The 144,179-nt window shown below is 42.1% G+C and overlaps 6 protein-coding genes, 1 long non-coding RNA gene and 1 other non-coding gene across 15 annotated transcripts in view; 3 read left to right on the top strand and 5 right to left on the bottom strand.

The window, feature by feature from the left end:
• Positions 1–19,332, top strand: part of samd11 (sterile alpha motif domain containing 11) — a 46,135-nt gene extending 26,803 nt beyond the window's left edge. The window contains exons 6-13 of one of the 2 annotated variants that reach the window (XM_049755624.2): positions 2,643–2,807; positions 6,334–6,487; positions 11,763–11,878; positions 13,204–13,282; positions 13,432–14,186; positions 14,973–15,106; positions 17,052–17,162; positions 17,372–19,332. In XM_049755624.2, coding sequence (XP_049611581.1) covers positions 2,643–2,807; positions 6,334–6,487; positions 11,763–11,878; positions 13,204–13,282; positions 13,432–14,186; positions 14,973–15,106; positions 17,052–17,162; positions 17,372–17,632 — 1,775 coding nt within the window. In that variant the 3' untranslated portion in view covers positions 17,633–19,332. The remainder of the gene's footprint in view (positions 1–2,642; positions 2,808–6,333; positions 6,488–11,762; positions 11,879–13,203; positions 13,283–13,431; positions 14,187–14,972; positions 15,107–17,051; positions 17,163–17,371) is intronic. The other variant, XM_049755625.2, reaches the window with a different exon arrangement.
• A 1,398-nt stretch (positions 19,333–20,730) lies between these two features.
• Positions 20,731–34,709, bottom strand: noc2l (NOC2-like nucleolar associated transcriptional repressor). Its single transcript, XM_049755626.1, has 18 exons — positions 34,349–34,709; positions 33,949–34,080; positions 33,684–33,873; positions 33,373–33,604; positions 32,177–32,267; positions 31,994–32,072; positions 31,754–31,864; positions 31,493–31,606; positions 31,220–31,408; positions 30,492–30,631; positions 30,256–30,367; positions 27,884–27,997; positions 27,120–27,221; positions 26,401–26,544; positions 24,889–25,002; positions 24,576–24,714; positions 22,444–22,542; positions 20,731–21,002 (listed from the first exon to the last, which is right to left on the bottom strand). The coding sequence occupies exons 1-18, from the start codon at positions 34,360–34,362 to the stop codon at positions 20,866–20,868; spliced, it is 2,253 nt and encodes a 750-aa protein (XP_049611583.1). The 5' UTR covers positions 34,363–34,709; the 3' UTR covers positions 20,731–20,865.
• A 94-nt stretch (positions 34,710–34,803) lies between these two features.
• klhl17 (kelch-like family member 17) lies at positions 34,804–45,199 on the top strand. The gene is made up of 12 exons (XM_049755629.1): positions 34,804–35,277; positions 36,229–36,493; positions 37,803–37,924; positions 38,004–38,225; positions 40,172–40,288; positions 40,364–40,577; positions 40,672–40,816; positions 41,229–41,396; positions 41,467–41,555; positions 41,655–41,728; positions 41,828–42,009; positions 43,162–45,199. The coding sequence occupies exons 2-12, from the start codon at positions 36,280–36,282 to the stop codon at positions 43,388–43,390; spliced, it is 1,776 nt and encodes a 591-aa protein (XP_049611586.1). The 5' UTR covers positions 34,804–35,277; positions 36,229–36,279; the 3' UTR covers positions 43,391–45,199.
• Positions 45,200–51,343: 6,144 nt separating this feature from the next.
• On the top strand, positions 51,344–79,259 carry plekhn1 (pleckstrin homology domain containing, family N member 1). Of its 2 annotated transcripts, none has more exons than XM_049755628.2 (16): positions 51,344–51,534; positions 53,465–53,555; positions 53,627–53,788; positions 54,818–54,898; positions 55,379–55,469; positions 56,933–57,066; positions 57,430–57,582; positions 58,559–58,639; positions 58,740–58,815; positions 59,428–59,573; positions 60,498–60,644; positions 76,622–76,828; positions 77,138–77,293; positions 77,557–77,808; positions 78,017–78,074; positions 78,916–79,259. In XM_049755628.2, the coding sequence occupies exons 1-16, from the start codon at positions 51,461–51,463 to the stop codon at positions 79,098–79,100; spliced, it is 2,094 nt and encodes a 697-aa protein (XP_049611585.1). In that variant the 5' UTR covers positions 51,344–51,460; the 3' UTR covers positions 79,101–79,259. The 2 variants fall into 2 exon arrangements, with proteins under 2 accessions (XP_049611585.1, XP_049611584.1); XM_049755627.2 differs by having other exon boundaries at positions 77,533–77,808.
• LOC125989365 (protein starmaker-like) lies at positions 61,666–76,557 on the bottom strand. 5 transcript variants are annotated; one of them, XM_049755659.2, is made up of 17 exons: positions 75,638–76,556; positions 74,666–74,782; positions 74,286–74,442; positions 73,806–73,995; positions 73,572–73,676; positions 72,761–72,865; positions 71,952–72,056; positions 71,141–71,245; positions 70,332–70,436; positions 69,335–69,439; positions 68,533–68,637; positions 67,720–67,824; positions 66,818–66,922; positions 64,171–64,298; positions 63,432–63,581; positions 63,273–63,359; positions 61,666–62,197 (listed from the first exon to the last, which is right to left on the bottom strand). In XM_049755659.2, exons 4-16 carry the CDS (start codon positions 73,920–73,922, stop codon positions 63,296–63,298), a joined length of 1,404 nt encoding a protein of 467 aa, XP_049611616.1. In that variant the 5' UTR covers positions 73,923–73,995; positions 74,286–74,442; positions 74,666–74,782; positions 75,638–76,556; the 3' UTR covers positions 61,666–62,197; positions 63,273–63,295. The 5 variants fall into 5 exon arrangements, with proteins under 5 accessions (XP_049611616.1, XP_049611640.1, XP_068506106.1 ...); XM_049755683.2 differs by having other exon boundaries at positions 64,194–64,298; XM_068650005.1 differs by lacking the exon at positions 74,286–74,442 and having other exon boundaries at positions 75,638–76,557.
• Positions 79,260–80,090: 831 nt separating the features above from the next.
• On the bottom strand, positions 80,091–86,378 carry perm1a (PPARGC1 and ESRR induced regulator, muscle 1a). Its single transcript, XR_011086550.1, has 4 exons — positions 86,231–86,378; positions 83,017–85,823; positions 81,705–81,821; positions 80,091–81,478 (listed from the first exon to the last, which is right to left on the bottom strand). It is a non-coding gene; the product is annotated as a PPARGC1 and ESRR induced regulator, muscle 1a (transcript).
• Positions 86,379–89,429: 3,051 nt separating this feature from the next.
• On the bottom strand, positions 89,430–115,983 carry LOC125989368 (uncharacterized). 2 transcript variants are annotated; one of them, XR_007488666.2, is made up of 3 exons: positions 115,809–115,983; positions 92,709–92,917; positions 89,430–90,145 (listed from the first exon to the last, which is right to left on the bottom strand). It is a non-coding gene; the product is annotated as an uncharacterized lncRNA (long non-coding RNA). The 2 variants fall into 2 exon arrangements; XR_007488665.2 differs by having other exon boundaries at positions 92,749–92,917; positions 115,809–115,973.
• A 12,989-nt stretch (positions 115,984–128,972) lies between these two features.
• On the bottom strand, positions 128,973–131,395 carry her9 (hairy-related 9). The gene is made up of 4 exons (XM_049754481.2): positions 131,057–131,395; positions 130,854–130,949; positions 130,666–130,753; positions 128,973–129,963 (listed from the first exon to the last, which is right to left on the bottom strand). The coding sequence occupies exons 1-4, from the start codon at positions 131,162–131,164 to the stop codon at positions 129,389–129,391; spliced, it is 867 nt and encodes a 288-aa protein (XP_049610438.1). The 5' UTR covers positions 131,165–131,395; the 3' UTR covers positions 128,973–129,388.
• Between the last annotated feature and the right edge of the window lie 12,784 nt (positions 131,396–144,179).

The raw sequence follows: 144,179 nt of genomic DNA, 5'->3' as shown, positions 1-144,179 counted from the left end.
AGGCTTTTCCCTCTAGGCTCCTCAAGAAGACTTCCTGACTGATGCATTATAGAACAGGCAAAACCAAGGGCGCCTTACCGTACATCCAAGCCCATCCCTGGAAATACTGTACATCAGCAACATGCGTACAGTACGTACTGTACATACACGCACGCACACTGTTTTTTAGATAAACTTTTGATTAGTTGACACATAAATAACACGATGATAAACTATAGGAACAAATGACCTTAAACTCGTTCAGTATCATTCATTTTCAGACCCTTTTCTAATACCCTGTCTGGTATTGAATGTGTGGAGTCGGAAAATACATATAAATATGTCTTTGGGAGTGAATGCGTTTTAACAGGAGCTTTGTTTGATGACCCGACCCTTTTTTTTTTTGTCTTTTTGACTGATCTGTACTACTACCTAGCACTTACAATCTCACTCTTAGGGTCCATCTCAGCCTCTCAAAGATGCATGAATTTATTTAGTGTGTGTGCGTGTGTGTGTTTGTGTTTGTGTCTTTGTGTGTGTCTTCGTGTGTGTGTGTGTGTGTGTGTGTGTGTGTGTGTGTGTGTGTATTTGTGTGTGAGAGAGAGAGAGAGAGAGAGAGAGAGAGAGAGAGAGAGAGAGAGAGAGAGATAGGAGAGAGAAACGTAGACAGAAAGAGAGAGTGGCCTAGAAAAGAGTGTTCACTCCCACAACATTGCAAACGCCCCTTCCAACTGCGCCTGTCTAGAAAAATATCAAGATAAAGAAAACACCCATGCACACAGACTTCACTTTGCGCTGCTCACAAAAATAGGACCAGAGGTGTGGAAACATTTGTAGTATTGCCCCATAAAATCAAAGTGACTGTCATAGGCATTTAGAGTCAAGAATCCAACACACAGGCCTAGAGGAGGTTAAAACACAGTTAACAAACGAGGTACACAGATGGCTAACCGGGGCTAATACACTGCTAGTAGATGCTAACATGTGGCAAATGTAGCCATAAGTGAGCACAACACCATCAACAAGACCAACGGAGGGTGTCATTCATGCCATAATAGTAGTGATTAGGTTTTCTTGCTAACTCTGAACACAAGTTATCACTTTCTAAATGGTTCGCAACCATTGTCCATAGGAAACATTGTGTTACTGTTACTGTTCAAAATATGTAATACTGTTACAGCGTGTCTGAACATTTGTGTTCAGTTAACTAACAAAATGTCCTTTAAGTGTTCAGTATTCTTGCTGTAGTTCCTCTGTGCGTAAGCAAATCTGTAATGAGTTTTGATCCATCCATGTGGCGAACCCCTGAGTTGCGTCCACACCCAAAGCCCGACATTACGTACACCTGCGTGTGTGTGTGTCTGTGTGTGTGGCGGCGACGGAGAATAACCATTAATGAGTAATGAATGTGGAGAAATGGACTGAGAGGAGAGCAGATGGAGGTAGTCGGTGAGATTGGATGCCGCTGTGTAAATGATGTCTGTTGTTCTTTCTGTAGCAAAGTCGTCACCCCCTGCTGTTTACAGGGTAGGAAAACTTTTGACAAGCACAGACTAGTTGCATGCACATACATTAGAGCCTTGAGTACCTTGGGTGGATTAGCGGACGCTTGGCGGTGGAGACAGAGATGCTCTCATGCTCGCTCCAGCCGCTATGGCTGCTCCTTAGCGCCACCCCTGCTCGCCTGCTCAGGGCCAGGCTCAGGTTTCACTAGCAAGGAGGAAGGTAAAAATAGCCCCTTTTTCATCCTGTGTCTCCCCAACCACCTCCACATAGCCCTTCGTCTTACCTTAGATCATGTTACTATCGACACAAAGAGGGAGGAGGGAGGTCAAATGGAGCAATGAAATGCAGAATCTGGCAGCCAGATAGATGTTAGGCTCCATCTTCACCATAAACGCGGTACATGCACATCCTCAGTTTTGCTTTGTTTTCAATCCTTTATCTTAACAAAAGCTTTTGGACATTTCTATAATCCATCATGGAGAGATCAATGTGTGAAGGTCCTTTTCTGTCTAATGTAGATGCCTTGTTGGATGAGTTTGATGTGGAAGAACTTGAACTTAACGTCATCAGTCCTCTTTGGAACAAACAATGAACGTGTGGCAACCAGACCAAATCTCAGACTTACTTACAAATACTCTTGAATGGAGTCAAGTGGACACTCTAATAAATGTCCTACCCATTTTGTGTCCCTTTGCTGTTACCACGTTTTCTGGCAGAGCTTGTACAAGTGTCACTCAGGCAAGTGCCCATTAGCTGTGAAACTCTAATTAAAACAAGAAACAAAAAATAGACACAAATTATCCATGAATTGAAAGGAACAGCTTAATCTAACATGACCTCCAGTCAAGCAGCACTGGCATATTCATGAATAAACTAAAACAAACAAAAACTTTCCACATACTTAACTTGAAGATGCTTACATTTTCTGTTAAGGTGTAAAATTTACAAATTTCCTAGGTGAGGTGGTTTATGTGTCAATCTTTGGCATTTAGCTCTGTAGTGGATGTGAATGTTGAAGGCAATTGACTGTAGAGAAGAATGCAAGTAAAGGACGTTACTTATGAAAATACAAATTCATTCTTTCTTATTGGCTTGCAATAAGGGCAGTTCAATGATGGTCCTCATCGATCACAATGTTGGTCTGCTTCCGTCCCCAGAGAGCGCACAGAGCCCGGAGGGGGAGGCAGGTGGCAGCCACAGCCACATGAGCCCCGAAGAGCACTACAGGCGCATGATGTCAGCGCTCAGCGAGCATGGATCCTACGAGGAGCAGCAGCAACGCCTCTACCAGCTGGCCAGCAGCATGGGACTGCCCGGACATGGTCAGTCTGCTGTCTTTCTAACTTGATTGCATTTTTAAACCAAATTGCACAAACCAAAATATCCATCACAGATATGTATGTGGCGATTTGCTATAATCCCTGCTACCATTGAGAAGTCCAACTGACATTTCTAATTGTGGCATTGCCCACTCTGTCTCAAGGTGGGATTCTCATTGATTTCTGATCACCCCGGCACTTTGTCATTAACAACACCCGCAAGTGGTATCCATCAACGGCGCTATTGATTCAGTACCTCAAGCCCCTAAATCTCTCAATACCCAGTAAACCTCCAGTTTGACCCAATTTTTTTTTCTGGAGGGATAACATCTACTGAGTTAAGCTTAATTGAAGTGCAATTGGAAGGGGAAAAAAAGCCAAGTTGCTGTTCAACTAAACAGGCATCCATTTTTGTAAACCACTTACCATGAAGTCCTTCCTGTTCCTTACAAACTTATGTGTAGTGGCATAAATCCATCCAATGCCCAGCTCCAATTGAAGTTTTAAGCTAATTTTATTTTTATTTGATTAGCAATGATGTTATAAAGGTTTATTGACCTCCTTTATGGTGTGTTAATGGAGGCAGTGTGATCACTGTCATACTTGTCCAGCAATGTTGCCGAAATGAGGCAGATGACAGCGCATTCTTGTTGTTAACTTTGACATTTTGTCTTTTCATTTCCATTCCATTCTTACATGAGGTGTTGCACAGAAGTGATTCTGGTCACAAAACTTGTATCCACTGCAAGACTTCTTTCTTTACCGAGAACATATTCAGTCAAACTACCTATCTGGCCTTTCAGTTCTCCAATTGGAAGTCAGAGCTGCTCTCAAAATTGAGACAGAGCCGTCACTGTTTTGTGTCATAAAAGGCAAGCGTAAATCTGGGCCCCTTGACACTGACCTGGGGCCCCAAGTGAAGCGCCTAACCTACCAGCCGTCGTCTCTTGTACACAAGCCACTCAAATCCTGCAACCCCCTTTTCTCCTCTCCGCCTCGCTCCCCACAGAGCATCCTTTTATGTGTTTGAAGTGTCGGCCGGAGAAAATGAAAGTGTGTGAAACGGGGGGGGAGGCTAGTTGAGATGGAGGTCTGTTCATGTGTGGATTTGTAGGTGCAAGGTGTTGTGAGATGCACGTTCTCTCTGGGCAGTTTTGGGGGAGGATGGGGGCGGGGGTTCTGCTTGCTGAAATAGCCAGCAGGACTTTCTTTCGTGCCGTCAAATGATAAAAGAGGCTTGTGAGGAGAGAAAAGAAAAAAAGAAAAACTGTGTTGGAGATCCAGTTGAAAGTGAAGGGACGGATGCATGAGTCAGTGTTGTGTCTGAGTTGACTGATATTTGAAACAATATGCTTCATGTTTTTATCATCACGCCAGACAAATTGACTACTCCAGCTTGTGATTGCTCCAAGTACAATCAGTCAAAATTATGAAGCGTGACAAACTGCATATTTACTTCTGCCTAAGCTTGCCGCATTGTGGAGGGATTCACGATTTGCTGCCGTATTCTGTGCTGAGCGGATTGGATGTGGGCTTTTCAGTACCTGCCAGTCCACCAAACTCATCACAAGGCCGGCCAAGCTGCATCGGCGCGCCACTCCTCTGCGTTCTCACGGGCTGAACTGAAAGGATTCTGGATCAACTCCAGGAATAATGCCGAGGAGAAAAATAGGAATACACAAAAGAAGGATAAGCGATATGGACCCAGTCTGGCGAAATGGGACCTCCCAAAATAACTCATGCAGAGGAAGAAATGTTTGTGATTTCTAGTGTGTGTTGTTTGCTTTTTTAGTGGACGGAAAATTGTTGCTACGTGCAATGCTACATAGAAGTTTGAGTACTATCTATATGGTGGCACTGGTCGATTTGGTCAACCATCAAAACAAAATTTCCCAATTTAAGAATTTGTTCCAGTCCTAACTGCAACCATGAAAAAAACCCTGGGAATACTTTATCATCAATAATTGTACAAGTAGTACTATAAAGTAGTTAATTAGTCGGAAACATTCTTTGAAAAAAAATTGTAATGCATTTGTTTGTGTTTGATTTTTGGTTTGTTATTTTTAAAACTTTTTTTAGGGTCCCAACCGCCACATCCCAGCTCCAAGCTCACCACTGATGCAATACTAAATCACAATAATATCCTTTTAGCTGAGGCAATTGTCTAAAATAGCCAGTGTGTTGAGCAGCGCTACCACAGAAAACTCTCGAGGTCAACGCTTCCAACGTGTCACCCCTGCATCGTATGTGCATGCGTTCTGGGGCTCCAGTTCCCTCTGATCCCTCTCTTATCTCCACCCCACCACCTCCACACACACACACACACACACACACACACACACACACGCACACACACACACACACACACATACACACACAACCTTGTCTGCCGCCAGCCGAGTCCCTTGTGGCCTGGCGCAGCAAACAGATCGATACACCGGAGCTAGGCCGCATTAATATCTGTCGCTTCACCCCCATCCCGCCCCCGAGCACGGCGCCCGTTCAGCACGGACGCGCACATACACGCGCGCACAAACACACACACACACAGGCGGCACTTAAATCACCCGATACACACAAACACACATAACACCCATACAGGCGGCGGAAATGGCCCGCTGGCACCTGAGGGATCTGTCTAATTAAAAATGGGAGGGGGCAGATAGATTGAGGAGCAGAGAGAGAGAGAGGGAGCGAGCGAGAGAGAGAGAGGACAGCTTTTTCTCTCATTAGACGCCTTGTCTCGTGGTGTGGCCTGGCCCAACCAATAATGATGAGGTCTCGTCTGGGAGAGAAGCAAGGAAGCTGGGGCACAAAAGGCGAGGTAGGAGATGGAACAAAGTGAGCACCAGAGGTCAAGGTTTGGTGAGAAACGTGAGGCAGGAAGTGCCTAGAAAGGACCATTGTGGTTGTTGGGGTGAGATGGAGAACCACACAAGCGACCATTCATCTCTGCTGTACAGGATACATCCATGCATGCATCCATGCATGCATCCATCCATGCATCCATGCATGCATCCATGCATCCATGCATGCATCCATGCATCCATCCATCCATCCATCCATCCATCCATCCATCCATCCATCCATCCATCCATCCATCCATCCATCCATCCATCCATCCATCCATCCATCCATCCATCCATCCATCCATCCATCCATCCATCCATCCATCCATCCATCCATCCATCATCTAAACAAATGATACTTTAATTCTAATATATATGCACAAATATGTTTTCAAGTTGACAAATTCAAATATGGGGCCCTTCAATGTGTGTCTTCACATACCTGTTTCCTCCCGTGTCACAAACATGAGAGTAATGCACATCCCACTCAACATGAGTGTTAAATAGAAGTTTACAGGGATTTTTTGCTTGTCTACATGGAAATTAGCCACTGGATGCTATATTTACATCTTTCTCTTTCTTTTCCTCATTTCTCCTCTTTGCTTCAACTATCAATCTTCCATCATCCTTCTTTTTCCCTGTTCCACTTCTCATGTTTTCTATCTTTGTTCTTTACTCAGACGTGCTGCGCGCACAGCAGGAAGCATTGGCTGCGGCGGTGAGGAATCCAGCGGCCTTAGAAGCTCACCTGCCCACGGGAGGCAGCTCCTCGTCATCCAGCCAGAGACGCAAGCAGGGCCTACCGCAGCACCGAGATGCACATTACACAGACAGGTGAGGAAACTCCCTTAAACACTTGCCGGCCCGAGTTAGTTTCCATCGCGAGTGTGATTCATTAATAAACCCTGTCACCAACATCCTCCACACAAGTGGCCATTACAGTTGATGTGAGGGAACAGCAGGAACAAAATAGAAAAAGCATCTAAGTGGGAAAAGCATCTAAGTGGGTCAGTTACCATCTTCTTGAGAAAGATTTGAGCAAATGTGTGAGAGAGAGAGAGAGAGAGAGAGAGAGAGAGAGAGAGAGAGAGAGAGAGAGAGAGAGAGAGAGAGAGAGAGAGAGAGAGAGAGAGAGAGAGAGAGCATGTCCAAATAACCTCTTGCCTCTACCACTGTGGAGAAGCACGGCTGCGTACCGGCTCATCCCCCCCTCCCTCTCTACCCCCAGCGCTGGCCCCCGTGCCTCCCAAACAAAGCCGGGGGCAGCGGGAGTGGGCGGATAATTGCTTGTCGATTATTTATGTGGCGCGGGGAGAGGCGGGGGATCGATAATGGGTCGGCGGTGCGGCAGCGGGGAGCGAGGGAGGGAGGGAGGATGAGAAGGGGGGATGTTTGTGCGAGAGGGGGGTAGTGAGGGGAAGGGGGTGGGGATAAGCAGGAAGCGGAGCGGCCTCCTGGTGCGCTATTGGGGGGGGGATGCATCCGTGTGTGTGCGTGCATGTGTGTCTGCGCATGCTACTTATTCAAACGTTATGTACGCCGCATATGCGGATTGAATTTGGCTTTGTTTGTGTGAATACGATTTGTGTGTGTGTTTTTGGCACATGGTGCAGTGCAAATGTGGTCAGCAAGCTGCGGCTATGCGCCGCTAGTGTATACAGAGCAATGTAATTAGCCACACAGTACCAGGAAGTCTCGGATAGGCCTCACCCCACAACCAAAAGCCTCCCGCCTGTCTCCTCTTTAACCTCTTCACGAAGTACACACTTTTCAGAGGGATTATAATGGAGGACAAAATGGGCTCAAGGGCACATGGCATTAATTGTACCTTTGTCCAAATGAGAGAATGAAAGAAGCAAGGAGAAAATAAAGTGTCTCGGTAAGTGTACAATGCAAGGCCTTTATTTACTTAGGAGCAGAATTCCACCTGTGCTCCAATACTGTTAGCCACTTTTCAAAATGACAGCTATGATCATCCAATAATTAAACAAAAGATTGAAAAAAGATGTAATTGGGAATCTTAAATTTGCTGGACATGGAGTGAAGTGGCCAAAAGCGACGGAGCATCCATCGCACATGTACGTACTGATGTGTTACAACTGAAAAACTGCCACCCTGTTTTGGGTTTTGGGATTTTACATTCAGTTTACTGGCCTGCTTTTTAATGAATCACAAAATGGTGGTGTGATAGTCATGGAAGAAGTACATTGCCACAACACAAGAAACAAAGGAGAGAGAGAGAGTGCAAGGCTTTTTTTGAAAGGCTTTTGGCAATGATCGATTTCCCCAGTTAACTCAATTTTATTTACTTCCTGTGGCAGTTGACCTCTGCTCACTTTTCAGCCAAACTTAGAGGAGAACCACTAAGTGCTGAGACAGACAAAGTCGGACTTTTGGGTCCTTTACTACAAACTAGTTGCCGATGGTCAGATTACTACAAACTTCGCACGCTGCTTGGCAGTTCAGTCCCTTTTGGCAGTCTATCGTGCGCGGTCTTGCATCCATGCAGCAAGTACAACCCTTCTCACATCTTAAGCAACGAGATGCTTAAAACTCAAGTATGAGTATTAGCAGTTGTCCAAATCAAATGTATTCTTCAGATGAAGGCTTGGTTTTGTCTGCAGTTAAGTCAGCTTCCATACATATGTACATCTTACAATTATTAGGATGAGGCAAACCTACTCTTAGCAATGTTAAATACAAGCCGAGTGGTAGATGGGTGTGAACATTCCCATCATCCTTTTCTCTGAGTACACCTGAGTACTCTTGCACCGTACGGTGTTAAACCAGGACAAAGAAAGAACAGGAACCAAATTCTAGAGCAGCCCAAAGTGGAATAAGAGCAAAGTGAAGAGAGAATTCAAATAGAGATAATTGGTGGAATGAAAAGCCGTGGCTAAGGAAGCGAGTCGAGGCGGCAAACTCCCTCCCTAACTCTTTCTATGGCTCACCTTTCCTTCGACCCCTCATCATTGATTATCTTGGGCCCATTAGGGCCCATTGTTAAAAACAAATCATTAGGGCCGCTCAATGGGCTTAGAGCCTGGCGCTCCATTTGTCTGGCCTTAAATGGCGCTAAGCTCGCCGAGCATCTGCCAGGCAAATAGGGAGGGATGGAGAAAAATAAAGAGAGGAAGGAAGTCGAAAACATGGGGGCTTAAAATGGGGATGAAGAGAAGGAAGCCAGAGCAAAAAAGCGAAAAAGCGGAGAAGGCGAGAGGACGATGTGACGGAGAGAGAGAGATGAAGCAAGATAGGGAGTGAGGCGATGGAGAGAATGTGAGATAAGGGAAGGGAGGGAAGGAGGGAGGGAGGGCAGGCGGGCGGCGAGCGAGGAGGGAGCCTCATCCATTTTAATGAGCTTCCTGTGTAAATGTGTTCCTGCGGAGAAGGAGCCGAAGGCGGCCGCGCGGCGCTCCTAATCCCCCCACGCTCCCGTCATTAAGGGCAGTCCTGTCACACACACACACGCACACACGCACGCACACACACACACACGCGCACACACACACACACTCACACAATCTCACAAAACACACGTACGCACACACCTCGCCTGGGCTGCTTCAGGACAAGAACGCTGTCGCCACTCTGACAGGTCGTCACACACGAGTGAATTTCCCAGAAGCCCTTGGCCTCACTGGCGGCACAGCGAGACCCACACACACACGCACACACGCACACGCATACACACACACAAACACACACATGCACGCGCACACACAGGCTAACCATGGAGCTTTGCGTTCTTATGAGTCCACCTTGCATTTGTACAATAGGAATGTATGGAAAGGGCAAAAAGAAAACATACCAAGGCACGCCACTTGTCTGTCCAAATTGTGCTCTAAAGAGGGAACGAATGAACGAGAGATGGAGGAAGGGAGTGTCAGGCGCGCTGCTTTCCCGCCTTCCATCCCTCGCCCTCCGTGATTAGGCCTAATTATGGTGGCGCAGACGCCTGGCAGCCCCAGTCATGCAGCTTTAATTGACCGTTATTCATCTGTGGCCCAACGCTAGGCAACGGTGGGCGGCGCAAAGAGACGGAAGAAAGAAAAGGGAACATCTGAGAGGCGGCAGTTGAGGCAGTTTGGCGTGCGGGGGAGCTGACCGCGGGTGGGGGTTGATGGCGGTTTTTGCGTGAGCCGCGGCGTGGCCTCGTGGAGCTGCGCGTCGCGAGGCTAATTGCTTGCCCTGAGGGATTAAACCAGGTGATTACACACTGGGTGGTGTAATTACATAAGAAGCGGCTAGTGGGGCCCCCAGCCCGCGGCCCTGGGGTCACGCGCCACAGCCCTCACCCAAGATTAATTGGAGCTGCCACAGGAGTGCAAGGCGCCGCCGGAGAGAGCGGTTATACGATTAGCATTAACATTTCAGCGGCACAGGCGATCGATGAATGCTTTTCACCCCCTCCCCTACACACACACACACACGCACGCACGCACGCACGCACGCACGCACGCACACTCAGACCAATAGCTCACAACCATCACAGACCCTCGTCCCTGCATGCGAGTGTTCCATCCAAGCTGTTCCGCTCTCTCGCCACTAAGCCAAGCAAGAGACAAGCAGGCGCTAGCTAATTTGAACATGGTTACAAAACAATATTTGCGGTTGCACGCGTCCCGTCATTGGTTCCCACTTTGTTTTCCTCTGTTCCATTCCCATATGTGTCTGTGTGTGGCGACGGGCTCACACACAGCTGAGTGGCGCGAGGACAGAAAGGCAGCGGAGACCAATGTTACTATATCGAGAGAGTTTGAAAGTAGCACTTCCCAAATTAGTTGACCAGACCTGGCTATGGTTAATTTAATAGTCGACATCGTCATTATTATTTTTACTATTTTGTTTTTCCTGACGAACATTGCACAGAAGTGGTAATCTAGGTCATCCAAACAGAAGCACTATGGCTAAACAGTGTCATGGCGTTTGCAACAGAGTCCAAGAGTTAGGGTGGAGTCCACCCATAATACTGGTTGAAGCATGGTTCTGAGTCTTATCTTTAATTTGCAAATACCTAAAATCACTCAGGTAATGATGTCATATAAGAGCAGCTGTTGCAATATGCTGCCATAGGCATTTGTTCAGATTAGTCGACTTGTGCTATCGGGTACTAGTCGACTAGCAAAATAGTCGGTCATGGTAGTCCCAGTTGAAAGCCCCCAATGGAAAAAGGCATATCCTTTGCCACCTTGCAGGCTGCGAGTGATCTTCTCCACCTTGTCTTCCTCAAGTTAAATACACATTTTGACATTTTCAAGAGGTCAAGGTGCAGAAGCCTCATTATTCTTTCAGCTTTTTAAAAAAAAAAATCTAACTGTTAGATGTACAAATAACTGGGAAAACGAATGCAGGAGAGCATAACTTGACGAAATGGGCGGTGATGAAGAGGGGAGGGAAGAGCAGGCGAAAAGAAGGGCACAAACAACACCCATTTTTCAGAGGACAGAGAACAAAAAGAGATGGTTTGGTTAAAAAAAAAAAAAAGAGAGAGACACTGAGTGGGAGAAAGGTGAGAGGCGCCTTCCCCCCCTTGACGAGGACAAAGGACGAGGGGGATAATGGAGAGGCCTTTTCAAAAGTTGAGGTTGCGGGACGCGCCATCTTTTTAGCAGCATCAATGCTCGCCTGGAAAGCGGGAGGGAGTGAATGGGGGCATCAAAAGGGGAGGGGAAGGGGGGGTGACGGGACGAATAGAGGCGGGATGAGTGTTAATTAGAAGGTCCTTCAGCCCGTGGCCCCGGTCAAGATGCAGGGGCCGCCCCAGCTGTCAGAGCATGACACACTGGCATTGTGCATTCAGCTCTCATTATGTGTGCGCATTTGTGTGTGTGCGTGTGTGTGTTTGTGTGAGCGGGCAATGGAGGGTACAGCAATGGCCAGCGGTGCTTGCTGCAGCCTGACAAGACTGATGAGGCACTTGGGCGACGTCGGGGCCTCTGGAACACGGCTGATAAAAATACACCGTACACATCGATGTGGCAGAACGCACACGCACGAGAAGGGTTGAGGCGCACGACGAAGCGAGAAAAACAATAACATGGTTGTTGGAATGAACGCAGGGCCCTTTAAATTTAAACAAATTTTCTTTTCTTATTTGCCTCCACAGGGAACTGTCCCAACCTCCACCCCTCCTATCACCTGCGACAGCCCCTCACATCGCGTTAGGACCTCACTTGCGGGCTCCTTTCCTTGGCTTGCCCTCAGCTCTCTGCCAGGCCCCCGGTGAGTCCTCATTTGACAGTTTAACACCTTTTTTGCTAATGCGTGCATTTGTTTCCAATGTGTGGTTGTTAATACACAGAGTTGTCTCGAATGTCACACACAACAACCTCTGTGTATTTCAATTTCAAAGTCAGTTTGCTCAAACTTGAACTCTCGCTATTAGAAAATATACCTTTAAGTTGTTAGTTATTTCCACGGAGAGTCACTTCCACGATTTATCAGCACAGTTTTTACACCAGATAACCATCCTCATGCACTCGCACATAATTTTCATCTGGTTTAGAACCGGCAGTGGCTGCGTACACTGCAGACACAAACCCATGCTGTTTATTGCCACACTACCTGAGCTAAAGTCAACATTTAAGTAATAATTTAAGATTCTTACCAATCATACATGTTTATCAATTATGAAAATATTTGTATTCATCAGTAACTCTGATGAAATGGCAGGTCTGTTGAGTTAGACGAAGAAAGTCAAGCAAGCTACTTTGTATACATTGCATTTCTTCTTCTTGTCAGCCATAATGGAGGGATCAGCCCGAACAAAAGCAAGTATTGCTTTTCTCCATCACAATGAGCTGAATTTCCTTACATTTTTAACGCTTTGCCATTGCTAATACACTCTATGAATGAATAAAAATCAAAACATTTGTTAATCCGAGACACTTACAAAGGTGAAGTCTTATATAAAATTGCTGGTGTCGGGTTGAATCCTCATTTCTGTCATAAAGTGATTGAGGCTGGGCAACCAAATGCAGCTTGGACCAGGGTTTATTGGAGACTCAAAAGACAGACTATAAGAAGCTCGACTAAGGATGAGAATAACTGAACAAAAAGACAAGATAAAGACAAGACCAACGACAACAACAGACGAGACGAGAACAACCCGACAGGGGTGTGACACGCAGACAGGACTTATATACGCGACAGGTAACGAGAGGCAGGTGACTGTGATTAGTACATAGATTGAGAGTAGACACAGGAAGGGAGGGGCGAGCACACAGACACTGACAGAACTAATGACAACCTACACACAATGGACTGACCAGGGGGGAGTTGTGATAATTTCACGTTTGTTCATTCATAATATTGCATTGTGAAAGAGAGCAAGCCATCTTCAACATCACCTTTGATTGGTCAATAATTTGTAAAAATAAAAAATAAATGAATAAATAAATGAATGAATGAATAAATTAAAAAATTACAAATAAATAAATAAATAAATAAATAAATAAACACCAACAGTAAAAAATAACAGATTTGAGAAACAATCTGAAGTGTACATAATTAATTGTATTTTCATGGTTTATTTTCCTCTACATCAGGTTACAGTTTCCTGCAACCGGCTCAAGCTGAAATTTTTGTGCGGCAGCAGGAGATACTGAGGAAGCAGAATCTAGCCAGGTGTGTGGATGTTTGTCAATGTCATAGCTAAAAGTTGTTTGTGGATTTGAGAGTCTTGATTTTTTTACGGATAAGTCATTCCTACGGAAAGTGCATTGTAAAATGTTGACATCTGACTTGATGAGACTCTGTGTGTTTGTCTGCGTCAGACTTGAGATGTCAGCCGAGTTACTGAGACAGAAGGAGTTGGAGAGTCTTCACCAGCGACAGCAACTGCTGAGCTCCGACCCGCTTGCCGTTCTCCCCGCCGGCCTGCCCTCGGACCACCCGGCCCTGCGGAGCCTTCAAGACATCCCAGAGGGTCATCCGCTCCGAGAGGAACTGGCCCGCAGCTCCAATGCCATGCTGTTGCTTCGACACGGGGCGACGGCGCCCCTGCTAAGCGCCAACCAGCAGGAGCAGCCCAAGATGTCGTCCACCCACAAAGACGCCCAAGCGCAGAGCTCCACCACTGGTTCGGACGCTGATAATTCCAGGAAGGCCCTCCGCCGGGGCCCTCAGACTGAGCTCCGCGTTGGCCATCGTAAAAGAAGAAGAGAGGACAAAGGAAGCGAGGGAGACGAGGACATGAAGGACTCGGACAGCGAAACAGAAACGTGTGACGAGAGGCGGGGAGGCGACAGTGTTAAGTCGAGGAGTAAACACAAGGACAGAGGGAGTAGAGAAAGAGACGGCAAGGGGGCGCGTGACGGCACCAAGGACAGCCATGAAAGCTCAGGCCGGCTCAACGCACCTTGTAGTTCAGCTGGCAGCGACTCGCCCAGTCACCACCTGTTCACCTCAGCGCTGGGAAAGTCGGATGTCAAGCTCCAGCTTCCGCCTGGATTTGTGCCACCTCTGCCTACTCTTCAAGGACAGTCATTGCCCTTCGGATTCCCCTACATCAACCCTTACTTTCACATGGGTGAGCTGTTCGCACACACATACACGCTCACACGCACAGACACACAAGACTAAAAGGCAGCATGTGAAACCCATTAGCGTCACTTTGTGTGCGTATCTGGCTACCCAATTGAGGGCCTGCCTTTGACCCTGACACAGCATGCCGACAGCACAGCCACGTGGGAATTTGCTTTTTTTTTTTTTTGTTTCAGAGCAAAATATTCAATGAGACCGTTTAGATAGTGGCTGCAGACTTCCAAAATATAGGCCAAAGGTTTGCAGTATACTGTCACTCCCATTTGAAGTTTTTTGTCAAACTGAACATCAACTAGAAAATAACTTGTCCCCTTAACAAAAAATATTTCAATTCCAGTCTGAAAGTTTGACTGCTTTATACCTTGTCCTTTAGTATTTGTTTAATTGTGTAACAAATAACAAAATCAGCTAAATTTTGAGGATTAAAAAGCATTTGTTTATCTTGTGTCATGTTGTAATCTGTTTGTTTTCCTTTGTATTTAATTATTTTAATGTATCCTAAAATGCTGTTGAGCTCATTTGAAAAGGGCACCTTGCAAAAATACTGTTGGTATTAAATGCTGGGCTGGAATGATCTAATGGCAGTTCTAGTCATTTCACTGAGGTCAAATCATTTGTGATAAGAGCGCCACAGAAAGAAATAGGTCAAGGCAACGCTGAACATGTTATTTCCAAGAATATCTTGTATGAGTCTGTACCAATTGTGAAGAAAAAGAACAGTCCTCAGTCTCTCGTGTTTTAATTGATTCCCCCTAATGACTGCTGCCCTCAGGCTCTGTGGGAGGTCTTTTCATGGATGGGGAGGACTCGCTTCCAGCCAACCCCATGGAGGACTTAAGCAAGTGGAGTGTGGAGGACGTATGTGGCTTCATAAGCAGTCTGGCCGGATGTGCTGAATACGCTCAGGTGAGACCGGTCGGACAACAAGATAAGAGGAGAGAGAGAAAAAGGAGGACAAATGGAGGCCAGGGGCAGGCTGACCAATAACCACAGAAGTGTGCAGTCATCACCATAGCGTCGCCTTATGGGCCTTATGCCCAATGAGTCAGATTTATTGAGAAGTGTGCGCATGTGTATGTGTGTGTACATACTGTATGTGTGCACATTTTTGTGTATGTATGTGTTCACTTGTGGAAGTGTGGACCTCTTATTTATGTTTTGTTCCTCGGTTCATGGCTGCTGAAAATAACCCCATTACAATTTTAACAAACAAATGAAATTGTTTATGTTTATCGCCTACTGCCCGATGACTGCTGACTTAGGCTCTAGCACGCCCGCGACCCCCGTGGGGACAAACGGTATAGAAAATGGATGGATGGATGATGGATGGAAATAAAGACTTGATTTATATAACATTACCGTATTTTCCGGACTATAAGTCGCTCCGGAGTATAAGTCGCACCAGCCATAAAATGCCCCAAAAAGTGAAAAAAACATATATAAGTCGCTCCGGAGTATAAGTCGCATTTTGGGGGGCAATTTATTCGACAAAATCCCACACCAAAAACAGTCATGAATGAGCAACAACAGGCTAAACAATAGCAACAACAGGCTAAACGATAGGTATGCTAACGTGACAAATACGAACAAAGAGTTGAGAACGGGCCTGACGTAACATATAGAGTGATTAAGGACAACTATTACATGAATAACATGTTTATAAAACCATCGGTATCACTCCAATTCATTAAATAGCAACAACAGGCTAAACGATAGGTATGCTAACGTGACAAACACAAACAAAGAGCTGAGAACGGGCCAAATAATAATAAATAATAATAATAAATTTAAGAGGAGCAAAAATAGAGCAAGTGTACATACAGCAGACAGTGGACTTGGATATGGTGCTTTAAAGTGTTAATTGCTTTATTTGATGTTTTCTCCATTTTTTATGTTTTGAATATGTTCAAGATAAAGATATAAAAGCATGTGAAGTGATCAACTATACTAAAAATAACATGGGAAGTGGTCAACTATACTTGTAAGTAAGTGATGTCTTAATGCTCAAGTAAAAATTTGTGAAATAAAACATATATAAGTCGCTCCTGAGTATAAGTCGCCCCCCCACCCAAACTATGAAAAAAAGCGCGACTTATAGTCCGGAAATTACGGTAATTGTAACTTTTGAAATCTGTACCCAGGTGCATTTGGACATGCAGACCTATACCTTGGCAAACGGTCAATATGTATATTACTTCAACATTTGTTCTTGACACCACTTATTGTAATACTTTCCTATTCAAATGTGACTTTGGCAGCATCTTAGGGCAGATGCTAAGTGGTAGCAGCAAACTCAACGCAAACCGTGCAACGACACATGTAGACAGACAATGTAAAAATACTTAGAGATATTTTTTAATCTTTGCGTAAAAAAAAATAATAATAATGTTACTGCAGCTTACTGAGTCACATTTTATAGGACTTAAAATAGTTTTTTGTTGAATTGGCAGCATTATGAGGTTTTACATCAGAAGGTGTCCAGGGGCTGGAACAGATTAATGTATTTCCATTCATTTCAATGGGGAAAGATAATTTGACATACATTTAAATGAAGGAACATTTCCAAATTGTATTTCTTAATTTCGTAAATAGTTAAACAGTCATCAGATAGCAACATGAAATAGTAATACCACATGAAGACTTTGCTATTGAGATAAAATAGCCACACGGGTCTTCAAGAGCGACGGTGATAAAAATAAATAAATAAATAAATAAATAAAAAATAAATACAAATAAAAAATAAATAAAATTCGGAATGAACCTGTGGTGTTAGTCGTATGTCGAGCTCGTGTGTGGATGCGTTGTGTGGATGCGTGAGTGTTTGCGGCTGAAGTGGCTGTGTCTCCGCCAGGTTTTCCGGGAGCAGGTCATTGATGGGGAGACATTAGCTCTGCTCACTGAGGAGCATCTGCTTGGCATCATGGCACTAAAGTTGGGCCCTGCCCTCAGGATTCGCTCGCAGGTACACAGACTGCAGCCGTGCGTGTGTTTGTGTGCGCCAGGTAGTAGATCCGAGAAAGTCAGCGTAGTGTAGACTCCCGACCAGTAGCCTGCCCCAAAAAACAAGCCTTCTCTCTCACTCTCTCTTTGTCTCTCTCTCTGTTGGAATCAAAGTGTATGCAGCATGTAGCTGCCATCCAGTCTTTGCTGAGTCTTGTTTCCTCCTCTCAGGTGGCACGGCGCATCGGCAGACTTTTCTACATGACCGGATTCCCTCTGGCGTTCCCCTTTCCGCCCTCAGCCAGCTTGCGCCCCTCGGAGCGGGATGGGGAGCCCCCGGGTGTACCCGCCGACACTCTCTCCTTGCCCCTTACCCTGCTTCAGAGACCCGCCTCCACGAGTGAAAGCTCTTCTCCTTACCGCGGGCCCACGCCGGGCTGCTCTTCACCCAAGCAGGAGAAGGCCAACGGCTCTACAGCGGTGGGAAGATAAGGGCTCTCTCATCACAGGGTTCGCTTGAACTTCCGGGCCTTAAAACAGAAATGGAAGGGACAGGAATAAAGAAGGCGACGTGAAGGACAATGTGGACTGGATCCTGGCCAGTGGCTGAGTCTGAGCGGAATCCAAAGAAAGTGGCTCGGGAGACGCACGAGGCGCAAAAAAGAGACAGCTGGTCACAGACAGCATGCCAAAAAAGAGGCCACAAACGCCACATTCTTGCAAGTCAGACAAGCCAACGGCAGCGGAAAGCCGTCCGTCCTTCTTTCTTTCCTTCCTTCCTTCCTTCCTTTCCGTGCTGGCTTTTTTTGTCCACCTTCTTTTCTGTACTTGTTCACTGCAAGCCCTGCACAATCCAGGAATAAGACTCATATCCTTCCTTCTCGTCCTTGTCCGGCCTTGGGGAAGCTGTCGTCGTGGTCTCTGAGGCTGGAGCGGCGCCACGCTAAAACAAGCTCCGTCTTATCACAGCAACTATGCATTCCACTGTCCCGATACCAAAGATGACCGGATGAGTGGAATTGAAACCATGTTTCTGCTTTTGTTTGCATGAAGGCTGACGGACAGAGAGAAAGCGAGAGTGGGGAATAAATAATGCTAGTGCCTCAACATGAAGCACTCCATGGTATTGAGAAGTATTTGGACCACACTGACAAGAAAAACTAACTACAAAAAACACATCTTAGTTTTGCAAGAACTAGCTCTGAATTTTACAGAAGTAACCTTTTTATATTGAGAGAAAAAACAACATGATGAGAATAATAGTATATTTTGAGAATAGTGTACATCTTTTTTTTTATAACAGAATAAGTCAACCGTTACAAGAGTAATAAAAAAAAAAAACATTGAATATTAAGAAAGAATAAAGTCAAACACTACATGACTGAATAGTTGAGTGAAAGAAAGTCTGACAATTACAAGAAAAAAAAATGCCAATAAGGGAAATACAGATAAATAGTTGAATGCGCCGGCATTTCAACAAATATAAAACATTTCCTTCTGCAAAATATATGGCCAATCAGTGTGTCTTCAATTGATTGATTGATTTTTCCCTCAGTGTGGTCCTAATAGTCTTGCTAGTAAAAGACGTGTGTTGCTGGAAACAATAGCTCACGTCTTTGGACACTTGTGTTGACTACTGTGGGAGGGTTTGAAATAATAATAATGAGAATAATAATAAGAATGATGAATCGTGCAAAAATGTACAGTCATGCTTGAGATGAAAATATCCCGACGGTTGCATATGTGGTACTTTCAATTTTTTGCTAAATGTAGATGCACGAGAAAAAAAAAGTTTTCTTTACTAAAGTAATAATAATATTAATGTGACTCGCTGGACTTTTGTGGTACTTTTGTTCATATATTTTTCTCTCCCTTTTTTTGGACATTTTTTAAACTAATGTTAAAAGGCGCTCCAATCTTGAATGCTACTTCAGCATATAAACGAGGACAAAGTATTTATAGGACTTAGTAAATGAAGCAAATTATATGTATTATAATTAACCCCTGAGACGGATTCCAAAGATACTTTTATTTTTATTTTGGTTGCAGGGAAAAGAAAGGCACAGAGCTCTTATTGCATTTTTTTTTTTTTAATCTACGCAAGCAATTGATTCAAGTGGTCCCTTTAAAGGTTTTTTCTTCATCCTATTTTTCTATTCACCGCACGGGTGAAATAAATAATACAGAAATGACGCCTTTTGTCTCTTGTGGTGATTGCCTTGTTCACTGTGGATGTGTTTTGGTTTTCGGATGCTTCAACATTGAGTCTCAAGGCAGATGGGTTCAAATGGGTTTAAAGCCTGAATTTAGATTTCAACAAGGGTTGGGGTTACACCAGAGCAGTACAGCATTTAGATTAGATTTGCGTGGGATTGATTCCCACTCAGTGTGCATTGTTTGCTTGTCTCTATATGTGCCCAGCAGCTGGCTGGCGACCAATTCAAGTTCTACAATAGTCTGCTTTTCGCCCGATGTCAACTGAGAGAGGCCCCAGCGCCCTCAGCAACCCTGACCAGGATAAGTGATGTTGACAATGGATGGATGGATACTAGCACTGGGTTAGGGTGTCAACATGAAAGTTTTAAGATGAGGTCAGGCTTTCAAATCAGGTTTATAGAGACAAGTTAGGGTTTCAAGTCCGGGTTTGGGTTTCAAAATTGGGCTTCAAGTCACGATAGGTTTTAAAACATAGGTTGGGATTTCAGGTTAAGGGTGCAAACTGGATTAAAGTCTGTATCATGTTTTCAAACTAAGTCGTGGATTTCAATCAAATCCTGCACCTCAACTGCGAAGCAGACATGCTCAACAGTGCATCACAGTGCCCGCCCAGCAGAAGCATTAGGAGGGGAAAAATAGGAGCAATTTGAAATAGGTTGTACTCTAGAAGAAAATGTTCAGGTTTTCATATAATTTAATCAGTCAGAATTCTTTAGTTGTATTTAGAGGGGTAAAAAAATCTTTAACAAAATGTAATGTTAAAAGAAAAAACATTATTTTATTTATAAAAAAAAAAAAGGTGATTTTTTTTCTCAGAGCTTCAAAGGTGTTTGCAAATGAAGACAAACTCTTCCCAGCATTACTTATTTCATAATCACAACAGCTAAGCATGACATGTTTATGTTCATATAACACTGAGGACAAACCTTTTTTCCAGGCTTGGTGTTTGGACGAGGAAAGCCATGCGGTGAGCAGACAGGCAGGAAGACAGCGGTCCCAGCAAGAACTTGGCACAGAAACACAGCAGCCTGTGTTGCCGCTCTCCCACCTGGGCCCGGCTTCTTGGCACGGCATCAGACGTCACCCCGCCAGGCCGGCACGCCTCCGCTGCCTCGGGCCTCGACGCCTGCCTCCTGCCCAGCATGACCCCCCCTCTTTCTCCCTCCCTACGCGCTGGCCTGAGGGAGGTGTGCAACACGGACATGCAAGCGTACTACCACTGCAGATTTGCATACTTAAAAAAGGCAAGTGGACCATCAAATGTTTGGGTTCCAAGACCAAGTCTGGATCTCAGCTAAAGGTTTGAAGTTAGGCAAGGTTGGGGTTTCAAAAACGGGTTACACTTCTAAAAAAAGGCAAACGTGGACACATAGGATTGTTTATGCATGTTTATATGCTCTTTAAAAAGACATTGCAATGTTTGTACTCTACAGAGGAGTCAATCCAACTTCCAAAAGCAAAAGACATCTATTGCATGTTAAAACGTAACGGTTTCCGGAATGAGACACTCAGTCATCGTCATCAGACAGCGTCAGGTCCTCCACCAAATCCTCATCTCCTTCGGCCAGCTTGATGAGAGCAGAGGTCGACAGCGGTTGAGCGGCCTTTGACACCTCCTCATCTCCTTCATCCTCCTCTTCGTCATCTAGAATATAGTACAGAAAGAAATTGGACTTTAACGTTTAGATATGACAACACAAAAATAGTTTGACAGCCTAGTTTTGTCTTGCTGTACTATTGACTGGATTGAGGGTTCATTTATAAATCTGTGGGGAAAATACAATGATTTTTTACAAGGAAAGAAATAATAGTTCATACAATAATCCCTAGCTATATTGCAGTTCGTTTATCGCGGCTTTTTTCCACCCCAAAAACAAATCAAAAATTTTAAATAAAAGTTCTAAATTGAGGAATTATGGCACGAAAGTTGCCCGAACGTCAGCAGGGAATGCCCACAGAATTGCACACTTGTATCTTGTTATAAAAAAAGTTCCAAAAACATATTTACAGTATTGTACCTTGTTATACAAAAAATGTTATAATAATAAAAGAGTTCATGAGTATGTACACTTAGACCTTGTTATAAAAAGTTAATAAAAGAGTTCTAAAAACATATTTAGTCACTTAAACAAAACTTGAAACGAACTGTAGGTATGGCGAACTGTTGCACCCTTAGAATGACTCATACAGCATATTATTGCATGTATTGACACAGAGGAATTTTGAACGGCAACACTCATGCCTCAATATGTGTGATGTATGATTGCGGGGTGCGCACGTGTCAGATGTGGCTCACACAATGTCTGTCCGACTTTCATGGATCAATACTCAAAAATTAAAAAGACGCTCAAGCTTTGGGATTGCTTTAAACTAGAAAAGGACCATTACTGCAAAGCTAACAGAGCTTGGAGACGGCAACACGGGAACAGACGGCCGACACCTACTCTCTGAGGCAATAATCATTGCGTTTTGGTGCTTTTTAATGGGGAAGTCCAGAATTGCTCACCATAAGACTTATACAACCGTGTTGGTCTAAACATGGTATGTTAATATCGCATTTGTGGAATATGAACTAAGCAGAAAAGTACATTTTGCCAAGGCTGAAGATGACAGCCAGTGTTCAGGTAAGGACCATCACGGCTCACCTGCTTACTGGGTTTAATCATGTGACGCTCGTGTATTGTGCTATTGTCTGTTTCCGTCTTGCTCTTTCGTTGTGCTCAAATATAGTTGCATAAAGGAGCATAGCAACATGAAATTCAAAGCTCAGCGTGAGCCCATCAATGGGGTTTTCCATTGTGTGTCAGCACTAAGCTAGCGGGAGCATTCTAAGGCAATTCTCCTCATTTTATGTCTAATTTGACAGTAAACTTCAACTGGGAGCGGCGGTACATAGCTTGAAGCCTCTTCTTGAAAGAAATAAGAACTATTTACCAAACTGCTGTTTGTTGTGAAGTGAGTTGAGTACATTTCCACCACACAATGCTCAAGCTTACACTTGCATTATGTAAAATTTTAAAGAATAGGGTAAAAGCATCCGAATAAATCAATACATATGTAAACTGTGCACATCATTTTACACCCACCCGAGTCTCCATCGCTCTTATCAGACTGTCCTTTAAGATCTTCGTCGTCATCATCATCATCATCATCATCATCATCTGACCCATGGCTGCCCTTTTTATCTAGACAAAAAAGAGAAAGACAGAGAACATTACAAGCAGATAAAACCACATTTTCCCTTCTCTGTAGACTTTCTCCAAGTTTGCGTTGCTACATGGCTGACGTTCTTTGGAGACACCTCAATGTGGGCCAAGCATCAGAGGCAGCTGCAAAGCGTGCATGCATGCTGTGTGTGTGTGTGTGTGTGTGTGTGTGTGTGTGCGTGCGTGCGTGCTTCCCCCTCCTCCGACAGATGGAACCCAAAGTCGATTACCGCCGTCGCCTGCCGCCGCCTGCACCGCACAAACACCCGTGACAGTTTACTACTGGCAATTTCAGACGTCTTCGGCTCACGGCCTAAATATAGCAAATGGAGATTGCAGGCAGGTTTCATAGCAACACTTATGATGGAGGTTCTGTGTGTGTGCGTGCGGAATAGCCAAAGGGACAACGGGGTTTTCACAGGCTTTGAAGTTGAGGTGTGATGAGAGGCTGAGGGAGTAGACGCACGCACACACTACAGAGCGGTTTCCTCCTGTCTGCTACACGCACACACACACGTATGCACACCTTAAATGCAGGCACAAACATAGATAAAAAAACAAACAAACCATCAGGCACTTCTCTCATCGTCTAAGTTCAATGGCTTAGTCCTACTCACTCTGATTTCCTCACATTTCTACTGTTACTACTTTTAAGGTTTGCCCGAAATGACCTGGTGGACATCTGCCCCACATTCTACACACATTATCAGCCACTCCTGCAAGTTCCAAGGCTGCGCGCCTCAACAAAGAGGCTTCTGAAGACTCAAGACTGGACAACGAAGTTTGTATTCGTGTGCCGTCATCTATGCGTGTGCGCGCCAATGAAAGCAAGAGAGGAAGCCGCCACCTCTGGCTGTTCCACTGGTCTGGTTCGAATTAGGAACTCCCGCAGGGAGCCGAGCCCGTACTTCCTGTCGACGGAGGTCAGTTTGTGTTTGTACTGGGCGGAGGAAAGAGCAACCAAAAGGAGGGTGGGAGGTACGGAGGGGGACGTCTGCACGTGCGTTTGCGGGGACTCTCCCAACAATCAAGTCCAGATGCATTAAAGGGAAAAAAAATCCCTGCTGCCTACTCCTCTTTTCCTCTGTGACCCCAGAGAAGAACAACACCCCCCTTCGCATTTTGGGGTTGTGTTCTGATGTATGGTCTGTGGACAACCACACCAAAAGGACAAGGTACAAATGAACAAAGGGAGCTAATGAAACAAAAACAAGTTTTTCAGCCCTACTCTAATCTAAGTGAACATTTACAGTTGATTAATTTGCATAACACTGAAGTAAAACAAAGGATCATAACAAAAAAGGACTCCACGGCAAAAACTCGACTTCAGCCGGCATCGTCTTTTCAAACTTCTTGCTTTTTCTCTACGAATCAAAATGTAGCAAAACACCGTCCTCCAGAGGCCAACATGGGTAATACATCTCTTAGTGCCTCACCATACTGTAGAACCTCCAAGGTTGAACACAATCTGTTCTGGGACAATGACCGACCCATTGATTTATAAGTTTATCGTTATTTAGCATTGTCAATAGCAAATATTTTTAGAATGCTCAATTTTATAGATTATTGCATTGATTGGCTAAATTGTTATATTGCATTTAAATGTATTATAAAAATAACATTTTTTTCATCTGTTTATGGATAAAAAATGACAATTCAGCAATATCACACAAAAGGGAATGATTTACTCGATAAGCTTTTTGAAATTGATTTTGTTCCTGGTTCGCTTTTTATTTTCCTAAATCAAAGCAAATGTCTTATTTTGATTAAGCACAAAAGATAATCAGTCTGCTTTCACAAAGGACTACAGACCTCAGAGAAGATTTAGTGTTGCGAGGCTGAAATCAGATGCTTTGGAAATTTTTAAGTTAAACAATGGCTTTAAATAATTATTCAATTCTTAAAATAGTTTATTTTGATAATCAATTAAAGCTCAGCGCATGTGGGCTCAGGCGTGAAACTGACATCTTAATTTTCAAGATGTCGCTGTATTTGTAAATGTAGCCCCTTACCTTTGATTTTGAGCCCTGTGTCGTCATCATCCTCATCCTCAGAGTCGCTTTCAAACAAACCCTTAAACTCCTTCCTGTCCTCTGCTTTCCTCTCTTGAATCTTCTTACGCTTAATCTCCGGCAAATTCAAATCTTCCATCTTCACATAATGAAAAACAGTGTTAGTCTTTATTGATTTACATTTTACTATATGAATAAAAAATTTGTTTCCTTCTTTGTATGATCAACACTGGGCAATGCTACCAGTCAAAGTAAAAGCTTTGATAGATTTATGAGAAAGTTGAAGAAAAAATGTACTATGATGGATAGTCACCCTTTCTTTGCCTGAGATCTCCAAGAGAATTTCCTTTTCTCTTAACTTCTTCCAGTGGATGTAGTATTTGCTTAGAGGAGTTCCCTCTTTCTTAATCTCATTCTCCCATGCCACCTAAGGAGAGAAAGGATCAAAAGAGATGCTCTACATTAACTACACAAACAAACAAACATACAAACAGCACCCCTGCTTAATCACCCAGATGGCTGCTGGTGATCATCTCCAACTATCGCTTATGTCAGACAAAAGTACATGGACACCACTGAAGTCCATTCTGCTAAGAAATTGAGTCTGCTTATTCACTCTGACTCCAAACTTCTCTTGTTTCGACTGTACTTTCATGAAAAACAAAAAGAAAGGCAACTCAAACACGCAGATCCTTTGCGTTTGATCGATGATAAGAAGTAATGCAATGAACATTAGTAATCCTGTAGGAGTATTACAGTAGTTAAGTATTTTAAACTAAATTAATGGTGTTTTTAGTGTCTGTCTACAAAACAAGTTGTGTATTTAGCCTTGTTGGTAACAAATAAAAAAAAAAAACGGAGTGGAGACATCAGCCTTAAATTCTTAATTGTGTTGGCTCTGAGCCTTGCAAAAGGGGCATGGTAGCAGAGGGAACTGCTGGCCAGAAGGGGGCCGTGGCCTTTTGCGCAGCAGCAGCAGGGTGACGTCCCCTTTCCTCTGCCTGCAGGGACACCTCCACTGCTGCTCTTCTGCCAGGAAGAGGCCACCATGGTGACAGCATCCACTGAGACAGCAGTGGCGGCGGCGGCGTTGAAACCGCTGCAGGAGCCAAGCTGTCTACTCATTTAGCACACTGAAGTGTTTGCACATCTTATTGCCTCGCCTACGAGCTTTTCATGACCACTTAGGGCCCGCTGATGATTTGTGACATGCAAAAATACTGTTATACGAGTGGAATTTGAGATACATAGTGTGCTACAAACCTGGCATGCGATTGCTGTTTAACTGAGCGATGATAAAGGAATAATGTGACCCTTAATCCCATTATGTATCATACATCAGATAGATATCATCCAAAACTAGTAGGCTCATTTCGCTCACACAGATTGCATAAACTTGTATCCTTGAGAGCAGAGGTCTCCAACCACTGGGTCGCGAAGCGGTACCGGTCAGTGGGTCATTTGGTACCGGGTCCCACAGAAAAAATATATAAATAAATGCAGCATCTACAAAAAAAAACCTAATAAAAATCTATGGCAGTCCGCAAGGGACAAAGAGCTGAAATCCCTACATGACACTTAATTAATGTGGTTTATATTTGTTTTTATGCCAGTCGTATCATTTTATTTCGTCATATTTACCCCCCGGACTTTAAGGTCCGTGAAAATATGTCTGACACGTAACCGGTTCGTGTCTCAAAAAAGGTTGGGGACTGCTGCTTGAGAGGACTGACGAGAAGCATCTGCACGCTGAGGCCAAATCGAGTGAGACAAGAGTTACTTCAAATAACAAGAACCCAGCAGCCCTATGGTTTTCTCAACTCACCACAGCGCTCGCATCGGCCACTCCGAAGTTGGCGTTTTGTCGTTTAGCTGTGATGTAGTTGCTGTTCTCTTGCACCTTCTCAAGCAGCTGGCGCACCGACTTGCAGTAATTGGCCACTTTGCATTCTTTCAGGAACGCTTTCAGCTGGAAGAGGAAGCAGGTTAGTGTTGAGCGGTGATGAGAAAAACAGCACTTGGACACAGTTTGGAGGATCAATTTGGGAACATTTTAAATTATAGGCATTACCAGAGCATGTTTATTAGTTCACATTAAAAAAAAATGTGTGTCCACTATCAATGGAAATACTATCAAGGTGTATCCATTAAGACTGATCTTTTTTTTTCATGAATCCCATTCCCCACAGACGAGCGGGTTAACACACAATTAGTGTAGTTACTTTCTGAACAGTTTCTGCGTGTGCGTGTTAAACTTAACACCCGCCTCCCACCGTGTGAAATACCCTGACACACAGGAGGTGAAAAGTGCCTGCCCATTTTGTTAGTGTGGTCAACACAAAACAGCGGCACAGAAAAAGCTAAGTCAACAATCAAAGACATCCTACTGAAGTGAACAAATTAGTAACCATTGATTGGAATTGATTGGAAAGAAAAAATATACATTTCTGAACATGTTTGTCAACATATTTACTTGAAGAGAGTGTAACGTCACTGAAGAGGACATGGACACTTGGTGATGATAGGAACAATTAGTTATGTTACCTGAAGGACAGTGGGCAGAGTTAGCTCTGGGAAGCCTATGGAACTGGCCTGACTGTGGAAATATTCCAGCATCAGATCATAAAGCTGGTCGATCAGTCCGTCCTACAACAGGATAAAAAATTAAATAAAAATACACATACAGAATCAAGCTTGACATCATGACAAGCTAAATATATATATTTTTTTAAACAATCCAATTTACAAAAAATGCAATCTACATTTGTAAACGACAATAGTCTTTGTGTGCCAGGTGACAGCCGGGTGTGAAAAAGGGCCATTACAAGCCGTGCGGGAATAATCCCAGAGGACCGTGCTGCAATCCTCTTGGCCACAACATTGAGCGTGGTGACTTAGGGACAGTTTTAGAGGTCTGGAAGGGTTTAAGTGCTCAATCCCCTTATGTGCGCAAGCACACACGCACTTGCCACATAGTTTCAGATGTGTGACATGAAAACAATATTAGCCAAGGCCTGAATCACTCATCAGCTCAGCTGTTCTTCCTCAGTGCAACAAAGATCAGATGCACAGGTCCAACTGTGGTCATCTTTCAATTTACACCAATGTGACAATCTATCTTATACTGTACAGTGAATATGTGCTTATTGTATTTGAAATCCATCAGTTACACTATTTTTTTTTTTTTTTTATAAGACAAGTAAATCAGAATTTTTTTTAAAAATCTTTTTACAATATGTTCTATGCAACCAACTAGCTTAAATACGATACGCTGTTATTGCATGTGACCTTCAAGGACACTTTGATACCTTGTATGCTTTTTCCATCAGGTTGACTTTGTTAAGCTTAAGGATGACTGCAAAGTTGATGGGCTTCTTACTCATCCGTGCTGGTTTCTTGTTGAATTGCACTTGCTGAAAGATCTGTGAAGGAAAGCATTAACATGAATTGTGAACCAGCAGCATCGATGCCATTGTGCGCAAGAATGCCACTGTGGCATTTCAGATCTCTACCAATTTATTAAACTCTTCAAATGCTACTACGTTAAAAAGTAGACCAAATGTGACTAGTTGCCTTCTCATTTCCAGAAACAAAACTAAGACAAGAAAAATAGCTAGTTCTAGCCTCATCTTCCTGTGTTGTTTGTTCTGTTCTTTGCACTGTGTCATAGAGCGGACATCTGTAAAAGTTTACTGCAGGGAATACCACTGTTTCCAAATTTGAAATACTGCACTGTACAATTCCACTGATTTTAAAATACTCTGCAAAACTAAAAGTGGTAGACTCGCGTTATAATTAAGACGATAAACTTTTATGATTATAAAAATAAGGTAATTATTTTTAACAGATTAAAATTGTATCATACAAAAAAGAAACCGCTTTAACAACAGAAGAGATGTCATATTTTGAGCACAAACTTTGAATTTTGTATCAGGTTGGACTTTAGTATGATCCTAAATTTAATTCCCCTTCGATTTATTAAAATGAGGCAGTATAGTGTAGTTACCAGAACGTCGCAATTCTGATGTACAGGATGCAAATCTGGGCGCCGACTTTCCTATGTGGACTTTACGTAATTTTTGTGCACGTACAAGAGCTCCCCCCACATATAAAAAAAAAAAAAAAAAAAACATCCATCTTGGGTTACCTGAAGACAAAATTGTCCTTTAGTGCGAATGTAAGTGTGATTTGTCTCTATGCGTTCTACGATTGACTGGCGATCGGACCAGGCCAGGGTGTACCCAGCCAGAAGCCAACTGGGATAACTTTCAGCACACCCGCGATCCTAACGAGGGTAAGTGGTATGGAATAAAGTTAATAAACAAATAGTAGACCATGAAATAGTCATTCGTTGTAATGTGTTAACGACCGGCAATATAAAACATAGTGAAGTGCAGCCTAACATTCAGTTTGTCACTTTATGCAACGGTTATCCGGCACATTTCTTAGGATGTGAAAGAACATTCCAGGCAGCGTGTTGACTATTCGTCCACATGCTTTAGCTTTTGGCTCATGGCGCACAAGTGAAAATCTGCTGTGTACGTGTTTGAAGCTATTTCTGACGCCCGCTTATCATTGTGTGGTTCTCTGCGCCTGTGTGGTCGTTAATGCGCTCAGTATGTGCGAAGCAGAGCGGCGTCGCTGGCCGCTGCTGTCTCTATAAACAGAGGATGTGGTGGCGGTCTGACGAGGGAACCAGGGGGAAGTGGGACAGCATGGACCAACCCTGATGCAGGCACGCACGTGCAGACACACACAGGCCAGCACGCACACACTGGTAATGCGAAAGCCCCAACTTGTACACCCCCCTGTGGAGAAGCAAGAATGCACAGACACAGCAGAGATGGATGTGGGTGTGTGGGTGTGGGAGGGGGGCTTATGCCACTGTTGTGCTAATTAAATCAGTAGCAGTACACTTTAGTTTACCTTTAACAAGAGAAACAGCAGAGGGAAAAAAAAGTGCATCACAAATGGTTTTAATGTTGGGGATGGAGGTGGGTGAATTAGTTAAATGGGGCATGGCCTGTGCATGAAAGATGAGGGGGGGAGTAGGGCATAGGCAGACAGGATGTGGTCTGCACAGCATGTTCAGACCAGAGTGTGAACTACAACCATGACTTTATCGCTTCTGTCAAACTGCTACAAAGCCAAAGCATAAAACCACACAAAGACCACTCCTATAGGGGGAAGCTAGTCGTTGCTGGGAGCCCAAAAAATCCTTCCTTCTCTCAAACAAGGCACAGGCCCTGTGACGACGTTGTCAGTTGGTGACGTTCTATTTGTAAGGCAACAAAGCTTAAGCAAACACACTCCTCTTAAGGATGGAAACTTTACATACAGTCAACAAAACATTCTGGCAAATCAACCTTGACATTGTCTCAATTTACAATAACGACATGTGACTCAAAAAGTGTGTGCATGTGTGTGTGTGTTGGTGAACACCTGCGAAGCATTGGAGGGCGTTTTAGTGCAGACCAGTTTTGTACAAAACACTAAAATTCGCCTTACTCTTGTATACATTTATCTGCGACAGTCAAAAATATGACATACTTGGACCTTATTTTGAGGTGTCAAAAAGAATACTTAAATACAATACACTATAAAATATTGTGCAGGCAACTTTGGCCACACACACGTTTGAAGGAGACAAATGAGGCACGACAGTAGAAAGGAGTCTCACCTCAAGGAGGAAAGGGAGAACCGGAACAAATGTATTGGTGCTGCTTGATAGCAGCGTGAGGGCTCGGCAACAATGCATCCTCAGAGGATAATATCTTGATGTGGGCACCAACCTGTTGACGGGACGCGACACAGTGATCAATGTTGCCACCTGCTGTTGGTAAAACTTACAGCAGGGCAAAAAAATCCAATGGGGAACATTGGATGAAATAAGTGCGATAAACTAAAGGCACTTACTTGATGGTACCAGTGATGACTTGGCAAAGTGGATAGATGAGAGGTTGGAGGACATCACTGGGGTGCAGGGTGCCGAGGACACGACACCACAGGTAGAGACAGTGGATGTACTGCCAGTTGTAGACTGACTGGTAGATTTCCTAAGGAACACAGACTTTCAGAGGACTCATCTCTTGACGGTACCACTTGGGAGTTGATGCCATGCCACTATTGTAAGGAGCATCTTTTAAACATGCATCAAAAAGTGAGAATCACACAATGAGGAGGTTCCACAGACTTAAATCGAAGGACCTACGGAATTGTTATAACTCTTTGATGGTAGCATATGGTGTGGACCACAAATGATAAAAAGTTAAATATTTAAACGCGTTTATTTATATACACACATACCACATAATCACTCAAACACAATCCACTTTAACATTGAATGAGTCTTTAATTTCAAATCAAAACTTCAGATTAATTATCCTTAATCAAATATTTTCTCTAAATTATATTTTTTTGTGGTTACAGAAGGGTTGAATTGCCATTGGTAAAAACATTTAGCACAACCCAACCAAGAGCAGGAAAATGATCTAATGTTTTGATGGAGCCAATGTGACCTCAGAGTGGCCTAAAACAAAAGGTACTGCTTAACTAGGAACCCCTTTCTTTTTCTGAAAACATTTCAAATATTCCTTTGGTCTGGTAGGATACTTTCCCATGACCCCTTTCACATGATCACCAACCTTTTTCTTCACGGTCATGGCATTCCTAAGGTGAATGGCGAGTTGTCGGATGTAGATAAAGGCATGCTGGTAAGTTGCCTGCGTGTCCAGGGCGTACATCTCTGTTAGCGTGCGTTGCATAAAGTTGATCATGGGCAGCACATTGGGAGATGTGAATTTGCAGTTTTGCACATATGAAATGTACATTTGCTGGGGAGAGACAAAGTTACATACATTTTTTTAAGAAGAATCCTTGTTGAAATAATGACTCATCATATCTGTTTTGTTACTCACCTTCAGAATGGGGATAAGATAAGGTTCTTGCTTGTGTCTGCAAATTTTGTTGAGGGTCAAAAAGGCAAGGACCCGACTTGTCTCCTCTCCGGTGCTCCATTGCTTTATCAATTGCTGAATACGACAGATGTGACACGAATGAACAAAAACATTGCAATTATGACATTACAACGACGAGGCAATGATGGTGGTGGTGACACATTGTTCATTTCCTTATGGAAATTAACAAACTATGTGACTTCCATCTCGCATCGAACCTACCTTAACCAGATACCGACATTGTTTGGAAAGACAAAGAAAATAAGGTACGAGTTGATTGATGTGTCGCAGGACAGCGTTGGTGACTGTGGCCTCAGTTAGACAGGATAACAACTGTGGAAGGAGAGCATCAATGAAAACAACACGCAAGTGCTTTAGTAAAGTTAGAAACTTTTGAATAAATGCCACAAAAGAAGTTGATTCTCTGCGAACAACATGACACAATAATGGCGGCAAACAAACCTGAATGACGCCGTTGAGATACATCTTGATGTCTAATTGATTCTTCTGCCATTTTCTACTAGTTTGTGGCAGCACCAGCCTAATAACAAAAGCAACAGAAGTGAAAGTCAAGGATTTATTTCTATTGACACTTATGTACACAGACACTGGTAGGATTTGACTGATATGAGACGTCTGGCATACTGTTTTGTGTCTGTATCAGCCTTTAAGTTAAGCATCTGCTGAAAGGCGCCATGAATGTCTCGGATGCAGAAGAGGACCAGCGAGTTAAACACTGCAGAGAGAGATGGGGAATTTGTTGTTGTTACTGTTACACCAATAAAAGCATATCAAAGGCAGTGAACGGATGCTAACAGTGAACTCCCACAAATAGACTGTTCAGCATTCACAAACTCACATATTCAGGTTTTTTTTTTTTTTTTTTGGGGGGGGGGACGGGGGGGGGGACGTTTTCTGATTGTACTATTATTTTATATATAAAGTGGTTTGTTACAGCTACAGGTGTTGTGAAATGGGCTATATACGTATATTTCATTAGGATAATGGTTAGTTTTATTTCCAATAGTAAAGTTAAACTTTGGCGCCATCTGGTGGAACATTGTAGTTGGGGTTGGATTCATATTTCTTTCCCATTGGTTTGAGCTGTCCTCTTTTGTTGGCAGCACCACATTCACCGTTAAAAGCGAAGCTGTGAATTATTTTGTCCCCAAATTGTAGAATTTGACAGGGCATTCGACTCGTTGGGAACAGACAACAAATGCATGGACAGACACTCAAAGCAACATTAGCTCCTGGCTCGTTGGCAATTAAATTAAAATATTTGCTTGACAGTAACAGTGAAAATGTTTTTTCAATATTAACAATGGATGACGTCAAAGCACAGGGCAAGAATATGGCATGCAATGTAAAAGCTGACACAGAAACTGCATACATGTACATACATGTATTCAGTGCGTTTATATGAACACATAACCCAGGCATTATTTTTGTGTTCAACAGTGTTTCACAATATTAATGTGTGCTCATGTTAATAAGTTTTTATGTTTAAAATGTTATTTTCTTATAAAGTAGATCCTAATATTTTGAACAAGTTATTTTGACAGTTTGAATTTTGCAGTTTCTGATGTTTATATTTTTGGGGAGGTCCTGGTTCGGTACCAGAAATGAGGTACTTTATGCAGTATAGTATGGTATGGTGCTCAAATTTTGGTACTGTGACTACCATGTCTTGCGTAATCTGCCTAAGAATACTTTCATTGAGAATCATTTTCCATGAAGTTAGAGGGGATACAAATCACAAGATAGATTATTTCTAGAAACTAGAATTAGAGTGTTAATAATATTACATGAGAAAGAGCAGAAAGATTCAGTGATCTTACCTGAACTGTCATCCACCGTGTATTTGCACTGAATAGTTCCTTCACCCTTAGTCGTAGCAACAGCAGCCTTGAAGGCTTGGGTGATCGTTCTGATGAGGCGAGGGGTAGGTTCCTTTTTTACAGAAGCTTTCCATTCCCGGATCATTTTTTCAGTTACTTTAATGGTTTTGTCTGTCTTCTTGGATTTATTAGAACCTTGCTGAGCCTCTTGCGCCTCCTCATCACTGGCCTCCTATATGTTAAGGATGATTTAGTTGTTGGAGAATAGTTTACAAATAAATGTGTAATATAAATAATGATGTTGGTCCCACCTCCAGCGTGGATGGCAATCTGTGGTACTGGTCCTCATCCTTGTCCTCATCCTCTGAGCTATCAGTGTCATCAAAATTGAGGAGGGTTTTGTCATTTTCCTGTAGAAACTGGTAAAACTCTGGATCTTTATTTTTTAATCTGGACAGCTGTTCCTTGTGTTGAGACGCTTTACCCTGCTTCACTTCACCCCTAAAGACGAAAATACGCATTGTTAAACTTGAAGATTTGAATTTGGGTATTTTAAACAACAAACATGATAATTACTTATTGTTATCTTTCTTTTTGTCCTCTATCTTCTGTCCATTTTGTTTGGGGGTTTCATCTTCAGTCTCCTCTTCATCATCTGAATCCAAGCCCGTCCGCAAGAACTCATCCAAAGTGAGGTCCTCTAGTTTTCTACGACAAATAAAAACAGTTTCAAGTATCGACATCGAAAAGAAACGATTTCAGCAAATTTCATATGCAGTGCAGGTAGCATGCCATACGGTTTGTTGTTAGCACTCAAGCTAGCACATTACAGACCACCTCGCACACCAATCATCTTAAACAAATTCATTTTCGCTGTCCAACATTACCAAACCATAAAATCAGGTGGTATTGTGATCGAGCGAAGAGTGTCAAAGATATATAAGACAAACTAAAAAAAATATGAAAGAGAACACACCGTTTCTCTGCCATGCTGGATTCAACATGTGACGCCAAAGCTCGATTACCCACAATGCTCCGGGTGGTGTTGGTTTTGTGTTCCACGAACAACCGCGGATGCTGGCTCAATGAATTTTGTTTATCTTATCAAATGTGCATGTCATTACCGCAAATATATGAAGTAACTGCACGTATTAGTCGTGGAATATGTCCATTTAAAAATATATATCATTCGGCGAGCACGACAACCTAAACATCTCTCGAATTGTGTTGTGACGCTGCATTCGAGCTTTAAATTTAATTCACGAGACATGTATCGGAGCGGTTGTATTCCTTGTTTACAAGTAATTCCTCATACAATGTACAATGTCTATATTTTGATTAATGTCATCTCAACAAAATTGGGACTTGACCATCCAATCACGACACTTCAAATGAGCCCCGCGTATCGCGCAAGCGCAGTCGTATCATTTTAATTTACTTCCGGACTCAGAGTCAGAGGCGGACTTCTTAAGGTCGTATGTACCTATTGCTTCTATTCAGGCCTTGGAAATCAAGTTTAACATACACCGTGGATTGCTTGACTACATATGTATTTGATGCAAAAATATCTTATGTTGGCCGTAATATTATTCAAATCTTCCACGCAAATTTTAGTACGCCTCCGTGAGCCGTATTCACGCGAAACGGGAACTGTCTCTGTTCTACCTTAACAGTCCCGTGTCAGCGTCCATACATTTTTGTGTGTGCATGCACTGACGTCAGTCGTATACAAGACACAAACCTGCCTTTTTTTCCCTTAAATGTGTCATATGCTTGAGACGAATATGGACAAATAGCTTCGCTGGAGCCGATTTCCAAACCATCTTGACTGCGACAGCTGCAGGCACATCTTACATCAATTCGGGAGAGACACGAATTGCAAATATAACCGCAACAAAGCTACCGGTAAAGAGAATATTATTATCTCTGTTGCTGCATGTGTTCTCTATGGATAATAAGGGATCAGGTTGTAAAAATTGTACATTTATAGAATTATAGATGTGTTGTAGCACAGCAGCATTGTCAGCTTTAGGGCAGGCTCTCGGAGCAAAGCTGACAGCTTTGCGGATGTCAGCTAAAGCTTCGGAGACAAACTAAATAAGAATAAATAAACGAGATTGTGCCCATCAGTAGAGCGTGATTAGTGTGTGATGCGCGGCGTTATCACGCATATGAAATTTAACAAGGTGAACCCTTAAACGCCAGACAACTGTGGTATGATAGCACACAGTGTCATATTTGGGGGAAAACAGAAGAAACCAAATCTACTTTTTACACAAGAATTATATGCGCTCTGGACTTTGAACACAAACACATTGGAGGGTTCGAAATATTAGAAGCTGCCTCAATATGATGCGCATGTTGCCATCAACCACAATAATAATCAAGATAATCATAATAATGGTGAATCTGATTGTGTCAATCAAATTATTCATTTTGCAAAGAGATCATAGCTTTCCAGATGTACCGAATGATGCGTGGTGTTAGTTTAATTATCTCAAGTTGTTAGTTAATTCATGTGTGTTCTCTTGTCAAGTTATAAGTGAAGTAATCATGTACATACTGTATACTGCATTATAGACTTAAGATTTTGTTGCTTTGGGTTTTAATCAGTGTTGACGCCAAGTGCCCAGCCAGCCTGCAATAAATAATCCAGTTTCTTGGATCTCTGTTGTGCTGACAGGCGTCCTGTCGTAGCTGTCACCATGAGAAATAGAGCAGTAACAAAAAGAGGGGTGATTGCTCTGGACACCTGTCATAACACCTGCCGATGAACTAAGTTCTTTCAGGCGCAAGACTGATGACAAATAATATTTTATACTGTAGTTTTATAGGTAATGACAATCAATCTTTCAGTTGCCCAGAGTGCGGCACAGGCACGAGCCGGCGACCACCACACCCGGCACCATGATGGAAGGAGGCATGCAGCTGCTGAACCGCGATGGCCACAGCATCTCGCACAACTCCAAGCGCCATTACCACGACTCCTTCGTGTCGATGAACAGGATGCGTCAGCGTGGGCTGCTGTGTGATATAGTGCTCCACGTCTCCAACAAAGAGATCAAGGCGCACAAAGTTGTGCTGGCGTCTTGCAGCCCTTACTTCCACGCCATGTTTACCAGTAAGTTCAGCACAGCGCACGTCATCTCCCAAAAGCAGCCTACGCCGATTTTTCTTTGTCCTTTCAATCCCCTTTAGGCCATTGTAACAGACTTTTCAGTGTGCCTCGGGATATTTTAAGATCTGGAGTTTAATGTCAAAAACAACATGAGTGTACTGCACCTTGTGCTTTTCCAGCATCATTGTTTCCCTGCCTCTTCCTGTCTGGGGCACAGGTGGTCAGTGTCTCTGTGTGTCTCACATTTCCTCTCCATGCCAGACCATTGTGCTTGTAAACCACCTCCAGACTTCCAGCCACCAAGCTAATGAGCCCATTTTTTTTAGTCTATTTAGCTTTTTTTCTTATTATGCTAGTGCAGCTGTTGTTTGAAACGTTTGGATGGCAGCCAGGATTATCGTAGTTATGGATTTTTTGTCATTTTGATTGTTTTGACTTTTGTTCATTTATTGACTTCATTTATTTTTTATGTGTGTGGTTCTTTGTTTTTATTATTTTTCAATTGTATGAACATTCTTTGTTTTAGTTTGTTTTATTAGTATTTTTATGTTGTAGTGTTAGTTTTAGTTTTTTATATAATGAAGTCCAATATCAATCAGGTGCAAAATAGCAATTTAAAAATAAACTACAATTCCTAAACTGTTCAATACAGTATTTTGGTAACAAATGCTTTTAAAATGAGCCTCAAAAGCTGCACGAATGATGCTACGCCAGGGGTAGCGTGGGCTGTAACCCCGTCGGCGTAACTCCAGCGAAGCCCCTCCAACATTTTTTTTTTGGTATTTCAAAATATATTCATTTGTTATAAATAATTTGTTTCAGCCCCCCAATTCATTAGCCCTTGAAGATAAAACAAAAAATCCTGGAGCTGTCCCTGCCCATAATGGTAAAAAAAAAAAACCAAAAATGATAACAAATACTTTTTGATTAAATTACTAATTTGAAAGAGTGGTCCTCAAATGAGCTGAGCACCTCCAAATTGACCCAAGTCACCTTTTTCAGTCATCCTACTATTCTGAATTAGTCCCCCGCCTCTACATGTGTGTGAGTTGTTTGTGTGGTGAAATGCGTCTCATGAAAAAATATACAACAGTGATAACAAACTTTTCTCATTGGGTTAGAATTGTTGTAGTATATTTCACAGTATTCTAAAGATTGCTACAAATGAGCTTCACAACACACACTTACAGTACTATCATCTAAGCCTCACCATCCCAAGACAGCTGGCTCCAGCTTTCCTGTGACCTAACCAGAATAAATGGTATCGAAAATGGATGGTTGTTAACTACTCATATTGTGTACTCTTATGTAGATGAGATGTCAGAGAGCCGCCAGACCCATGTGACGCTACATGACATCGATTCCCAGGCATTGGAGCAGCTCATTCAGTACACCTACACAGCCGAGATCGTGGTCGGGGAGGGTAACGTTCAGGTAAGCTACAGATTAGATCATCCATCCTCCCTCTGCATTAAATGTAACCGGGGTACTTCCACCCGCAATACTTTCCTAGACATTGCTTCCGGCAGCTAGCCTGCTGCAACTCAATGGGGTGCGAGACGCCTGCTGCAAGTTCCTCCTCAGCCAGCTGGACCCCTCCAACTGTCTGGGTATCCGAGGCTTTGCTGACACGCACTCCTGCAGCGACCTTCTCAAGTCAGCGCACAAGTACGTCCTGCAGCACTTTGTGGAGGTGTCCAAGACAGAGGAGTTCATGCTGCTGCCGTTGAAACAGGTGTGTGCGGGTGCAGTAACGCATCCAAATGAGCATTGGCTGTCATCTATCAGCTCAGTTCATCTATCACAGTCCCTATTAGTTTTATACTCCCGCCGAGCTGCCGTAGACTATTTTATCTGGCACGTCAAGTCAGCCGAGCTATTGCTTAATCAGCCACTGCTCTCTGCAGGATGGTTTCCAGCTTTTAAAGTTCCAGTCTTAATTTCCTGTTTAGCCGACAGAATGATTGGATTGCTAAGGCATCAATGTTTCAGTATGAGAACCCTTTAATGTCGCCTTAATTTATACATGAAAAATGCAAAGAATAGATTTTTGCTGTTCCCATTTCTAAAATACTCTCACCAATTGGACAGTATCAACTACAGTGTGGTGGTCACTTAAGCCTTCTATTAAGTTCACCTCACTAACTATGCATTTTCTCCCAGTGGGTCAACAAAGAAAGCTAATAACAATGACATTAGTCATACAGAAATGTAATGACAGATATTATACTGGCATCTTCTTCCTATAAATACTATAAATAGTTTGGTAATTAGCTGAGTTTACATTTTTTTGGGTGTATTCTAAAGATTTTGAAGGTTTTAATAATGTCATGTCCATCTGAAATGGAGGTCCCACTGTCAATATCAGGCACACAAAAGGGAAAAAGCGACTGTTCCGATAGAATGTAAAGCCAAAGGTGTGATTTTATGTAACTTTTTTTTTGTAACTGGATTTCTCTGTAAGAAGTGACAATTTCTCTCAGTCCAGCCCCCATGACATTTAAAGAGCAGTGGAAGTGTCACTCAAGTTCATGAAAATTATTGAGTTTAAACTGCAGCATGGTGGATTAAGAATAGATATGTGTTCTCTTCTTTATCCATTCTGTGTGTTTATCACAAATGGCAGCAACTCGAGATGGATGTATGGGATCTGTAGAGCGTCGCTTGGGGTGACCAGATTTTCTCATTATACCGTTTCTTTCACAAAATACAAATGTTAAATATAAGCCTTTTTTTTCCTATAAAACATAAGATTGATCCCAAAATTGAAAATATTTAAAAATGTAGTAGTTTTTCCAAACACACATAACTGCCATTCATCAGAATTAAGATCCCATGGTGTAGCCAGTACACTTAGCTTGTGGGTGCGATGCTTGATTCTAATTTTATCAGGGTTTGCCGCGATGTTAAAGAGGATGCATAGCAATAGAAGAATGGCATTGGGTGGTCTTTTTGCAGTATAAAAAAAAGTGACCTTGAAGTTGTTTCTGTGGAACCGCTGACACACTGTAGCAACCACTGTATGACTCATGAAACCAGCGAGGATAAAATGTATTATTGTAAAATATCCCATTAAGTTTGCCTTCCTCCAGGCCCGGCTAATACAGTGAATAGGTGTTCGCTGTAGGCTGCTGCCCTCATCCGAGCAGACAGCAGCTGTCCGCTCTGGGCCGGCCCAACAAACCCACTCAGCCTCATCTCATTGTGGGAACAGTGCCAGCCAGCCACTCAGACTGCAGCACTCTGTGTACCGCAGATGTGCCTTGGATTTTAGTATGGCCTAGCAAGCCTTAGAATTAATATGCAAGTGAACACTATATGTTATATTCTCGGTGCCAGGATTGATATTGTGGCATTTATGTATGTTGAGCAGCGAAAGGCATCATTGGGATGAAGCTAGAAAACAAAGCTAGCAGGAGAGCAGACAGGAAGGGTTTATTGTCACCCAAAATATATGTTTTAGCTCATTCTGCAGAAGAGCAGGACATAGACTAAAGAGGACCATATATACAGTATACTGCATATAGTTACTGTAGTTAATTAAAAAAAAAAAACAGGAAATTTTTTTACCTTTAATATTGTGGAAATAACAATCACACTACAATATATGTCTGGGATAAGTTGAGTTATAAAGCTATGTTTGATCTCATGTTTCATTTGCATTTGGCACTGTCCTCGCAGGTTCTGGATCTGATTTCCAGTGACAACCTGAACGTACCATCTGAAGAGGAAGTGTATCGGGCTGTGCTGAGCTGGGTGAAACATGACATAGATGGGCGCCGGCCACATGTTCCATGGGTAGGCCTCATTTTGTCTCAACCGAGATGATTGACGACGACACTCTTAAAACTCAACTCCTCCAAACAATGTCAGTTGATGAAGTGCGTGCGGCTGCCACTGCTGAGGCGAGACTTCCTGATGAGCAATGTGGACACGGAGCTACTGGTGCGCCACCACTCTGAGTGCAAGGATCTGCTGATCGAAGCGCTCAAGTATCACCTGATGCCCGAGCAGAGAGGCGTCCTCAGCAACAGCAGGACGCGACCTCGCCGCTGCGAGGGCGCCAGTCCCGTGCTCTTTGCTGTTGGTCAGTGACAAACTGGGGACAGTTAAGTGAATTTAAAATGGCCAAAATGGTCCAGTTTGAATGTTGTGGGTATGTGTGTGCGCTAATTTCCCAGGTGGAGGCAGCCTATTCGCCATTCACGGAGACTGCGAAGCATACGATACCAGGACAGACCGCTGGCACATGGTGGCGTCCATGTCCACTCGGCGGGCCCGGGTGGGCGTCGCAGCTATTGGGAACAGACTGTATGCTGTTGGCGGGTCAGTGACGACAATAATCTTTGCTGGTGCCATTCCTCTTATCACTCAAACGTCCATTCATCAACTGACTTTGGGTGAGAGTTGTGGTAGCAGGGCACATAAAGACAATCAGTAATTTACTTTGGCATTCATATCAATGGATCATTTAGTTTAATAGGCTCCTGCCACCCATAAATCCTGAAAAATAAGTAAATATGTAAGTAAGATGGACATTTTCTAAAATAACTGCAATATACACAAAAACAATTTATACTGTAATTGCATGATGGGGTGGGTGGTATGAGTTTGTTGAATACTAAATTCAAGGTGAAGAATGCCAAAGTGGCCCCTGCATCTTTTGATTATAAAGGTTTGGAAACCCTTGCGCTACAATACGAAAAGGGACTCGTGTCTACTTGCTCATGTCATTCAGGTATGATGGGACCTCGGACCTGGCAACTGTGGAATCATATGACCCCATCAGTAACTCCTGGCAACCTGAGGTTTCCATGGGAACGCGACGGAGCTGTTTAGGTGTGGCCGTCTTGCACGGACTGTTGTATGCGGCTGGGGGTTATGATGGAGCTTCCTGTCTCAACAGGTATGCACAGTGGTACAGAGCATTTGTTTTTGAGATATGGTATTCATTAGTGTCTTTGCTTTTTTTACAGTGCAGAGCGTTTTGACCCTTTGACCAGCACATGGACCTCAATTGCTGCAATGAGCACACGCAGGCGATATGTTCGAGTCGCAACACTAGGTAGCAACTCGTGTTTCTGAGAATGACCTCAAGATGGGTTGCTGCTCAAAATGCTTAAGTCTGTGTTTTGATTGTTTTTCCCTTTGTTTCCCCCTCCAGATGGAAATTTATATGCTGTGGGTGGTTACGACAGTTCCTCACATCTTGCAACAGTAGAGAAGTACGATCCCCAGGTACATATGATGCTTTTTGCCATGACCACGGTAAAGCGTTGCTTTATGAGATGAATATTTAGTAATTGTCGTTTCTTAATTGTTGGATTGGATGAAAAGAGCAACACGTGGACACCCATTGCCAATATGCTGAGTCGACGCAGCAGCGCCGGCGTGGCCGTCCTGGACGGCATGTTGTATGTAGCAGGAGGCAATGACGGAACCAGCTGTCTCAACTCCGTGGAAAGGTTCAACCCCAAGACCAACACGTGGGAGGGAGTGTCTGCCATGAACATCCGCAGGTTTGTATGTTTTACTACATAGTCAACTATTTTTCCTCATAATATTAGGTGTGGCGAGTTTAGGAAGAATTGTAAAATTACCTCTTTTCTTCCTAAATTATAACTTTACTTTCACATTTTACAGCAATAATGATAGTTTTATGTAACTATTCAAATATATAATTTTATAGGTATAATATAATGACGACATCGTTTGGACATTTTATTTGATGATTTTCACTTAAAGCTCCGAACCTAAGGGATTGTTCCGCACTGATCCCCACAGTTGCAGGAGATCAGCAGCGGGGTTTTAAGGTACAGTAGCCATCTTGGATTCATGAATGTGTCAGCTCAAATGCCCTAGACACACAACATACGCACACACTCAGACACCCACTTGCTTTTGTGTGAGTCAGAATGTGGTGGCAGCAAGTGCAGCGCCATGAATAAACCATGGTGTGCGGTGCTTTTATTATCCAGTTGCTGGGAGGCTCAATTTACAGTTTAAGTAATGTCACCCTGTGCTGACCTCTAATCTGTCTCTTGCCCCAAACATGTACCAGTGTCAAGAAAGAAAAAAAAAACATCACCATACCTAAAAGGCAGGGTTTTTTCAGGTTTTGTGTGACATTCGCAGGGTGTGTTTTCCTTTGTCTACCCAACATCAGTGTTGCCAGTTATCTTGAAAAAGTGACTAAGTTACTACACTGATTACTTGATATTAAAAGAACAAACTAAGTAAACTATTACAAGTTAGTTTATTAACTTCAAATTGTGACGACAACCCTCCCAACAACTCTGCTTAACATGAAAATGACCAGCAGCCATATCAACTCTGTATTAGAAGAGCATTTTTATTAGTAATGTTTAAGAATAATCATTTGTGTCAAGGAAATGTATTGAAGTGATACATCTTGACTGAAAGACAAGCTTTGTGTGTCAGGGAGGAGTAATTTTATAAGCGTAATTTGAGTAAGTTGGGTTTAAAATGATCTTAAAGTGTTTTGGGATCACAGTCTGTGGTATATTCATAGTTTAAACTATTGATACAGACAAATGTGAACATTTTGGGACATCGGTTGATCTTGGATTTTCACTATCTGAAGACTTCCTCCCTATCGCCTGCAAATCATCTGGGTTTACCTTTTGGTTCATTTTGTTTGATCGTCACAGGAGCACTCACGACTTAGTGGCCATGGATGGATGGCTATACGCCGTGGGAGGCAACGACGGCAGCTCCAGTCTCAACTCTATCGAGAAGTACAACCCGCGCAGCAACAAGTGGGTGGCGGCCTCCTGTATGTTCACGCGCCGCAGCAGTGTGGGCGTGGCTGTGCTGGAGCTGCTCAACTTCCCGCCGCCATCCTCGCCCACCCTGTCTGTGTCCTCCACTAGCCTTTGACACGGGGTCATCTCTTGGCTGACCTCAGCCTCCACTGCTACACCCCAGACCGGCTCTGGGAAGAGACGTAACTGTTCGTTTTGAGGAGTAGGATGAAGATGAGGAGTGAGGGTGTGAATTAGGCTCCTGGTCGTTAATATTGGCACTTTTGGTACAGATTGGCCATCAAAAATGTTATATGAATTAGATTTAACTGAGCTACTGCCATCCCAGAGGTCTATTTTGTATGATGAAATTGAATATTTTGCACCTCTGTGCAGCTAGGCTGCCCTATTCATATCAAAGTTCTCTCTCCTCAAGAGTACCGACATATAGCCGTAGTAATGAAGGATGACCACCTTTTGCTCAAACCTCACTTTAATTGCACCCATCCCAAAATGTAGTCTGTGCAGTCTCACAGGAGAGACCGAATGAAATTAGAAAGTAGCTCATTGGCTGGTGAGAACAAGCTGCGTGCTGGCATCAACTCCCAATCAAGGAGGCTAAAATTAGGTAGTGCTGCTAATGTCACGCTAGGTGGCAGTAACACGCAACGGTATTCCCCATCGCCCACCAACTCACGCTGTGAGACAGCATGGATGCAACATAGTACCAAGCCCTCGTGGCTAAATGAGTTGGAAACGTGATGAAGTGAGGAAGTATTTATAAAGTTGTGTAAATATTAATATGTTTGACTGTAAGATGTTCAGAGAAGGAAAAAAGAGATGCCTATTTAAATATTAATATGTTTAACTAAGCTATTGAGAAAGAAATGTATGAGATGCCTATTTAAAAGTGTTTTAATTTATTTATTTATATGTGAAATATATACTGTCAGCGGACTTTATGATGTGCGAGAGGGGTAGTGTGGTTGCGTTTGGAGTGTATCTTAGATAGTTGTTATGCAGAATTCCATTTGTTTCCATTAGAGATGGGCACTTGATTACTTCCTTTAATAGACAATAACTAAAGTTAGCAATAATATCGTTTTTTTCCCAAAGGTATTGCGCTGTTTGTTAGTGTCACGTTGCACAGAATGATACTCAGAGGAGTTGTCATTGATTTGATGTAACGCACTTTTCCATAATTGAAATCAAACTTCTAAAGACTGCAAACTAGTTTAGATCTACTCACCAGTGGCTCTTTGAGTTAAAGCAAACTAGTGCATTCATGTTATTAAATTGGTTATGAGGCCCATGTCTAGTGTCCAAGAGTTTCTCCAATTTAACTTGTATGATGTGATTCAAATACCACAAGGGCACATGAAGGACGTCTTCATAATTCATGCAACAAGTAATTGCAGCACTCAAGAACAATGCAACTGCTATATGGTAGTCATTCTACTCTCCCCGTATTTTCTGTCATAGTAGAATCGACCCTACTTCTATTACTTATTGGTACTAAACAAGAATAAGTATTGAAATATAACCCTTACATTTCTGTGTAGAATTTTTTTATTTCCAGCATTGAACTTATATCGTCCGGATGGAATTTAAGGTTTTCAGTTTCTACCTCATTTTTCACTTTCCACTGTTTGCCAGAGAGGACCCAATAGAATCAACCTGCACTCAAATAATGGAGATGCTATAAGATCCAATCCATCAGGGAAGAACTACGTATGGCATGTAGATCAAAATATATTGTAAATAGGAAGAAAGCTCAATGAATCCATGTTGTTCAATGTGAATGTGACTGTAGCATTTTTTTTAAGTTTGTGCTTTGCTTGTATGTGGTGGATGTTTATTTATTTGAACTTTACAATATTGAATTTTGCACTATTGCAAATGGAGCAATACAAAAAAAAAATGAAATAAAGATGTTCCAAATGTACGCTAGGGTAACTTGTGTTGCTAGGCGAATTTGCGACAGCATCGCTTGGTAGTGTCCCAATATGCTCTCCTTTCACTGTGAGCTATTCAGACAGCTGAGCACTCTCATTTTACCCTTTCTGAAACCACATGTCAAATGGCCACCACATCGGTTCCTCTGCACACACCATTTTAACCCTATTAAGATGAATCAGCCATAAACAAAAAGATGGGTCACCCATGGAATAGTTTTTGATGATAATGACAACACACTCCGGCCCGTCACAAACACTACGACCACTTGCACAATATATGTATATATCCATTGCAAAAGCTGTGTGTGACATTCTGCTTGTAAAAAGATGATACCGATGTCACAGTCAGAGGTATTTAACTCTATTATTGTGTTAATGGCTAAATAAGTTGAAAAACAGTATTGGAAAAACTATTTGTGACACTGCATTGCAGAGAAATGGCAAAACTTATAATGTTCCTATCAGTTTTCTGTAGACAGACAACAACCTCAATGTTCAATCCATTTACAACAACAAACTCAGACACAATAACTAAAAAGAAGTTGAAGTAGTTTTCATCAAGACATGTTGGTCATTTGTATACTTCGACTTTGGGCATCCATCCATTTTCGGAACCGCTTATCTTCACAAGGGTCGCGGGCGTGCTGGAGCCTATCCCAGCTGTCACTGGACAGTAGGCTATCTACGTATCTACCTATCCATCTGTCCATCTGTCCGTCCGTCCCAGCGTTTTATGACTCACGCATGCTCCTGGTGTGTTTAGACTCCAAATAGTTGCTCAAGTAAATAGACACAGAAAGATAAGCCTGCAGACAAGTAACATTGTATATTATGTACATGTGTAAGCAAATGTTTGCGTGTGCATGGACGTTAACTGAGTTTATCACACTGTGTAAACTATAGGAGAAAAAAATCTCAAAATATTTTGGTTCAGCTTGGGAAATAACGCACGATTTTCTGTAAGAGCAACAGAAAATGTCATGTTTAAGAAATAAAGAGCAAAATGTATAGTCTTAAATTAGTATGAGTGGAAAAAAAGTATATTTGTGTCATAAAAGCATTTCTTGAGGTGATTGAAGTATATTATGTAATACACTTCATTGACTTCCACCGAAGAGGTTACAATGTCTGATTTGTAATTAAAAATGAAATTTTTGTTTACACTAAATTCAGAGACTACCCAGCTGCTATTTGTGTTGGCTGCTATTTGTGTTGGCTAAGCAATACTATTTTGGAGGGAAAAATATAATTGTCTTTTTAGCTGGTGCTTGACTACCCCCTTTATAGTATACCTCACTCTCTGATATACTTGAATATTCAAAATTTCAACTCAGTTATTGGAATACGCGACTTCCTGTCCGAGTATTGATGGTTGGCTGAGAGAAATTAGAGTGCACTTTTATTTCATTCTCCAATTTGGTGCTTATCACATACAAACAAAATTTAAGGAATGAAGTGCTTGAACTGACAGTGAGTGATCTTGCCTTCAAAGGAGGGCCAGGGTGCAATTAAGATTCCTTTATGCCGGTCCCGTGTGAGAACTTTGGCACGTTGCAGTTTCTACTGACACCTGATGTTTGGACTCTCATACCAAGGCTCCGTTTAAGTGGGCCAAGGTGTGACTATAGCACCGTCTCTCTCACCCACTGAGTCTAGATAAACAACAGGGAGTGAGTTCTCAGTGGAAACCAACACACATGGAGGGAGGAAGATTAGGATTGTATCGCTTGGTCTCTATTGGAAAAGGGTTTGACACATAACGAAACAAACTCATGGAATATATTACTAAAACATCTTGTTTATTTATTTTATTGCCCTATTGATGTCACGTCTCGTCCCCAACTGCTCCACTGTGTCTGTTGTCTTGGTTTCTGTCTGTGTGCTCGCCCCTCCCCTCCTGTGTGCCCATGATCAGTGTGATTATTCCCACCTGCCTCTCGTTACCTGTCATGTATATAAGTCCTGTCTGCCCCTCACTCCCTGTCGGATCATTGGTTGTGGTCGTTCGGTGTTGGAGTTACGGTGTGTGTTCATGTCATGATGTTTTTTTTTTTGGATCCTGGTTACTGTCATTAGTAATGTCACCCTGTCTTTTTGTTTCACGTCTTTTTGGTCAGTCTCGTTGTTAGGTTTTGTTAGGTCATGTCAGTTGCCGAGTCTGTTAGTTTGCCTTTTTTGAGTTCACCAATAAACCCTGGTCCAAGCTGCACTTGGTCGTCCTGCTCCATGCTCCACCCCTGAACGTGACAATTGAGCAATATGAAACAAGCATGTTTCGTCTTGCCAGTTTCTCATTTGTCAACGCACAATCAGTGATGCAATGTAATGCAAAGTCAGTTAAGATAAATGAAGATCTCTTGGTCAAAAACACTTGGCATGTTTTTTGGAAAGCCGCTTTAGTGTATCTCCACAGTGTCAGCAAAGCTACTACACCTTTAAAGGAAAACGAATACCATAAAATCATGATTGTGGCATTATGGGCTCTCTATGTTCTTTAACATTATGTGAGCAAGACTGTTATTGACTTCTCGGTAGGCGAGCTCAATTCTGGGTTTAAAAATGTAAATTTGGATAGAAATTCCTCATTGCTGGTCAAAACTGTAAAAGAGAAATCTTTCTGAAAATGGAAAAAAAATTATCAACATCCCATGTGTATTTCTTGGTATAGCAGGAAGAGTTCCAGACGACAATTATGAATCAAGAATTGTATCGTAGTTTAAATGCACTTTCTCAATTGTGAGTGAGTGAGTGAGTGAGTGAGTGAGTGAGTGAGTGAGTGAGTGAGTGAGTGAGTGAGTGAGTGAGTGAGTGAGTGAGTGAGGAGAGAAAGAAAGAAAGAAAGAAAGAAAGAAAGAAAGAAAGAAAGAAAGAAAGAAAGAAAGAAAGAAAGAGAAAGAAAGAAAGAAAGAGAAAGAAAGAAAGAGAAAGAAAGAAAGAGAAAGAATAGATAGCCTTCAATGTTTTGGAATAGAGCATGAAACTCCGCACTGGAAGGCCGGAGTCACGATTCGAACCTGCAACCTCTGAAATATGATGCAGATTAGCTAACTACTGTGCCACCTTTTCTTGTAGTAATATATTTTCAGACCAGTTAAGTGAAATTGGATCATATTGCAAAACAAATCACTCACAACACACTAATTTGCTTAAGAATCACTGATCGACTGTGATGACGTGATATGAGTACCGTAATTTTCGGACTATAAGTCGCACCGGAGTATAAGTCGCACCAGCCATAAAATGCACAATACAGTGAAAAAAAAAACATATATAAGTCGCACTTTTGGGGTAAATTTATTTGTCAAAATGCAACACCAAGAACAGACATGAACCAGCAACAACAGGCTAAACGATACGGTATGCTAACATGACATATACACAAACGAGGAGCTGAGAACGGGCCTGAGTAACATTCAGAGTTATTCAAATAAGTATTACATAAATAACACGTTTATCAAACCATCTGTGTCACTCCAATTCATTAAATCCATCGATCGTCCTTTATGTAAACAATGCCGCATATGTGCCACATGTGCGCCGCTGACGTCGGACTCGTAAGTTGCATTTCTAATTATTCCACAGACCCATATGACGATATATAAAGTATATTTCAAATAACTATCATATAACAACAATATTATCAAACGATCTGTGTCACCCCTAATCATTAAACCCATCGATCAAATTCCTCGTCCTTTATGTCAACATCGCCACGTGTGCGCCACACAGATCTAGTATACAACTATATTGTAGCATTAACAAAGTACCAGGAAACACGTGGGTTTGGTAAACAGCTCTTTACTTAACAAAACAAGAGTTCAACGAGCCAACAACTACTGAACTGTAACGATAAAAACATATACAAGTTGCTACACGAAATAAAATATATCAAATAACTACAACATAAATACGTTTTTCAAACCTTGTGTCACTCCAAATTATTAAATCCTTCAACCGTAGGGCCCTTCGTCATCTTCGTCATCCCGTGATAGAATCCTTTGTCCTTATGTAAACAACCGCCGCGCTGCTGACGTCACTTGCAGGTCAAATGACAGTAATCCCTTCCTACATCGCGGTTCGTTTATCGCGGTTTCACTATATCATGGATTTTTGAATTTTGAAAATTTGAGAAAAAATTCACATATAAGTCACTCCTGAGTATAAGTCGCCCCCCCACCCAAACTATGAAAAAAAACCTTGACTTATAGTCCGAAAATTACGGTAAGTTTCTTGACCTTACTGGAGTCTTTTTTTGGCTGGATGATGAAGCCTACTTGAAACTTTGGATGGAAAACTGAAATGACATAATGCAGAAAACCCCGGGAATATTTTGCAAGATGTCGACTTCCTTGTGCTCCTGAGGAATACTGTTGGAGATGTATGAGTCACCGTGCTGGCTGCATGTGTTATCAAGCCTACTGTCACATTTCACATCATACTCTTATAATTCATCTCACCTGATATTTGTTATAGTTGCTGAATGTATAAATGAAATTTATGAGGAAACAATCCAGATGTTGCCATTAATTTAAAGACCTCTTTGGACCTGTTTCTGGAATAGCTGCTTTTCTAAGATGTTCCTGATTTATTAATGTGTATCTCCATCCATAACAAAGCCTTCTGTGTGCTAATTATCTAATGATGAGTTTAAAGACTTCTTGATTCGTGTTAATCTTATCCAACCCAATATTATGTCATATTAGCACACAAACAGCTCGATCAGTCGGCTATACCTTGTTCGTTGAATCCAATTTTGTTGACCTTCTCACCAGCTGGATGCGGAGCCCATCAAAGATCCAGGGAACAATAAACTTGTGGTTTATGTCAAAGTGATAACTGCTCAGACTGTTGGTGCCTCAGGTGCATCGGTTTTACAACCAGTTCAACAGGTTAGCTGCCAATGAGTTACACGTATTTGATGTCTCAGATGGCTGCAAACACCAAAATAACTAGGATCACGTAGGGGATGGCTGATGGTATAGTGGTACCACTATAGTGTACACTATAGAGTGTACACTCGCCTCTCTGGTGTGCAGGTACCATGAGTTCGATTCCCGTATATGATGGTGTGTGTGTGATTTAAAAACAAACAAAATAGTTGGATCACGTATCATACCTGTCTGACTGATAAGACGAGACATACCCTGTTTATCAAGTCTTTTTTTGGAAAGGAACATAGGAACATATTGTTAGTCGTATGCTGAATCATTTATAACTATTTGAACGTTCCATGAGGAAAATTAAATAGAGAGGAATGCTTATATTCTGTTCCACTGTATTGTTCCAAGTACCAAATCATTCAGAACTTGGCCAACTGGGTTCAAATTTGTACACCAAAATCAACAAGGAGCTATACAAATTCACTTACAATCTGCATTTGACCAAAATCTGAATTAAATTTGGTCTTATTTTGCATTAAATGTTGAGACATTCTATTAAAAGACTCTAAATGTACCATTATGGTCTTCATTTTGTAGTTATTTCTCAGGTGCGAACTCCTTATATGCAAACTGCGTAGCAGCTCTTTGCATACCCAACTTCCATCATATGCAAATAGAACCTTTAAAATACACAAGAGTCCTGTTTAAAAATCCTTGCCTCAAATTGCACACTAACAGACAGACGACTGCCTGCCCGAGGCTAGAACATGATAGGAGGGTGCCGTGTCACATAACCTGCTCCAACTACCTGCCTTTTTCTGCCATTGATATTGTGAAGATGAATTGTGTCACATAGGAATTCCTAAAAAACATCATTTCCAAAAATGTGAAAACATGAGCGCCAATAAAGAACAGATTTCTCAAAGTGGACGGCTGTGTTCATGTCTGGGTATGCCACTGAAGAATCACTCCGATCTTCATACAAACTATCCAGCCCGTTTGCAATGACCAATCTTTTCAGTGGAGACCTTCAATGAGCCCCATTTGTCTTCTTGGAGGTGTGAAACGGCACACTTGTGTCGTACCCCCCGAGACTTGTCTTTGTAGTTGCCAGGATAGATTTAACAGACAGAGGCAAGTCTCAGAAGGTGTGAGGTTGTGAGCCGAGCTGATTATTCACACACATGACGCACCCCCAAGCCCCGCCCCTTTTCCCAGACACGCTCACTATACAGTCAGCCTACGCGCAGTTTTTTATTTAGTCTGACTTGAGCACGGCGTGCACTACGCTGCCCCGCAGGAGTATTTAGGAACATCACACACTTTTTCCTCCCAAGACACTCACAGGAGCACACGAAGAGTGGCATCATGGGGAGCAGCATTTCATGTGTTCCCCAGGACAACTTCACCTTCTCTGGCAAAAGTTTCATCCGCAGGAACAGGTGAGTACTATCATCAAGGAATTGATTTTAGTCTTTAGGTAACCTAGGTACGCTGTGCAAATTCCCTTTATTCTGTTTTTATTTTTGCCCATGATCTTAGATGGAAAGAATTCTTGGCATTTGTCAGGCTTTGAGAATAAGGACTTGTTCATTTTCAGGATCACATAGTAACACGGGATAGTGCCAGCAGTGGCTTTAGTTCCGAGACGTGCCTGATTGGTGGCCGTCTGGCCCTGTATGTCAACGATCCGGTTACTATTTGCTTCCTCCGCACATCTCTGTGAGTGTGAAGATGATCTGCCAGCTGTCAGAGATTCTAGTGACCCACCAACAAAATCAGGCCATGACCCCCTTATTATGGTCCCGTTGACATGGGGCCAGTTATTCTTATTAAGGAAAAATATGTGATCCCAATGGAGCAAAATCAGCTTGTCATTAACTTAACCTTAATCGATGGTTTATCTAGTAGTTCTGCTCAATCCCAATGGATTATATGTCTGGACATGCCCCAGTAGTTAGTGTTGGATCCACACATCTGATTCCTATTAGCACCAATTCTCGTAGCCTGCATTGTGTGATGATTCAGGTTCTGGTTTTCACCATTTTGCACAGAAGCTCTTCATGTGGTTTGTCTTTGTAAACAACCGGGCTGGCGCACACGCACACACAGAGCAGCAACACACTTGCCAAGATGGATCAATGCCTTAAGTATGCACAGTAAATTCCTGTTCCGTGGTGGTTAAATGCCACAGCAATGGCTAGAGGATGTTAGGTGTGTAAATGCACTGCTTGCTCAGCACAGTACGCACATTCTTTTTATATGCCATGCCCACAAATTGCATTTGGGAGTATCATTAACATACTTTTGTCTTTGTTGAAACAAAGCGAAAAAGCGTAGCGACCAAGCACCAGTGGCCTTAAATGATTGACGCTGGTCAGTGACTTCCTGATTAGACAGAACTTGATTCCCACCACGCAGACAAAGGCCCACATTGTTGCACATAGCTGTATATAGACATATACGCACAGATAAGCAGATCAACTTCAATGTGAGACTGAACCAGCCGTGCTTGAGTGCTTTATCAGGCAATGAGGGTGCTTCCTCATGAAGATGTGACACTAATGGTAACAGGCGAGGGTCATGCAAAACAAAGAGGATCATTGAATGCTGATTTTCTTCTGCATATCAGCAGCCCAGGGGTCAATTGTTCTAATTAGGTAAATGTCTGGCATTGATGGAATGAAGACGGAGGTATAATTAGGATGTGTTGTCTGCGGAGGTGGGTAGAGTAGCCCAAAATTTGCATTCCTGTTGCCTTGTGCAACTCTCGGTACTTTTGGCTGGGAGTCCGCGCGGTAATGTTCTAAATATTAGTTACACGCCATTGTTTCTGCCATATTTCACGTGAGATTTCACACTGTCGTGACTGCCTGGCTTTGTTTGATTGGTGAAATGGAGTCAACCGTCACAAATGGTTATGTTGGCATGATGAGTCATGTGACAGCGCCCTAGTCTGACGAATCGAAACAAATAGACTACGCAAGGGCAATAATCCTTTAAAATAAAAGCTACCATGAATTGCTCAGTGTAACAGTAAAAATAGAAATTATTCTTAAGAAACACATCAAGTCGAAGTAAAACATATGTTGCATCCAAATTCCAAAAGTTGCTTTAAAAATGCAATGGGGGTAAATATAGCACGTTACGACCCACCTCTCATTGTCTGCACATGACTTGGAATTTGAAACAATAAAATTAAGTGTAAATGTGATCATTAATGCTTAGAATCTTGACTGTATCTCCCGGGGACAGCAGTGGATGACAGGCAACGCCTGTAAACAGGAAATGCCTCGGCAAAATGCACTTGGGAAACAAAATAATAAACTCTAGAGGAAAAAGCACTGACAAGAATTTCTCCCTCTTGAGCAGCAGTCGCCTATTTCGCAAGAAAAACCCCCAAGAGGGTCAGGAGAAGTCCAACAGCATCATCAATATCCTCTGCACCGTCACCCCGAGGAAGGTAAAAACTCAATCCACCGTCCCTACCGTGTGCTCATGCAATGTCAGTTTTAATCAGAGCTCTGGTTGCAGGAAATGTCTTCTAAAGACCTGCAGACCATCGAGAACATCAAATGGGATCCCCCCTTCCCCTACGACCCGGCCAGTGGCTGGAAAAAGAGCAGCATCAACGTGAAGAATTATGGGCGGCTGATTCACAGCTCCAAAGTTCGTTTCCGCTTCTTGCACTGCCAGGTGAGTAGAACTGACAACTTGTTTTGCTAATGTTCCTGTTTTGAAACTTTATGATCATAAATTATCCACTTTAATTAGGTGCTTCAAAAGAAAACTAAAACCGGGCTCGAGCTTCCGATGACGCATCTGTAGCAAACAGGAAAGTGTGAAAAGGAAGGTGCAGGTGCAGCCTCGCAGGAAGTTACTGGGCGAACATTAAAACACAGAAACTCGGTGATGCAACTGACATGGTGGTTCGCTGTGAACAATCCAATTGGTTCTGCAGCTTATGTTTGGACACGCTTTGCCGAGTCATAATTGTGAAACATCTCTGGGAGAAAAAAAAACCTCAGGGTACAAGCTTGCTCTTCTGATCCCACATCCTGATAGAGGACAACTTGTGCAAAGTTTAATTTATCAGCACTGTGACACAATTCTGTGCAGAACAACAACAAAAAAATGAGGTAAAGGATGGAAAACTGGATGCAATAATTAAAAAAAAAAAAAAAAAAACACATAAGGTAATCATGTTTCTTACGCTCTGGCCAATCAATGAAACATTGAAAGAGACTAGAAGAAACCATCCAAGAATGTTTCTGTAATCACATTGTGAGACTCAAATAATTCCTACTATTTCTCAGAAGCCAAACGTTACACAACCTAATTTCCTTGAAGCCATCGATGAAAAAGCAGCTGACACGACAAGCCAGATTTAAAACTAAGTTTTTCTTTGTCAAGGGCATGACACTGCGATATGATTCTTCTCAGAAAAAACAAAAAAGTTGCAAGGGACTTTTTTTTTTTTTTTATCACTATCACTGTTTTATCATTATCACTATATTTTTACAGTTTGTCTAACATCTTTACAGGGTTATTATTTTAACGATATATATATTTTTTGCGTTGCATGACGTGGTTCGTCAATGCAATCTTGATGTCTTCAAAGTCTCATATTGCTCGGCAGGCTCGCCACCTGTAACATAATCACAAAAAGGCCAATGACAGTGACAAGTCCAACTTGACTTTAAGCTTCTCATGTTGCCTCTGCAGGATATCCACGATTGCTACCTGGATCTCTTCCAGACACACCTTCACTTTGTGTCCAACAACACTCCTGGATTGACATACCAGGTAAGTTTTGTTTTCCCGTCAGTATCATTCATTCCTTCAAATCCATGCTTAAATGACTACGTCAGCATTTTTATGAGGTTTCAAGTTCACTAGAATCAGAGGTCGAAAAGTCATGCCGTCACTTCTTTTGACCTATCGACCGACAGTGTGTTGGTAAACAGAAAGTATGATTATGTTTCCTCACCTGTCTACTGAAGCATGAGCAATCATTAATCATCCGTACGCTTCGTCAAAGTGCTCGTCTAATCGTACATACATGACGACATTTACAAGGCGGGCTTGGTGAAACTCCGTTTCAGTTTGGAAAAGGAAGCCTTCTTGTCAGAACATGTTAAGGGGTGACTGATTGATCGAAAGTTAAAATACAAAGCAGACAACCGTTCATATTTGGTTTTACCAACAAATGTTATGTGTAAAACTGAAGGAAAAACGGAACAGAAAACGACGGATGAGTCTTCTTTTTTTCTGTTTTGTGTGCAGGGAACTCTTCCACTGAAGGAGCTCACCATCTGCAACCTGCAACAGAACTGCAACCACAGCCAACCCATTGAATACGCCTTTCAAATAAATGGTGAGCATGCTATGTTTTGTTGTCACATTTTTGTATTACAGCATTGCAGTTATTGTTTTTTTTTTAATACAATACAAATTGCAAAGTGACTTTTTCTATTACTGCGATTGCGGGATTTGCACGCACAAGATTCATGCTGGAATGATTTCCTGTTGTCACATTCCGGTAATTCAAAGGTGCCGTGACCCTCATCACCTCTACTCAACCCCCAGACTAACTAGAGCAGGGTCCCCTTTAACCTTGGTCAGGGGCCTAAAGCTGCCTCACTTGTTAGACAACAGGTGCAGTTCACAGAGGCCAGCTGTCGCACAGAAAAGCCCAGCTACCACTCTGACTTCTGGCACCAATCTACCATACATTCCGCAAACTAATACCACTTGAATTTTAAACTGTGGATCCACGGGAAAACTGTGTGGAAGTTAAATGCTTTAGTTGGGAAACGGTATACAAACATGTTAACTTGTAATGTATTCCAAAGTACAGAGCAAGTCTAATGTATTGAAATGAATTTGTCAGTGTCACTTCCATAATGTCTCACTCTCACTGTTATGCAATCCATGCATGTCTGCTTACTCAACTGAATTGAATAAAGAGACAGCAATGTTAGAAATCAGGGGAATTTAATCCATTGCGGGCATATCAGTGGGTCATTGAAACTATAAAAATGCTCTCACATATTTGGCATGTTTCTATTCACATTCATATTGCCCTTGGCTTCCGAGAACAAGCTTGTTATTTTACAGTTCTAAATTTTAGTCATTGTTCCCACTCGCTCTGAAACTTTATTTACTTCATATGAGGCATCGACAACAGCACACATGTGGAGGAAGTGTGACGAAAATCTGAGTCAAGTGAGAGAGCTGATGTAGCGATGAATGTGAGACATTTCCTTTCCCTACTGCTGAAAACACAAATCAATGTCAACGACAGTGGCAGCGGGTAAAGAGCATGACGAAGCAAACGGCGTGTGAGAGAAAACTTCCAGGAACTGTTAACAGCGGTCTGAAAGATGCTTAAGAGTAATTTATTAGCTTTAGCAATGCGTTTTAGTCCCAAAGCTCGCTTTAATCCACGCTCCATCCAAACTTGCACAATCTAATGAGTCAAATCATGAAGATAATAATGCTCAGTTTTGACATAGTGAGATATGTAGTCGTTTTCAAAAGGATTCATCTCCAGCACAATTAAATAAAACTTCTTTGCTGTTTATCTCTTTTATGTGCTCAACTGATAGAGGGAAAGTTTTTCTCATTCCTTCCGGGCTCTCAGTGTGTGGGAGGCCAAGATCGCTATGATTTGAAATTCTTGTGGGGATCTTCAGGAAAACTGTGTGACGTGTGGTCTTGCACATATGTTAACACTTATTGCATTGTAGACACAACACATGGAGAAAAGTGGGAGCCTCTTGAGTCCTAAGCTATCTGGGCAATGACAACCCCCCACCCCCCATTTGTTCCTCACAGGTGTCAGCCTGAACCCCATCATTGTCTATTGTGCCAACCAAGAAGAAATGGACCGATGGTTTGGCCTTCTTAAAGAAAACATTGAAGCCAATGGCGGCAATGCTATCGCACCGGAAAACTACACCAGAGTCAAAGTAAGTTCTCACAAACAGCCTGTCACATTTGCCCCTGATGGGAATTGTAATGGTATTCTAGAATGGCGTGTGTGTGTGTAGTCTAACTCAAGTTCTCAAGTTTTATATGGAAATAACTTTTTTTTTTAATTGTGCTGGTGGAGAAGAAAATCTTTCTCCAAGCACTAAAGAAACAGGATGTGTGTGTAGTGACTCAAGTAGGTCATTTCAGGCTCTCCCTCAGGGCTGAATAGCAGGGAACGGCCTTGACCGCATCATAGTAGTCATCGAAATCCTAACCACTCACAAGTGTATCACACTTTTATTGGTGCTTGAGTTTTGTTCGTTGTTTAATTTCCCCGATGCATTTTGTGTCTTTGGTAGCAAAACCATGAGGAGAAGACACCGGCAGGCAGAGAGGACCTAAGAAACTCCATCAACAAGGAACCCATCTATGAGTGGGAGGGCTCGCAGCGGGACAGCCTGGGCCCCATAACTTACGTCACCAAAGTCCGTTTGCAGCACCTGCCCTGTCAGGTACAAACAGAGCATACACGATCTTTCTTTTCCAACCTCCTGGGAAAATACAAAGGTGTTGCGTCACATGTGTTTAGGATCATAGAATTTTTGACAGGACTTGAATAATTTAGGAGATGAGTCACTGTTCAAATTGTGTAACGTGTTTTACTTTCGCCACACAATATCACGGCAGTCAGATTTATGTAATATGAGACAATCCCATCAGAGCTTTTATTGGCCCAACGCGACGATAGGAAGGAGTAGCTGGTCGAGTATGTTTACTTTATTACCACCGCACAACTCCTCATCTCCAAGTTTGCACATAAAAATAAAATACCGCAATCATTTTGATGACTCAGCCCTCTAAAGGTCCCCAGGCCCAAGTTTAAGAATCACTGCTCTATGTTGGAGTTTGGTGGTAGGTAGCAAGTTGTACAGTATCAGGTGGGGGCGGGGCAAAAAAAAAAAAACAGTAGTCAAGCCACAACGTGCCAGGATTGTTGCGTATCATTCACTGTGGGAACTCGCGAGATTTAGGGTGTGGGAAGCAACTATACTCACCTCTCAGCTGGAACGTCAGCTGTCTCTGTGGACACACCCTATGCGAGGTTGAGGAAACATAACCTACGCTTTCAGGACCTTTAAATGCCTCAAATTTACCACGAGGCCTCACTGCACACCATTAAAGTGTCTAAAATGTTTTGAAAAGGGTTGGATTAGATCTCAAGATGACCTCTGTGCTTTTTCTCATTCAGTCTTATCTGTTCGCAAAATGTTATCAGGTTTCATTAGCTTTAAAGCAAAAATAATTTAATGCCATTATGCCCTGTGCAACTTCAAAGCTGTGGAAAAATAGACTTGTTTATACACTGTAGGTCAAGAACATTCAGTCCACAGAACATTTGACTACTATGTTTAGTCTGCTGTTAAAAATATAATGAGATGAACCAAATTCTGCAACTTGATGGAAACATGGTGCTATTCTTGTTGACAGCAACAAAGTGACCGACTACTGGTTATGTACACGTCAACACTGATCATCTTATCGGAAGAGGAGCACGGCCTCTTCTACAAGGTATTCACAATAATAATAATAATAATAATAACTATCCATCCGTCTCCTGAGTTGTGTGCATGCCTTGTTTAATTAAACGTTTCATGGTTATTTTTGTCAGGGGAAGCTTCCACTCAACATGATCACTGTGACCACACCCTGCCAAGACGTGAAGCCCAACACCTTTATGATTGAAGGTAGATAAACACACAGTTGGGTCAGTACGATGCACAAGTGTGGAACCGTGGCAACAATATCAATATCAATCATCTCAATACACAGATTGATCAGTAAACTGAGGAAAGAGCATGTTTGGGATATTGTGATATTTATGTAGCTGAAGAGCATGTGCATGAATTTGTTTGGTTTAGAAAAACATTTGGTTTCTTAAAAGATCTGCTTAATTTTCTCTCTGTTCTCTGTCAAAACAAAATGAAAGTAGGGGAGTAGCCTAATGTTAAAAACACGACCTAACAGAACAGGCTTTTATCTGTTTCGTGTGCAGTGTTGACAGCACATAGAGTAGAATACCCAGATTCACAACTTATTAAAAAGTTGAACTCCTCATTAAGTGCAAAACTGCATATACATATTGACATTGTGTCCCACTCAAGTGTTATGCATATTTTACCGCAAGTGGACTTTTGCAGGAATGCGCTAACGTCACAAAGTGCAACCTTCCATGAATGAATTGGTTTGATCCGCAATGAATGACAATCTGAGCGTGGCGCATTCCACTGAACGGCTGAATCGAATGACACGCTTTGTTCCCCCCCCCCCCCCTCCCTTTCTCCTTTTTCTGTTGCTAGGGAAGCTCATCAACCCCATAGTGGTGACCTGTCTGGATAGAAGAGAGTTCTGCGACTGGATCCAACATTTTAAAGTCGCTGACGTGCCCGTTCTCAGCCCACCGCCCCCGGTCTATGACATCATCTACACACCAACACACACTGAGGTGAGACCTTTTCTTTTTTACAGGCCCAAACAATCATGTTATTCACAGCTGCTGATGAGCAAAGCAGTAGATCTATCTACACCTGTTTTGCGAGTCTCCAGGTTGACTCAATCAATGATACTAGCAATTACCCGACTTCAAAAAGACATAAATCTTTTTTCTTCCTTCCATTTGACATTCATCAATTGTGTGTACAGTGCTGTTTTTTAGGTATGTTTATGGGTCATATTTTCTTATGACCACTTGTCACTTTGGCAGAGTTCCAAATGCTCAGTTGAAACTGGTTAATATAAAGACAGCAAGCCATTATGCTCCATTGGAAGGATTATAAATTAAATTGCTCTCTATTAAATTTGAAATCCATACCGGGAAAAATAAAACTGTGAGCAACACGATAGTCTTGTGGTCAACCTCACTGATCTGAGGGTTGAGTTTTGATTCTTGGCTCTGGCCTTCCTTGTATGTTCTTCCTGTGCTTGCGTGGGTTTTCTCTGGGTACTTTGGTTTCCTCCCCCATCCTAAAATTGTACGATGAAGACTAAAATTTCCATTGGTGTAAATGTGTCAGCTGGGATAGGCTCCAGCTCACATGTGAACCAAATATGGATGAGCACTCCAGAAAATGAATGAATGGAGGAAAATGACTGCATCAATATTCTGTTTATTTTTATTGAGTTAGGACAGGACCTGTACTTGTTTTCAGAGAAATCTTACTTTGTGATACGTCTTGTGAATGTGCACTTGAGACACTAGGAAGGTTGAAAGCTCCTCGAATAATAACTTAATGGATTATGTCAATTGTGGGAAACAATTGTCCCATCTTGAGGAGATTGAGGCAAAGTCTAGTGCACTACTTAGCTGCAACCAGTATGAATTGCTATTCAATGATTGTTTCTAATGTGTGGAAACTTGTGTCCCATGTAGGCACCACAGTTTGACAGGTGGAGCGAAAACAGTCAAGGCTACCCCGAGTCTCTCAAGTTCAGTCAGAGCGGACGTGGATCCCAGAGCCGTCAGTTCCCCACTCATGAAGAAAACCCACTCTCACCAGGATACTCGGAACCTCTCTGTGTAAGTTGCCATCATTGAATGAATATTAGGACATAAATTGTCAACAGTATTAAAAACTCTCTCGGTTGTTTTACTGGAGCCAAGCAGCACCTTTTTTCCCGCTCATCAAGTTAATGATTAAGCAAGGTCAAGAGTCCTGTTTCTGTTAAAGTCTCAGGTGGAACGCCTCAAGGCCGATAAGGAAAGAAAACACCATTACGATGGAATTTTTTCCTAAACAAGATCCCATTTATGCAGGAACTGATTATTCAGCAGTAGTAGAAGCTTTATTTTTAATCTCTCCCTCACACACGCACACAGACGAAATAATGAAGCACATCAGAACGTTTTGTGACATTCCTCCAAGAGAAAGGCAGTGCAGAGAAAACTTCCAATTAGCTTTTGCTGGACAAGGCCCATAAGACTTGTTTCTCAGCCGCTGGCACGCACACGCGCGCGCGCACACACACACACACACACACACACACACACACACACACACACACACACACACGCATCCTTGTTAACCTCCCTCTGCAGGACCCAACTTAATTTACCGAGTTCTGGGGTCCACCCTTTCTAGTGGTCCAAGAACTATGAAAAAAATCAGGCAACTCCCAAAAAAAATCTTGTTACTAAAAATCACTTTCAATAAACACAATTTGAAACTTTTTTTTTCATGTCAGTTTTTCAGTCATATCTGGGGCCTGTTTCTAACATTCCGGCTTTGCGGGGTCCACCTTTACACACATGAGATTTTTAGTCAGTTATGGGGATCGCTTTTAATATTTCAACCTTAAGAGGTCTACCTATACACACATTATTTTTTTAGCCAGTTATGGAGCTTGCTGTTAAGATTTAAGACTTGTTAGGTCTGCCTTTATAAAGAGGATCTATCAAGTTCAACCCCAACCCTAATCTAACCCAAACATGCATTTGTGTGGACTTAATCATTTGAGAAAACCTAAAAATTTTGTTAGTGTTATTAATACTTTCATCTGGCTAAATATACTAGATATACATTGAAATGTGCATTCTAAAATACATTCTGAAGTCTTTATTCAGATTCTGGTCCATTTTCCTTGGTCACAGTCTTAATATTCTTCAATTTGTTCAGTCATATTGGTACATTTTAAAATATTTAAATTCTGCATTTTAGCTAACTATAAAGTACACAGGATTTACAAGTAATAATTGTCGAGTCAAAATTTTAAATGGACACATTACAAATGTAGCCAATGAATAAAGGAACTTATTTAATCTAACATTTACGAACAGGAGAAGTGGAGCATAAAAAAAATCACAAACAAATAGTGAACAAATGGTGAAACAGGACCAGCCATGTGTTTCTATCTCTGTTAAGGGAAGCTGTTTCACTCATATTTTCTCCTCATGGTGGTTATTCTCTTTTTGACAAAGTACTTAACAGCTCGGTGCTTGTGGTTCTGCAGCAATGCATCTCTCGCAGTCAAGCTTACCAGGAACCTGATTTGTCAATATATACTTCCTTGAATGTTTATTTACTGCAGCACATTCCTCTGGGGTCCAGCTTCTTTTCACAACTTTTCCGTTACCTAAGGGCATAGGAAGAGCACTTTTTAGTTTACAACTTAATTAGAACAAAATTGCATAAAGAATACATTCACTTTATGTACAATTATCCGACAATATAATTCAAATGAGATATTTTATAACGTCAACTATCTTTGTCAACAGTGATGAGCCTACAATAGACATAAGTAAATCAGTTAATATCTGAGATATTAATCCGGTCATTTAAGTTGCTAGGTGGTCTTCAGTGTCAGCTGTTTTGATATTAACAAAATTAAAAATAGATGCACAAAAGGGTAACATTAGAATGCCCCCAGTTTTGGTGGTGGGGGAAAGAGGTCTCTCATTTTCTTGATTACTTTTAAGCAGTTTTGCATTTGACCAGAATGTCACTGCTGGTAGATGAAGCAATTCCTGGACCCTACAGAGGTTGCACAGGCAGTCAAACTCCACCATGGCAGCACATTGGGATGCACCATTTCTCTGACAAAACCATTAAGAACAGATACAAGTTGTTGCAAAATCAGGGAAAATAAAAAATAAAAATCAGAGAAAAACTTTTTTCAGACAGTGTTTTACATGTATGGGGAATTTGCTTTGATAACGTGCTACACATGGACAAACAAAGATGATAAAAGTAAATTTGGAAATATATAGTGTGTAAAAAATTAAATGCAAGCTGTATAAGAATGGTATCTGCCTTGGTGTGACAATGTGTGAATTTGCATATTCACTAATAGGTTAATCTAGAGCAATTTTTCTTTCTCTCTTTTGAGGTAAATGTGTCATGTATACATTACCTCTATTTAAAAATAGATGTAAACAAACATCTCACATATAATCAAGGTTAGCAATGACCTGTAACTCACATGAGAAAGGATGGGTCAATTTTCATTTTATGACAAAATTCAAAAGTTTAGACCTTACATGTCTAAGAAAAAAAGTCAAGTGGTGTTTAATATATCTTGCTTGGGTCATCTAAATCTTAGTAAGCAGCATATGTGAGGATAATTAGATACTGATACAGTAGTAACAATTGGGCAATTTAAAAGCAACTGTGATAAAGTTATATATTGAAAAGGATTACTCTAAACTCACCTCCCTTTTTGGCAGACTTTTCATTACTTGGGCCACGAGATGCGGAGGTACAAGAGGTCACTTCTATCACTTCTGGGATCAGCCCATCTGAAATTATGATTTTTAAGTACAGAAAAAAAACACAGTATAGCAATATTCTAAAACAAAAATTAACTGCACCTGTATAAGAATGCTTGGTCAAATTTAATATACTCTTGTTTTGAGCAGATTGATTTGCAGAGGTACAGAGCAGTCCTTTTGGGAATCATTGTCAGTATCATCACTGTCTGAGTAGTCCACTTTGAGAAACTCCTTTGATAATTGATAGCTCTATGGAGGAAATTAAAAGAAATGTGTTGTTAGTTTCTGCAAGCTACTCTTATATGCTGTATTAATATAAAGACTAGAATTTCTTTGCTCAAAATAATTAAAATTTCTGTCCAATATCTTAACTGGTAGACGACCGGTGCTGTACACATCCTCTGAAATATGCCAAAACCTTATATCACAGGAAATTTTACATATAAAACATGGAAAAGGCTCCAAAATTTACAACAAAGAAGCCACAAGAAACCATATTTCAGAAATCTGTTATGTGTGTGTGAATGATTGGCTTGGTTGGAATAACCATGACAACCTTAGATCCATACGGAGGGCCCCACAAGTAGCCATCAGAAATCTGTTATGTGTGTGTGAATGATTGGCTTGGTTGGACACCCATGGGCGCATGTTTCAACAATCCATCTATAGGTGTGTGTGCCACTGGTTCGTTTGGGCTCTATGAGGAGAACCACTAAAACCGTGTGATCCAATGGTTGGCTGAATGCTGTTTAAGGTACCTTCTGACTAAAGAACAGCTTTCCAACTAAAAGCTGTAAACTAAGAGAACAAGAAAAGGTCTACAAAGTTTATTTCTTACAACAAAGTCGCACTGAATGTTACCCGTTGGCTGGCATCTTGTTTGATGTTATCATCAGGGTCAGAGTCCTGCCAAGTTCTGGCTGGTTCAGGCAGCGCACCATCAACAGGAGCCTGAGAGCCTGTCACCTGGAATTAAAACCACAAATAACTTACCAACATCATACAGACACCACAAATGACAGACTCAAGACCTGTATAGTTAAATCATGTGAAGTTAGTCCCCGAAACCAAACAAGCTTTTCTAACTAAAGTGTTCCAGTCAGTTCTGGATGTCTAATCAGGTCCTATAACAGCATCTTTATGGATGTAGTGGAGCATCCTTCAGCATGACACTTTAGCCGTTTAGCTGTTGAGGATGTGTGGAACTATAGCTGTAATATAATCAGCCTCCATAATGTCCATAACCAAAATATGATCTAAAAACATGAGACAACCTTCGATCCATACGGAGGGCCCCACAAGTAGCCATCAGAAATCTGTTATTATGTGAGTGTGAATGATTGGCTTGGTTGGAATAACCAAGACAACTTTAGATCCATACGGAGGGCCCCACAAGTAGCCATCACAAATCTGTTATGTGTGTGTGAATGATTGGCTTGGTTGGACACCCATGGGCGCATGTTTCAACAATCCATCTATAGGTGTGTGTGCCACTGGTTCGTTTGGGCTCTATGAGGAGAACCACTAAAACCGTGTGATCCAATGGTTGGCTGAATGCTGTTTAAGGTACCTTCTGACTAAAGAACAGCTTTCCAACTAAAAGCTGTAAACTAAGAGAACAAGAAAAGGTCTACAAAGTTTATTTCTTACAACAAAGTCTAACTGAATGTTACCTGTTGGCTGGCATCTTGTTTGATGTTATCATCAGGGTCAGAGTCCTGCCAAGTTCTGGCTGATTCAGGCAGCGCACCATCAACAGGAGCCTGAGAGCCTGTCACCTGGAATTAAAACCACAAATAACTTACCAACATCATACAGACACCACAAATGACAGACTCACGACCTGTATAGTTAAATCATGTGAAGTTAGTCCCCAAAACCAAACAAGCTTTTCTAACTAAAGTGTTCCAGTCAGTTCTGGATGTCTAATCAGGTCCTATAACAGCATCTTTATGGATGTAGTGGAACATCCTTGAGCATGACACTTTAGCCGTTTAACTGTTGAGGATGTGTGGAACTATAGCTGTAATATAATCAGCCTCCATAATGTCCATAACCAAAATATGATCTAAAAACATGAGACAACCTTCGATCCATACGGAGGGCCCCACAAGTAGCTATCAGAAATCTGTTATTATGTGTGTGTGAATGATTGGCTTGGTTGGAATAACCAAGACAACTTTAGATCCATACGGAGGGCCCCACAAGTAGCCATCAGAAATCTGTTATTATGTGTGTGTGAATGATTGGCTTGGTTGGAATAACCAAGACAACTTTCGATCCATGCGGAGGGCCCCACAAGTAGCCATCAGAAATCTTTTATGTGTGTGTGAATGATTGGCTTGGTTGGACACCCATGGGCGCATGTTTCAAATATCCATCTATAGGTGTGTGTGCCACTGGTTCGTTTGGGCTCTATGAGGAGAACCACTAAAACCGTGTGATCCAATGGTTGGCTGAATGCTGTTTAAGGTACCTTCTGACTAAAGAACAGCTTTCCAACTAAAAGCTGTAAACTAAGAGAACAAGAAAAGGTCTACAAAGTTTATTTCTTACAACAAAGTCTAACTGAATGTTACCTGTTGGCTGGCATCTTGTTTGATGTTATTATCAGGGTCAGAGTCCTGCCAAGTTTTGGCTGGTTCAGGCAGCGCACCATCAACGGGAGCCTGAGAGCCTGTCACCTGGAATTAAAACCACAAATAACTTACCAACATCATACAGACACCACAAATGACAGACTCAAGACCTGTATAGTTAAATCATGTGAAGTTAGTCCCCGAAACCAAACAAGCTTTTCTAACTAAAGTGTTACAGTCAGTTCTGGATGTCTAATCAGGTCCTATAACAGCATCTTTATGGATGTAGTGGAGCATCCTTGAGCATGACACTTTAGCCGTTTAACTGTTGAGGATGTGTGGAACTATAGCTGTAATATAATCAGCCTCCATAATGTCCATAACCAAAATATGATCTAAAAACATGAGACAACCTTCGATCAATACGGAGGGCCCCACAAGTAGCTGTCAGAAATCTGTTATTATGTGTGTGTGAATGATTGGCTTGGTTGGAATAACCAAGACAACTTTCGATCCATACGGAGGGCCCCACAAGTAGCCATGAGAAATATGTTATTATGTGTGTGTGAATGATTGGCTTGGTTGGAATAACCAAGACAACTTTCGATCCATACGGAGGGCCCCACAAGTAGCCATCAGAAATCTGTTATGTGTGTGTGAATGATTGGCTTGGTTGGACACCCATGGGCGCATGTTTTAACAATCCTTCTATAGGTGTGTGTGCCACTGGTTCGTTTGGGCTCTATGAGGAGAATCACTAAAACCGTGTGATCCAATGGTTGGCTGAATGCTGTTTAAGGTACCTTCTGACTAAAGAACAGCTTTCCAACTAAAAGCTGTAAACTAAGAGAACAAGAAAAGGTCTACAAAGTTTATTTCTTACAACAAAGTCTAACTGAATGTTACCTGTTGGCTGGCATCTTGTTTGATGTTATCATCAGGGTCAGAGTCCTGCCAAGTTCTGGCTGGTTCAGGCAGCGCACCGTCAACAGGAGCCTGAGAGCCTGTCACCTGGAATTAAAACCACAAATAACTTACCAACATCATACAGACACCACAAATGACAGACTCAAGACCTGTATAGTTAAATCATGTGAAGTTAGTCCCCAAAACCAAACAAGCTTTTCTAACTAAAGTGTTCCAGTCAGCCCTGATGTCTAATCAGGTCCTATAACAGCATCTTTATGGATGTAGTGGAGCATCCTTCAGCATGACACTTTAGCCGTTTTGCTGTTGAGGATGTGTGGAACTATAGCTGTAATATAATCAGCCTCCATAATGTCCATAACCAAAATATGATCTAAAAACATGAGACAACCTTCGGTCAATACGGAGGGCCCCACAAGTAGCCGTCAGAAATCTGTTATTATGTGTGTGTGAATGATTGGCTTGGTTGGAATAACCAAGACAACTTTCGATCCATACGGAGGGCCCCACAAGTAGCCATGAGAAATCTGTTATGTGTGTGTGAATGATTGGCTTGGTTGGAATAACCAAGACAACTTTCGATCCATACGGAGGGCCCCACAAGTAGCCATCAGAAATCTGTTATGTGTGTGTGAATGATTGGCTTGGTTGGACACCCATGGGCGCATGTTTCAAATATCCATGTATAGGTGTGTGTGCCACTGGTTCGTTTGGGCTCTATGAGGAGAACCACTAAAACCGTGTGATCCAATGGTTGGCTGAATGCTGTTTAAGGTACCTTCTGACTAAAGAACAGCTTTCCAACTAAAAACTGTAAACTAAGAGAACAAGAAAAGGTCTACAAAGTTTATTTCTTACAACAAAGTCTAACTGAATGTTACCTGTTGGCTGGCATCTTGTTTGATGTTATCATCAGGGTCAGAGTCCTGCCAAGTTCTGGCTGGTTCAGGCAGAGCACCGTCAACAGGAGCCTGAGAGCCTGTCACCTGGAATTAAAACCACAAATAACTTACCAACATCATACAGACACCACAAATGACAGACTCAAGACCTGTATAGTTAAATCATGTGAAGTTAGTCCCCAAAACCAAACAAGCTTTTCTAACTAAAGTGTTCCAGTCAGACCTGATGTCTAATCAGGTCCTATAACAGCATCTTTATGGATGTAGTGGAGCATGCTTCAGCATGACACTTTAGCCGTTTAGCTGTTGAGGATGTGTGGAACTATAGCTGTAATATAATCAGCCTCCATAATGTCCATAACCAAAATATGATCTAAAAACATGAGGCAACCTTTGATCCATACGGAGGGCCCCACAAGTAGCCATCAGAATTCTGTTATTGTGTGTGTGTGAATGATTGGCTTGGTTGGAATAACCAAGACAACTTTAGATCCATACGGAGGGCCCCACAAGTAGCCATCAGAAATCTGTTATGTGTGTGTGTGAATGATTGGCTTGGTTGGACACCCATGGGCGCATGTTTCAACAATCCTTCTATAGGTGTGTGTGCCACTGGTTCGTTTGGGCTCTATGAGGAGAACCACTAAAACCGTGTGATCCAATGGTTGGCTGAATGCTGTTTAAGGTACCTTCTGACTAAAGAACAGCTTTCCAACTAAAAGCTGTAAACTAAGAGAACAAGAAAAGGTCTACAAAGTTTATTTCTTACAACAAAGTCTAACTGAATGTTACCTGTTGGCTGGCATCTTGTTTTATGTTATCATCAGGGTCAGAGTCCTGCCAAGTTCTGGCTGGTTCAGGCAGCGCACCGTCAACAGGAGCCTGAGAGCCTGTCACCTGGAATTAAAACCACAAATAACTTACCAACATCATACAGACACCACAAATGACAGACTCAAGACCTGTATAGTTAAATCATGTGAAGTTAGTCCCCAAAACCAAACAAGCTTTTCTAACTAAAGTGTTCCAGTCAGACCTGATGTCTAATCAGGTCCTATAACAGCATCTTTATGGATGTAGTGGAGCATCCTTCAGCATGACACTTTAGCCGTTTTGCTGTTGAGGATGTGTGGAACTATAGCTGTAATATAATCAGCCTCCATAATGTCCATAACCAAAATATGATCTAAAAACATGAGACAACTTTCGATCCATACGGAGGGCCCCACAAGTAGCCGTCAGAAATCTGTTATTGTGTGTGTGTGAATGATTGGCTTGGTTGGAATAACCAAGACAACTTTAGATCCATACGGAGGAAGTAGCCATCAGAAATCTGTTGTGTGTGTGAATGATTGGCTTGGTTGGACACCCATGGGCGCATGTTTTAACAATCCTTCTATAGGTGTGTGTGCCACTGGTTCGTTTGGGCTCTATGAGGAGAACCACTAAAACCGTGTGATCCAATGGTTGGCTGAATGCTGTTTAAGGTACCTTCTGACTAAAGAACAGCTTTCCAACTAAAAGCTGTAAACTAAGAGAACAAGAAAAGGTCTACAAAGTTTATTTCTTACAACAAAGTCTAACTGAATGTTACCTGTTGGCTGGCATCTTGTTTGATGTTATCATCAGGGTCAGAGTCCTGCCAAGTTCTGGCTGGTTCAGGCAGCGCACCGTCAACAGGAGCCTGAGAGCCTGTCACCTTGAATTAAAACCACAAATAACTTACCAACATCATACAGACACCACAAATGACAGACTCAAGACCTGTATACTTAAATCATGTGAAGTTAGTCCCCAAAACCAAACAAGCTTTTCTAACTAAAGTGTTCCAGTCAGCCCTGATGTCTAATCAGGTCCTATAACAGCATCTTTATGGATGTAGTGGAGCATCCTTCAGCATGACACTTTAGCCGTTTTGCTGTTGAGGATGTGTGGAACTATAGCTGTAATATAATCAGCCTCCATAATGTCCATAACCAAAATATGATCTAAAAACATGAGACAACCTTCGGTCAATACGGAGGGCCCCACAAGTAGCTGTCAGAAATCTGTTATTATGTGTGTGTGAATGATTGGCTTGGTTGGAACAACCAAGACAACTTTCGATCCATACGGAGGGCCCCACAAGTAGCCATGAGAAATCTGTTATTATGTGTGTGTGAATGATTGGCTTGGTTGGAATAACCAAGACAACTTTCGATCCATACGGAGGGCCCCACAAGTAGCCATCAGAAATCTGTTATTGTGTGTGTGTGAATGATTGGCTTGGTTGGAATAACCAAGACAACTTTAGATCCATACGGAGGGCCCCACAAGTAGCCATCAGAAATCTGTTGTGTGTGTGAATGATTGGCTTGGTTGGACACCCATGGGCGCATGTTTTAACAATCCTTCTATAGGTGTGTGTGCCACTGGTTCGTTTGGGCTCTATGAGGAGAACCACTAAAACCGTGTGATCCAATGGTTGGCTGAATGCTGTTTAAGGTACCTTCTGACTAAAGAACAGCTTTCCAACTAAAAGCTGTAAACTAAGAGAACAAGAAAAGGTCTACAAAGTTTATTTCTTACAACAAAGTCTAACTGAATGTTACCTGTTGGCTGGCATCTTGTTTGATGTTATCATCAGGGTCAGAGTCCTGCCAAGTTCTGGCTGGTTCAGGCAGAGCACCGTCAACAGGAGCCTGAGAGCCTGTCACCTGGAATTAAAACCACAAATAACTTACCAACATCATACAGACACCACAAATGACAGACTCAAGACCTGTATAGTTAAATCATGTGAAGTTAGTCCCCAAAACCAAACAAGCTTTTCTAACTAAAGTGTTCCAGTCAGACCTGATGTCTAATCAGGTCCTATAACAGCATCTTTATGGATGTAGTGGAGCATCCTTCAGCATGACACTTTAGCCGTTTAGCTGTTGAGGATGTGTGGAACTATAGCTGTAATATAATCAGCCTCCATAATGTCCATAACCAAAATATGATCTAAAAACATGAGACAACTTTCGATCCATACGGAGGGCCCCACAAGTAGCCATCAGAAATCTGTTATTGTGTGTGTGTGAATGATTGGCTTGGTTGGAATAACCAAGACAACTTTAGATCCATACGGAGGGCCCCACAAGTAGCCATCAGAAATCTGTTGTGTGTGTGAATGATTGGCTTGGTTGGACACCCATGGGCGCATGTTTTAACAATCCTTCTATAGGTGTGTGTGCCACTGGTTCGTTTGGGCTCTATGAGGAGAACCACTAAAACCGTGTGATCCAATGGTTGGCTGAATGCTGTTTAAGGTACCTTCTGACTAAAGAACAGCTTTCCAACTAAAAGCTGTAAACTAAGAGAACAAGAAAAGGTCTACAAAGTTTATTTCTTACAACAAAGTCTAACTGAATGTTACCTGTTGGCTGGCATCTTGTTTGATGTTATCATCAGGGTCAGAGTCCTGCCAAGTTCTGGCTGGTTCAGGCAGCGCACCGTCAACAGGAGCCTGAGAGCCTGTCACCTGGAATTAAAACCACAAGTAACTTACCAACATCATACAGACACCACAAATGACAGACTCAAGACCTGTATAGTTAAATCATGTGAAGTTAGTCCCCAAAACCAAACAAGCTTTTCTAACTAAAGTGTTCCAGTCAGCCCTGATGTCTAATCAGGTCCTATAACAGCATCTTTATGGATGTAGTGGAGCATCCTTCAGCATGACACTTTAGCCGTTTTGCTGTTGAGGATGTGTGGAACTATAGCTGTAATATAATCAGCCTCCATAATGTCCATAACCAAAATATGATCTAAAAACATGAGACAACCTTCGGTCAATACGGAGGGCCCCACAAGTAGCCGTCAGAAATCTGTTATTATGTGTGTGTGAATGATTGGCTTGGTTGGAATAACCAAGACAACTTTAGATCCATACGGAGGGCCCCACAAGTAGCCATCAGAAATCTGTTATGTGTGTGTGAATGATTGGCTTGGTTGGACACCCATGGGCGCATGTTTCAACAATCCTTCTATAGGTGTGTGTGCCACTGGTTCGTTTGGGCTCTATGAGGAGAACCACTAAAACCGTGTGATCCAATGGTTGGCTGAATGCTGTTTAAGGTACCTTCTGACTAAAGAACAGCTTTCCAACTAAAAGCTGTAAACTAAGAGAACAAGAAAAGGTCTACAAAGTTTATTTCTTACAACAAAGTCTAACTGAATGTTACCTGTTGGCTGGCATCTTGTTTGATGTTATCATCAGGGTCAGAGTCCTGCCAAGTTCTGGCTGGTTCAGGCAGCGCACCGTCAACAGGAGCCTGAGAGCCTGTCACCTGGAATTAAAACCACAAATAACTTACCAACATCATACAGACACCACAAATGACAGACTCAAGACCTGTATAGTTAAATCATGTGAAGTTAGTCCCCAAAACCAAACAAGCTTTTCTAACTACAGTGTTCCAGTCAGACCTGATGTTTAATCAGGTCCTATAACAGCATCTTTATGGATGTAGTGGAGCATCCTTCAGCATGACACTTTAGCCGTTTTGCTGTTGAGGACGTGTGGAACTATAGCTGTAATATAATCAGCCTCCATAATGTCCATAACCAAAATATGATCTAAAAACATGAGACAACTTTCGATCCATACGGAGGGCCCCACAAGTAGCCATCAGAAATCTGTTATTGTGTGTGTGTGAATGATTGGCTTGGTTGGAATAACCAAGACAACTTTAGATCCATACGGAGGGCCCCACAAGTAGCCATCAGAAATCTGTTGTGTGTGTGAATGATTGGCTTGGTTGGACACCCATGGGCGCATGTTTTAACAATCCTTCTATAGGTGTGTGTGCCACTGGTTCGTTTGGGCTCTATGAGGAGAATCACTAAAACCGTGTGATCCAATGGTTGGCTGAATGCTGTTTAAGGTACCTTCTGACTAAAGAACAGCTTTCCAACTAAAAGCTGTAAACTAAGAGAACAAGAAAAGGTCTACAAAGTTGATTTCTTACAGCAAAGTCTAACTGAATGTTACCTGTTGGCTGGCATCTTGTTTGATGTTATCATCAGGGTCAGAGTCCTGCCAAGTTCTGGCTGGTTCAGGCAGAGCACCGTCAACAGGAGCCTGAGAGCCTGTCACCTGGAATTAAAACCACAAATAACTTATCAACATCATACAGACACCACAAATGACAGACTCAAGACCTGTATAGTTAAATCATGTGAAGTTAGTCCCCAAAACCAAACAAGCTTTTCTAACTAAAGTGTTCCAGTCAGACCTGATGTCTAATCAGGTCCTATAACAGCATCTTTATGGATGTAGTGGAGCATCCTTCAGCATGACACTTTAGTCGTTTTGCTGTTGAGGATGTGTGGAACTATAGCTGTAATATAATCAGCCTCCATAATGTCCATAACCAAAATATGATCTAAAAACCTGAGACAACTTTCGATCCATACGGAGAGCCCCACAAGTAGCCATCAGAAATCTGTTATTGTGTGTGTGTGAATGATTGGCTTGGTTGGAATAACCAAGACAACTTTAGATCCATACGGAGGGCCCCACAAGTAGCCATCAGAAATCTGTTATGTGTGTGTGAATGATTGGCTTGGTTGGACACCCATGGGCGCATGTTTCAACAATCCTTCTATAGGTGTGTGTGCCACTGGTTCGTTTGGGCTCTATGAGGAGAACCACTAAAACCATGTGATCCAATGGTTGGCTGAATGCTGTTTAAGGTACCTTCTGACTAAAGAACAGCTTTCCAACTAAAAGCTGTAAACTAAGAGAACAAGAAAAGGTCTACAAAGTTTATTTCTTACAACAAAGTCTAACTGAATGTTACCTGTTGGCTGGCATCTTGTTTGATGTTATCATCAGGGCCAGAGTCCTGCCAAGTTCTGGCTGGTTCAGGCAGCGCACCGTCAACAGGAGCCTGAGAGCCTGTCACCTGGAATCAAAACCACAAATAACTTACCAACATCATACTGAGAGTAATTCAAATAAAAGAGACAAAAATCTTCCTTTTTTTAATAACAAATTAATATTCCAACTTGCATACTTGATCTTACTGACTTACTTTTTCACGCCATGGCCATTTAGAATCACCATAGTTGTAATTGATTTCAGTTCCCATTTCTATGTTTTTGATGGCAAAAAGGCACAAATGGGGCTCGTCATTTACTATTTTTTTCATGGTGCAGTTTGGAGACTTGTGGTTGTCATTCACTAATCTTCCAAGAGAGCCATCCTCTGTTGATGCATCAATACTAGGAAAGAAAAAACAGAAATCAAACATTTTGTATCATATAACTAGTTTTTTAGTAAAATAAAAGTTGGCTTACAGAAATAAAAACTTGCAACATTTCAAAAGAAAAGTTGAGAGGGAAACAATGTCTTTTTGAACATCATAGCACTAAATAAAAAAAATTGTTAATGCCACAATCCTGATGTGTTATTGAAATATTGCTTCTGAGTGACTCACTAATTTAGGGTATTTTATTCCAGTCTCTTTCTAGAGTTCATAATTATTGTATAGAAAATATTTGGATATACATACCACCAGTAATGATTCTGCCATTCAAAGTCAAAGAGAAATGTACTCTCCTTTTCAGAGTACTTGCTTGTTTGGCATTTTTCTGCTGACAGAAGTTGACCCCTGTATTATAAGATGAACTCTCCTTGTTCAAAGTGCTGGGTAGCAAACACGCCTCTTCCTGCAAGGACATTTTATATAAAACCATTGGTTATGAGAAAATATTTCTTTAAGATACACCTTTAACCAAATAATTGTGGTGTTATCTTACAATTTTAATACTAAGTTCTCGCTTAGAAACAGAAATACAACAACCAATCTGAATTTGATTGTTTTCTGTGTTGTTTTATAAAATAAATAAATATATACTTAATGGATAAATGGTCTAAAAATGAGTTTATTACCTTTTTGATCATCAATAAATCTTTCCACTAGTCCAGGTTTGTCCTTTGAGGATTAAATGTAAAAGGCTGCTTCATCAGCAGGCTTTTTTCTTGCTTTCCTTTTGGACATTTCTGGCTCTAAAAAATAATTCAAAACATGGCAGAGAGAACTTTAACAAGCACTCTATATTAATTTTAAAAGATTTGTAATCATCCACTGTATAAAGACTGAAGGAATAAGCCTGGCCTGAGAACTAACAGAACAAGAGTGATTAAAGAAAGAATATTTTTCAGAAAATACTGATATATTAATGAAAATGTTTGTCGGTTTGAAGCTGAGCTTTGTTACTTTTAACTAGTCACAGTTCCAACCAGGTGCTGCATCCAAAGAAAAGTTATTTCAATAGTTTTACCAGTATAACTCGTTATACCTTTCAGGAGCTACCAACTCGTTTTTATTATGTTTGTGTTTGAAAAGTGAACGTAGCATCCTGATTAGCGGTAGCTAATTAGCCAATAAGCTAGTTTCCGGATAGTTTTATTTGCGTCAGAATGCTTGTGTTATTTAAAGAAAGCATTCTTACATGATAGAAAACCACCGAGAAATACAGAAGACATGCAGATATATCATAACACTGAGCACACACGTGTTTGACGAGTTTTGAAGTGGTTTCGGCAATTACGGCCAGAGTCCGGTTCTGGGCTTAGCAATTATGAAACATTAGCACATCGAAATCATCCTGAATATAGCACGGAGCAATTATACATTCTGTCGTTCTCTTTTACACCATTGTTTTTAAAACCACTGCAAGCTAAGATGAATAACAAGTTAAAAAGCCGGACTGTCTGAGGGGAAAACGTTACGCCATCCGAGTGACAATATACCGAATCCGAAGCCATAATCATTGCATATAAACCCCTCGGGGTCTGGACAAAAAGCATTTCTACATCAGTTTCTTGTACTTGGTATTTACATGCAGTTGATTTACTCACCGTGTATGTTGTGTTTCGTTATGAGCAGCGTGTCTTCGTCGCGGAGCAGTCTCAGTCTGGCGGCGTCACACGTGGCGAAGTGACGTTAAGCTGGTGGTTTTAGCCGCATGAAGCTAACACATGCAATACCTGCTGATTTAACTAATATGTAAACTGATGGTAAAGAATAAATTACTATTTATTTATACCTTTATTTTTATGTTTAGAACATGAAAAATGCACGAGATGCTGATTTAACTAATATGTAAACTGATGGTAAAGAATAAATTACTATTTATTTATACCTTTATTTTTATGTTTAGAACATGAAAAATGCACGAGACAGTTTTTAAAATAAGCCTAATAGAATGAGCGTATTTTTATAAAGCAAGTGTAATGAATATTAAATAACGTAGATAAATTGCAATTGTAATGCAGGAATTTTATCTTTACAGTATTATTTTAGCTGCTATGGTTACTAAAATAATAATTACCTGGTTTAAATCTACAGGAAATAGCATTTTATTTTCTTAATCAACACTCGGATCACGAGGTGCCCTGATTGGTTGAATCACACACACTTCCGGTAGTGTGTATACTTGCAATACCACTTGCCATGGTCGGGGGGCCGCTACTGAGCACACACACTTCACACACACAATTCTCAACATTGCGACCATGAGGGGTAAGTGAAAAAAATTCGTGAGGCATGTTGTTAGAGCATTTCAAGCTGTTTTAGAGTGGTTTCCCGAGTGGGGTCCATGATTTTGGACCCCACAACGACACAGGGCCCCACTTTGTTGGTGGGCTCCCTGTCTTCGGACCCCCCATACTAATAAAAACAAGTACACACACACACACACACACACACACACACACACACACACACACACACACACACACACACACACACACACACACACACACACACACACACACACATCTAACTAAAATGACAGTTGGTGTCATTACACTGTTGACAACTACCCCGCTTATTGCCTACAGTACAGCCGACCCTCCTCAACCGAAACCACCCGCCTGGGAAGCTGGACCAGCAGCTTCTCTTCCCACACCAAGCTTGAGCGTGACTCACGAGCTTTGCCACTGCGCAGCTCCTACTTCCAGCCTGTGGAGAGCTCTGGAGGCCTGCCTCAGCTGTACAGCATGCCGTACCCTGGTCCACATCGCCTCGAGAAAGGCCTGCTTGTCAAGGTAATACGTCAGCCTGGCCTCTAAACTTTATAAGTGCTCAAAGTGTTTCCCCCTTGAAGCTATCGACTTATCTTACATGTCACTGTACAAACAGTGCATGAAGTCGAGCTCGGTCGTAGTGGCAAGCAAAGCTTAGACGTGACAACAGATGAATGAGTAGAAAACGGTTAACCTTTAGCCCTATGGACCTCAATGAGCAAAACAACAGTTACATGATACTTTGGATCTTAGAGAGTGTGTCAAAATGTATGAAAATAAAAACAAACATGTTCCTGCATTAAACATAATGCCTGGATCTTTTCTGATCAGTCAAACAGCTGGAACACAACTCAGACATCTTTGGGCTACTCCTTGAATGTCCCGCAGCGACACTCAGACATGTGCGCTCCTCGCCAGCCCCTGTCCCCACTCTACGATGTGCCGTGTAGCCCCGAAATCTTTACCTTGGATGAAGCAAGGCCAGTGGTAAGTGGATCATTGATGATTCAATTTACAGCAACACAACTTCATCAATGTAAACAAGACGTGAACTGTGCATGTCTGGAAATGATTAGCAACGGGCAAGTGAATTGGTCAGTCTTTTATAACCAAAGTCATTGTTCATTAACTTAATTTTAGGCAACTTGAATAGAATTTTGTTGACTGCTGCACATTTTTTCCAGAGCATGTAAAACTTTTATTGATATGACCAATTGTGCTCATAGAACCCAAATCATCTCCGTCAACAGGAGAGCTGGCGGGAGCCCACTCATCTGTACCACCAGCAGCAGCAGCAAAGCTCTTGGGTTCCACCCTCTTCCTTCAAGCTCCGCACCCCACCGATGGGCAGGCGCAGCCAGAAGAGAAGCCTGGTGCTGACCAACTCGCAGGGGCATACTCCAGGCCTAGCGATTGAGAGCCCCCGGAGACAAGTGGAGCAGAGAGTCGAGGCCGTGTCGCAGCTCAAGCTTCTGACTGCACCGTCAAAAGGACAAGAGCAGGTGAGAAAGGAAGCGCTGCTCGTCTCCCAGGGCGCTCCAGTTTCTGGAATGCTGTGGGACAACATGCAAGGGAGGCTCGCTTAATGATAAATGTGTGCATATATTTCTTGTGGATGTCTTATATTATTGTTTGCTGCAGATGAAAGAGAATATTTGTTGTTGCTGACAGCGGGAAGTGACATTCTTGTGTTTTCTCATCTGTTGACAGGCACACCTCCGCTCCAACTGTGGGATCAACACAGCTCAGATGTATCGTTACTCACCAGGTAAGAACTGATGGAATGCGATCATGAGTGTGAAAAAACATTCTTTTATTTAAAGCCACAATATGCCATGGACAAAAGTAATCAAATTTGTCATTTTGCTTCTAACTTTGTGGGAACATTTTGGGTATTTCCCTTTTTTCAGTGCCTAAAACAAGGTCCACAAAGCTGTGTTTAGATGGGTTTTGTGTTTAAGAAAATAAGAGCCTGACCTTATGCCTGTGGCACAGTTTGGGTTTGCCAGCACTTGGGGCAAGGGAAAAAAAAAACAGGGATGCAGGAGCAACATTCTGCACATTAAAACAGCATGGCTTCATAGTTAAGGAGTGTGTAGTAGAGCGTTCTATTTCTCCCTACAAAGCTTCAACAATTAGTGTCCTCCCTTCCCAAACGTTTTTTGAGTGTTGTTAAAAGGTAAGGTGATGTAACTTGTAAACGTTACTTGTCCCTGTCCCAGCTTTGTGTTGGAATGTGTTGAACATGAGGGCATCAAATTCAAAATGAGTGAATATTTGCAAAATGTTTTCTCTTTGAAAATAATTTACAAATAATTAAATAACCTGTTTTTATTCACATTTCATGCAACATCCCAACTTCATTGAAATTGGAGTTTGTAGTGAGACAAGACAGGAACTTATGTTTGACTGCTTTTGTCCTTGGTTGATATATTGCAAGAGAACGTACTTCAAGCAAGTGGCTGCAAGTTTTTGTGATGCTCTGCTTTCTGAAAAAAAAATTGACGTTTGTCAAGTATGAAAACAGTTGACAATGTTTAACAGATATGAGTGACTTGTGCCTCATGTTTGAATAATTTCTAAAATCTTATCCTTTCTCACTCTGACAGATCTTCATTCATACCTTAGACCCACAGAACCAGATGACCAGGAAATAGACTATGACAACATTTGGGAGGGTGATTGCCACACTGGAGTGAATCAGCTAACGTCTGGAATTCCAACACACTGGAGTGGATTAAACAGCGGGGCCAGGGGCCTTGGTGCCATGGCAACGGACCAGAGATGGTCATAAAGCAAAACAATTGGCCGGCACTTGTCTGGACGTGTGCAAACAACGGATCTCTATCAGAGGGATCATAAAAGCCAACAACCGCAAGGCTGTGCTGTCCAGTAAGCGTATAGTAGAGTAAGAAGTATTAGTGGTGGCAGGGATGTGAAGGGGGGGGGGGGGGGGGGGTCTAAAAACACTAAGGCATACAAAAGTCCAAATAAGTTTGAAAACTAGTTTGACAATAATATACAATAATTGTACTTTTTGCTTGGGCTGTGTTTGGTTCAGAAGAGCAGGTTTTTTTTGGTCTTCATTAAAACAAACAAGAAAATCATTCCATAGGCCCTTCCTCATGAATCTATTGTATTATTTTTGTAAATACTGTACATTTTTTGTATTGTAAATAGGTTTATTTTATATGTAAGTGTAATATTATTACTGCATCATTCATTCTGAAACGTGTGGTGTCTATTATTTTTGTTTATTTATATTTTCAAAAAATAAACTGATAAAATAAGTTATTGGTAAATTGTGTCTTCTAATTCTACGGATATTTAGATTTTTTTTTTTTACTGGACATCTCCACAATCTAGTGATATCCAATGCAAGCAGAAGCACTATATATATATATTAAAAAAAAAAAGTCTGCCTCTCAAAGTTACTTTGAAGGTCTTATTTGTGTCCTGTTATCTTTTAAGTTAACATGGAATATTTCACTTTGAAAAACGAATGGTCCTGAGTGCTTGCTGACCTATGGTGGACAAAACAAGTCCTTGGCCATTTACACAATTTGACAGTGGAAACTACCATTTGCATTGCAAACGTTTTTTTTTTTTTTAAATTGTAAATTTTACAATAAAATTCACTGAATCACTGAACTCTGGATATGGGTGGATAGTACATATTCCACTCTAACAACTTTTTCGGCCTTTCTGTTTCCATTATTTATTTATTTATTTATTTATTTATTTATTTATTTAGAGGGGGTCAACAACAACAACAACTCAAATACAAGTTTCATAACAAAAATCAAATAAGACATTTTATTTTTCTACATTTTCACCTGCAGGATTAAATCATGAAAGGACAGCATAAGGTGCTTTTTCAATATTTTTCTGTCAACGTATGCATTTTCCTGCATGTCTCGTGATCATATGCTGCCACCTAGCGCTTGAACAGTACACAACATTCATTACAACATTTAAGCAAAATATATAGGCGTTTTCCCGGGCATGTTTAGTGACCAATTAAAACAAGTCACTGCAAAAAGACGCACGCGCGTACCAAAAACTGGATTTGGTCCTTTTTGTTTGTGCATTAAAATATTTAAATCAGTAGTCAACAAAAGTAGTTTGCAATTCTGCATTTACTTTTTGTGCGAAGTAGCTTTTATTTATCGAATTAACTTACCACACGCTATGCCACACCCCAAATGCAGCGAGGCAAATCACTTCACAGCAACTACCTAAGTTGCCTGCCACATTCTTGACTTCCCAATTGAATGGATGTTTTACCATGATTTCAAACACCTCAGTGCTCGCCATCTCGGAGTTGCATTATACTTGGGTGACTAAAAAAAATTGATTGACAGCCAGCCTCAAATAAAATAATGATGACTTGCTGTGCAATGCTTGCCTGGAACAGTTCAAGTAAGAGGGAGAAAGATGATTTTGTTCACTTGCTCCTGTTTTTAACCAGGGCCAGAAGACACACAATATACAAAGGAAAAGACTTTCTGGCCCAAATGGAGATTTGCAGCATGCAGGGACTTGTTGGCACTTGGGACATGCAGGATGGAGTATGTCATCATCAGCTGAATTCCTCAAAATACACAGGTACATCTTTTTCTGCTCCAAGATAATCATGTATACTTGTATGAGCTGTAGAACATTGGTATGCCTTTGTTAGCTGCTTAACAAAAATACAAAGATCTGTTAATATGAAGTTTAATTTCTCTCAATGGTGCTAGCAATATTAGTCAGCTAAGCTATTGAGGTGCTCTTGGTGACAGCAATTGTTGCTTCCAACTTTTGAATGATGGAACTAGCAAATTTAGAACTAGCCAGCTTATCAGGAACAGTGTTGCTCCTTCATATCCTTTTGTCCTTTCAATCTTCAGGAGAAGCGATTTACTTTTTTGCTGCATGAATTGCCTTCTATCAACTTTTGCATTATTTTCTTGTGTCAGTATGATATAGTAAAAGCAAACTTCAAAGCATAGTGTCAGTCTGTCACTTCTACTTGCTTACTTTTTTCCCAAAAGGAAAAGACTTAGTAAAGCGATCATGTACCCCCGTGTGTGGTAAAATGCTCTTTCTTCTGAGCGTCTTCCACCTCCACCTTGACGTTCTTCCGCAGGTATCGAATGGCTGACAAAGCACTTACATTAGCCAGCAGAACTGTTGGAAAGGACAAATGACAAACCAGTCAGCACGCGACCGATATCAAAACTGTACTTCAATAATAACCACACATTCTTGAGCCGTGTTCAGTTTCAAATAATATAAATTTAAGTAAACAAAAAAAAAATCAAGGTTAACACTAAATAGACAAATCCAAACGCAGATTGCGAATATTATTTTTTTTCCCATGCTCAACACAGAGTTTATGTTTTAACATACATACCAGCCTTCCACATGTCTCCAACTTGCGGATTTGCTGTTTTCAGCACCCAGGAAGCGAACGCAATACAGACCAGACACATATCTGATTGTCTGAGAGGCAGCAGGGCTACATCTGTCCCTGTAAACAAAGTAAAAAAGTTTTCCACAGTGGAAGCTGGCCACCATCAGTGGCAAATGTACAACAACAGCTGAGAATTAGAGCACTCTAATATGTTGGCACTTCCTGTCATGTCACACAATGACCCAGTTAAAATCACACATCTCCAACATGTTCTGCAAAAATAACTGCAATACAATCCTCCCTGACCATGGTGGGATAAAACAGTCTGTCTCCCTATTCACCTGCCTAAACTAAATAACCAATAAAGAAAGCCTTTCTGCTGACACGGGACACTCTTTAAGTCAAGTTAGCTAAGCATTAGTTTTATCTAATTGTCTTCTGCTGCAAATCATCCCAATATTTTAATTTTCTTTGTTTTTCAAATCTGTATGTGTTCACTATGAATGTCACCGCCTACTGGCTCCCATTCAGCATGGTCGGATGTTTTTAACCTCAGTCAGTTTCTGTAAGGCTTTGTTGTGAACTAGATTATATCTCAGATGATTTTTCACAGGAGTTGTACTGTGGACTTGTTGCTACTGGGCGCATAGAGGAAAACAACCATTCACACGGGACACCTACTGACAGTTTAGTCTTCGATTATGATAGCATGCATGTTTTTGTAATTGGGCAAAAGGAAGCTGAAGAGAGGTCCCAAGCAAGCATAATAAAAAAATGAAAAGAAAAAGCAAAGTCCACACAACAGTGAGTAGAAGCACTTCAAGCCGAGTTAGGTACCAATTGCATTAGAAAAAAGGCAAGACTGGAAAATATTGAATATCTAAATCATCTTAATGGCGGCTCGGTGGTGCACTGGGTAGCACGTCCGCCTCACAGTTAGGAGGGTGCGGGTTCGATTCCACCTCCGGCCCTCCCTGTGTGGAGTTTGCATGTTCTCCCCGGGCCCGCGTGGGTTTTCTCCGGGCACTCCGGTTTCCTCCCACATTCCAAAAACATGCTTGGTAGGCCGTTTGAAGACTCCAAATTGTCCCTAGGTGTGAGTGTGAGTGCGATTGGTTGTCTGTCTCTGTGTGCCCTGCGATTGGCTGGCAACCAGTTCAGGGTGTCCCCCGCCTACTGCCCGATGACGGCTGGGATAGGCTCCAGCACGCCCGCGACCCCCGTGGGGACTAAGCGGTTCAGAAAATGGATGGATGGATGGATGGATAAATCATCTTATTGCAAAATCCAAATGAACTTTTTATGAACTTACTTGGATTTGGAACAGCTCTTCGTATATCTTCATATTGTAGTTGTGGTGGCAACATCCGTGTGGTGATCATATTTTCTCTTTGTTGGATGAGCAAATCAGGAAAGTCAATGTGCCCTAAATCATGAGAAGGATGCGCCCTTTGCATATTTTGTCCCACGTCTGCAATTGATGATGGGAGTGACCTCTTGCTTTGTACCGCACCTCCAGTGAGATGAAAATTCCTGAAGGAGAATGTCGCTGTCCTAAAGAAATTCTCTCGCATGTCACTGTCACAAAAGAAATTCTCATAATTGTCCGTCAAGGTTTGAGTGGTGTTTAGTTTTTGGGTAAACCTGCTTACCACCCTCACTGGACCGCAACTTTCATCCTCCTCCTCCTCCTCCTCGCCTGCAGAATCGTCGGAAGAAGAGGATGCAAAGAAATACTCATAGGCGTCTGGCAAGTGTAAATTTGTCTGTGCGGACGTTAGCTTTATCGCCTTTGTGTGCTCTTTTTCTGTAACAAAAGGGTAGAAGAAGTTTTCTATACCAAACTCTGCAAAGAAATGATCGTAAGTTTCTGGTAGTGAATTTCCATCCATGTTGATGTCATCTTTCACTGATCCACTGTGGATTTGTTGTTTTCCACCAAGCAGGAACTGAAATATATCAGAAAGAGAGAAACTATAGCTGCGCGTCGAAGCTTGATTGTGTTCGTCTACTTCTTTCACCTCAACTTCTTTTAACGTTTGTAAAGTTTGTCCTTTCTTTGCTTGACTGTGCGGTTCAAGAGAATCTAAAGCTCGCAGATTGTACACGCTTGCGTTTTTCGATATCTTTCGGAGGTTCTTTGGTGGGCTTCCTTGTCTGGGTGAGCCAATGAATGAAGTCTCCTCCGCTTTGTCGGTATACACGTCAACAGGTTTGTTCTCCCACAGCAGCTTTGAAGAAGTGGAATCAAGATGGCCACAAGTGTTCTCACCAGCTGGCAGTGCCTTGGACTTAACACATTGGGAGGAAAGACCGGAATTGCTCTCGTCTGTCTCCTTATTCGTCTTCCTTAGACCCATGATGTCATTAATTGTCAGCTTTTCCATCTCACTCCAAAAAGAAGACATGACAAAAATCGGATGTTTGGAATTTGGCGTATCTTCAGGCACACACGACGTTGAGAGCACAGCCTCATCTCCGGCCTTTAAATCTCTTCTCATTTGTCCTGTGCCGTGAGCTCTTTCTTCATGTGTGAGCATGACTGAGGCACATCTATCAACTGGAAAGGGATCTTGACAGGGACGTGAACATGGGCCAGCAATATTTTTATTGGATGATGACTGTACTGGCCTTTTGTTTCCAAACTCTGGAGTTATTTCTTTCTTATGTGTAAAATGATCAGCAAAAGAGCTAATCTCACAGTCTTCATTATCGCATTTATTTCTTTCTACGTGATGTTCTGTTTCCTTGAGAGCTAAACCCGAAGGTCTTTCTGATGAAATCCTTTTATGATCTGATAATTCCATGGAGTCGGATGTTAATTCAGCACAGGTGACTTTGGTTACCATCTCATCTACTGGAGAGCGAGTGATTTCGCCCTTCTGGAGTCCTGCATTGAGAAAGGTTGACTTCTGCGTTTGAGCTACGGACAAAACGTCATGGCTATTTTGGTCCTGATGGTGAGTTTCCATCTCCAGCTGTTGCTGGTGCTCAGTCTGTCTTTGACACCATGTGTGCTCGTCTCTGCCAGAATGTAAAGCCTCCGCGGCCAGGACGGACTTAGCAGCAGATAGGGTGTCACCTTGGCCACCATCCACATCATCCCCATCATTATCCAAGTGTGCTCCTCTAGTAGGTGCTTGGACTTTTGATCTACTGTCTTCTAGATTGAATTGGTCTTCACAACTTGGGTGAATAAAGCTCACTAGATTACTTCCATGTTGACAGGTACCTCCACATGGGAACGCGGTTGTGGCGAACTCATCCGTTTTTTGCAACTCATTTGAGGATAATACCTTGATGTCACGATAGGCTGGAGAAAAACTCTGTTCGTCATCTGTCCCTCGCTCAAGTCTACTCTGGGATGAGGGCATGCTGTGCGATCTCTTCTTCCTTCTCTTCCTCTTCATGTTGGCCGGTGATGATGATGGGCTAAGGACTTCTTTTGTGCTGACCGTGGTTATTTGTGACACATGAAGGCTGAAGGACGCCTCAGGTTTATGAAGAGACTCAGTATGAGTTGACCTGCCAGTCTTGAGCTCTGAGCTGCAGGATGGAGGCTCTTGTAAAGTATAAGAAACAAGCTGGGCTTTTTTAAGAGTGTTCATTTTGTCAAGGTCGTTCTTTTTGACAACTATTGTTTCATCCCTGGCAGCCAGCTCGGAGCTGACTTCCATCCCATTGCTGCAAAGTCCATCCTCCTGCTGCTTTGACGCTTTGTTTTTGCCAGCGATTGCCCGCTTTGTCACCCCTTCAAAGAACATATTGACGGACTGCAGGTGGATATCTTCCTCACTTCCCGACAGGATGCTCTCCATTCCACTGGTGGCCGGTTCACCAAGTTGGGTCTTCACGTCCAAGCCCTTGCAGTCATGTATGTTGTCCAAAGAGCATTCGGCCTCTGAGTAGCATCCTGTCAGATGGGCTTCTGGGGCACGTTCTAGCGGTGCTGACTTTGTGTGATCGCCATCACTCAGCCCAGAGTCGTCCGCTGTCGCCAGCGATGGAGGATGCAAGTCGCACTCCTCGCACATCTCAAAAAAGCATTGCCAGTCGCGGTCGCAGATTTCCACGCTGAACTCCAAGTCCTCCATTTAAACTTGGGGCAATCAGTGCAACCTGAAAATTGAGATTGAAGGTGCAACAATTTAACAGCACTATAAAAAACATTAGCGGCAATAGAATGACAGTCAGTGCATTGGCATTTTAAACATGATTTCGAAGAATTGTGAAAGTATATTAATGGGGAATCTTGGTGGCAATTAAAAGACAATCCATCCATCCGTTTACTCTACTGCTTGTCTGCCCGAGAGAAGGGTCGATTAAATTTCTTATCTTGCAACAACGACATCACATCATGCAATGCGACATGGAGAGCAATGATTGTATCCACCAAAATAAACAGAGCCAATTAAAAAAAAGTGTTGCAGCCATTGTAGGTCAAGTCTCCCTTGGAAAAGAGATCAGTGGGTCGAACCTGGTTAATTAAAAGCAAAATAAATAAAGTATATGTGTCCGCTTCCTACCTGACTTGCTAGGATCCTTGGGAGGTTCTGAAGGTCCGCAGGTCTGCAGTTTGTACGGCACCATGTTGCACTTCTTGACGTGGGCGTCCTTTTTTTTGCACCCGTCACAACAAGCCTCATGGTTTGATAAATATAGAGCCATGCTTCTGATCACGTTATGCACGGCGTGCCTGCATCTCCAACAGAGCCGTAGCATCTATTTAAAGTAACATTTCACAAGTTTAAACTGGGAAGCTGCTTAACTTTGTTGTCCAGTATTTGAATTGATCCCACAACATTTATAGTCACATTGTTACAGATCTTAGAAACGACCTGATGGAAAATAATTACTATCATGCATTCTTGCGTTTGACCAGTTGCTCATTGGCTGTGAGTCATGGGGGATTTGTGACAGTCAGCTGACATCTCATGGGTGTGATGCAATGGAGAGGCGCTGGATTCTAATCCACTCGCGTGTTTGAAATGGGAGTCGAGGCTGAGGGGTAGGGATGCATGTGGAGGGGTTGACAGTAGGTACAACAAGTGTGTCTCATTTGCATCGTTGGCACTCAGGTATAGACACATTGAAATGTTTGACTGAAAAATTCTACTTTTTGAATTTTGTAGCCACTATGTAATGATCCGTGTCGGACGAATCCGTGAATTTTAATCATTACAAATTATTTGATCAGTGATGGAGCATAAATATGCACTTTTCAGTTAAATCTAATCTGTCATGCTAAAAGCAGTATTTGGGTTGCTAGTCTCTTGTAAAATGCACCTTTAGGCAGGTTTGTCTCTCTATGGGGGTGGATGAGCCTTTGTTTATACCTATCAGTGAGGACAATGTGATTACAGGGCCCATCCTTGCTGTCTTAATGTCACTGACACTAAAAGATACAGAGATAACCTATCCTGTGCTGATCTCATTATTAGCTGCTTAACTGTATTTAGTTGATGCCTAATGCACCTTGATTGCAGCAGCATGTGTCAATTCATCACGGATGTTCCTCTTGGGTCAGTTGGTCAGTTGGCAGAAAATACAACCTCATATACTGTAGTCAATTCTGCATTTAAGAAAATGAAAGAATTAAATGGGATTACAGCATTTCGGCTTGTCCTTTTCCATCCCTATCTTGCATAACATTCCATAAAACTTTAAAGGGCTATAAGAGTCATCTTTATTTGCCTAATTAATATACTCAAGCTTCAACTGTTTGGCTCCTAAACTAATCAATTCTTGACAGAACAGACATCCTGCTGGGTCATTTCATAATTTGTCTTATGTAACATTAAATATAAATGTCAGAAGTTTAATTCATACAAATAGATATAAAAACAAAACAGCAATATAAACATTGAGTTTGTTGCTCTCAAATGGGTCAAGTTAGTACCACGACCCCACTAATTATATTGAGAGCTGTTCGTCACATTTTGACTTCCTTTTTTTTTCTCGTTCAGATCTACCCCTAATAATATAACCTGCCACAAAATTTCAAAATTAAGCAGAATATTGATTATCCGGGACAGTAAATTGTGGCCTATTGCTAAAATTGGATATTCTTCACATATATTTAAAAATCCAGATCTACTGCAATTATTAAAATCTCCGGGTCTAATAAGTTTAATGCGCGTTGCGGGTGATTGTGCAATTCCAAGAGGGTGGACTATTTGTTTTTAAAATAACACGGGAATCTCGATGGTGGCGTTTGGTTCATTATAGTTGATAATTGGTTCCTCTCAACAGTTTAAACGGGACTGCCGCCAAATGTGCCTGCGGGTCTCTTGATAATAATGAGATTGGATCAGGTGTACGCTGACAAAAGCATCTTTGTCTCAACCGTCACTGATAATGCAACTGACAAAGATGTTTGACTCCTTTTACAATTAACCTGCACGGACAGACACCGTGATTAACGTGGAAGTTTATTTTTCCATTCGTCGTTTTACTCACGAATAGATGAAATGTACATGGCGCATTACTTCGAATAAACCGCTTGATGGCGCATAACAACCATTGTTTGAGAGCTCTAATGAAGTGGGCCTGGTTTTACAAACTGCCTGCGTTCTGGCTTTGGGGTTAAATTTTGCTAATTGTAAAATGTCTATTGAGGAAAAATGTCTAAAAGAATGCAAAAAAAAAAAAAAGTATAACAGCTCTCAATGCATCCACCTCACATTTCAGAGGTGGTGGTTTTAAATCTTTATGTGTGGAGTTTGCATGTTTTTCTTCGACCTGTGTAGTTTAAAGTCAGCTGGATAAACTCTGCATAATGCAATTCATTGGTGGGACATTTGCCCATGTCTGGTCCATATAGTGGATTATTATTCTCTATATCTTTTTTTTATTTTATTTTTTTACTCTGATGATTGTTTTAACTGGTCTGTGCAAATGAACAATACCATGGATTTTTTTCATTAGGGTAGTTTTTAGTAATGTAATTTTCTTAGACTATTAAGCATGGGAATGAATAAAGTTGAGTGCTTTTACTTAATCCCAATGTAACCCTATTTATCTTTGACCTGGTCACCTTCCAATCTAATCTGCAATCTAATCTGTGTCTTTTAAAACATTTTTTTTTTCCCAAGTGCGCTTGGGAAAAAAAATAGTGGTAGTCCTTTTAGTAGCCTGACAATGACTTTTGTTGTTCAAATTGAGAACAATCAATCTGCACACAAAAATGTATTAAATTAGGTCTTGTCACTGAGCCCCACCACTAACATAGATTGATTTCTTAACACAATAAATTCTTGAGTTTTGCGGAATTAGGCATGTTTATGACTGAAGACACTTATTGGAAGGAACAGATTGCTTCATTGTGTTGAGACTCGTGCATCACACGCTTAACGCCTGCTGCAACCGGTCCGTCCGCCTCTGCTGCTTCCTTCTATGTCATCATCAGGCATACAACCACATCGTTTCACATTAACAGAGTATTTTTAGCCCGGCAGACAACGGGTTGAGGTTCTTCCAGCCGTCTCTCGCCTGACTCCTGATACCAGTGAAAACAATTCAGTCCATTTTGCCCACTTCCTCCCTTTAAGTAGAACAGTTGCAGTGATTGTAAGCACAACTTGCAAATGCATGACACTGTCACATGCCTAAGCCTGAGGTGCATGCTGAACCCTGATGAATTTCATTTATTGGGTTGAAACATCAAAATAAAACTATTTTATTAATCTGATCTGGTCTCATCTGAAATCGAACTTATGTCAGCAAATTCTTATTGACAGGAGAATTCAGTAAATTGTACTTTTTTCACCAAATCATGTTTACATGAAACTTTCTTCCTTGAGAATGCTATTCATCTGTGCAGACGTACTCCTGTTTACTCTGGGTTAACCATACCTTGAGCCATGAGACAAATCATTCTTCTCTCAGTGGACTTGACAGGTTAATCAGTTATCTCCAAACAAAGGGATGGCGATTCTTTCGTGACAAACTGAACAACGGGCTTCCTTCCATGGGCATGGGTCACCCAGGTTATCAGGGACATAGCGATCAATAGGAAGTGCTTTGGCCAATCACGTTGCGACACTCATCGTTTCACTAGCAGCACACGCACGTTTACTTCTCAAATGAATCTTTTTATATAACTTCTACATGGGCTTCAGACAATTTAACTTTTTGAGCTTTCTTGAGCTCCAACTTAGACCAGAAAAATTACACGGACACAACATGATCTTATTAAGCCACCTTTATGTTGTCTGAGCTTACTTGTGTCTGCAACACAATCATTTCCCAGATATGAACCGCTCTTTCTTTCCATAACTTTGTCACAAACGGTCTGTGAGAAGAGTTCTGTGCCTGTTCAATGGCTGCCTTCCTATGCGGTACCCTAGGTGCCCTCTTGATGTTACTCAGCCGTTGGGTGGGTGTAGGCGTCATCTGCATCACCACTGGCTAGAATGACTGTACGCAGGTACAGGCGTTTTCTGTAAATTCAGGAGACAGACACTGATCAACTCATTTGAATGGCTGCAAATAAGTGATTTTGCATTGTAATGTGTGGGGCTAAATTTGCATTTTAATAACACATTGAATAGCAAATTTGAGAATCAATCGCTGAAACTGAGCCAAAAGCTTCAATGGGATGGAAGCACGCATGTTAAACTTCATCTACGTGTGAAAGTAGACAGATGAGGCAAACTGTAAGCTTGGTGCGACTTATGCCACACCAGCTAGCTAGCAACTGCTTCGACTAAACACTTTGCAGAGTTGCATCCAAGCATTGCCTCTGTGGCCGCAAATAAACTAAATTTATGACAACTATTCTTCTCACAAAGTTATGATGAGGAAAGACAAGGAAGTAATACTAATTGTAAAACTAACCTAATATTGACACATCTAGTACCTTGTTTAACACTGGAATGATGTGCTTGGTTGATTGCGTACACTGCTTTCACAGATGTTTGGTTGAAACCACATTCAAGCGGTGAGCATGCAACTTTGAACAGCAAAAGAGCAGGCAAATTCTGGAAAATCACACGGACTTGACTTCGAGCGACAGGGAAGCGAAAGAGCGACCCGCGTGATGAGCAGGTTCTAGTGTGCATCCATAACAGGTGAGTTTCATTGCCATTTAATGTGTCGGGTTCAATCCACATTAGGTGATTGTGGTGCCACATTTGCTAATGACATGTCACTATCAAGCTGAAGGAGACATTCTTGTTCTGACACAGATGGTTTTAACTCCTTTTCCGTGAAGGTCCATAAGCTCTGAAAGGCAACTAAATTAACACGACCACAGTCAATGCTGGCCTCTGCCCACTGTGACTATGGAAGAATTTGTGTGTGTGTGGGGGTGGGGGACCATTCATACAACAATACTGTTGGTCCCTCACAAGTGCTTGTCTAGCTTTTGGGGGAGCACAGCACTCCAGGAAAGAGACTCTTCACTTGCGTGATGCTAGAGGCCAAATGGGGAGCGAAATAAAGGAAGCAAGCTGGAGCTTATTTACTTGTTGGTTGCCATAACATAAAGGCTTTTAAGTAGCATGTGTTCCCTCTTGTTTGATGGGGCAAAACAAAAAGCAAACGGTCAGAGGTCGTCATTACCGATGTCGTCAGCGCCCAAAACTTCTCAGGGCTCCGACCTTTTCACTCAGCACAATAATCGGCCCTTGTAGTGGGGCTGCTGTTAGAATGGCTAGAATGAGCGTAGTCAAGCCATGCAGTGCATGCCAGTGCTTTACTTTGCATTTCACAACTTATTGATTGATTGATTGATTGATCATTGCAAGAGAAAACATGTTATGCTTACGACTGATACTGGATTTGAATGTTTGTTTGGATCGATGTTTTGTTGTTTTCTGTGACTGACAGGTAATCAGTCCATTTTCCACATTTGGATCACATTTGGATCACCACGGCTACGTCAAATAATTTGACTGGTGAAATTGGGACTAGAGGGTCAGCCCAGACCATGTATTGAGTCAATAACAATTTAATGAAGCGGCACAGAGCATGGAATGCATGGAAAGTCTACCCCCACTCAAAGAAAATGCCAGATTGTGTTGAGAACCTCCATCCTTCTCCACATATCTCCTGCTGTGCTCCAATATAACTTGAGAAGAGGGCACGGAGGCCGGCGCCGTCAGTTGGTACACTATAGTAGATGCTGTCGCATGGCCTTGCAATATTACTAAATACTAGCTGCCATTTTGGGGTTGCTGAGGAGAAATGCTTGCTTTTGGTAGGCAGGGAGTCAGGATTTCACAGTAGGTACTGCTTGATTAAAAGGGTTCCAGCACAGTGGTGAGTGGTGGTACCCAACTGCTTGCATAACAGCAACATATATTACAACCATCAGCTCGGACTGGAGCGTGTTCCCACAACTACCACAAAATGAGGCGCCGCTTGAGCATGTGGCGAGGTAGAATTAAACACCGGAGGTCTTTTTAATATTAGCTGTCCTTAGAAGTGCAGCATTCACACTGACTGGCCAATATCGTTATGAGGCTCAAATCTAATATTAAATACCAAAACAACAAAAACTATATCAGATGTTTGTTTAATACAACCTACAATGTATCTCACTTGGTCATAATGATGTAGCTGGTTTGTGTCCTCACTTTAATGTGATTTTTTAATTATTTTTTTTTGTGAAGTGAATAGTAGTTTGTGTCCTTGTGTAATGTGATTTTTTTTTTTTTTAACGAAGTGAATAGCAGTTTGTTTATAAGTGACGTCAAATAAAATTGAGTCAAGAACATGGTTATTTCAGTATGCATACTTTTCATGACCTGGGCTCAATAAATATTGGTGAAGCACTGATTTAACTGACCAATATTCACAATTTGTGTCTTTGGTGATTTTAGATCACATTTGAAATGAGCAGGCGATGTGTATTTTGCAAAACTAGAAAAAACGTTTTTTAGGGCGTTAAAAGGAGCATTCACACAAGGCAGTTCTGCCAGACCACTTGCAAGTACAATATGTGGGTTTGCGCAAACCTTTTATTATTAACAGCTTCTAGGCAATTGGAACAGTTAATACCTCTGCTTTCACTTGGCCCCCACCTTCCTCCCGATCTCACCTCAGGCCAGATTGTTTCTTTTGCTCCTGTTGCTTCACCTTCTCTACTTGCTCCCCTGCCAGGGGCCTTGTAACGAACCTCGGCACTGCAGATCGGCTTTCCCAGGTGAGAGCGGCCTGAGGACCAGCTCTCCTGCAGAGCTGCGGCACGTGCTCGCACACTGTCTTTTCTGTGGGTGGAGAAAGCATCTTGCTTAACACACAAACATGCAGGCGTGAACATGCGCACATACCCACACGTTTTGAAAGAGCACAACCTGCTCAAGAAAGCTTTTAATATGGGAGCCTCATTGGTGTTTTTGCGTAAAATGTCACACATCTCATTTTTCACTAAAGAATTCAACCACTAATATATTGCAGAGTTACGTTGAATGGCAAAGTGGGGAAGGAGATCAGAAAACCACTGAAGTTTAAATCATTAGTATTAAACGCTACTGTTATAATAAGTGACAAGCACAGAGCGACTAGCGCTCAACAATTTAGCTCGCAGGCAAAGTTTTGGTCTACGTCTTTATGCAGTAGAAGTGGATCTCCCAAACACAACTTGGTACTTGAAGGGGAAAAGGATTTCCAACGAGGAAGAAGCAACATAGTGTTGATTACTATTATTAGTGTAGGTTATTTGATAGCACTTTTTGCTGGGCAGATTCATAGAGTTCTGTTTAAACTGCGCGCGAGGCATATTGGAGGACGGCAAAGTCAAGTCAGACACCCACTTATGTAAATCATTAAAACTGTAAAATAATCCACCCGCAGCAATCATCAGTTTATAGCAGAAAGCCATTCAATGGCTAATGAGCTAGCAGCTCATGTCTAAATATTTAGTCAGTGCTCCTTGTTCAAAAAAAACAGCAAAAAGAGAATGTAACACACGTAATACAGAGATGGAGTAACACATTGTACTAAGTTCATTTTGTTTTTCCTTATTTAATCACTTCACAGGTTTCTTTTATATCAAACAAGGCGGAAGAAACCGCCGAAACATGTCAGGTGAATAACCTAAAACCATTTGTTTGATATAAAAGAAACCTGTGAAGTGGAGTAACACAGTTTTGATGCAGAGTTTTTCACTTGGATTTTTTATCTTGGCAGTGTCCATGGGCCTGAAACAAAACGTACATGTTTTTTAAATGACCAAGTAGAAATCAGATGAACATAAAATGTGCATTTTGCAATTTAGTTACTGCTCCATAAAATTGAAAAAAATACATGAGAAAAAAAAAGGGAGATGCCGTCTGCTATCTCTAAGATGTCCCATTTATGATCTTAAGATCACCAAATTAGTGACTCGAGTAAACCACCAAGCCCTGAAGAACTCCCAAGACATAAAAGAGACACACATAATCAAGAATGAAATATGCTTTAATATTCCTGTCAAGAGTTGAGGTGCAACAGTGGCAAGGCGACAGACGCGAGACTCAACCGCTTCCTGCTGTTTGCCGCTTCAGTGGCGAGCTATTTTGTAGGTTATTGATGTGTGTGCTGACTGCGAGCATTCAAAACAACCACCCTGCTGCAACAGGTTACAAGTCCAACTTCCCACTCATTAGGCGCTAACTGATTGTAATCCAGCCTTTGAGAAGTAGTGGCCCACTATGGGGTTGTTCTGCACATGTGAGCGCCCCCACTGTCCCTTGTGCTTGTCCACCTCACTCAGCAGCAGGGTCGTGAGTACACACACAATTGGCGCTCTCAGATGTAATCATTAAAGCAGGCGGGAGAGCTTGGGCTCTTTATACCTCAAGCTTCTGTGGACCAGCTTGAAACCAGGCGCAGTGGTCACACTGCCTACCCAGTGGGAGAGCCCCATCCTGGGCTGGCTATTGTTGGCCTCACCCTTCAGCTGGCGGCATGTGGTTCTGGTTGCACCAGCTTGATTTGTATGCCAAGGTCTTGCTCTAAAGCCAACCAGGCAGGGGTGCTGGGTCAATATTGGTTTTGAGTGCTTGAGGAAAAATGTCCAAATGTTAAATTCTATTGATGTCCTCCCACTGGTATTTGTTTCTGTGGCAAAAAGGGGGTGGGGGTGTGTGTGGGGGGGGGGGGGGGGGGATGAGCCTCGTGGGCCATTAGTGTAAACAGGGCTTTGTCTTGGCTCAGCTTCCAGGAGGACACTGAGACGGCAGAGCGCAGATATAAGGTCTGATCTGGCTTCAGAATAGCCCAGCTGTAGAGATGAGGCAAACTTTAACCTAAAAAAAAAATACACTACATATTGCAAATAGACACAAAAACTGGTATTTGCATAATGCATGTGATCACATTCGTATTTATTCATTTATTTATTCACTATGTGGTCCATGTGTATGACGTCTCCTGATATAAAAACTTCCACAAAATTCTCAAACCTCGTTTGATAAGCAGAAATACAATCTCCCAAGCAAGCACATGTGACAAGAAGTAACATGTTATGGGTTGAGGAAACTATTTTTTTAGAGGGAGGTCATAATCCCAAAAGGTATTTTTTGATTTTCAACACATTTTTTAAAATGTCACAGAACGATTACATTTTTAACATGCGTGTGTAGATTTTTTTTTTATATTCAATGTAGTTCTTTGGCCTATATGGGCAGCTCATTGTGAGATGATTTGTATTATTTGCTCTGAAAAGCTGGATTTTACCTGAACCACCCCACTCCACACACACACACACGCACACACACACACACACACACACACGCACACACACGCACACACACACGCACACACACACGCACACACATACGCACGCACACACATACACACGCACACACACAAATAATGGCATTTGCAAATCAAGTCACTTATGACTGTCTTTTGGTAAGGTCAGAGAAAGACCTGCTGTTTTATAGTGGTAGAGCCCTCTTCCTTTTGCTTTCTGTGCTTTCCCGTCTGTTTCAGCCTTTCAGGAATATGTGATCCTTTCTAAAATGGCCTCAATAACCACAAAGCTATAAAGTGGTTCTCCCTGACTGTTTTTACATCCTGGTCCTCTGTGCTTGCTCCGCCGGTCATCCCTGCTTTCTTGTTCCTGTTTGCCCTCCCAAACTTTATTAGGGAAGGTTATTGTGCTATCACATGTCATTTCCTTCATAGGCAGACAGACTCAGGGAGGGAACATGGAAAGAGCCATGAAAAGGCACAAAAAAGCCTGCGATGCGTTCAATGAAAAGTGAGAAATTAATGTTTGTATTTTGACTTGTTAAGTTGCTTAAACATCTTGGATAATGCTCTTATGACCCCGGTGTGTTATGCTATAGCACTGCTAATGGATTACTTAGCACACAAGAGCTCAAACACAAAGTAAGCTTGTCATTCACACGTTGTTGCAAGATGACACACATCTCATCGGCCTTAGAGTTTGCAAGATACTGCTAATGGTATTGTCATATTTAACACGCAACAACAAACCTCTTTACTTTGGACTCTTTAGTTAGACAATGAATACAAAGGAAAGATGCAGTCAAAACTATTTGAAGGCAATCTTGGATTTTAATGATAAAACCATTATTGGTACTGGTATTTTTAGGATGAGAGGATTAAATTCAGAGGTGCTAAAAGATCCATAAATGTAAAAAAACACCTGGAACTCGCATACTTGTAGACCGACAGGGCAAGTCATGAGGTTAGCGCAGTTGCTCACTAATGCCATGCACGACATTAGACAAGCAAACAGACGATGGGGAACATGCAATGCTCATCGTCATGTCATCATCAACATGCCCATAAGCGTAAACGTCAAAATGTGTCGACAATAGTGCAGGAATACAAATGTACATGTCATGTTTATAGCTTGAAGGTTGTTTGTTGTTTTCCCAGCTTCATCATGTGGAAGTCTTGCACACATCTGTCGGTAAACTTCACAAGAGAGGCAAAAGGTTTATGATTCTTAAAATGTAGGCACTCGCACCACGAGATTAGGGGAAATACCCGTTGCACGCACCGGCGGCAGTAGGTCCAGGTCACTGCTCCACTCTGTATTTAGAAATGCAAACCATTTATAGGGTATTTTTGTTTTGCAAGGTAAAAAAAAATCTAAAATTTCACAACTTTCTTGCATGTTAACCTTTTCTTTTGACTCTCAAAGAAACCACACAAATACACAACTTTTATATTGGTCTACATTAAGGCTTTGTTTTCATTCACTGTAGCCCCCAGAATGGTGAATGACTGATGACGTAGTGATGACGCAGTACCCGAGTGGAATTTTATGTACTTAAAATTCCCATGACAAAAGCCTCCAGTTGACGCAAAGAGTAACCTTCTGCCACCTACGTGCGTGTATGTTCTGCATGCTCAAGAAACACTACAGTTGTGAAAAAGGATCACATGTGTAGCGACAGGCTCCAAATGTGTCATTCGTCGCTGCAATACACCAACACCACCCCACAGTTCCTTTCGGTCGGTGAACATAATGACTTGCCTACTGTAGTGAGAGCGAGCCACTCTCTGTACCTGCTCTGAGGATAAGCACAAAAGGAGAGGAAAATCACAATAAAAGGCATGGTGGCATTTGTAAGCATCACACTTAGTGAGGAGTAATAAATCATGTTTGTCTCCCAGGCTACAGCTGCTAGGGATACAGTGTTTACGTACAACAGCCTGGTGAAAGCAAGCTTCAAAAATAGCTCCAACATAAAGATCAGTTGCTGCTTCAGGGAATTACTTGCTAATAAAAGACCTTCTTACTTGGCCAGACTAACCGAGGGGTGTCCAAATGTTTCTCGTTGTGGCTTTTCCCCCCGGGCTTCCTTCCGTCATTGGAGACTTCACCTAGTTGAATGAATGAAGCCGTCAGTGTTGGGCTTTCAACTACACTTGACACTTCTCTGTGAATAATCTTACAGAGAGCACTTCCTCCTCACTGCGGTTAAATTGACTGCGAGTCTAAGTGCACCTTGTCAATTTGCATAGTAAGTGAATAACATCCAACGCCATTGTGTTTACTTTTAATGAACAGACACTGGCTAGATGGGGGGGAATGGGGGCAGGTGCCAGGCCAGATATTTGACTAAGGGGTTTTGGGTTTGTAAAAAAACATTATTTTTGTTTTGCAGACTCCCTGAGATATCTTTACCCCCCCCCTCACAGCCACACAATTTTATCCACATTTGGAAAAGGCCAGATTGCGATTGAAAGATACATTTCATTTTTTCTCACATTGTCTCGACCCATATCCAGATTGGTGAATGTGGGAAAATCCAGTCTCAAGACAAACTGAATTGGAATGTGTACCAAATGAAAATGTGATCTTTGTGCACAAAAACTGGATAGTAGACTACTGTGTTTCTCAGCTTTTGCCAGCCAAATACAATTACACATTTATCAGGATTGGTTATTTTGATGCGAACCAAGCTCAAGCTTCCCGTTGAGTTCGGTGATTTATATTAATTTTGCAAAAAGATAATTCACAAGGAATCCCAAAAGATCAAATCAATAGAGATTGTCGCTCGTTCAACACGGTGTCCATCAACAGCCAGCAAGTTGACATTATGAGAACACAACTGTATGGAGGACATAAAACAAAGTGTTTGCCAAGGAAACAGCTGCCCATTCATTGCCGTCTGGAGTTTTGGTTTATGGACATCATCAACTTGTCAACAAAGACACGTCCTGGCAGATGACAATGCTCTAAGTATGAGGAGGAATACCAGGTTAAATGAAGTCCAATGTCAACCTTTTACTTGTTTTTATTGGGCAGTCAAGTGGATGTGCAGCTCAGCAGGGGCTGCAGTTGAAAGTGAAGGGATTGTTCTTTCATGCTCAGTGGCCAATCAGGCATGTAAATGAAAATGCATTATTTGCATTTGTATAAATTATTTGCTTTTAATATAGAACCATAGTGTATGCGTCAGTGCAACAAACAAAAGAACCAAGACGTAGTGATGATGCTTCTGGTTGATAGGTCTAATTTTTTGGACTGTTGTGCTGAACTCCCCATCTTTTCTGCAGTTCACATTTTTTGGTCACATACTGTAGCTTCGTTTTACTGTTTCCTCCTCTACGGCCAAATACAAGTGACAAATGAGCTTTGCTTCTTTTCGCTTTTGTGGGTTTGCTATGTTTGGAACCCGGTGCATGTCTGTGTTTCGCATGCAGTCTAAAGCCATCTGCTGACTCACAATACAGAAAAACTTGAATTGTCCTCAAGATAATACTGTAATATTTTCTTGGTGACTATTGGACACCATAAGTGCATCACCTGAGAGAGTGACTTGGGAAGTGCTGCTGTTGTGGCTAGCAAGAGCGTCAGTACCGTAATTTCCGGACTATAAGCCGCGACTTTTTTCAAAAATTTTGGACCCTGCGCCTTATAGTCAGGTGCGGCTTATATAAGATTTTTTTCGTGATTTTTGTGATGACTTGATCACTTTTACTCTTAACACTATTATATACAGTAAAAGCTACAAAACAAACTGACAAATAACTCGTTTTCAAATCAGACGAGTAAAAACTGGTCAAATATTTTAAAAAAAAAAGATATTAAAAGTGAAGACAATTTGCAATTCTAGTAATGACACACGAATTTGATGCACAATTTGTCGTCGAGGGCCACATAGAATGATGTGACGGGCCGTATCTGGCCCCCGGGCCTTGAGTTTGACATCTGTGCTCTAAACCCTTTCTCTTACTCTGCCATGTCACTCAGAGATTACACAAAGCAGTGGCTCTGTTTGGACCATCTGCATTGTATTAAAACCCAATCAATCAGCATTTAAATTCAGTTCTTCTGACATTTTGCTCCCCAAAAACAAGTTGTAATGAATGTGAACTTTTAATGCATTTTATTCAGAAGGTTACTTTGAACCTTAAACGGCGGCGCGGCGTATTTATGGATTTTACGGCCTCCGGCCTCCAGGGGGCGCTCTAGCAGGAAGCAAGAGCGAGACAGGCAAAGAAGAGATAATGCGCCGAAGAAGACGTGCTCTTTTGTGTTTACATTTCGCGCATCACGCACACACCCGCATTCACACAAAGACAGGAAGCTTTTATACACAAACTGTCATTATGGGGGACAAAAGAAATGCATATGATGCCGCTTTTAAGCTATACGTGTCGCTCCCTAGTTTAATGTAATTTAGCGCTTTGTGCATGAATAAGATTAGCATGAACAGACCCTTTTCACACTCGAAGAAATGCATAAAACCGACGACGAAAGAGAGACTGAGCAAAGTGTGAGGCGAAGGATATCTAACGCTATTCCAATCAGACACTAAGGAGGAAGACTTCGATGGTTTCAGTGCACAGGAGGAAGATGAAGACGGCTCTTTTTTAACTTTTACTGGTATGTTTTTTTTAACCAGCCCTGGTAGTGCTGTGTTACCGCCGCGTCTCAGTGACTTTGCTGTGTTACTTCCGTGTTGCTGCGGTATTACTGCCGCGTCACAGGCAGTGTTTGGAAAGAAATGTTAAGGTATGTTATTAAAGCTTTAAAAAAACTTTCTGTGTCCAGTCTTTCTTTGCTAATAACTCGCGTGCACACTTCCACATTGCTGCGGTACTACTGCTGCGTCACAGGCAATGTTTAGAAAGACATGTTCAAGTACGTTATTAAAACGTTAAAAAGGCTTTCTATGTACTGTCTTTCTTTGTAAAAAACTCGTGTGCACGTGCGGCTTATAGACCGGTGCGGCTTATGTAAGAAAAAAACTGAAATATCCCTGAATTTTAGCTGGTGCGGCTTATAATCCGGTGCGGTTTATAGTCCGGCAATTAGGCTTAGTGAGGATCTGTGTGTGGGTTCTAAACTGAAGTTAAACAAAAAAATACAACAAATCACTACGTGAAATAAGTATTTATTCTGTCATGACATCATGACATGACAAACGTTGCTGTTTGTTTGAGGAATTTGTACCCCTTGTGTTGACGCTGTCTGGTGAATAGATGTGGGTTGGGGTGGGGCAAGCGGGTCTGATGGGAAATAAAGTGAAACTTATTGTACATGGAGAGGAAAAGAGCCAAGCCATCAGAAAAGAGGAGAAACAAGCACAAAATGCAGGTGTGAAGACAGCTATATTCTTTATGATGCGAGATTGGTGGATGTTTTTTTTAGCATCTATTAGACTTTGACACTGTTTGAAACAACACAAACCTGCTGCATTGTTGGATCAGGAAAACACAAGAATCCAACCGTATTTCAAATGTGTACGTCATTCAGTCATCGGACAGCTAATCAGCTGAGACATCAGTAAGCTACTGTTCTTTGAACGCCAAGGATCATGATCATCTGATGCAAGTTTGTCCCCATTCTCCATGCTCAGTGACCATCATGCCACCAAAGATTGATTACAGACCTAAAAGATCCTAATCAGGGCAACAAAGTGTTTTTTTTTTTTATTTCACCCATCCCGCAAGTCATGAGCCCACTAATAATGTGACTGTGCAGTATCCAAGTCCAGTTTGACAAAACAAAACATGACCAGCTCAGTATTTTACGCATCTTATACTTTTCCTGACAAAATCCCATAGGAAGCCATTTTAGAAGTTGTTTTAACAAAAATGAAAAAAATCACTAAAGAGAATGCGAGAAAGAGAATGCAGAAGTGTGTTCAAAATTAAATATACTGTATAAACTATAATAATGATGGTTTTTGCTTAAGATGTAATTCATTTGAAAAAGACAGAATAAAACAAACTAACTAAATTTCTACATTTTATCCCCCCCAATTAATCACCCCCCGTTGTGCTATGTAGATCTGTCCTTCCTTTTTGCATCACAATGTGATGATTTGTCAACAAATTACAGTGCAAAGTGTAAAAGTGAAATGTGAGTCATGGCCACTCTCTTACAATTGAGCTTCTTCATACACAAAGGTGCAACTTTCCATTTGGAAGAACAGAACATCCCTCCAGACTTCACTGTTATCTTGACAACATGAATAAGCAATTTGACTGTGTTATCCGTACACAATGACACAGAGTTGTCAACATGATGGCATTGACATGTTCAGTGACACAAATATTTACTTTTGAGAACTGTACGATGAGTTTTGAGAAAGAAAATGGATTTTGCAGGGGGACCGTGATGTTCCGCTATTGCTATGAATTATGTTGAGAAATGCATCGACAGAAAATTTTAATTCTGTTCTGAGAAATTAACCAAAGTGACTAAAGGAAATCATAACAAAAATAAAAACCAAACAAAATCATTAAACTATATTCACAATTTCCTCCACAGTTTTATTTATTTATTTATTTATTTATTTATTTATTTATTTATTTATTCTTTTGTTTATTTTTATTCATGGATAGATGGATGGAAAAACTGAGGCCTACCTAGTGTTTAAACAGTCCATTTTGACAGCGAATACATGATATGTTGATTTAAATGCATTTAGTCTATATTTAGTATTTTTGTAAACAAGTGTGATGGAGAGAATTCAAAAGTAGACTTCCCCCTAACTCGACAACACCACCTGGTCTTTCATTAACCCTGTTTTGTTAAAATGCTTCAAGACCTCTAATGCCATGTGTAAATATTTCTCATTTCTCAACGAAGTCTTTGAAGTATCTATTACTTTAAAATAATTGCTCCTAATGTATGCTGCTGAAATGAACTTTATGTATAGTTCATCTTGTATGAAGGCCAGAAATATTTTCACTTTTTCCATGTCTTAAGAATTGTTCCTTGGTTGGCATTTCTAGTTTAGTTTGTCAACTTTAAAATACATTTATTGCTCCTTTTCTAGGTGATTCAGTTAGGCTGTGGTACTAATGTATGTTGCCATGTATCATTAGAATTACTCCTAAAATTAAATAATGTGAAAAAATAATCACACAAATGCAATGCCCATATAAGATTATGCCCTTTACTTAATTTCCACTGTATTTGATGATTTTTTCCAAGCCACCCATCTAACCAGCAGCCAACTTGATGACTACAACAAACATGTTCAAAACTGCATTGTGCAAATTTGTTGGCGTGCCTAGAGTCGCCATCAGCCATATTGTGTGTGGGCTCAAATGTACTGAAGAGGAGGCACTGTTGTACATGTTGAGGTCATGTAACCCAGCAAAGATAAGATGCCTTCATAATGACATTGATCTATCTTTAAAATAAAAAATAAAAAGTCAGTACTGACCATTTAAATATGGTTAAGGGTCAGAAATAGAGAATAAACTGGAAAAATAGCTCATAGTGCCTATTTTTGCACACAATGAAGAACGTGATCCACTAATCCACTGCCACAGGTGCACAAATACCTATGTAAGCAGAGTTAATACTGATAAAGACTCCTGAAGAAGAAAAAAGGAACAGGGAAAGCGTTCCCACACTCGTCTGTTTTGTTTCTCCCCGCCAAAATGTAAAGCTGGCAATCAAGCCATGAATGACGTGTGCCTGTGTGTGCGTGTGTGTGCGTGTGTGTGTGTGTGTGTGTGTGTGGGTGTGTGTGCACGCGCTCGTGTGTGTGTTTGTGAGTCAGAGAGACTCGTGTAACTCGCATGGTGGTAAGGCTTTTTGTTTAACCCTCATTCAGAAAGCGGCTGGTGCGGTGGCAAGCCCCTCCCTGAGGCAGCACTGGTTCCCAGGTGGGAGAGAGCAGACATGAGAGGAGAGTTCTCACCACGCTCCCTAACCGTTCTCACAGCACTTGATTGGTGGAACATTGCGTCATGGCTGAAAGGCGACACTGCTGCAGCCGCCTAGGCAGGTACAGTCGTCCTAAGTCCCGGGGAGCGTGTCTGACGATGTGCCGTGAGACTCGAGGACAAACAAAAGGAAGATGAGGTGGAGGGTTGATGGGCAGGTTTGACTTAGCTTTGTCATGTCTTCAGACTCATAAGGTGTTTGACATGACGTGTAGTTCTCAACACATTTGTTAGTGTTCAGCAGCTGCTCCACCTACTTGACTGCAGGTGTTCATAACCGGGCATTTTTTTTAGACTTCCGCTTTGTGTTTTATTTTTCCACTCACTATCTTGGGTGTAAGTGTTCATATGTGATTGCAACATGCTTCTCAATTGGGAAAAAGATCAATGATTCTTTCGGATTCTGAAAACATTAATTTAACCGGCGGGATGGGTGACAGAAGGAATGTCTAAAACACAGCAAGTAGTGACTAACATCTCGTGTGCAGACCCCCATGGCCAATCCATAGTTTGGGCTCATGTGTGCAGTGATCACTATTTTTAATATTTGTTATATAAAACATTATTGTTCATGTAGACTTACAGTTAGGAGGGTGCGGGTTCGATTCCACCTCCGGCCCTCCCTGTGCGGAGTTTGCATGTTCTCCCCGAGCCCGCGTGGGTTTTCTCCGGGCACTCCGGTTTCCTCCCACATCCCAAAAACATGCTTGGTAGGCCGATTGATCACTCCAAATTGTCCCTAGGTGTGAGTGCGAGTGTGAATGGTTGTTTGTCTCTGTGTGCCCTGCAATTGGCTGGCAACCGGTTCAGGGTGTCCCCCGCCTACTGCCCGATGACAGCTGGGATAGGCTCCAGCACGCCCGCGACCCCCGTGGGGACTAAGCGGTTCAGAAAATGGATGGATGGATAAAGTAAATAATACTGCCCTAAACTACTAAACTACACTATATTAACTAGTACCTAAAATTCGGTGTGCCTTATCCTCGAGTAGGTGTAGGAAAGATTGTCACAACATAAATTCTCCACGTCCAGGCCACACTCTCTTATCCACTGAGACAACTTCTTCTGGTTGTTAGTACAGTCGCCAACAAGTTCCCAAGAAGTCATATTGAAATGCTACAGGGACTTATAACAGAAGGAAACAAAATCTTGACTTAGACCTCATAAATTTGCAATGTGAACATCATGTGCAAAGTGTATGAAAACCTTTCATACACTTTCATACACATACAGCCCACATTCAAATCCTACTAACTGTGAGGTGTCAGTTTCAGAAAGAAAAGCCACATCAAAGCAGTTTCAAGGTCTCAATCAAATGTACAAGATCAAATAAAAGGACGACAATGGCTACATTTGACTAGAAATAAACTCAACCACATTAAAGCCAAACATCTTTTTCTAGACTTTAGAAAGATGCTAGGTCAGTTTTAGGTGAAAGGTTCAAAAAGTCAGCCATGCATTATCGCCGAATGGATAACAAGTGGTAGACCAAGATATGCGCATACTTGTGCACCTGCACACGAGAACTCTTAGACTACTTCCCCAAGTTGCTCTTATCACGTCAACACGTCCTGACAGCTGAGTTCCTGCAATTGGTTTACAGTCACGCCAGCTATATAATAACTTGAGTTCCTGCAATTGGTTTACAGTCACGCCAGCTATATAATAACTTAACTGTCAGCATGTATCCCTTTCCTTAATTTCAATGCTGTTCTGTTCAGCTGCAAACATTTTTACAAAAAGTCTATTCAGATTATTCCAATGTCATCCATTTCAACTCCAAAATGGTTGCATTTAATCTGAGTATTACTAAAACATGATATGGTGAACTAATCTCTATTATACTGATTTATTTTTTTCTTAAAATCTGCTTGGTCATGACGTCATCACAATGGCCATTTCTCAACAGAAGTAGACCCAAGCATAGAACAGTTGCGTTGCCGTGCGATGGATGAGATACAACTTTTCTTGAATGTAAGCACTTAGAAGTTCTGAAATACTTTACAGGACTTTTTCAGCGAGAAAGCTGACTGATGACATCATAGATGGAAAAGCGGTTTTGAGACAGTGATGTCTTGCACTTCGGCAAGCAACCATTGCTTGTATGCAAATGTGCTTACAGTTCTCTGTTTATTTTGTATTTCTTTCAAACTGCAAGCTATGTGCACAATTACTCCACATTATAGTGAAAAAGACTTGTTCCATTTCTTATTTTTTTGGGCTCTTGAATTAGGATGTTTTTAATCAACAATATTCACAAAGAAACTTCTTTGAACTAACATGTGATAGACAGCCAGTTAAGACAGAAATCATTCCAGGAAGTGAGCTGATAATTTTTCAAATTCAACTGTCATTATTGTACTGGAAAAAGCTGAAGACATTTTGAATGGTGTGGCGAATTGACGACTCAAGTCATTTAGAAACATAATAATGTATTCAAATTATTTAACCATGTCTGACCGCACAATCGACTCATCTTGCATACATTTAAAGTCTAAAAATAATATACGTATACCTGCATGCAAGTGATTAATTGGACACGCGTGTGCCACACGGGCTGCCCTTCCCTGTTAATATGCATCGGTCTGCATGCGAGGGCAGCCTGCCGGCAGTGTGCCTGACGGGTGGAACCACGTGTGGTGTGTGTGTGCGCGCGTGTGCGTGCGTGCGTACGTGCGTGCGTGCAGCTGCTGACGGGACCAGTCCCTATCAGGCCCACACATCTTTGGCGCTGTCTGTGTTGATACTCTGCCTGAGGGCGAACGAGTGTGCAGAGGTTGAGGAGAGCAGCAGTTTCCCACGGCTGCTGCTCTCCGCCTCGGCCCTGCCTCTGCATTCCTGGGCTGCCAGCGCTCTGTAAATGTTTGGACAGCCTTGAACAAATAACACACCTTGAAAGGCACAAGCACAAGCCCTCTCGCACTCTTTGCACACCCCTTCTCTTCATCTGCCTTCTTAAGCGCACACGGCTGGCTCACACACCCTCCACCCACCCCAGCCCGCAAACTACCTCCCTCGTGACCACCCGCCATCCGACTGCCACTCTAACTTTCCCAGCGTCACGCTCATGCACAAGACTTGTTCGTGCCGTGCACTCGCTTATACAAACAGGTGCACACCTGTGCACATAAATACACAGAGATATACCCTACATAGTAACACACTTTATAGCAGATGTCTTAGTTCCATTCAAGAAAGCAATTTTATGCAAACCATAGCAGTTGCAATGCAAATATTGCACAGAGCTTGACAAGAGCAAGAAATAATAATAATAATAGTTGGATTACAGGCAAAAAGTCTGAGAGTTGCAAAGGATGTTGCAGTTAGGTAATTTCAAGGGGTGAAATGCTCTGATGATACTTTGTAACATTCAGTTTGCTGCCCCACCACGGATGGTACTCACCACATTACTTTTCTTGAAAAAAAAGATAAACATTTTTTTACTGATGGGAAATGAAGCTTCAAATTTGATTTGTGAACCACTTGTATTTTCTAGATAGCACTATTAGTTTAACGAAAGAGGGGTACTCACCCCAAATCAACTTTTTTTGCTGATTAACTGGGTATGGCCATTCACAGAGGCTAAATCAGAATGATTTCCTCCCCAGTCAGACACGTGGACGCTGATGATGTCTGGCAGCAGCTGGAGAAACTTCCACTGCAGTCCCCAAGCAGCAGCCAGTCAACAGCAGCTCTGTTTTCATTGTTGGGGGCCCTGGAGGTGCATATTTCTCTAATTTGACTTTTCTGCTCAGCACTTTTTGCAGCTGTGATGACATTTGGGTGTCGCCCCCTTGTTTCTCACGGTCTTCTGCCAACGCCACTCCAGCCACTGGTCGACTGCCAAGGTTGAGGTCTGTGTGTCAGCCCTTACTTTTCGCTGTGCATACGCACTGGTGAAGAGGGTGCTTTAAATAAATTTTTGAAAAAAACCTCAGTGGGCTTTTCCAAACTGACTCAAAAGAACATAGACTGAGTGTCTTGGGGGAGGGAGGGGTGGAGGGGTTGTCTAAGTTTGCGCAATTTTGCTTTAAAAAAAGGATTAATTTAGGGAAGCAACCACTACAACATAATTAAAGGAGATTGGCTTGCTGACTTCAGTCCTATTATTACATCACGGAAACACTTGTGATGATAGAATATTATTGCAGTATTAAGAGTTGTGTGGAAGGTGCTGGGTTAGGGTTAGGGTTAGGGTTTCAAAACGTGAATAAACCTATAAACATCAAACAATAGTAAATCAGAGCTGTTTGAGGCCAATCCACGCGTGATATGTTGCAATCACGTTGCAATCCTGCAATCACGTTGGGCAGACATCATGGTCTTATTCCGTGGTTGGGGAACACCAGTTAAGAGGGAAGTGAGCAGTCATTTCTCTCAGGGGGGCTCATACCGATAATGGCGTTGGAGCATGTCTGCTTGTTGTCAGCTGTCCCCCGCACACACCCCAGCCGGAAACCCCGGCTCAGCTGCTGCCCATTACACCAAGAATGTATCCTGGGGTCAGATGCCAGAAGTGTGCGCTGGCACATTAATAACGGAGTGACCGCATAGTCCCGGGCCGCTTGTGCGTTATTAACGGGGTGAACCTGAGTCCTTCCCATGCTCCACTCATCACTCCTCCCGACTAGTTTGACAGCAGCTGCTCCACTCTCAGATTCCCAGAGTTGGGGCGTGTGCCATCACGTGTTTGTCTGCACTGTTAGGGTGGAGAGTTTATGGGGTCACCGGCTGATATATTTGTCAGCCACGTTAATCCGTGTCTCATTTGTTCTTTCCATTTTCCATTGTAGAAAATTAATGGCAAATGGAAAGAACAAGTGATATGGAGAACGAATGATATCAGAACAAATGATTTTATGATATAAGTTTTGGCTCAGATAAAAAAAATCTGAATAAGAAAGGGGGCTATAGGACTGAATTAGTTTGATAAAGGATCACATGACTCACATTTGCTAACAATCATTGGTGTGTGTGTGTGTGTATATATATATATATATATATATATATATATATATATATATATATATATATATATATATATATATAATTATTTTTCAACTCAATCACTCAAATATTAGGACTTGTAGGAGGTGGCTTGACTAAAGCCACTCGTGGTGCTCAATGATCTACACAGTGTGTTACAAGCACAAGGCTGGTGGTTGGCTGATTTTACATCCCTACTCAACCTATTGAGGTGCTAAGCACCTGGGCAGATCATTTTGGCCCTAATAGTATGGCCTGACAACAAAACAACCCAAAAGGTACTTGAGGAAGTTTTTTGAGCCCGGTACTAATTGCAACACTGGACAAAAATACAAAATAAAACCAGCCCATACTTAATTGGCTTCTTTTCTTTCCTCTTCTTATATACGACCATTCAATCATATGATGGAAGCAAACAAAACCTACACTCTCTCCTTGACCTGAACCACTCGGAAGGTCACCTTACAACTGTAGATGGATAGCCTATATAGCAAAGAATCCTTGGACCCACTGCGATAAAAACACAATGACACATCATAGTAAACCATGAATGCAATTCAGTTGACAATTTGTTCATATTTACGATATGTACATACAAACAACATATTTTACACCAGTGTAATACTCAATGACAGTAAAGCAAAAAATGAGAATTTTGTCCACTCGTGTATAAGAATGCTGTTTCATGTGCCAAGCACAAAGCACAGATAATGAACCAATGTCATAAAGGGACATGCCAATTAAGGGCAGGTACTTCCACAGGTGGGAACTCCCAAACAAACTAAAAATAAAATACATCGGTAAATCAGAGAAAGCAAACAAACGGGAAAAGTGAGAATTGTCTTTTGATATTTCTCTACAAATTTAGAAGGTTATGCAGCTCAATCACTCGTTGGACGTTAATGAATTCTGTTTGCGACGTGTTTGTGTGTTTGCATGTGTGTCGGGAGCACATTGTGGCCACCGTGTGGGACCCTCTCTCTTCACCCACCTCCCCCCGCATTGCTGCTTCTAATCTCTGACCCTCATCAATAAGACGCATTCAGAGTCCATCAAACAGATGAGCTACTGCACAAGCAGCCACGCACCGCTGGGGGGAAGAACCATGGGAAACGCTCTCTTAATTGTCCCCCCCGAGCTTTTTTAAAGAACATTAAGCAGCATTATCTGAGCATGAGCTTTTCTTGGTGGAGCTCCCTTCTAGAGAGGGCTGCAGCAGCCCACTCAGCCGACAGGCCATTAAAGCTGACAGGTCTTTGTGAAGAACACACACACGCAGACACAAGCTCCCAGGAAAGTGCAGCCAGCGAAACTATGCTTTAAAAACAAAAAAGGGAGGCTGGGGGTTAACTGAACAGGTTAGCTGGTCATTTGTCTGGTTTGTATCAAGCCCACCTTGCAGCTGGGCTTGCCGCCATAGTCTCAGAGCCATTAAGGGGTATTTAGTCCCGTTGGCGACTGTGTATACTGTTAGACATAACTCTGGCAGGCACAACATTACATCAGTGGCACCATGTGATCTGTTGGGAAAGTAGAATCTTCCAAATGAAATTTTCACAAAGTTTAATCGAGTGTAAGCTACATGATAAAAGGTGATGCAAAAAACAATAATGCTGATCTGGTATTATCACTTGACATACTATATTTTTCCACCTGAAAGTAATTTCAAAATAAAACATTTAAAAATAAGTATTTGTTCATCTCAGACCCCCATCGAAAATGGATGAATGATTTTTACATGAATATTTATAAAATAGGTGTAGGTGTCCTCTGCAAGTGTTTTAACTCACAACCTTGTGTCTTGTCTATCTAAAACAGTGCGCTTTGATCAACAAGTACTTCAAATGTGCTTTCTGTTTTTACTCTAAGATTCGTATTGCAGCTGGACATTCACTACGAATGGATAGCCTTGGTCAATATAAAAGCAAGAGGAAAACCCTTAATTTGCCTGTAAATTTAACAGATTTAACTCGACGTGACTCTCATTCTCATCTCGTCAGCTTAAACACATAGGCAGTGTCTTAAACACATTTACTCGCAGATGTGTGTTGGACTGCTCTTTTGCAAGACAATTTCTTCCTTCATTTCACTCATTATGTGTGAAAACCGCTCCCTCTGACCTTGTGACATCATTACTCACAAACATGGGCAAATGTGCTGCCCTTATTGAGCCTTGCAAACGGCATATGTTGCATAGAATGGGCCCGCTATTAATCAAAAGCAGTTAGGCGCTTCGGGATGAGAGGGACCCGCCCTCTCATCCGAGCGTTTCATTTAGTTCCCATCAACCCAAAGGAAGTGGATTCATTGCCTCATCGTTTTTGTGCTATTAAAAAAAAAAAAAAAAAAAACCTATGAGAACAAAATTTCCAGCCATGGGTAGTAAGTGCAGGTTTGTGCATTTGAGTGTCCGAGACGTAAAAGGCATATGCGTGCGCCTGGACGGTCTAGAATAGGCGGGGCCTTCTTGTCGGCGACACAAAGGCGTTGCTGTGCAATCAGCTCGGTGTAAAATCGCCGCTCTGTGGTCCACACAAAGGGGCACAAAAGCAGGGGGCTGGTGGCTGGGGCGGGATGGCGGCAACACAGCTGTGAGCAGAGCCGACACATCTCGCCTCAATATGGGCCCTCCTCACATCTGTAGCAGCTTGGCCCCTGCTTCCGCTCAGCCCCGCGCACAATGGAGGCCCTCGGCAGACTCCTTTTGTTGCAAACTTTATTCAGAGTCCCTTTTTAGCCTCAATCTTAAATATTTCATTAGACCTCCTTCGCCGAGCTCCCTTCCTTTCATTGGCATTTTCAAGAGCGGTGCACTTTACCCCCACTTTGCTTGAAGTGACGCCCCCAAGGGCAACGATGCTTTCTTCCTAAACTGTTTATAACGGGATGTTATACAAAAACAAGCACTACTTTAAATGTCTATCACAGAATATGGGTCGTGGGAATTGTCGATTACGTGGGGGCTCTTTTGAGAATACCTTGGAAAGATTCAATCAGTCAATGGAAACTTGCTATATTCTGCAAGAATCGCTGCTTATGCTTTTGGTCATTATGCTTAGAGACACGTTTATTTTACACAGCGATAACCGCTCATACCTGTAGATGATATTTAGCTGAATTCGACACATTATATGCTGACTGGCGACAATAGTCTGTTCAATCTAATGAGATCCACTCAGTTCTGATTGCATTAACTCGCCAGATGTGACCATTTCACCAGAACTGCAATAATGTTACTTTGTCATTTTGAGTGTGAGCGTGTGTGTGTTTAACTCCATAATTATCAAGTTCAATCAATATTTTAAAGTTTCTAACACAATTACCCTCACAAATTTAAAAATACTTTGCAATGAGTTAATTTGACCTGCAACATATGATTCAGTATTGTGGTTGTAGTTTTTCCCACTAGTGCAGATGCATTATTATTATTATTATCTATTCCTATATAATTAAAGACAAAACACTTGAGCAAGTACTAATGCTGCCGTGGCCGGTTAGTATTAATCTATATTGAAATGTAAATCTATTCATGACATAAGGTCACATGAGCAACATTGAGTGTCATGATGGAGTGTTAAACCACAAGCTGCTCCCTTGTATGGGAGGGCCACACATAAGTGGCAAGTAGAAAACACTCTCATCTAAATATTAAACACTTCTTAATAACTTTTCAGGTTCTGGCACAACTTCTGTCACCGTGCATAAAAAGATCTGAAAAGTATTTGTCTTTATGCTAAGCTTGATTGGCCTGAGTCACAAAGAGAAGCTTTTGTTGAAACGGGAGACGGAGGGGGTAGATTTATCCAACACTTGGAGAGTGCCTTATGAATAATTCAGTGTTATCATTCAACTCCATGCACGATTATGTTTTTCTTCTGGTTTCACACGTGAGGGATCTCAAGAAGATGGGGGCGTGGGTGGCTATCGTGCAGGGGGCACTTAAAGGGAAGTAGTGGAGCCACAAGGACAAAACAAGAAAGGCTGCTGTGCACCGGCTCTGCTGTCAGCTTGATAAATTTAATGTGTCACCAATTAGAAACTCGTTGCCATTCTTTAATTCAGCACAGGCCTTGTTAACTGCGCCCCAGCAGGGAGGATGCGAGCTAAGCTACGGCCTGTGCGACTGAGCAGCCCCTCCATAAAGGAGGCTCTGCTTTCCCATCCTTTTAAAATCACCACCCTTCCCTTTGGCATGTAAATAAGACATTCGTCCGGCAGCACGTTTCCAATAGAAAAAATGACCATCAATGTCTGATTTTTTTTTTCTTTTTCTTTTTTTCTCCACAGAAAACAAAGAATTCTATGGTTTCCGATTTTTATTCAAAAACAACCTTTTTGGGCCTTTCTTTTTGAGCATTCTCATGGTAATTGTGTTGACTCAACTTTGGGCAATGTGGCTATACAAGGCATATGAACCCTAGCAGGAGTCCATTAGAGAAATACCATTTAGCGAGCTGTTTCTGTGAGAAAGTCAAATGTTTGAGGCGCTTTTTTTGTGCTGCTCGAGACGAGGGTCCTTGGAAGAGCAGCGGGAGGCCTTTTGGGAGCTTGGGTGAAACTAAAGGCCTCATCGCTCTGAGATACTTCACAGCTGAAGTCACAAGTGTTGAAAAAGCAGAAAGACAGCTTTTCTCAAACAATATCTATTTTCTTGTCAGCCGTGACTGCTTTGCTATTTAGCAGCTGTGACACAGGCTAAGTATGTGGAGAACAAGGCTGTCACTGAAGGCGTGTTGAATAGCATTACTGACTTTTGTGTACAGCTCCAAAAATAGAGACTATAATCTTCAGATAAAAATGTGGAAAAAGGACCTCCATGTAAATACTAGTCTTTGAAAATAAATGTTTTTGCGACAATTACAAGAAAAAACTTTTCTTTTTTTTTTTTAAAGACAAAATTGTGGATGGATGGATGGATGGATGGATGGATGGATGGATGGATGGATGGATGGATGGATGGATGGATGGATGGATGGATGGATGGATGGATGGATGGATGGATGGATGGATGGATGGATGGATGGATGGATGGATGGATGGATGGATGGATGGATGGATGGATGGATGGATGGATGGATGGATGGATGGATGGATGGACAAAGAATGAAGTGTAAACTATAGAATGAGTCCAAATATGCCTCTTACACAGATGTCCCCTCCCTCCCTTTCTTTCTGCTCACTCATCATACACTAAATAAATGTATTGAATTAGACAGCAGCTTTTCTCAGCATTGTGCGCTTTCATAAGAATCTGCAGAGATGAGAATCATGGGCAACGCTTGTGGTGAGATCTGAGAGTTATTGGAAGCTCTCAGGTTGAAATGGACCCCCAGAACCAAAAATCGCCAGTGTCATATTGTTGTACTGCGGCAAACGGACTGGGCGTGGGAGGGCGTTCACTTTACTTAGCCTTATACACTACAGTACGCAGCAATATGTTAAGGGGCACTTACAATAGTGTGATTGTTATCCATACAAGTTTTCAACCCAATCACAAACTTTAGAAATAAATACATAGCTTGACTTCTCGTGAGTTGATGGAAAAATGGCCACATTAGGTACTTGCATCTCATAAGATTCATCAAATTCAACACCACTTTTAGTATTACAGTTTAATGCACCTCCAAATCAGCTAAATCAGACTAAGAGGTTAATATTATCTCATTTCTAAGGAAATGCAGTTCTGTTTGATGCAGCACAATGATCATTCTGTTGCATTTCTAGCAGTGTCAGTGAAAACTGAACACTTTTAATTACGTATTATACAGAGCTTGTCTTGGATCTCATTATAGCTACTTTACGGCTCTGTTAGTTAAAAATACTGAGGCATTTTCTTTCGCTTGCTTGCACTGTGTCGGTAAACTGAAAGGAGCCAGCTGTGGGGGACACCTCACTGTGCTAATTTAACAGTTTGACATCCTTCATTCCATTGCTGGAGCTCTCTTGAAAGTCAAGAGCTGGTCATTAGAGATTTTTTTTTTCTTTCTCTCTTCTTTCGGTTTGCTCTCCTCTAATGTGATTGCCCTTTTCCATTTATCCACATGGCCTGTAAATGGAGGTGCTACAAGGGGACGCCTAGGTGCTGTCACTACATTACGCCACCTCCCTAACCCTGAGGGTCAGGAGCAGATTGACACCCTAACCCACAGCCCTGATCCTCCTTCAGCCTCTTTAGAGGTGCACCCGGCCGTCAGTAATATGGCCCGCGCTTTATTCATTTGGAGATCAGCCGAGCTGAAAAGATAAGCTGTGAATAATTGGAGCCCAAAGACCACGGAGAATCTGATGGGATATTTGAGTCTTTAACTTTTTCTCGCCCTCTCTTCTTCCCTTTATGCTCCTCCTGAAGGCAAAGGACAGGCCTTGTTAGGCTCAGGCAGCCAGATGGGCGAAAGAGGAGTGGGATGATCTGTGGGGCCTTTTAGGAGAGGGCTGACACCGGCTCTAGAGACCTGTCACTCACATACGAGCTGCTCAATGTGGAGCTTAATGCATCCTCCACAGCCACCAGTGGACAAGTGGCAGCTCTGTGCGGACACCAGACCTCCAGACAGTGTGCACTTCCTCCTGCCTTCCTTTCACTCTTTTTCATGGCCTCTGTCATTTGGCCTGAGTCCAAGACAGCATTTTCTATTTTTATTTAGTTTTTTATTTAACCTTTATTTACCCAGGCAAACAATTAAGAACATATTCTTATTTACGACTGCGGCCTGACAATTTAGTCGACTAGGCTGAAAAATAAAACAATCACTAGAATAATAGAATCTAGTTTCACTCAAAAGTTTCAGGGAAAGTACAATACACCAACATTTTTATTTAAAAATTAAATTTTCCTTTGGTGTCAGGTTTGACTGGATCTGGACTTTTGCTGGAAATGCATATTTCCATTTTTCCAGATGCGATTGTTGATGATTTGCTGAAGAGCACGTGAACAATGCCAAAGAAGCAGATATCTTACCAAAACCAATACAAATTTCCATATCTATATTCTATATTTTGCTCCACATTCTTATTTACAAATTATCTTTTCAAAAGGAGCAAGAAACCTGATGATCTGGTCTGCAGCTCACTTCTAAAAATGGATAAATCCACAGGGGAACTGTCAAAAAACATACATATACACCTAATACTCAATCTTTACTTTCATGGTCTTCTGAGACAAATTGAAAAGGTCTCAGATAGGAAGGTTCTTCACCCTTGCTTTACAAAATGAACTCATCCAGAAATGTTGACATGGATATAGTTTTCAAGGGCAAACAACCGATGCCCACCCTTTACAGTGACAGTACATTAATTGAGCAGTCAAATCCTTCTGGGAGGGGTGAGCCATGTACTGAAAACAAAGCTTCATGTAAATGACAGTTTGCTCTTCTGGCTGCGGTTGTTAATCACCCCAGTGTCAAATTAGCTGAACTGCTCTGCATGAAAGAACGCGGCGCGTTGGCCTGGTTAGCTGTTCTGTGCAAAAAAAAAAAAAAAAAAAGCAATAGAGAGGCAGCTGCTTACTGGTACTGTCGGGTCGCAGGTCATCTTGGGCTTGAGCCAGTACAAAGCTCACGCTGCGCCTGGTCTGCACACAACAGAAACATTTTTACTGTACCGAGAATGTGTGTAGCTTCCTGAGGATGGTATGCACACACGTCCTGTCGCAAGACTGCTCTCATACTCACACACTTGGCGCAACAACAAACAAAATGTGCAACAATGCAGCAGTTGCTTGTCCCAGTAGGACTCTGTTGTGAAACCGAATCCAACCCTCTTAATGAGTGATCATGTTTGAGGGGTGTGTTTGATTGCTAAATGGCTACTAATTCTCGAGCAGGTCTGTTTGTTTGACTTTAACAACAGCTCTTACAGAAATATCCAACGCAAACTGTGGAACAGGCATGCTCCAATCAAGCAAATTAATTTTCCCTGCCCATTCAAAATAAATTATTTTCTAGGACAGACAACTTCAACATATGGCTGGTTCCTTTACAAAATTTAATTTCCGCTCTTTGTTTTTAGGGCAGGGAGGGACACCCTATTTTGCAAGGCTTATGTACTTTTATGTTCTGGCAAGAATTAATGTTTGCTCAATGACAATTTGAAGCCAGTTTTCTGAACAAACACAATTTGTACCATTTACAGACTTGTCTTAAGTCCAAAGTGTTCTTTTAGCACAATATTGTTGTAAAGAAATGAAAAAAAAATATTGACAAAAAATTACCCATCCCAAAATTTGAGAACACAGCAAAGGTGATCAGACAATCAGAGGTATCACACGCACCGTGCCCACCACCTCTCTGACTTTCTGCCTTCTGTCAGGTCTATGGGACCAGAACCAAAAGAGCCAAAGACACCTTCCTTCCACAAGCCATCACAGCTCTACACTCAAAACACCACCAACAGTTACCATATACAACAATTTGTTGCCGACTTTTTTCTTTTCAAAACATTCTTTGTCTCCTTCACATAGTCTTATTTTGTATACTTATATATAATTTTATTGTTATACGTATTATTATTACAGTGCAGTCTACTTCAACTACAGTTACCAGGCTTGTTTCCTTGACTTATAAGGGGCTCCGGTGCGCTTTATAATCCTTATATCCATCAGACAGTGAGTGAGTAATAAACAAGCAATCCACCGGCTTCCTAAGTGACCTGTAATAATAAATCAATGAGGGTTTGTAAGTCTCTTCATTCAAACAAAGGCCACGGGAATAAAAAGCCATTACGATGACATGTGAATTGTCAAACAAACTGTTTAGTTTGTGTCAGCTGTAGGAGCAGCCCAAATTTACATCTGATTGGAGTTTAATGGCCCATGGCCTGCTTTGGCGACTCGGTCGCCATGGTGACCGAGCTTTCTCAACGTTTCTAACAGACTCAAATGTTCTTTTTTAACCATTTGAAATGCGTCATGCGAGCCAAATGGGGCTGAAGCCTTGTATGTATCAATTTGTTTCTGTTGCAGGGCCCACTCTCGCCCCGCAATGAATATATGGGCCATTGAATCGTCCCACACAATGCCCACAGCTGATGCGGTTGCCACAGAGACACGCCCACACAAAGGCTTGGAATGATGACATATGGTCTGAACCTGCCCAGTCGCTGGACCCCCAAAAGGCTGACTGCATTGATGGACAAAGCCCCACATTAGCCATTTATCTGTGCCTACTCACTTCATGGTAAGATAAACTTTTTTATCAAGTTTCCATTGCCCTGCACAAGAAGTAAACGGCTGGTGAAAAAGCCGCTGTGTAAAGTGGGAGAATTCATCATGAAGTCATTAACAAAGGCTTTCTTTCCCTCTGCTTTTACATTCATATGCACATCAGAGTCATGTTTAAAATAAAGAGTACATAATTTAAATAATAATAAAATAATAATAATAAAATAAAATAATAATTTAAATACCAAGAAGAGCTTTAATTTGCAATGATGCTAATCCACCACATTCCATCTTGTGAATTGTTTGATGTGCTGGGTTGGAAGTGTGGAATAGAAGGAATGCATCCCAAATACCCAGAAGCGGGTGGAAAAAGCACTCCTGATGAAACATTCTAAGGCCCAATTAATATTATTTCTTTTAGGTTCGGTCACACACACACACACACACACACACACACACACACACACACACGCACACACACGCACACACACGCACGCACACACACACACACACACACACACACACGCACACACACACACACACACACACAACTGTGTATAACTAGTAGTGGATAAACGAACATTTTTAGAAAAGATAAGGCCTGTGACTCCGCAGGAAGTGAACTGTATTGTATTTTATGCACTTCTCTTCTGCCCCAAACACTATTAAAAGCATTGACCCAATTTCTAATAATTGTTCCATGAAATTGCCTTAGTTTATTCCCAACAGTTTTTTTGTCTTCATTTGCTTTGCTTTTTCGTTGACAGAGCTACTTTCAGTTCTGTATGTGGATGTTAGCTATTTTGGCCAATCAGATTTTATCCTTTGTGTTGCCGTGACAATCTAATCTAGAACAGAAACCGAATATTAGCAATGGGAGCATTTTTGTTACTTTGAACAAACAGATTTTAAATAATTCATCTTCTCCAGGTCAGTTGGTCAGAGCAGGCCAATTTGGTCGAGCAAAACACATCAGTTACAATCTGCACTCTCCTTTTTATCATCAGCATGGTTTGTGAATAGGATATATTGTGTTTACGTATTTAGTAAGTTTTTTTTATTTTAAATATAACATAAATGGTGATGTATGTGGTGATGATGAAGGTGATGTTTATGGCAGTTGTGTCAGTGCGTTTTGGATGAGTCTTGATGGTTTCCAAAATGAGCACATTAAAGACCTTGCGATTATCAGTATGAAGATAAAATGCAGATAGTAGACATAGAAATGTAAAGTGTAAATCCCTCCGGGCCAGAGAGGGTCTGATTCTATTAGTAAGTTAAGTTGTGTGTGAAAAAGACATTCAAGAGTTGACCTGCTTCATGACTCACCACTAAGCTATGTGGTGATGTCATGCTGCCTTTTTGTATGCCGAGAAGGATGTGATGCACCGCATGGGAAGCAGAAATTGTGACTTAAGCATCAACGTGTGCCCAATGTTGTGACTAGTCAGTGTATAAGATACAAAACAATAACTTAACAAGCTAACAGCTTACAGACAACTAGCCAATAAAAACAGAATCCGGACCAGTTTTGGGTTCTGAACCTAATTTTTGAAAACTAGATGTTATGTTTGGGGAATACACACGCTAACACTGACATCTTTGGTCAGAGCAAACATAACAAAAGGTCATCGGGTAGTGTCATGTGACGTGAACTAAGGTGACAGGGTGGGAGTGATCCGGAAGAAGCCTTTACTGATGATTTGATCCAGAGGTGACAGGCCCTTCTGGATATGACCTGTCATCTCACCCCGGTCACCCAGCCGCCCGTCCGATGCATGGACGCCTCCATTGATGCTGTCAGGGGGAGGGACCCGAGGAGACTATTTTCCTGAGAGGTCAGAGACCCCCAGGTAGCTTGCTGAAGCTCCCTGAAACACTTGAGCGAGCGACACTCCATGTAGATCTGTCTTAAACGACCCCACTGGAGCTGTCAAACCGGAAACGCGCCGTGAAATTTGAGATACGCGCCTAGCGTCCATCTCAATTAAGCACGCTGTGAGTATGACATACGAATCTTATTTCAACAAAGCCCGCCTTTGACCGAATGGCTACCCGACATGCGTGCATCATCTGGGACCATGTGACCCGACACGTGTGCCGCAGCAATACATAGAGCTCCCTTGAATTCACACACAGATTTAAAAATAGCCACGAAAGAGGAAATCCCCTCAATTGCAATGGACCTGGACTACAAAGACACTGGAACAATGGGGCTCTCGCAACTAGGAATCCTCCCAGACAATATAGGAAGACTGAAGCATCAGAGAGTTGTTTTTCCCGTACAGACTGTTGTGTCTAGAGGTGGAAACCTCTGACCACCACCGCTGACTTATGGCAACAGGCCACAAATGAAAGGATGCACTGAATTGTGGGATAAACACATCGGTTTGCATCTGCTTACAGCTGCAGAAGCCAAAGATTTGTTGTCCCAATGCTCACTAATACACTTGGGCTTCATGAACAGCTGACGACGGCGGTCACGTCCTTCCTGGACTCGAATAAGCTTTAAATGACTTCACAAGACATCTCAGCTGAAAGCTTGACGGGCGCCCACACTGTCTGGTCCAAAGGATGAAGATAATGCTACAAGCAATTAATTTGCAATCAGCTTTGTGTGTGAAGAGTTGTGATGTCAAGACAGGCATTCCAGCATGGGCTGTACACAACTTTGGAATGCGATTATTTTGGTGTTTTCTGGTGATTGTACGTATATATTCAAATTGGTTCAAGTTTACCCATAGATTATTAGTGTCTGGGGTTTGAATAACAATCTAATTGGTTATAAACATAGACACTGTTCAAAAGTCCAGCACCAGTTTTTGAGTTCTTCAATTTCTATTGTTGAGCTATTTTTCACCAAGGCCTCTGCAATAATAATAATAATAATGATAATAATATACGTATTTTCCAGTTCATAAAACCCTTGCTCACATATTTTTTTCTTATTTATATTACTTAGATCATTACTGTATTGCATAAATTTACATTTGGTCTATTTGGTTGTCATTTTTATGCACCTGCAAGGTAATTTTGTTGTAATGAAAATTATAATGACAATAAAAGCAATTCTGATCTCTACAAAAATAATAATACACTTAAAGGAAAAAAGAAAGTCACTTTGACTTTTTTGATTTTCTTGATCGACTAATTCACACAGATTCATTAAAGCCTTGTGGTGCATTCTGCCCGGTAGTATTATTCTAAGCTACTCTTGAAGCTTGGAATGTGAAAGTTTGCACTAAAGGAGGAACCAATAAGCCAACACCTTCCTCTTGATTGACAACCTTACAAAGGCAATGGGGCAGAGTGATTTGTCAATGGGTATAAATCAACACAAAGAGGTATTGATTGGCAGCCAAGAAAAGAGCGCGGGACAAAGAGTGCGGCTGTGGGGTCTTGGCCGAGTAATCAATACTGTGAGTTCTGCACGGGGGAGCCATCCCACTTTGTGTTGATACAGTCAGAGGCGCAGCAAAGATCAGCTATTGTACAGACGAACTGGGGCTGTCAGTCAGCGCACGGCCACACGGCAGGGGGGCGTGACCCTGTACGCTCCGCACAAATATACAAACGTTAACCGTGACGCACACATCAGGCGTTCCCAGACGCATTCACGGATGACAGAGCCAGGCTGGAATGATTGTCGACAGCAGACTTTGTTTAAATCATAATAATACTTTTTCTACATCGGAAAGCTTTACTTGTGAATTAATTTTGACTTTCATCACAAAACAAATATACAGAATTCTAAAATGTGATATTGACTAATATATTCAATTAAGAACACAACAATGCCTGAACAATTGCAAAAATGCTAGTGGGACAAATATGAGTGTGAGTGCATGAGTGAGTCATTGTTTTAACTTCGCTGTTGTTTTGTGCGTTCTATTTTAAGTATTGTTTCTGTATGCTACATTTTATATCGAATCTGTTATAGAGTAGGAAAACATCCAGAACAAAAAATATCCTGGAAACTATTGCAGTGTTTCCGTTGTAGACTTATTTTTCATAATACTATTGCAATCTGCCCTCAATGATCACAGTTGAAAATTTTATTTGAGAGGACATTCTGATGTTCTCTTGCATAATGTTCATTTCTAAAGGCTGTGCTTGAGCACCTCGTTTTTTTTCAGCAATTTGCAGGACCTTCCCATTAAAAAAGTAACTTTTTATTATATTAGGCATAATTATACTCTTACGCACTAAATAATTGTATTTTTACTTGTGTAGACTTGTACATGAGCAGTAACCTGTTACTGCTTTCGCCATACTTTCCCTGCTTTACACAATCTTAAAGGATCAAAAGAGTTGTATAGCTGCAGAACTAAGTGTTTTGGTTACCTAATTCATAAGTAGAATTTGATGGGAAAATGTTAGGAACAGCGTTTACAATTATACAACCAAGATACACCACTAAAACGTACGGTATTAAAAATGGCTAACTTTCTGACAGCAAAAAACAATTTTTGAGTATAAATCCACATATTCTAATCTCATTCTAATCTGAAGGTTTATGACTACTCCAATGCTTTAATAACATGTATGGCTCAGTCTTTTCAAGTCACCAACTCCCACTGTACAGATCCAAGAGATCTGACAGCTGGTTGAAACCTTGACTGCACTATGACGAAGCGGGTGAAAAACAACAACTTTATTTCACTTTGACAAGTGATTCATTCATAAAAAAATATATTGAGGTGAGGTGTACAGACAACTAGACATTAACACAAGGTGGGATTCCCCTTGTGAATGTGCTGAGAATAACACGCAAGACTGTGTGTGCGTATGCGTGTGTGTGTGTGTGTGTGTGTGTGTGTGTGTGTGTGTGTGTGTGCGTGTGTGTGTGTGTGTGTGTGTGTGTGTGTGTGTGTGTGTGTGTGTGTGTGTGTGTGTGTGTGTGTGTGTGTGTGTGAGTATGCGCGCATGTCTGTGTGTGCGTGAGTGTGTGTGTGCCCATCACTAATCTTATCACGTATTCATCATGAGGCCCAGTCTCTTAAACCTCAAGAGCAGACGATGATCAGAGATGAGTGGTTGTTCTGGAAGAGTGATCCACCCTGCAAAGATCAAAATGCGCACATGTGCACACACACACACACACACACACACACACACACGCACACGCACACGCACACGCACACACATACACGCACGCGCACGCACACACACACATAATTATTTATTTGATGAAATAGTTGTCAATTAATTCATTAGTAATTACGGCACCTATAAACTTTTAAAAATCTACATTATTATTTTGTGCCACATTAGTCTAAGAAGTATTCAAACAGAAAACAAATTATATTGATACAGATTTCAATTTTATGTTATTTAATGTTTTATTTCATTTTATTCCAACAATCTGAGTGTGTGAGCGCGAGTGCGTGTGTACGTGAGTGCGTGTGTGCCGACGTGTGTACCCAGCTGCATTCTTTCCAATTCTTTGGCCACATTTATTTGGCGAGGGCCCATGGCCTTATTGACACTTGTCTCCTGTGCCTCCTGCATGACAATCCATGCAATGAAACCACAAGTGGGGCACACACTGTTCAACAGTTGCTACAAGAACAACATGAGCAGAGACAAAGAGTGTTTACCTTCCCAGGGTATGATAAAAGTAGCAGCAAAAAGAAAGAAAAAGCTGGTCTTATTGCATAAGTAAGCCTAGTGTGGCCAGTTTCACAATAGACATTGCACTTTTTATTACAAGCAGTTGTTTACTTCACATTTGTACAGTGTCCAGTTTTACTTTACGGTCTTGGTTACTTTCACTAAAGCAACTGTGATGAGCATGATCCTGCCTGGTGTGTCTGTATTTTTTCAGTTGCTATCAAGAAAAGGCGGAGCCTCCTGTACGCACCTTACCTGCATTGCCATCAAACGGCCAATTATCCATCCATCCATCCATCCATCCATCCATCCATCCATCCATCCATCCATCCATCCATCCATCCATCCATCTTCTTCTGCTTATCCGGGGTCGGGTCGCGGGGGTAGCAGCTTTAGGAGGGACTCCCAGACTTCCCTCTCCCCAGCCACTTCATCCAGCTCATCCCGGGGGATCCCAAGGCGTTCCCAGGCCAGCTGAGGGACATAGTCTCTCCAGCGCGTCCTGGGTCGTCCCCGGGGTCTCCTACCGGTGGGACATGCCCGGAACACCTCCCCAGGGAGGCGTCCAGGAGGCATCCTGATAAGATGCCCGAGCCACCTCATCTGGCTCCTCTCTACGTGGAGGAGTAGCGACTCTACTCCGAGTCTCTCCCGGATGACCGAGCTTCTCACCCTATCTCTAAGGGAGAGCCCGGACATCCTGCGGAGAAACCTCATTTCGGCCGCTTGTATCCGGGATCGCGTTCTTTCGGTCACGACCCTTAGCTCGTGACCATAGGTGAGGGTAGGAGCGTAAATCGACCGGTAAATTGAAAGCTTTGCCTTTTGGCTCAGCTCTCTCTTCACCACAACGGACCGGTACAGGGTCCGCATTACTGCCAACGCTACACCGATCCGCCTGTCGATCTCGCGCTCCATCCTCCCCTCACTCGTGAACAAGACTCCAAGATACTTGAACTCCTCCACTTGGGGAAGGATCTCATCCCCGATCCGGAGAGAGCATTCCACCCTTTTCCGATCGGCCACCCTTTTACGTTTTTGGAAACAGATTTTGGACTATTATCCTACTCTCACCAGTTTCTTCCTTCTTGATTTTCTTGTTGAGTAATATTCTGGTCTTTCCATTCTTTGCTTCTCCGTCTTGTCTAAGTGGTTTTGATTTCTTCTTGTGTTGCTCCTTTTGCAGTTGTTTCAGCCTCTCTTCGGTATGCGAACTGCAGTTAGCTGCCATTCTTTTCCATTTCTTTGTAGTAGCCAGGGCTGGACTGCCGTGCCGATTGCTCTGAGATGGCAAGGGAAACTCAGGTTCCCCTAAAATGCCCCACCCACCAAATGAAAAAAAACATTGAAATGTTCATTGACTAAATATGTGCCGAATTTGCTACTTCTCTCAAGTAACTTCCTTGTCATTCTTTCGTCGCAGCGCCACAGCACTTTAATTTTATTATACAGTCAGACGCTGAGTGCCTACTGTTTGATAGAGTGGGTTGTTCCACTGCACCAAACTGGACAGTCATTGCATAAATGCTGGGCTGTTTTATCACGTCTATCGGATGCTCAGCGTCCCTGGAGGCGTATGGGGCAGTGGGCCCGCCCGGATGCTTGGCTTCTGCATGATGGTTGGATGATCTGTCTCAGGCGGAGCTGAGCTCATATGTATGAATTTAGTTTTATGGAACTATGTGGCAAACAATGACTTTTTAGGTACAGAGAGGCTATGGGTGCTTATAATCACGCCTTCGTGCAATTGCGTGCTGACATCAGCACGTGTTTGCGCACGTACTCGCTTTCACGCTTCCTCGCATTTGCACTCACTATCTCGTGTCGTTGTTTGTTTTGTTTTGTTTATGCTCACTTCCCAGAGCTCTCTTGGTTCAATAAATACAATGTCAAATTGCTGGTTGTTGGTTGTGTGGAAGCGAAGGGAAGGAAGAGCACAAGGATTAAAAGGCGGATGGAACCATAACAAAACCTGGCCACATCTGCTTATAAGATTTTCCCAAATGTTAAAGCACACACAAAGGGACAGTCTGTGAGATGGGACGAGTAACCAGGACATCCTGTTTGAGAGTCAATGCTCACTCCCAACCCACTCACCCTCCTCCCACAGTGCTAAAGAGACAGTGCAGCTGTCACCACCTGATTTAAGCGGCATGGCAAGGCCTCGGTGCTCTGGGATGACTGTTCAGGAAAGAACCCTTTTATCACACCTCACTGAAGTGCCAGAATTGTATCTGCCAAATGAAACACTTGTACTCTCCATTATTGTCTGATTTGGATGGTGAGGAATTGCGTGGCAGGCTGGAATTGGATTGTCTATACCGGGGTGCTCAAACTCGTACTATTGCGTGCACTACTAGACATTAAGTGTGACAGCAGTTTTGTATGATAATTACAGTATTCATTAGCTATATTTTGTCCATTCCCAAATCAGGAACTTGATACCAAATAAAATGCTGAAATATCAGCCTATTTTTCCACCCCAAAAATAAACTTCCGCTACTGCTATTCCGTCCGCTTGTGGAGGCCCAATGATGTCTCAACTACATAGTATATGTAAAAAGTAAAACTTGTAATTTTATTGTTTCAAGCGAGCTTTCAGTCGTCATTAAGTAATCTTTATTTTCCTGGTTGTCCTGAAATGTTTGTTAGACTTGGAACATGTACAGACATGTGCTCGGACAATGTGACACACGGACACACAAACGTGCACACACCTACACACCCAAAACAATTAGGTGCCACTGAACAATTAGATCGGATCACCAGCTACAGTTTCTAAGAGTAAATCCTGATCAGACGTTCAGTATATTACTAGACATTGCATTCAGCAAAGAAATGGTGCATTAAAGTAAACAAAAGACATGACATGAGGGCATCCAGCATTTAATTTCCTTTCTTCTATAATATGTCCATGACATTTGCAGAACTTTTTTCATGGTCTTTAAACACACTTTTAAAACAACACAAACCCCTTCAACCATATTGAGGGAACAAGCGCAATGTTTAACACAAAAATATTGATCAAACAATACAGACAAATACAGAGTGTTGCAAGAACATTTGCAAAAAAATCCGAAACAGGAATTGCAATATAGTCGAGGATTGTTGCAAATATGCCACGTCGACAGAGATTTTTCCATTATGATGCAGGTGGCAGCCATTTTAGTTATAAAGCCTAACGCAATGCTACCTTGATTTTTCATTTATAACTAAAAATAATTTCACAGTTGTTCTTACTTCATCACAATTAAAAGCCATTTAATTATCATATTGCCAATGTGAGTGCCATTAGTCAAGCATTTATCGCTGCGGCAATCTAGAACTAAAATAGAATAACAGCTGCACATTGCAGAGGATAGCCAGGGATGACCCCACGATAGATAAAGACTACATAAATCAAATGCGCTCTTAAATCTAGTCATCAGAATGACCCGTTCTCAGGGGAACTTTTCTACTTTCTTTATTGGAATCTGCACTAGCTGCAATGGCTTGCAGACCTCGCGCAGTGAAAGCGGAGAAGGCGCTGAAAAGCCAAACCTAACCTCAGACACTTGCCTTGTAAACAACTTGTGGGAAAGACCGAAGCCCAAGTGGCACACGGACGCTGTGATACTTGATCAGGCTTGATGCCACAGGCCACCCGGGATAACCTCCACGTTCCGCACTGTACGCTATAAATACAAAGACACACAGGAAATGTAAAGTGAGGAAGATTAAGTTCCCTCATAGTTGTTGCCCGCAAACACTCAGGGTGAGGAATCAAATTGTATTTTTCCTGAGCTTCAACAGCTTTTTAACATGTCACCACCCCCCTTTGCTTCTCAGGAAAACAGGTGGAAAACCATCTAGCCAGAACACACACTTGCACACATTTCACCCACGCATGCTGAAATGAAACTAAATCTGTTAGAATTCATGCCACACAGAATAACTGCTTTCACATTCAATAATAATAATAATCGTGATCATAATGCACTTTACATTTCAGAGAAATGTCAAAGTGCTAAATAAATGATATAAATGAATGCCAAAATTGATAGGGCTCATCATTACTCATCGTTTTTGTGCTGTTTAATGGTGTGCCGTAAATATTTTTTTCTTATGTAAAATGGGTGCCATGCCTCGCTTCTCGTTGAGAAGCGCAACATTCGGGCGTGAGAGAGACGCGCTTGTCATTGTCGCAGCTCAACTTGCATACGAAAAGCACTCAAGTGCTGGCTGTAAACACAGCCGCGTCTATACACAATGGCAATTGTAAATTTGGAGGGAGATTTGATGGTGAACGTTTGGCGGCAACGTGTTGCGCGCGTTCAGCCCATTGAGTCGCTAATGAGAGTGATAGATTGTGGCTCCTCGGACGACCCCGACCCCCTCAAAAGCCGCTGCTCCCATGGGATGTGACGGCCACGTCCCCGAGGGACATTCAACCTTCCATAGGAATCCTTTTCATCATCGGGAAAGGGGTTTTCCCGCCCGTTTCGTTTAACCAAATTCCTTCTCGTGAAACAAAATCTGAATGCGAGTCAAATCATTCAAATGCAACACGAGCCCGTGTACTGCTTAAGTGCTCCCAATAATATCTGTCAAAATAGACTCGCTCGACTTGTTTTAACCGTTGACTCTTGGATAAACATTTCGACCCACCCGAGTCTCTTTATTTATTCATTTCCACCGGACCGTGAGGCTCACTCGCGGGTGTCCGCCTCCACACCTTTGCGCTTGCGGCTGCGCTCGCGGCCTGCGGGCGGGGATTTTAATGGCTGGCCCCGTGCCCGACCACAGGCGGACTAGTTCGTTCGCTTCTCACGACCTCGACTCCTCAAAGGCATCGCTGAACTATTGACTCAGACGCGCAGGCAGTAAGAAAAACCGCAGAGGCCAGACTCGCTGCCAACTGCTGTTTGGCTGCGGCTCTATGCAAAGGAGACTTCAGTGTGTCGTTTAGACACCGTGTCATCCGCAGGGCATTGCACCGGATGAGGTGAATCAGACTCGCACGCAATGACGATATAACCATTAAAAAAAGTTATTTACACACGCACAGAAATTCCGCGTGAATAAAATTTATATTAAAATAAAATTAAAATTCTCTGCAACAGACACATGCATACTTGGCTGGGAAAACGGAGCTGCGGTAATCTAATCTCGTGTGTGCGTGTGTGTGTGTGCGTGTGTGCGGGTGGAGGGGGGGGGGCTGCAAGTCACCGATTGCTGACACACGGCAAGCACCACGCCACCATACAGAATACATCCCCCGGATTTGGAGCCCATTTCACTGCAGGGAGGGGTTACGTCTAAGGAAGATGGGAGTTGACATAATGGAGTGCTGTGTGCAACGGATGTGCAGAGTAAACGTAAGATTTTAGTCACATTTAACGAGTTCATGCAACTGCTTGGCCAAATTCCCTCACTTTCCCCATTCAAGATGCGTCACAAGCCCACTAGAGGGGGATGGAATTGAACATTTGGCAGACAAAAGGAAGAGAGGATTCTCATGTTCTTGATTGAATTCAATCTGTTTGTGACATTAACCCCCGAGCACATTTCCCCAGCTCATGAATAGACTTTTGCGAGCTCCCGCTGCATTTTGGATGAGATGCCCCATAGAACTTATATTTTTTTCAAAACAGGCAAGTGAGAAAGAGAAAAAAATAGAATCCTTTGTCCCACCTACAGCCAGATGTGAAGAAATCTCGCCAAGCTTGACTGAAAAGTTGCCAATTCAAGTTGCACACAAGGACAAATCCCCACACAAAATATTAATTTTGACTTGGAGACAGGTTTGTAAGTCAATGATTGAGCGTGTGTGTGTGCGTGCGTATGCGTGTGTGTGTGCGTGCGTAAGGTTCTAATTTGGATTTAAAAGACAGGCAAAAATGGACTTAACACAGATACTGTATTTTTCAACAGTATTTATTCAAACATTGGAAGAATACCAGTTCTTTCTTTAACAAACAGCAAAACAATAGAAAACAGCTTTGGTGTAACAATCAAGAACAACTCTGTACAAAACTAAACCTTTTTATAAAAAGTACTTTATAGCAAAAATCCTATAAATCAACACATCTGCATGTACAGGTTATTTATCACCAAGATCCAATTGGAACTGGTCATAAATGATAATGATCCATCAAAGGCTTCTGTTCCATAAAACGAAACAAAACAAAAAGTGCCACATGAAGATTTTCGGGGTGGCGTAACAGAAATGTCACAGGTTAGATCCTCGTAACAGCTGCAGGTCTGAATTCAAACGTAGTGGCAGTCCCACAGTTCCATGGTTGTGTTCCCCACGCTGGCTTTTGGTGGCGAGGCGCTACCAAGGCCGCCACACAACCTCGCCGCCGTCCGGACCGGGACTCACTCCTACCGGGCTGACCGCCTGGGATCCCCCAGAGAAGGAGGTCATGCCGTGTACAGGTGAGGCGGCGGTGCCCGCCGAGGGCCCGTTGACCGCCATGGGCAGCCCGGCGTTCGCATAAAGTGGGATCACTGGGGCTGTGGCTGCTGCAAAGGCCGGGTTGGGGATCAAGAAAGCAAACTGTCCATCGGAGGCGGGCACCAGCTGGAAGCCGCCAAACACCTTGGGGGAAGCGACCTCGGCCGGGCTGAGCTTGGAGGCCATGGCGGCGCCCGGGCTGATGGGCAGGGTGGAGGGCAGCTGGACATGCAGGGGCTGGGAGAGGTGAGCTTGCTGGGACGCGGCCTGCTGCGAGTAGTTGATGGCCATCATCTGGCTCAAGCAGCCCGACAGGTGGGTGAGCAGCCTCGACCTCACCTCCACGTTCACTCCCTCCGAAGTGGACAAGAAGCGCGTGACCTCGTTCATGCACTCGTTGAAGCCAGCTCTGAACTTGCTCAGCACGGCGGCGTCAGGGGAGAGAGCGGCCGCTGGAGAAAAAGGAGGAGACAGACTGATGTTAGTGATGCTTTCTCACTGACCTGTGTCTCATCACTTGCTTTTAATGCCTCTGTGTTATGACCAAATGCCCATGTTATTGCGCTGGAAACGATCCAATTTCATTTAAATGGTTAGAATTATTACTATAGATTAAATAAAGTTTCATACAGTGACAGACCAACCAAATGCTTTCTTGGGTAGAGGATTGGATTTTTCTTTTACTTTATTTCTACCATTTCATTGGTGTACTACATTTGCCATTAGGTAGCCATACAAAATTTGGACATCGCTACATTATTTTCGATGCATAGGCCACATTTGGGAGCACCAAAGTTATAATATTGGTGAGAAAGAGGGGGGGTTCCGATAAGATTTTCTTCTTCCCGCTCATTTCCAGGCATTATTCTTACTCTTTTTTTAAAATGAATTCCTTGTTAATTCCAATATGAAATAAGCATTGTAATTGTTTATCTCTTTGACTTTTTATCTAAAATGCTATTGCCAAGAATAGCTGCTGATTTACAAAAAAAGAACAATTCTCTTCCACTACCATCACACAATACCTGTTTTGTCCTTTCAGTATACATACATGTTTGTGAGAATTTTGTGTTTGGTGGTGTGCCGTCGCTGTTATGGAATGTAAAATAGACGCCTTTGCTAAATAAAAGTGTGTGAGCGGGGATTCGACTTACCACTCATCTGCACTCGCTGCAGGTTTCTCAAGTGCTTCACTGTCATCTCTAGGATGTCTGCCTTCTCCAGCTTGGAGTGTCTGGAGCTCTAGAGAAAACGCATTTCAACTTTAATGGAAATCTCACCCATTTAAAGTGTAATTTATCTTAAAAGAAGCATAGAGGTGAAAATACTAAAGTTGACCTACATCTTTTTTTAGCGCGTCCAGGATGAGCGTCTTAAGTTGGCCGAGACTTTCGTTGATTCTTGCTCTGCGTCTTTTTTCCATAATGGGCTTGGATGACTGAAGGAATAATGGTCGAGACACCGTTCAGTTAATTGTCGATGATACAGAATTCACGGCACATCCTGCATCATAAAACTCATTCGCTTGCATAGGGCGACAATTACCTTTCTATGCTCACTGGCATTTTTGGGCTTGTCCGGCGTGTGGGATCCGTTTGCAGGGGCACCAGCCATCGGGGACCCCGTCTGCTTCTCCATGGTGTCGGCTGGCATCGTTACTCAGTTTTGGCCACACGAATTAAATCGATAAATCCTTTCTTGGGGAAAATAGATGTTGACAAGATTTTTTTTTTTTAAAAAAAGTTCCTCCACCGAACGGCCCTGTTTAAAAAAAGAAAAGAAAAACTACTTCCGTCGTCAGTATTGTGTCACCACTAAGTCACGAGTGGCGGCGTCTCGACTTCTGTGGCCGACACGCGCCACAGTACTTATACCAGCGCGCGTGCTCCCACATCGTGTGAAAGCTTCTCTGCATTCTTTCCCACACTCGCCTCAACCAATGGCAGAACCGTCTCGCCAAGTAGGCGCAAGCCCGGACACTGATTGGCCAACACCCCCGCGCACCGTCAGTCACGCGCTGTTCAATCAACCCGCAGCGAGGAACAACAAAGCCGGTCGAGCGGGCGGCTGGGTCGGGAGGAGGTGAGACGCGGGGGAATGCGTTTGGATGTTTGCTTCCAACTTTAGTCGGTGCTCGTGAAAAAAAAAAGAAAATTGTCGTCTGTTTTCTGCGAACATCTCTAACACAAACGAAGTATATATCATTTTGTTTCTGACGTTTTCACTTTTTTCTTCTTCGGCAATAATCAACTTCCTGGTGTTAGAATACAGAATAGATGTAAACATGAACGACGTTTAGGTATAAATAAACTTCTATTTTTATGTAAGTTTCCGGACGTGCGCCGCCTGCGGGATCATGGCACGCGAGGGAATTTTCGCAGTAGCACGCAGCCAGCCAATGGCGCGCGCCCGCTTTATGCAAACAAGGCGCTTCTTTCTCCGATTGGCTGCCTGAATGGCTCCGTGTCAATCATTTCGACTCGGGGAGCAGTTCGGGCAGGTCGGTTTAAGGGGGGTTGGAGTGGAGGGGAGGGGCGGAGCACATCTGTCCGCGTGCCAGTAGTGCCGGATTAAAATTTGGTTACTCCTCTGAGCGCATAAGATTGATGCACAGTATGTATAACAGGATGTGTTCATTTTAACTCTATCCACACTCCATTTCAGTTACTGCGTGGTTGTAATACGTACTTAAAATAGGCTACGTAATGATGAGATAGTCAACGTGTGAATATTGTTGCTGTGACATTCACTTTCCTCATCGTATAAATAAACTATCTAGCCACCCGTCCGTCCGTCCGCCCGCCCGCCCGTCCGTCCGTCCGTCCGTCCGTCCGTCCGTCCGTCCGTCCGTCCATCCATCCATCCATCCATCCATCCATCCATCCATCCATCCATCCATCCATCCATCCATCCATCCATCCATCCATCCATCCATCCATCCATCCATCCAACCATTCAAGCAGCCAGCCAGTGCATCGAAGAAAACCCCTGACACACTTGCCAATGCTGCAGGGTTTGAGGAGGGAGAAGGTCCCCACCTAGCGTCCATTTTGCACGTTACATACCACGACTGACATTGCATAGTAACCGTTAATTTACACGTTGACTTCACTGTTTGGTTGGACGTCGGATCTTATTTAAAAACATGCATGTTTATGGACGTGTTTGTGTGCGTACATGCGCATGCTTGCATGTTAACTTCAAGGAGGAGCATTTGTATACATATACGTGCGTGTGCGCGTGCGTGTGCGTGTGCGTGAGATGTGTTCAGGTACACCCACTCGGCATCCATGTGTGACTCGACCACAATGTGGGGGACCTGATGATAAGCCGACATGACAGAAGCAAATAATGTCTGCTCCCGTTATCTTCTCTTAACCCCTCGGCCCTGCAGGAACATGCACAGAGATGCACATCTGAACAGTACGCCGTAGATATGAGCCGTGTACCAACTGCACACATATGTATGCCCATGTTACATGATGTTGCACAATACAAAATTCTAAGAATGAGTACTCTGGACTAGTTTTGCAACACTGAAACTACCTGAATAGTATACAATTGCACTTGAAGCACCATTGTTTTGTGGTCAAGCGCTGCATTCAAGATTTCTGAGAGATCTCAATTTTTGTTTGTTTTATATATATATATATGTATATATGTATATGCTTAGCGCGAACTTAGCATACGGGGCAGCACGAGCTGTTAGCTTCGCCTACCATACTTCACGATTCTTTTTCTAACCCGCTTTACAAATGGATGGAAATGGTGTACACTGTTGGAACGGTTTACAGACTTGCCCCTAAATATGCGAAAACCTAAAGGTATGTCTCGTGAAAAAATGTGTTTATCTCGTCTATTTTAAAATATGCTTCGTTTTCAATTGGTTGATATTCAAACAGTATTTCCGTGTCTTTGACTGCCCAAAAGTGTTGATAACCAGCTGGAATATTAATATTGCCATATTGTGGCCGAGTTTAACTGTGAATACTAGGTTTTGGTTCTATCGTAATGCGCAGGTGTGTGTCATCAAATGCCCGCTGTCTCCATTTGATGACAAATTCTGTGATCCTCTTTTGGTCCAGTCTATTGAAAGGGGCCAAATGTAATAAAATTGCGCTAAGCCCCGCTATAGAGGAGTGTATCAGCCATTGTTGGGCGGTTCATGTGCCCCCAATGCTGAGCTGTGCCGAGGCATGCCGTGCGCTTGTTTACCCAGGATTCCGAGTCTCAAGGGCCAGCTGTGTGTGCTCGGACTCATGTTTGCTTTATTTGCTTTTGAATCGGCCTCAAATGATGCGGATCTCATTCGACAGCGCTCCGCAAATATTACACAACTGTCTAGCACCACATTGGAGTTAACAGGCTTGAATAATTTTGTCTAGGTGAAGTCGCATCTGTTGAACCTGAAGAAGTCGAGCAACACTTACTATTTCAAACCAAATCCACCCCTTCTTCACTTGTGCATATCAAAAGGTCCACCGGCTGAGGCAACAAAGGCCGAGAGGATTTCTCATTCAACGACAAGGACACTTTTGGAGTGACTCGGTTGTTAGAACATCATGAAAGCTGATATACAGACACGGCTTTGCTGAGGAATAAAGAGAATAGAAATTGCGCCAACATTCAGCAAAAAAAAAAAAAAAAAAAGCCAAAAGTACTTGCTTTTTGACTCAGTCTTGGAAGCTATACAAGAGATGTCAGGGGAGATGAAAAGCCCCACATCGTGTTGGCAGATTTAGCCGACTTCAGTGGTCTGCTCTGTGCTCGGCAATTCCTTTTTTCTGCCCCCTGCTTAATTTGTCCTTGCACAATGAGTGCATGTACCTCTTGAAATCCATGTGCAGAATGCAGAATGGGGGTCGGATTCAGTCTGCGTTCGCCGGTATCATCTGGCCAATCTTTGCATGCAGTCCCCAATTAGGTGCACAGTGATGTTGACAGCAACCAATGCAGTTTTCACATGTTCCTCTGGTTGCCTCTGAAAAGTGAGGACGTTTTATTCAAAGTAGCGAATCAGGTTACCATAGTATCACCTTGCCATGCAGCCTGCATTGTTTACAATTACAGTACAACTCTTGACCAAAGTACTGTACATGCAGTGTATTAGCTTCACCAGCCAGTGTGAGATGCAGGAACATGGACATCATCTTGGTATTTGGAGCCAAACCTGATTTAGTACTAGAAATAGTACCTTGTAGTGCCTGTAGTGGGTATTGTGCAATGTAAAATATTTTGTGGTTGAGGTTCTGTTATTTTCGGCCTCTTAAAGTCTCGTTAGCGGTTACTTGCACCCAGAGTCGCTGATCTGCGCACAGGAGTGAGGGGCTACCTGTGGCTGCTGAAGTCCCACTTGAGGAATTAGCAGGCTGCAACACAGCACTGCTTTGATTTGAAGGAGTACAGAGAAAATAGAGGGCACACAAAATGCGTTAATCATAATGAAGCCATGGGATCACTAATGCCCTTCAATCATTAGCTGTCATTAGATGAAGGGAATGACATGAGAATATGTGTTGCTGCGATAACAATTTGTTTAATTCGGGTCTCGTGAGCTAACATCCGTGTCAAAAGAGCAGTTTCCTCTTGTTGGATTTTTTTTCTAAAACATCAGTCTTGAAGAATGTGGGACTATATTTGGGTGGCACCCCAAATGGAAGTAAAAGTGTTATTTTTCCACACGGTTTATTCTTCTTAAATCTGATTCTTCTCTCAGCTGTGTTCATATTTGCATGAAGATGAGGGCGCAAAAGAAAAAAAAAACCTGTGATCAATTATATTTGCCTCACTTTTCAAATGGCTTGTTGTCATTTTGCCATCTGCAGACCAGCATGCTCAGTACAATGTGATGTATTCACACAGCCCCTTTGGCTTTCTCAACACGGCGAGAGAGCCTTTTCTCTTGCTTCTCGCCCCAATTCAACTCTTTCTTCTCCCTTTTAAGTAGGCTGTTGATGAGGTTAGTCTAATCAGATTAAGTCAACTCACATTGCTTTCTGCAGTTTGTTTTCCTTCCAAAGCCGTCCTGACGTCTCCTATACTTTTCCTTTATACTCCTCTTTGCACTTTTTATCCAAGCCTGAACCGCAAAAAAAAAAAAAAAAAAAACCTTTCACCACGGGCCCCAATAGACTCCTTTATCAACCGCAGATCCCCAATGATATAGGTTATTTAGAATGGGTCACTAGGCTGCAATACATGGGAAAAGCCTTTAAAGTTGTGCAGTGACGCATTTGGACATTTCCACTGGTTGTCTGTGTGAATGCCGGAGATTAGGTCAACACAAAGCGCTGGAACTCACAAAATCAAATTCGGCAAATTGCTGGAACCCTTAACTCGATTCTCAGATGGATGTCGGCGATTTGTTTGATAAAGCGCAAAGCTAATGCAATCTGCATCGTTGTTAGTGCGCTTGTTTGGGAGCCAGGGCAACTTGTTAAGTTGTTTTTAATTGCTGTTAGCATACGCATTTGCATGTTGGTTTAATCATTAAACACCCATTCAAGTTGTCATTTCAATTTAGGTGACTTTGCTTTTTTGTCACACTGACCAGAGCAGTCTTTGCTCTCAGGTCTTAATTGTAAAGTAATTGTTCTCTATTCTATTATTCTATTTCTATTAAATACATAATAATGATAAAGTGCTATATATATATGCACTCCATGTATCACTATTTTTTTATTCTACCAATGGGTGTGTTTTTGTACAGTCTATGATAAAAATAAAATGTGATTAAGTTTGCTCAGGCTGTGCGGCATACTATGCTCATCAATTAAAAGTGGAGTTTGTCTTTTTGTCATTAAATGCTAAAATTGTATGACTTGACAGTAGAATATTTTTAGAACAATCTTTTGAAAAATCACCACTCTTTGGCCACGTAAAAACGTAAAAATTAAAGGCAAAAGTGCCTTTAATTTTTACGTTTCATTTTTAGCTCATGTCTGCTGGTCTGACTGCAGCACACAGTACTATAGTGCTAAAAGCTTCCTTGGCCAGTTATTGAAATCCAGAAGGATTTGAACAGACCTTGGAACAAATACTGTATATGTAGGCTAAATTGGCTAATGGTGATTTCCTTGGCGAATGGCTGCATTGTTTGGTCCGGAAAACCACCGACAAAATCACTGTGGTCACGGGGTTATCAGATCAGATACATCCACTAACTCTTTTTTTACCCCTCTATTTTAATTGATTGTACAATTCAAAGAATACAACATCAAATGTGTAACACTGTTTTGCAACTTTCAGGAGAGAGAGAGAGAGACAGAGAGAGAAAGAGAGAGAGAGAGAGAGTTATACGTACACAGCGTTTGCACGTTCTCCCTGTTAATTGGGCACTCTAAACTGTCTTTAGGCGTGATTGTTGAGTGGGAATGGTTGCTGGTCTGCTTGTGCCCTTCGATTGGCTTGCGACTTAGTTCAGGTTCTAACATTTCAGGGATAGACTTCAGGATACCTGCGACCCTTGAGAAGATGAATGAACAAATAACCATATAAATAAATTGAAATTAGTTATGTGAAGTTTAGTGAAATAATTTATCTAAATAGCATGCTTTGTTAAGTAAAAGTAATGACTTCCCCCTCAAAATTAACCTAATTAATACGCACAGATGTCCGGTGGAGAATGCCATATCGACCGAATGTCCATGTCACATGTAACCGTAAAGTCTGTGAGGTTAGTGTGCCGTAACGTGATGCCCCCTCTAATAACAGGCTTACAAAGACAATGAGCACAATGAGTAGAAGGCCTTTTCAGATGACTTCAGAGCCCCCCCTGAGAAAAGACACGGCAGTCCCACTGGCTGAATGGGGGCTGCAGGACCAATTGAAGCAAATGGACATGAGAGAATGTCCACATAATTACATTACAGCATTTCAGCAACCCTTTGAACTCCACGCTTGCAGCTTGGACTCACCACTTTGCTTAATTCATTCATATTCTAGCTGCACAGTGCAATGTGCTGTGACAGATATGGCCCTCTTGGCCACTTTGGAACAAGGTTGCACTCCATGGGATGGGCAACCCCACTGCCCTCGCCCCACCCTCAGACCTTTGCTTATAAGCGCCTGGATTTAAGCCACAGGGTGGGCACTCAAGAGACAAAGGATCAAACGTGCTGGACTAAAACAATAGATCTGAAAATTGTCTTGAGGCCAGTATACTATATGCATTTGCTTCTATGCTATTTTGTTCAGTTAGCAATACTTATGTGGTTCCCCGTTGCTCTCTGGCAGAAGTCTGAAGCTTTGTGTTAATGTTGACTGCTGTTTGAAACTGATCATAAGTGCTTCCACCTTGAATAAGGCCAAAGTTCCAGATGAAGAAAATCAGACCCAAAGCATGATTCATGAACTTTTTATATCAACAGTACATTATTGTGGCCTCCAAAAATAAATAAAGCAATTTCCATTTTGGCAAGCATGAGGATAAGGGGTTAGGAAGATGGATGGATTCACAGGCTAAATTATTCACATTTACGATCATGATTAGTTTTGTCATAAGGGCAAAAAAAATCACAAAAAATAGCATTGACCCTAACTCTGAGGAAGAAATCCTCTAACTTAATTTACGTTAATTTACGAAAACCGCAAAGTTCATAATTTCCCTCTTAGATGGCCCTTTTAAATGGTACCATTGTTGGTTTTATTCTTTTTTTGTGTGTGGGGGGATTATATGCCTTTATTTTTTGAGACATAAAAGATAGTCTTTGTTGTTGATCTAAAAAAAATCAATGCAAATTAATCCTTTATTCCTTTTTCTGAACAATTCAAAGCTTTGCACTTTTGTTTGTGGGAGCTAAACAAAATCATAAGAGGAGACATTCATTGGCCAGTGGAGAAGAGAAATGACCTCACTCACGGGTGACAAAAAGGTCTTAATGGCATTGCCTTGAACCCACGAGGCAGGGCAATCCACTCCGAGTGACCAGCACCACAGGAGACCCAGCACACGCAGAGCTCGCCAGCATAAAAATAACAAACCAAAAGCTTCAAATATTTTATCCTTGGTATGAAGATTTTCTCTTAAACTTAAATTGTATTCCATGTTTTTATTCTTTTGTGCCATGATTATCTTATAATCTTACAACTGTTTTACCATGTCAAATCATTGATCATCGAATTTAAAATCTGACAAAATGTGAATGGGACTCTTCTGGAGATGCATATAAAGAGTGTTGAACTTTTTCATTGAATCAAATTTAAATTTGAATCAATGACTTTATAAACCAAACAAGATTGTCTAATCAAGATTGTGGAGCAGCATGGACAATAGTTGAAACAAAGACTATGTTTACGGTCCCAGGAAACATCATACCATCATGAAAGTTCCTCCTTTTACCCAAAACGGGCCAGCTTTCCTCTCCCCTCTATTGGGGAGATTCATTGCATTCCCTTCCTCTAACTCGTATTTTGGGCCAAACACTACAGAGGAGATTTGTGCATGTGCATCAATCCCTTCAAAAGCCCAGGAAATAACCGCAGACACTGGCAGCATCAGACAAACAATCCCATTAGTCACTGGCGTTCTCTTTCACGTGGATCTATTTACTTTGGAATATGTGCCACTGTAAAAGCAGAGCGGGGAAAGGAGGACCTACCGCCTGGCTCATTCAACAAGCAAGGAAACAAGTGGCCTACTATAAGCTTACTTCCAACCAAGACAACAGAAAGGACAGAAAACAGACTTGTGTCTTAGAATGTGCCATGTGGCAACCTTTTTTTAATCACACTCGCTCTTCCCACACTCGTTCAGCAACTCACCATTAATAAGGTCTGAACAGTGTATGTGTCCCAACTACCCTTGCCTGCTCTTGTCCCATCCATAGCCCCCTGCCTGGTACTGACCCAGCCTTAGACCCCCCCAACACCCCTTCTGTGGCCCCCTCCAATCCTGGGAAGAAGAGGCCCACGCCAAAGCGATGATCAGAGCTCATTAGTAGTGCCCACCTGGAGGTAGGCTGGGGGCTAACAGGGATTCACTGGGCCTTGATTTGTTGAGGGGTAGACTGCAACGGCAGTTGATAAAGTTCTGTCGGAGGGCTCGTGCTTCATGCCCAGCGTAAATCCTGGGCTTGAGGTGTAATCTGTTCGGAGGCAGGTTAGAGCTGATGCGGACAAGCACCGGATGATGGATCAACGAGAGGGAGGGCTGTGCCGCCGTGTGAGTGATCGCAGCTGACTTTAATCATGTGACACCTTTTAAGTTCATTTACATGTGATGTACTAGTTGCACACTAAAGTCTTGACATAGTGGAAGCACATCTGCGCTGTCGAGTAAACGATTGAAGCCTGAACCAGGGTAGGGGAGGATACAATTCATGAGTCAGGGTGTGCCTCTGTGAGAGTCTCTGTCACGCCAAAGATGGTCTGGAGCCCCAGGTGGTCAAAAAACAAAACATGCCAAGCATGATGGATGGATGGACTGCACTTATATCGCGCTTTATCTACACCATATGGTGCCCAAAGCACTTTACATTGATAACTGCAATACATCCGTAATGATCATAAACTACAAAGAATAATGTAAGTCTAATGGGACTCAAAATAAATCTGTTCAAGAATTTGTTCACAAACCAAGATGAAGAATGTCATAATATTATGGAACAGTTTTGCTAATCAATGACTTCATTTCAAGAGCAACCTTTTAATTTTCGGATGCTTTTAGCAGGTTAATTACGGATACCTCAATAGAAAGGTGACAAGAGAACGAATGTTGCTCCACTTTAAAGTGCATGTATCCAGCCCAGCAAGTCTTAAAGATTTTTAAGTAAACAACCTCTTCTCTTGAGTCTTGAGGTAAAAATAAAAGCTGAAAGCAAAAAAAAAACCAAATAATGCAGCTTTGTTGCATTGAGTAAGGACAATGGATAGGTCATGATGACTGGTAAACCTCGGTCACAGAGCAGTACGTCACATCAAGGATAATTAGCATTAGCTTGACTCTCCAGGCTCATCCTTTTAAGCATGTGCGTAAAAGTGACCTGGTGACTCAGCACATTCCACCTGCATCCCACGGTTCAAAGAGGATTTCTCACCGCACCTCACTGCCCCATGGCTTACCAGGCACCACATGCCCTGAGGCAAAGCTTAACCGTCACCTCCCTGATCTGTCTGCACACCGCGGGATGTTGGTGCTCCATCACCAACATCGCAGCCATTTTGCAATGCATGAAACTGCTCACCTGCCGGCAAAGTGCCTCAAGTGATGTTTGAATAGACTTCACATGAGTCACCCCCAGCCCCCTTAAGAGCGGGAGGCAGCATATGGCTGCCTCAGATGAATCCCCCTACTGTTCCAGGAGGCTGCCAGGAGCCTTCAGGGTGATTGGAATGCTACGCTACTTGACTAGATTAAGTCTAATAATTTGCCAGTAACGAGACTTTAAATCCGGAGCGGTAAAATGCCAGACCCCGGGGCTAAGAGGCCGCAATACATGCCGTTATCCTTTTTTTACACTTTATTGTAGGACCACAAGTAAAAGTTAAATTCTCCCATCAACTTTCTCCTCATCTCAGAGCATAGAGAAACTGAAGGAGACCTCAATGGATTGAATCGCAGCAACTAACATGAGGGGAATCGCCAGGAAATGTGCTTTATCTGTTCAGAATATGCACGACTAAATCACATCAGGCACATCTGGACAAAGCAATAGAGAAGATGCATCCAATTGCCGCCTTAACAAAATAGAAATATAGTGAATTATTCACCATGCTAATCCTAGTATTTTTGTCTTTCTACCATAGATGAATCGCGTAACAATTTTTTTAAAAATGCCTTTCATCATGATGGAACTCCACTTTTGTGCCCTTATGAATCCCAAATGTCAGTCTGTTGTTTAGATACTGTTTAGTTATTTAGATGTCGGTTGCTCCTCCTCTCAAGACAATAGCATTCCAGCATGGAGACAAGCTCGCCAGGGAATGAAACCACAACAAGGTGTCTCGGTGTTTGATGCCGTCTCTTGCGACCTTACGGCAGACAGCCGACTGGAAATGTCAGGAATGCTAGACTGCCGCTCGATAGGAGATCATGTTCCACTTATTGGCAACTGGTGGGCAGAGTTACGGAGACAATGTCCAAGATGAGTTCCCACACAATAGGAACAAGACATTTATGACTCTTCTGGCCTTGGAAAAAAAATAGAAAGGGTTCACGCTGAGGATGCTCATGGGCCTCATAGCCCTGGCGGCATGCTGGGAGAGAGAGATGCCGCCCCGGGATCTTACATTTTCGGGCAGCGCCTGAAAGGCAAAAGAAAAGGTCTCCCCTACGTCCAAGCATGTGGCCCATTTGGGGTGATTTAAATGGGCTGTTATTACCTTTCCTAGCCATTGTCCCTTGACTGGTTTTCCAGTCTCGTGATGCTTTTAATTATGAGCAGGACCAGCGCTCATCAGACATGAGCCACTGGAAGTGAAGCGTGGTGTTTCGATGGCATGTTAAACATTTGCGGCCATAACCCGGGTAACCAGTATTTAAACTTTGTGCTTTCATTGTTTCTTGTCAGAAAAATATAATATTCTAAATTCATTTACATATGATAATTATATGTAACAAAAATACTTTTGATTTTCAGTCCTTATGTTCTATCAAATGACTATGTGATCGCACACAGAGTGAGAGCCAACTTTGTTTTGTTTCCCTTGTTAATACAATAAACATGCGTGTGGGGATGAAGTGGATGGATGGATGGATGGATGGATGGATGGATGGATGGATGGATGGATGGATGGATGGATGGATGGATGGATGGATGGATGGATGGATGGATGGATGGATGGATGGATGGACGGGTGGACGGGTGGACGGGTGGACGGGTGGGTGGGTGGGTGGATGGATGGATGGATGGATGGATGGATGGATGGATGGATGGATGGATGGATGGATGGATGGATGGATGGATGGATGGATGGATGGATGGATGGATGGATGGATGGATGGATGGATGGATGGATGGATGGATGGATGGATGGATGACGGATGGATGGATGACGGATGGATGGATGACGGATGGATGGGTTTCAAATCTTTTAATCATGCTTCAATCAATTTGACACTCTTCAACAATGCAATAGCTAGAAAAACAAAAAATATTTAATACAAGGTAATTTTTTTGTGACCTTTCTGCATCCTAATTTAATGTACTGGCATTCATTGTAAGTTTTCCCTGGTTCCCTCTTGATGTTCTAGAAACTTGATTGTGTGTTAATTGGCTCTGATGCTCAGCCTTAGCATTGCATCAAAGTGACATTCAGACAATTAAAACAGTAACATGTATAATGTCAACAATGAGCCCGCTAACAAGATAAATTTTACTTTAGATGGTGGGTCAACATGCGCTCATAAGTGTAACAATGGTTCATACATTATTCGCAAACAAAGAAATTGTTTTTGCTCCTAGATGTGTTTTCCTCTGGATAGTTGTGTCTGATTTTATTTGATATTCAATCCATTTAGGTAAAAAAAAAATAATAATAATCATTATCATCAGATATGAAATGCAGTACTAACTCCATGATTCAATTAAAGAAGCAAATATCGTGTTTAGTGGAACTCAGTGTCCCTCAATCAGTGTTCCTCAATCCATGACATGAATGACTCAAAGGTTTTTGGGATTGAGTGGGTTGAGTCTGGTGGGTATGACATTCCCACACAGCAGAAGACCAGACCAGAAGCGTCAGCCTTCAGGCCTGGAGTGCCACCTACTGGTACAAAACGGACTTCATCAGCATTGAACATCTTAGCCACAAGGAAATGCCTACTTTGTATTCTGTTTGGCTGTGTACAAAAGTGTGGACGAGCATGCAGCAATTAGCGACACAAGCCGAATGCAGCATCCCAATTAGACCCACCTTCATCCACTTTGAGCTTCATTTTCACCCACATGAAGGAGAAAACAGTTCTTTGACAAGAGGGCCTTATTCTGTTGTTCATGGGGGAAGTTGAGCCACATCTGTTTCTCCACCTAACCCCTGGAAGAAAGTGGGGTCAGTACCATGGCTCAGAGGTCACCACGTGTTTCATTGTGAGCTAGAACCAACATGAACCCCAATCTAAGGCTGCGGTCAGCAGGAAAGAGTTTGTTTTAAAGGCCACCAACTCGTGAATTGAGCCGGAGAAAAGAAGAACAAACAGTTGTTCAGTGTTTTGTGAATCATCAATAGCGCAGACATTTCCAAGTGAGCACTGTAGGTTTAAGACTTTGCAGGTGCGTGAAGAGGGATGAAAAAAAGTTCCCAACGGAGCTATGCACCAGATAGTGGCAATAACCTTTCTACTGAAATGAAAGGAGTCAGTAATTCTCTCCTGGTATAAAGTTATCAACTCATACTTCTTTTCGGACAATCATCAAGTAAATAATCAGACAAAGTTTTTTTTACAATTGCTTTGAAGCAATTATTGTGCATTATTATTGATGTTGATGAGCCTCATTATGGCCTGTTTTTCCAGGAACCTACCTGTGTGTGAGGATTACACAAATTTGTAGCACTTGTTCACAATAAGCTATTGCAAATAATTTCCTTTTATGAGTGGCGCTTTAGGAAAGCTCATCAAATTTCACAATGCAAGAATGACATTTACTGTGGTGTTTTTTTTTTTTTTTTATTGCTGTCAAGCACAGTGTGAACAACAAAGTGACAGGCAGGTGTGTTTCCAATAACCTAC

This window comes from Syngnathus scovelli, chromosome 2 (genome assembly GCF_024217435.2).
Source record: "Syngnathus scovelli strain Florida chromosome 2, RoL_Ssco_1.2, whole genome shotgun sequence".
In the NCBI taxonomy this organism is placed as follows: Eukaryota; Metazoa; Chordata; class Actinopteri; order Syngnathiformes; family Syngnathidae; genus Syngnathus; species Syngnathus scovelli.
The sequence above is the reverse complement of the archived record's forward strand: the minus strand, read 5'-3'. Positions and strand labels throughout refer to the sequence as shown.

Excerpts from the sequence above, each read along its gene's own strand:
- klhl17 (XM_049755629.1), top strand. The coding sequence starts at position 36,280 with ATGATGGAAGGAGGCATGCAGCTGCTGAACCGCGATGGCCACAGCATC. Across the intron at positions 41,556-41,654 it reads TGTTCGAGTCGCAACACTAG|ATGGAAATTTATATGCTGTG; the intron begins GTAGCAACTCGT and ends TTCCCCCTCCAG. Across the intron at positions 42,010-43,161 it reads TCTGCCATGAACATCCGCAG|GAGCACTCACGACTTAGTGG; the intron begins GTTTGTATGTTT and ends TGATCGTCACAG.
- her9 (XM_049754481.2), bottom strand. The coding sequence starts at position 131,164 with ATGCCAGCCGACACCATGGAGAAGCAGACGGGGTCCCCGATGGCTGGT. Across the intron at positions 130,950-131,056 it reads ATGCCAGTGAGCATAGAAAG|TCATCCAAGCCCATTATGGA; the intron begins GTAATTGTCGCC and ends TTATTCCTTCAG. Across the intron at positions 130,754-130,853 it reads TGGACGCGCTAAAAAAAGAT|AGCTCCAGACACTCCAAGCT; the intron begins GTAGGTCAACTT and ends CGTTTTCTCTAG.
- plekhn1 (XM_049755627.2), top strand. The coding sequence starts at position 51,461 with ATGGGGAGCAGCATTTCATGTGTTCCCCAGGACAACTTCACCTTCTCT. Across the intron at positions 60,645-76,621 it reads GATACTCGGAACCTCTCTGT|TACAGCCGACCCTCCTCAAC; the intron begins GTAAGTTGCCAT and ends TATTGCCTACAG. Across the intron at positions 76,829-77,137 it reads AGAAAGGCCTGCTTGTCAAG|TCAAACAGCTGGAACACAAC; the intron begins GTAATACGTCAG and ends TTTTCTGATCAG.
- noc2l (XM_049755626.1), bottom strand. Across the intron at positions 27,222-27,883 it reads TGATGGAAAAAGCATACAAG|GACGGACTGATCGACCAGCT; the intron begins GTATCAAAGTGT and ends ATCCTGTTGTAG. Across the intron at positions 26,545-27,119 it reads CTCTGCCCACTGTCCTTCAG|CTGAAAGCGTTCCTGAAAGA; the intron begins GTAACATAACTA and ends TTCCTCTTCCAG.
- LOC125989365 (XM_068650005.1), bottom strand. The coding sequence starts at position 73,922 with ATGAAAAAAATAGTAAATGACGAGCCCCATTTGTGCCTTTTTGCCATC. Across the intron at positions 73,677-73,805 it reads AATGGCCATGGCGTGAAAAA|GTGACAGGCTCTCAGGCTCC; the intron begins GTAAGTCAGTAA and ends TTTTGATTCCAG. Across the intron at positions 66,923-67,719 it reads AACAAGATGCCAGCCAACAG|GTGACAGGCTCTCAGGCTCC; the intron begins GTAACATTCAGT and ends TTTTAATTCCAG.